The 144179-nt window shown below is 39.1% G+C and overlaps 1 protein-coding gene across 2 annotated transcripts; it reads right to left on the bottom strand.

The window, feature by feature from the left end:
- Nucleotides 1-45928: 45928 nt before the first annotated feature.
- LMBRD1 (LMBR1 domain containing 1) lies at nucleotides 45929-139118 on the bottom strand. Of its 2 annotated transcripts, none has more exons than XM_082305563.1 (16): nucleotides 139047-139118; nucleotides 138327-138503; nucleotides 128482-128542; nucleotides 117508-117605; nucleotides 116478-116545; nucleotides 110025-110113; nucleotides 105978-106051; nucleotides 88399-88524; nucleotides 84208-84360; nucleotides 76674-76738; nucleotides 75803-75905; nucleotides 74683-74787; nucleotides 73264-73413; nucleotides 65992-66070; nucleotides 47701-47792; nucleotides 45929-47535 (listed from the first exon to the last, which is right to left on the bottom strand). In XM_082305563.1, the coding sequence occupies exons 1-16, from the start codon at nucleotides 139104-139106 to the stop codon at nucleotides 47416-47418; spliced, it is 1620 nt and encodes a 539-aa protein (XP_082161689.1). In that variant the 5' UTR covers nucleotides 139107-139118; the 3' UTR covers nucleotides 45929-47415. The 2 variants fall into 2 exon arrangements, with proteins under 2 accessions (XP_082161689.1, XP_082161688.1); XM_082305562.1 differs by lacking the exon at nucleotides 139047-139118 and adding an exon at nucleotides 138622-138696.
- Between the last annotated feature and the right edge of the window lie 5061 nt (nucleotides 139119-144179).

Genomic DNA, 144179 nt, shown 5'->3' with positions numbered 1-144179 from the left:
AGAAATTCTGGATCTGGATGAAACACTGGTCTCTTTCTTGATTAGTCAAACCTCAGAAAAAGATCTGTGGCCCATTTAAATTACTGATATTTGAATTACATTTAATTCCCAGTTGACTACAAGCAATTGATTTGATTGCATCACAATGAAATTACTAAGATTACTTTAAAAAAAATAAAAAATAAAAAACAGTATGGGAAGATTTCTTGGCTCCTGCACAGACATTAGGGGGAAAACAAGGGCATAACAGCATATAAGCAGTTACTATCTTATTAAATTTCTCCTAAAATGAAATATTTTAAGAACAAAATAAATGTTTGTACAACTAGGGACATTTCCACAAGATTAGAATGACCTTAAAATAAGATCATGTCTAAGCGTATTTATTTGACTATGTCCCTTTAAAAGGAAAAAGTCTAATGCTATGAAATAGGAGCTCTTTAGATCATTGCTTAGATCAGCTTTTTTGGACTCTTTATTGATATTTTCCACCTCCCACAGCCTCATTATCAGACTGGCAAGGTTCTTGCTTATTTTTTTTCATTCCTTGTGGAATATATAGATTTCAGATCACTTTTATCCTGTACTTAACTTTCTTCCCATGCTGGAATTAATCATTCTTTTAATACACTTGAAAAACTAGAAAAATGCGCCACCTCAGATTTACCATTTAAAGTCGTTACCTTCAGTATTATTGATAAATGAGTGCATTACTGACATGAGGAGGTGGTTTGGTTTATTTGGTATTCTTTGCCTGACCAGCAGTAGCATAATAGCAGGAATATTAAAAAGCAACGGGGAACTAACATCACCCTACTTTTACAGGACAAGCAAGTATTCTTACGGAAAAAGGGGAAACTTTCCCTGGAGAAAAAGCATGTTGTTGGCAAGGCATTCAGCTGTGACTCAGGGTATCAAAAGTCATTTTCCTGTTCCACCACAGATTTTCTCTGTTATCTTGTACAGGACTGCTTAGGCTGTGTGCCTGAGCAAAAGATAAAAATATCTTCCTTCCTTTGACTGCTGTCATGACTATTTATCATATGCTTTTCAAGGAAAAAAATATTTCGTCTCTTTGCGCACGTCTGTGAAGGGAGAGACTGAGCTTCTAGGCAGGCAGATATAGCCTATAGTTCTCCCTCTGCTCATCACAAGGGGAACATGAGATCCAAAATTCACTGCTCAATTAAGTCGCACTCCGTGAGCACAGGCCAGTCTCCCAGGCCTTTTGACCAGGCATGTTAGATGCCCACAGAGTACTCACTACAGAGTGTTTTGGTAGATTTTAGAGTAGAGTTCATACAGATTTCTGCCATTTGGAATACTTCACCAACAACTTGACGATCTCATAAAGTAGTTCTTTTTCTTGATATTACCACAATTAAGCCTAATACCATATTTTTCCGAAACACCACAGGGAAAAATAATAATGATCAGTTATTAGGAAGCCATGTATTTTAGTATGTACTTTTCCTCTAATTACATATAGATACAGCTTTAGCTATAGATACAGATATGCTTCTCAAATGCAGGCTTATTGTTGCTGTTAATTTCACAAGTTGAAATGAAGGCTTTCTTGCTCTAATAGTTAAGATTAAATTCAGAATTTTCCAATTTAAATTATATTTAAGCTAAAGAATACACACAGACAGTTTAACAATTAGTCAGAAATACTATTTTTGGTTTGTTTTCTTATGGTGCCCACTAAAGGAGGTGTCTTTACGGAATGTATGGAATTTCACATGATACTGGATATTCTAAACCTGGAACTGAAAAATAAGCTTAGGAAAAATAGTTCTAGCTGAAAAGCCTTTCTTTTTTTTCTAGGGGTCAACCTCTGCTGATTCTAACAATGTCAGAATATGATCCAGAAAGGCAAAGTGAGATTCAACTCCAGACTAAGACACCCACCTTTAGATGGCTACATGAGAGTGTCTACAGGTATATTAGGTGTCTAAGTTCCCACTATAATCAATGAAGATCTACCCAGTACTGTCAGTGGTGACCCAGGATTAGTTCAAGTCACTTAAAGTAGACATCTGAATTTGATTAGCTAAACTGCATTTTGAACTTTATTAGCTGTATCGATTAGATTTTTCAGATCTGGTCTGAATACTGCCTTTTTTTATCTCCAGTTGACTACTCCCATGCCATTTGTGTTCTGTTAGTGAAAACAGATATCTTGCAATCATTTGGAAACCACCAAACAGTTTGTGTAGCCTTGTAATAAGCAGCACTGCAAGGTTCTGCTTCATGTATGGGCTGTGCCTGTCATAGCTGTTTGTATTTTGAACAACTTATATTTATAGTTACACCTCCAGGGCTAATGAAGCCTTGAAACGGTAGATTCACAGCTCATGGGGCAAGGTCTACGCACAGAAAACACTTACTACACTCCCATAAAATCCTGCCCAGAATGCTGCAAAATGATTATCTAAGAGAAAATAAGGATTCAGTGCCGCAGCCAGACGCAACATCAAATCACAAGTCTCAATCAGAAGTGTCAGAAGTCTCATCTCAGCCTTTCCTCCCTGACTGATGCTTTCCCCAGCTTGTTAGCATGAACACAGTATGGTCCCTAACTGGCTAGCTGTCAAATGTGTCTTGGTCACCCCTGGACCAAATACTTATTCTTGTAGGTTGACCTGGTAATAGAAAGCTAAGTGTTAGTAGAACAGTAAAATCACTGCAATCCTTTCCACATTGTTATGCTCTCCTGTGGCCCAATACAGAGATGGGATGTTCAGCACACAGTTTGACATGAAGTGGGCAAAATATAAGTGAACCTGCTGGCGACATTCAGAAACTGTGCCATGAATAAAGTAGCACCAATCATGTAAACTGGTGTTAGCACTGTTCATACAGAGGCTTTCACATGAAACACCTTCAGCCAATCTCCAAGCAAGATGACACACAGTTGACATTTTTAAAAGTGATGTAGGACACTAAGAGGTTCTACTCATTCTGGGGCAAGTTTTGCCACTGCATTTAATGGGAAAGATTGTGAAGGCTCATTAATCAGGTAAACATGAAGGAAGGTATTGATCAGCAAGTTTGGGGACTGAAGAGTCTAGGAGACCACAAGACTAATAATTATTTCTTCCAACTTGGTGCTTTCTTTGGCATGCTTACAGAATTGTTGTGGTCTCCTACTGAACATTCAAAGCTGGAGAACTCCCCATCTGTTGCTGTTAGCTGTGGTCCCAACTGTTCGCATTTTCAGGAGTGTGCCAAAGCATTGAGTCACTCATTTATTATCTTCAGCATACTGTTTTCAAGAGCATTTAGGGAGCTCAGTCTCACAAAATCATTGCTGAGGCAATCCTCGATATTGGTGAAAAGTTTAAAAGGGAAGTTTGGAATTTTTTGTTGTTGTTATTTATCTTTGTAGGAGGTCATAGAGCTGTATGTAAGTCAGGTTCACAAAAATTATGTTTTCATCCTTTATAATGAATTTCTTTTATCTTGGCAAGCAACTCATCTGGAACCTGTCTTCTCATTTTAGTTACTTGTCCTCAGCACATGGTCTTTTAGGACTAGCATTGACTATCATAAATTGTAATTTATATTAATTATATGTTTATGATATTGCCAACAGATGCAAAGTATGAGACACTGTGCAAACAAATATAAGAGGCAACACCAAAGGGCTGCAAACTAAATAGACCATTGATTTGCTGTTTGTTCTTCAAGGACATTACTCAATCTCTTACAGCATTTTTTGGTCTGTTTATTATAGTTCTTCTTAAACTCTAGCTGCTTTAAACCTGGCACTTACTAATAGGTCACTGACCTAAAGTGTGTACCATGTCTCACAAGTGTGCCTGCAAGATCCAATATCCTTACACAATACAGAGGCATATAATCCAAGGAGACATGTAAATCTATGGTTTTAATATTCAAATTCACTCATATAGCCAGCTGTCAATACCTCAAAAATAATTTGAATCAGAATAACATGTATGTGATAGGATAAAACAACAGCATCTTTCAGGAATCTTTCTTCATTTCAGAACAGATCAGAAGCTATTCCCTTCGAATCTAGTCCAGACTAGATGTATATAACAACATGATATATAACGTGATATATATAAAAACATTTCACTTGCTTTCATCTGTGAAGAGTGGCGCAAAAATCCCTGTACCAAGGAAGACCAAGGCTGTAAGTCTATGTGGTACCATTCAAATATAACATGGACATCCAGTCAAGATCTGAAGGCAGAATATGCCATCTGACACTTTATCCATGTCAATAGGCCATCTCAGCTTGGATGTGCTTTGTACAAAAAAGAGATACAGGGCTTCTAGGTCCCACCTGGCTCATGCAGAGCCAATTTGGATTTGCCTTTACTGCACTTCAGAAGGTTACTGTGTACACATATTCTTGGAGAGTGGGGTGGGAATACCTTATCTTAAGAATATTTATGTCTCATTACCGTAGTATGTGCAGACTTCAATATTTAATTAAGCAATAGTCCCTTCTGCTTTTCTGTAACTGAAAAACTAAGGCAGTGAGTGGTTCTGCGACTTAAGTCCAGTCGGTTTGAAGTCAGTGCATAACATCAGCTACTGGCCTATCACATGATACTTCTCCTCCCCATATACAAGAAAAAATCAAATTTACATGACAATATAAAGCATTCCAGGTAGTCTGGCAAAGGCTGTCAAGTATGATTTCTTTTGTCTGTGAAACTTTTCCAATCACTACAGTCAAAGGAATGATTTCATCCCTGTAACATGGTCTTCAGACCATCAAGTACTTACAAATTTGCTTAATATTTTGTATGAGAGTAACAGCATTGAAGCAAATAAAGTTATCAGAAATATGCCATTATGCACATCTGCAGGATTTGTCACAAACTCTACAAGCAATAAGTCTTACTCTTCTCCAAAATATTCCATTGCAATCACAATTAGTGCCAATAGCTTCATATCGCAGCCCTGCCTCAGTCCCTTGCCACAGAGACCATGCCACATGTCCTTGTCTGACCTGGTACCTGTCTAAAACGGCATGATCGTGGCCTCCCTGTCTCCCACTTACATCAGAATACATCTAGCCCATATGATCTGTGAGCACTCATGTGAGAAAAAAAAAAAAGGTCAAAAGATTCAGGACTATAACAGTGAAGCCCAGACAATGTGGTGAGTGTGGAAACAATGGGCATGCATTCTAAATCAGTTGCTGTTATAGCATGAAGTGAACAGCATACAGAACGTGCAAGATTTTGATAAAATTAATGCCAATCCCTCCCCTCAATGGTAGGACTTGGAGCTCAAGGGCTGCTTCCACAAGTTGCTTGCAAAAGAATAATTTGATTTAACTTGTTGTCATTACCATATTTCTTTCACGTCACTACCCCATCAGCTAAAGTTGCGTGAAATCAACTGATGAAGCCGCACAAATGAAGCATTAGCCTGAATAATACACCATAATTTTGGTACTGTCTGATATTGCCCAAAGCAAAAAAAAAATGTTTAATCTATATTACCTTAGTTACTTCTATGACCTTAGTTTCCTAAATAAAGTAGTAAAGAATATCCCTCTGCAGATTCTTTTTTATTTTTAGATAGAGCATATTTCTGTGCTTGATTCAAAACGACGTAGCAGGAATTTTGCTAGGACCTTGCACTAAAATGCTGTTGTCTTGACTCTTTAGTCAAATAGTGATACAGCCAAAATCTTCAGAGTGCGATGCCTTCCTGAGCAAAGAGTGGGAACTGTGGGACAAGGGAACAGGGAAGTCTGCCATCCGACAGTGGAGCAGAAAGGCTCCCAGCCAACAGGGCTCTCCACTCCATACCACAGAGGGGTCGTCACCCTCCGTACGAGGTAACCATCTACTTTCAATTGCTCATAATCCATCGAGATCTTCAGCTGGTGCGTGAACATAGCTCTGCTGGATTCAGAGGCAAGGCAATTTATCCAGCTAAGGATCCGGATTAAATTCAACCAAAGGAAAACAGGGTTTTCTAAACAAGTTCTCTGATGATATAATTGGATAGCACATAACTGGAAGAGACAAGTCCTTTACTCTAAACTCAAACTGTGCTTCTGCGCAGTGGAGTGAGAATACTGCCTTGGTTCCAGGACAAACACAGGCCTGGATGCAGAAGCTCCCATAGCAGGGCTTGTGTTTTCTAGCATTGTAATTCTAACTTGTTTTTTAGAATTTTCTGGGTTTGGAGGTCACATATAATTGCCACCTTATGTGCGTGTAAGGTAGAGATACTTTAGTTATAATTAGCAGAAATAATTACAGGTACATAAAAAGGAGAATAACAAAAATGCCTTATAAGAAAGCATTCTTTGTGCCATGTGTTCCTGTACACCAAATTGATTTTCAGTTCACACAACCTCTTTCATTTCTCCAATTACCAACCTCAGCTTAATTTGGAGCAAACATACACAGCAGGTGAAGATAAGAAAAGGGCACTTGCTTCTGACAAACATTGTGAATCTCCCTTTTTTTTTTTAATACTGAACCATAATCTGCACAGATGATCAGGTAATTAAAGCATAATGGAATGCAGGGTAAATTATAATGACTGGTATGGCTTAGGAAAAAGATATTTCGTAGCAATGTATTAATGCCCAAGAACAGGAGACCGTTATTATGCCTTACCAGGCCACAGACAGATGGCTACAAATTATAAACCATTAAGGAATTTTAAAACTGAATTGGACATAGTAATCTTCATAAAAGAGCCACCAAGAAAATTCTTTATCCTAATTGAAACAAAAGGCAAACTTGTGCCTCAAACTGCAAGATGTAATTGTCTAGTCATGGGGAAAAATGTATTATTCATCTTCCCCCAAGGCACTGAATCCCTTCCTAAATATGATCCTCTGTATACACAAGAATATACCAGTTGCTTTAGGTTAAACCCTGTCGTGGTAACCATTAAATTTCAAATCGGTCTTAAGCAGCCATCCTTTTCCTGAACTGTACAATGATCCAGAGCAAAGAGCCTGTGACAAACCAACACTGCACGAGACAAAACAGGGGCAGCCAGTGTGTGTACATTGGCACTACTGTTGCTGTCTCAAGCCCTTTTGCAGAATAAGAGGTGACCACATCAAACTCTGAATCCATCCTCTGAGAGGAGGCTTTTAGAATAAGCACAAAAGATTTGGGTTTAGCAAACCTAATGGTGGAATAAAGGCTTGAGAAGCAGACAAGGGAGTTAATGCATCTGTCCATTCTTACTCATTTAAAAGCTACAGCTAAATGAAGAGCTCCACAAAATGGTTTCAGGTATGCATAATTGAGTCTAATAAATGTTATATTTTTTATTAGTAATTCTTAGAGTAGGACTTCACTGCAATGTAATGTTACTGAGAATCTTTATTATATAATCTCTCTTAGTAAAATTTAGCTGACAATCCTATTTCATGTCTTCCTTTGGCACCTTGTTTAGATTTCCATCTTAAGTAGGACCTTAAGATACACTTTGGCAAAAAGCTTCCCTGCACAGAATGTCCCATTTAAAAATTAATACCTTGCTGCCTCCACTAATCAAAGCTGGGAGAGTTTACATTAGTGTTTTAAGACCAGAGTCCATGGTTCATTAAAACCCAGCTTCACTGGACTTAAATCAGAGGTGAATGCAAATGGGTGCAAGGGAGACTGAGCTGCTATTACTTTTATTTCTTTCCTACTCCCACAGAATCTGATTCATATACATTGCAACCTTTACACATGACCTTTGTAATTTGGCCCACTACATGTAAGAACAAAATTATCTCTGCTGTTAAATATTTCATATGATCCCACGCTGAAGGAGAATACAAGAAACTCAAGGACCATTCTTTTAAATTAATGACATTCTGCTAGACTCTGAACAAGTAAATTCTAAAACCCTAGTATAAGCACAGTGATTCAATTTAAAAAATGCTATAAAACAAGCTTGTAATATACATAGCCTAAGAGATGCAGATTATATACTAGAGAAAGGTATGAAGATATAAATTCCCCTACTTAAACTTCAACAAATCATCTCTGAATTTGGCTTATGAGTCCAGAAAAATCACTCTCACAATGTATAGTATATCATACTACTTTCTCCACTGAGGATTATCATGGTGCTTCTTCCCCATATATCTAACTCACTACGTGACTCCAGGCTACGTACACTAAAGCCGAAATTCTTATTCTTTGCAAGTATGTTGTTGGCATCAACAAAGGGCTCAGTTAAACTATCTAGAGGGTTCCTTTGGAAACAAAATCACCTCAAACTGTGACTATATAGGACTCTACACAGATCTACTTATGAAACTCCTTCAGAATAGGACGCTCCCGTGAGAGAGAGGAACCTCTTTCTCTGTTCTCTTCCAACTAGAATGAGATTAGACAGGTCTCACACAACATCTGCTACACCAGACGGATTTGTCACTGACCAGGCAGAATGAAGTTATTGCAAACACTGCAGGAATCAAGTAGCACATTTACTGCTCAGAGGCTAGATCTGGCTTCCTAGTTTACCTTGACATGTCCTAGCAGAAAAAAATTCATGAGATCCAGGAGCACTAGTGATGGAAAAACTCCTTAAAATCACCTTATTTTGCATAGTTTCTCATCTTAATTTGTCTACCAAATGTGTTAATTTTCTAAACATCTCTTTATTTTATTAGTTAATGCATTGGTTCTGATTAAAATAATTGAAGTATTATATGATTAATTATGGAAATTGTCTTCACCAAGCTGATGTCAACACATTAACTTGTTACCATGTCAATATTCACCTTGCAATTTTTCATACACAAACAATTCTAACAAAATCAAACACAAATATATTGGTTTTATTTGTCTTTAACTAAGGTTGCCACCTTATTCTAGAAGACAAGGTGACTTCTGCGCCAGTATACCTAGTATGCAACTCATTTGCATCAGATATGTTTCTTAGGTCTACATTTTTCCTGACTGCATTTCTGTAAAGTTAAGAGTTGAGTTTCTCATTTAAGCTCCCTGATTCAATTGGACAGATTGTGATATAGATTAGAAAGACCCTTTGGCAGGTGAACATTTGATGCTTTTGGTAGCCAGCACAAACAAAACCATTTTATTACTCCAAAAGCAAAACAAATTTCTTACCTAAAATGTTCCAAACCTTACATAACTGAACTGCAAATGGGGTTTATTCCATCTGTGGCTGGTGGAGAGTTCTCTCTCCAGTGGAACCTGCCCACTTTGAAAGCTCCAACAGCTTTTGTTCTCTTCCTTTCCATTAAAAAAATGCCCAAGGTTTGTGCTGCCATCCAGAGGGACCTTGACAGGCTGAAGAAATGGGCGGACAGGAACGTCATGAAGATCAACAAAGGGAAGTACAAAGTCCTGCAGCTGGGGAGAATCAACCCCAGGCACCAGTGTACGCTGGGGAACCACCAGCATGAAAGCAGCTTTGCAGAAAAGCACCTGGGAGACATGGTGGACACCATGTTGAACACAAGCCAGCAATGTGCCCTTGTGGCAAAGAAGGCTAATGGTATTCTGAGCTGCATTAAGAGGAGTGCTACCAGCAGGTCATTGGAGGTGATCCTTCCCCTTGACTCAGCGCTGGTGAGGCCATACCTGAAATACTGTGTCCAGTTCTGGGCTGCCCAGAGAGACATGGACATGGACATACTCGAGAGAGTCCAGCAAAGGGTCACAAAGATGATGAAGGGACTGGAGTATCTCTCCTATGAGGAAAAGCTGACAGAGCGGGTACTTTTCAGCCTGGAGAAGAGAAGCCTGGGGAGGGGGGCATCTCCTCAAGGTGTATAAATACCCGAAGGGAAGGTGTACAGAAGACGGAGCCAGGCCCTTTTCAATGATGCCCAGTGACAGGACAAGAGGCAATGGGCACAAACTGAAACACAGAAGGTTCCCTCTGAACATCAGGAAACATGTCTCCTGTGAGGGTGACCAAGCACTGACACAGGTTGCCCAGAGAGGTTGTGGAGTCTCCTACTTTGGAGGTGTTCAAAAGCCATCTGGACACGGTCCTGGGCAACTGGCTCTAGGTGGTCCTGCTTGAGCAGAGATGTTGGACAAGATGACCTCCAGAGGTTCCTTTCCAACCTCAACCATCCTATGATTCTATGAAAAAAGTTTCAATAACAGCTTACCTAGCTACTCAGACTTCAAAACGAATTTGCACATACAGTCATGACAAACTGATAGAATGACAAGATTAACAGCCCTTTTCCAGGACAGCAAGTTCTGTCTCCAGCTACTAAAGGCAAGAAAATGTTATTAAGGAAACTGTGAGATTAGTCTGTGTGGTGGATTAGCCTTGGCTAACAGCCAAACTCCCATCCAGCTGCCCACCCTTCCCCTTCCCCCCCCAGTCAGCAGGACAAGGGGAGAAAATAGGGCAAACAGGAATGAGAAATCTCATGGGCTGAGATAAAAGCAGGGAGATTGCTTACCAATTACCATGACAGGCAAAACAGACTTAATGCAGGGAATATTAACTTATTGCCAACTAAAATAGCTATTTAATTATTGATTCAGGTAATGATAAACAAAGATAAACATTAGAACAACACCTTTCCACTACTCGCTCTCTTCTCAGGTTCAACTTCATTCCTTCACTCCCAGCTCTTCTACCTTCCCCTCGCCCCGAGCAGTGCAGGGAATGGGGAATGAGGGTTGGGGTCAGCCCATAACAGCTCTTCTTGGCCACTCCTTCCTCCTCTTTTCTCTGCTCCAGTGTGGGCTCTCCATGGGCCACAGCTCCTTCTGGCCATATCCACCTGCTCTGTCATTGTGTCCTCTATGGGCTACAGTCTGGACATCTGCTCCGCCACGGAGCACCTCCTCTTTCTCTGACCTTGTGTTCCCTCTGCTGTTTCTCACTCTTTGTTCCTTCCTCCTCTCCCTGTAGTATTTTCTGTCCTTTCTTAAATACGTTTCCCAGAGTCGCCACCACCATGGCTGTGGGGCTCAGCCATGCCCTGCGGTGGGTCGGCTGTGTCCAGCACGGGGCAGCCCCAGCGTCTCCTCACAGAGGCTGCCCTGCAGCCCCCCCTGCCAGCACCTGGGCACCTGCACCCAACACAGCCTGGCATAATCTATCTCATTTTGGAAAACTATGTTGCATTTTACCCCTTTCCACCTCCAACTCTTCAATTATTGTTTTCATCAGAATTACTCCTAAAGTGTGGCACACTGTTGAATCCAGACATCAGGGTTTGTAGCTGCCTGGTTCATTTGTTTTCCCTTTCTTCAATGATAAAAGTTCAAAAGCATGAGAGAAATAGTTATGGAATAACTATAGTTACGGAATACTATAGTTATGGAATAGCTATAGGTAACAAGGGACAGAAATAGCAGTTACAAGGGGACAGTCTTACAAAGCTACGATACTAGCCATGGTGCCGTCTTAAGAAGCTAGGATAGACTGTCAGGGTGTAAGGACAGAGTGATCCCTGTCACTGGTGCTCATTAGACATCCTCCTCTAGGTGTATAAGTAAGTCTCAAATAATCCCATGCGGATAAAACAACCCATTAGAAATGGATGTGGATTAACTGTGTAATACATGAGGAGCAAGGACAGTTCTGTTGCAGGAAGAGATTAATTCTTTGGAAACCAACAGCTATTATTATTGAATATCTTAGTTTCGTCTTACAGTAGTCTTGCAAAAGTCAATAGAACTATTTGCACAGGAAAATGATCAAATTTTGTTATTAAATCCCATTCGCTGGTTCATGTCTCACTCATTTTTTTAACCTGTCAGTACAGGTTTTGATTTTTTTTTCCCAAAATACAGAATTCCAGGGCTCTGAACCTTCTACCAGTTACCAAAAATCATTAATCTGCTTTAGCAAGATTAACAATGAAGAGAAATTAGTAAATGAAATAATCTCCTTTCCTTTTAATCCCTTTTTACTTGGTCACATGAAAATGTTACGATTGATGAATGCATCAGAACACATGTACTTTATGAGCACAATATCATGTAGATCAAGAAAAATTTATGGAAGTTGTTTTACATACCATATATATATGACTTATTTCCACTAAATCAGATTTGTGATTTCTGATGGTTATTACATATTTCAAATAAGCATACTAAAAATAAAGATCTCTTTAGGTCTCCAAAGGTCTCTTTATTAATCTCAACCAATGAATATTTCATAAATTTATTACCCATCCAGGCACAGCAATCAAAGCTAGGCATAAGGAGCTCTGAAAGCTAGGTAGGATACACAGTCATGCCACACTTACAGGCACAAGGAATCTTGAATTACTTCATGTCAGTGACAGAGCTTCAAGGGCAGAGAACTGAGCTCTTTTTCTCCCTACCATTCATCCCCAAACAGTCTGGTGGTGAGACATTGTCCAAGGAGATGGGAGACGGGACTGAGAAGAGATGGAATTGAAACCCTTTTAGTTGAGAAAGGGAAATGAAACTGAGTGTCCTACATCCTGGACAAGTGCCTTACATGCAAAGTGGAACTATACAAGGGAGAAACCTAGCTAGGTCTTTCTATGCCACGAAACAAACAAACAAAAAAATGAGCCTATTTTCACTATTTGGAAGAAATTAATTAAGCACCTATCTTCAGGATACAATTTCCAAGTCAGTGGAGTTTCCAGGAGAGTGTAGTTCAAGATGCATAGTTACACTTGAAATCTTCTTGAGGGTAGAAGAGAACACACCATATACATGGAGCTAAGAGTTTTTTCTTAGGCCAGAAGGAACAAACAAGGAGATAATTTTGAATGTTATCATGGTATAAAGGGCTGTGTCTACCTTATTGTGGAAAACAGGTAGAAGGGTGAGCTCAGGTGACGCTGCTTGCTGGCAGGAGTGCTCTTTGGGCCACCTGATGGTGTCCCTGGTGTTGGTGCGTGGAGTTGGGCCCTCTGGAGCAGCACTGGTCAATGCTTCTCGTCACGCCCAATGCTCTTAGCAGCCTCTTAGTCTCTCATCTTCCTGCACTGTGACAACAGAGCTCAAAGATAACCAGGGCCTTTCCTTTGTGTGTGACCTGCAGCAAGAACAGGTAAGACTTTTAGGCTCTACAGCTGTCTATTTTAGTGCCCTGCTCTCCAGCCTGCCTCCCCATAATGCACACAACTATCAAACAAAAACTTTCTGAATTGTTTTTGATCCCACTGATTTTTTCCCTACAGGAAGGATATAATCACTACCTGTCAGCAACTTTTATTTTGGGGGTGACAGGGACTAAACAGTTCATGTTAGCAACATGACCTTTAGGTTTTATGTTACGGACATCACTTGTCATGTATTGTGAACTATCTAAGCAGTGCTTGTGTTTCTTGACCAAGTATTGACAATATTTAAATCAGACAATGAAATAAACATTGCTGCTGCCAAACTGACCAGAAGTATAAGCCTAGATCAGCAAAACCTGAATTAATCAGAAATCTGTGGCTCAGGACCAAATCTACTAGTGAAAAAATAACTAGAGAATAACATAAAATAGAGAGAAAGGAAGAAGAAGAACCTGAGCTGGGTGTCACTGGTTTAACCCCTGCACCTTCCCTGCTCCAGCTTCGGCTCTGGGGATGGCCCTGCTAGGGAGGGGTGACACACACAGCCCCCCCCCAGTCACTGCCTGACGAACAACAGCTCTTTGTGCATGGCTGCAGCCGGCAGCCCAGAAGAAGGAAAACACTGAGGAGAAGAAATCACCACCACAAGCATCACACTCCTCCTGCTGAGGACGGCAGGATGCTGATGATTTGCCATAACGCCTTCTGCCTCTTCTGCTCCAGGAAGCAGGAGGCTGTCAGCCTCTCGTCGTCCAAGCTACGTTGGAAGGATGAGCAGCACACCCAAGAAAAGGGGTCCATATTGGTAGGCTTTTTTGTGTGAGGCATTTCTTTTTTAATCAATGTGGACAATGAGGATTAGTATTCCTGCAAATGGACTAAAAATAAGTGTTGTTGTATTTTGGTTAGACTATTAAAGTACTTACTGGCCTAACAATAAATTCTTAGCTCCATATATATACACGTATGTATATATAATCTGTTCCCTTTTGTCCATTATAAGATTTTGAGTGCATCGTCTGCTGCTTCTTGCCTCAGAGAGCTTTCTGTCAGCTTTTTGACCATAAGGGATCCTATTTCAGCTTCCTGACTGCTTCTGTGAAGTACACCTTCATGAAGGCAGTGGTCTGCTACAGGGACCAGACACAGAAACCTGAGCTTAAATAAATTACCTGTAACTACTTAAGAAGGGTCCAAAAGAAGCAGAAATTACCTGTAACTACTTAGGAAGGGTCCAAAAGAAGCAGGAACTGAACTGAGATCATGTCTGCGCTCGACGTAAATTCACCCTAACTGTCAGTGTAGTACTTCTGCGTGGTACTTTTCATCCCTGGGGCTTCCAAGGCACTTTACCTATGAAATTTGCATGTTAATTATTCATTTAATTCTGGGTTCATCTTTCTGATCTCTGAATCACAGTAGTTATTCTACAGGACACAGCAACAGCCAACAGAGAGTGTGGATAGAGAAGTAAATTGTTAATTACATGAAAAGTGAATCATAAGGCAGAACAGGATCACGCAGATTAATGTATTTCCCAGCTCAAAAACAGCACCTTCAGCAACATAACACCTGTGAAATTCTCCCATGTATCAATTTGTTAATAAAAAAGTGTGTCCTATTGAATCACTGACACATTTTACAGCACATTGTACTTGATGGCCATAAAGCTTTTAAGGGGCATGACCTACCAGTAAAGCCCTTGCAATGAAAATAATCTTTCCCTTAGATTAATTCATAATGAAACTCTTCTATTTTGATATTTTGAAGTCATTTTGATACCTGGAATTGGGAACTAACTGAAACTTTCTCAGAGGCCACAAATTTCCATTAGAGAGACAAATTTTCAAGAACAGTAATAAGTCCTTGGCATTTAGTACAACAGCATTTTAGTATGATTGGACATGCCCTGGGAGAAGAAAAATATCATTTCCCCCTCCTCAGCTGGAAGAAAAATGATGAAGGAGAAAGCTGCAAAAGAAGCCACAATGCCAGCTTTGTCAGGGAAAATTTACATCTCTACGGTTTTAATGCAAAAGGCTTTCTGCATTCTTCCATTTGCAGATTTTCATGTCTGAGCTGGCAGTTTGCCTGAAGGACCGATCCTCCGACAGAATTATTGTCGGGGAGGTCAGCTGTAAATTTCAATCAGTCAGTGCAGGGCACAAGGAAAACATTGTTAGGAATATTTCCATGCAGCTTGGCATCAGATATACACATTGAATGTATGGCTCTAAGCATAAATCTTCAAATAATAACTCACTCTGGAAATTGATAATTTTAAATTCTTACTATAGTCTGCTACTTAGGTACAAATTCTCCACTGATAGATGGTTTTCTCTGCTATGGAGGAAAATTTTGCCACACTTACTGGAGCCAATGAACTTCTTAGAAAAGAGAAAGCAAACATTATTTTATTACAGATATTAAACTCCAGGAACTACTGTGATAATCACTTGCTAAGCAGTCAATTAAGAGGAACTATGATTATAGACATAAGAATTATACTGTTAATCCATATGAATTATATCTAAAATAAGAATAAATTACAATATTTGCATCCGATTTTGGGTGTTGCCTGCTCACAGATTTTAATCATGGGTCTTTATCTTAAAAATTTTAGATTTTACGTTGTCTGAACACACCAGAACACTACTTAATTTAACTTAAGTAAGTTTAAAAAGCAAAGTCAGAAAAGAGTCAGGAAAAAAACCCCAACTTTATATTCCTAACCCTTCTGGTTACAGAGAAAAGCTTGAAAATGGGCCACAAAGCCAGAAGGGTCAAAAGGGTATTGTCAGAAGGCATATATCTGAATGTGTTATGACACATCTAAATGTATCATCATAAGCAACTTCTATTACCAAACTCATGTCATGATTTTCTGAGTCCTGACTCAAAGCTTTTAAGGCCTTGAAGGAGCAGTTTGGGCATTTCAGTTCCCACAAGACTTGGCAGTATTCAGCCCTAAAATATTCTTTCAGGCCTATCCTTTCAGATCAGCTTCCAAATTATGACCACAGTCAAACTGAGATATGTAGGCAAATTGAGAAATGACAGCATTTCCTTTAAAATCCTGCCTTGTTGAAACATCCTCCCAGAGATCCCACTTCACTTTGAAGACGGGAAGCAGCTTTCAAAATTCAAAAGTGAGGTAGTAGGGTGGGAAGTGTAAAATGGAAGAATGAAGGCCATTGCAAGGGTAGAGGTAGCTGCTGCCACCTCACTCAGCAATTGAGCCCGTCACCTCTGTGCATGTCAAGTCACAGTTCGGTAGCAATTCAAGGCAATGCACACTCTGCTAAACTCTCTCCAATTTATCGATGTCTTCTTGTACTGGGGTGCTCAAAACTGCCCACAGTATTTCAGATGTGATATAACAAGTACTGAGCAGAGGAGGACAATCCATCGCTCTGCCTACTGGCTGTGCTCCTACTGATACAGCCCCGGACGCTGCTGGCCCTCACTGCTGCCAGGGCCACTGCTGGCTGACGCTCAGCTCACTGCCCACCAGTCTGTGTCATAGCAAGGGGCACTTCCTTCTCAGGTGCAGGACTTGGCATTTGTCCTTGCTGAATTTCATTAAGTCGCTGTCGTCACATTCCTCCAGCCTGTCTACATTCCTCTGGATGGCAGACATGCCCTTGAGCATACCAAGTGGTGCAACCTAAGTTTGGTGTCATCTACAAACTTTATGAGCAAGCACTCAGTCACTTCTTCCAGGGTGATAGATAAAGGTATTAAACAGGTGAGTCCCATCCTGCCCTCTGCAGCTTTCCAGACACCTTCAGTGCAAACTACTGTGTGTGCTGGCTGTGCTGGGACTTTGGTTCAATCATGTAGGGTCATCTGTATGTCCCTTTGGGAAAACACAACATCAAACAGAGGAAGTGGCATTAACAGTTCTGGGTCAAGCTGGGAGAGAATTTGTGATGAAACTTCCTAGGTTGTTCTCCCATGACAGTTACACAAGACCTGAATTATGATGCAAGTGAGGTTGGCCTCGACTTACAGCACAGCCCCCACTGCAGACAGCAATATATCACTCCGACTTCTGTAACTTTGAGGGTACAGCCATCAGCTTTTAGCCACCTTTGCACATTCTTGCTTAAAGACTGAAAGGGTGAGTATCTCAGGCAGAAAGCTAAAGGCAGCATAAGCAAATCCTCACCCGTAGCTTCAAACAGAGCCCTCCCAGTGCAAGGGATCTCAGAAACAGGTTCACAAAAGGTCTGAATGTGAATGGTTGGAAGTTCTCATAGTTCTCATAAGGGTTCTCACAGTGCTGTGCAGCTAACTTCAGCCCTGCTCTGCTGACACAAACCCAAGGCTTATGTTAACAGGATATGCCAAACTGTTTTCACTTCTACTTACCACTCAAGACAAAAATAACTTCTGTGGTTCATTCTGTCCTCTGGGTGCAAAAGTCCTGTCTTGCTTGGTGGTTTGAGGATTCAGGAAACACAAACTGAAAGAGAAAGGAGGTTGATATTGTATAGCAATAAGTCTTTTACATCCTTTTACATCCTTTGTTGCTCTCTAAAAAGTAATCAGCTACTGTTGGATATATACAAGACCTAGGACAAAAGCTCAGGAGCAAAGTTTCCATATACCACCAAAGGAAGGGCTATCCAGAGAGGGTGGAAAAAAGGAGATAGATACTTTATTTAAGGATTCTCATCCTCCTTCAGGGCTAGGGTCATGGAGGGAATATTTCACTTTGCAGTGTTGGGCTAGGATCTTCAACTGGCCAAAGCCTTGAAGTGAAATTATTCCCCCTCTTCCATTGTGCGCCTGCTGTAAGACACAAAAGACCTTACTAAGACACAATTAACGTAAATCATATAACTCTATTAATACCAAAAATTCATCTACGGAGGGAAAAAATATTTTCTTAGGACTGTTAACAAGCACATTCCTTGCCAACAACATATTTACATGGAGAGCATGAACCGCAGGGTCCCCACGTAGTCTCTCTCAGCCCATCCTGCCCTGCACTCCAGCGTGTTCCCTGGGAGCATGTGGCCCAAGCTGTTCTTGAGAAAGGCACATGCTGCCTCTTATCCCATTTTTAGGGTTCCCATTTGAAGCAGGCTGCAGTAGAAAAATGTCTTTTTTTCCCCCAGGTACATCAACTTTTTTTTTCTTTAAACAAAACGTATAGGAGTTCTTGCCATCACAAGGGAACACACAGAAAAGGCAAGAGCTGGCACCTCTCACACCACGAGGAGCTGAGGAGGAGACAGAGAGGTCCCAAATAATTACACTCTCATGCTGGGTCCCAGCCTCAGGACATTTTTTATGTAGAGCAAGGGTCCATTTTTTACAGCAGGGTGCTATGGATTGCTAGTGAGAACATTGCTATAAGCAGTACTTGAATTAGGAACTAGAAATAAATTGAACAGCTTCACCCTTTGTATGACAGAGTTCACGAAAAATCACTGAAAAAGCTATCAGAAAGCAGGCAAATTTTTGAAGAATGTTTTCCCTGTGCTTACAAGGTGGAAGCAAGCTTGGTAACGAAATAATGTTTTTATTGTTTTCTTTCTGCTAAAGGACTCAATTATTAAAGTTGTGCTAATAAAGCCCACTTCAACCATCAATTAAGGGACCATTTTAGCACAGTGCCATTTTGCCACTTGGCCAATAGTCAAAAAGAGGCAAAAGAATGTTAGTGAATAACAGGAAAAATCTATAGTGTCAACTCATTTTTGTTTCCTTTGCATCACTATAAATAAGACTTCATGTATTTTGAATGAGATTAATTTTAAACAATCATCTTCTCTCTTCTCCTTACCTTAGGTTTTCTGTGGTTACAATGAAGTTAAATCCCTGAAGTGTAAGATGAGGTTCTGCTGTTAAAATTCTAGCACAGTATTCAGGCAGCCAGGGATGCAGGTTGTGATTTACTGGTAATGAGCCACCTGAAAAAAGGTTAGCTTGAACCAAATATGATTTGCAGAAAGGATTCAAACCTACAGTGTTCAGTAAGTAAACAGATCAGACAGAAAAAGAGATCTAGCAGGGTGTATCTATATTGAAAAGTAGTGCTGCACAACAGGAGAGATTTGTAGAGTGAAATATTTGGTGCTGAGAACATGATACGTGTCCACAGTATTTGCATTTTGAAGGTTTTACTTCAGACTACCTCTGGTCTGGTCCAACAGACTGAACATTCCCTAGTGGCTGGAGCACATTAGATTTGCTCCTGGAGCACACCTTAGATTTCATTTTAGTTCACACAGTCTGAGACTTCTCCACAATGCAACTCAAAGCGTGCCAAGTAGGAACAGTCAGAAGATTCACATCAAAAGCATATTCCTGATTTGAACTTAAACATTAATATAGTTGCTACCATAGAGTCTGTCAACTAAGAGGTTCTGGCATGCAAGAGAATTTCTTGGCCATCTTCAGTGGCATAGCCAATACTACTTTCTATTTGGAAGCTAGGCCTCCTGCTCTATTGTGATTAAGGGGTATTGAAAGATTGTGCTTGCAAAGACCAAAGGTAGGTTTCTGCATCTGTGCAACACATTATTTTCCTGAAAGAGAGAAGTTAAAACCAGAGCTATTGGATTGTAATGCACAGGTCTGAAAAAATGCAGAACAGATTTACATGAAAGCAAGCTTGCATCCCATGTAAGTGCTGATGAGTTAAAGATTTGGTGGAATTTAAACAATTTAAATGAGTTCCACTACTGTGTCTGAAACAAGCCAACACCAGAATATCAGTTCTGGTATATACTGTAACAGCTGTCTCTGTGTTGTTATTCATCTGCACTCAGAAAGAAAGTATGATTATTTTTTTCCCTCACTCTAGAACTACGCCCAACTAGCCATACCTTTGCCACATTTCAGTTGAACCCCTGAATGGAGTCTAGTGAGTCTATGGCTACACCTGGAGTCTGTTTACCTTTTAAAATATTGTGCCATGAAAACACATTACACCATAGACAGGTTTGCAATAGGTAAGCTGTAATGTCGTTTAAATACAAGTAAGTTGCATGTTCTGACATGGAGGACAGGACAGCTGAGGAACCCCAGATGAAACACTTGAAAAAGCAAAGAAATGGGCCTGCTGGCAAAAGTATCCCCAATACTGGGACTGGTTCACCCCCACTCTGAGCAAAAATTCAATAGCCATTGTAATGTTTGCAAAGCCCATCATTTCCCTCTTCAGCTGATAGGCTAAACTATAGATATTCATAGGACATCTTATCTTGTTTATTTTGCACTGGTCACTTTTATGGAGCAGTTGCATCCAGTGTTCTGGAAATCTACAATATTATTTTAGACTATGGAATAAACAAACTGAATAGTTAAAAGTCTCGCAGTTATGCTGCTTTGGGGAAAATATAAGTTACAAAGTTGTGGGGTTGCAGATATAGCTGAGAAGTTTAGTCATTGCAAAGTTTAAAGAAACTATTAGACTATATATACAATTTCAATATTTTTAAATGTATGAAAACATAAAGACAGATAAAATATTTTAGAAAGTAAGTGAAATGTTCAAAAGTTGGAAAACATTGTATGTCATCTGTAGGGTTTCTAAAGTCTATCCTGAAAAAAAAAAAAGTAGGTATTTTTAAATGCCACCTTAGGAAGAACTTGCTAGCTTCTTTTATTAAATTTTCTAAGATAGATAACTGGAAAAAAAAAGGCTGCACCAAAACAGGGATTTAAGCATAAGGCACCTGCTTATTGGACCTATGTGCTGGTCTTTGCTCTAAAAACCAGATCAGCTTTCATTTTTGCCTGAAACATTTTTTTTTTCTGTCTCAAAGTCCAAGTCTCAGCATTCAGAGCCAGATCACTTAATCACAATAATTCAATTAAATATTTTTACTTCTGCAGTTTTACATTGCCAGTCATTTCCTATTTCTGCCCACACAACTCCCCTCCTACGAGCTGCACATCTTGCTTTTGAATCCTCCTATAAATCTCCAATTAATTTATTCATCATTACTAGTACTGCATATGTCTCTAGGTTTAAAATGCACTTAAGACTCAAAATTTAATTTGAATTTGTCTTGATCTTGTCATCTGTGGGTCTTGTAGCTAATGCACAGAGTAAAGACATAAGCAAATTTTCTCTAGTTTGAGACAATAGAGAAGACTCCTACACCTGTGTCTGCCAGTGAGGCCCCTTCTTCCTTTCTCTTCTCCCTGCTGCTGTCCCAAAAATGATGGTGTCTCTTTCTGAGAACCAATTTTCATGCACAGTTGCAACAGATGTTGGGTTATAGAGGAAGGGGATTTGGTGCAGAGGTATGTAATCAGTTTAGCTTAGACAACATGCATGGATATATAAAGAATATCCTTTTGAGGTTACCACGTTAGCACTTCAATCATTTGCATATACTTCCTCCATTTCTTTTTCACCCATAAGAAAATGTGGAGTTTTGAGCACTGAGGGTCATCAGGAACAAAAAAAGCAAATATCTCTATAAATAATGTAACTGACCCTTGAAACAGAATAGATAAGGTGACCTCTTAGGTTTCCTTCCAGCACACACCCTATGGTCACTACAGATTTGCACTGAATACTCAGTTCTGGAAAAGTTGCCATTATTGTCATCTTGTTAATACACATCCAAGGGAAGTTTAATTATTACCCAACAGTGAACAGCTTGTGTCCTAAACAGGTGGAGAGGGAGAGGCAAGAACTTCTTTTTTTCATTAGAAGGTATTTGAAAGAGAGAGCCAAAACCACTACGTTTTTTTAATTAATGTATTTTATTGTATCACATATTTTAGCCTTTTTTAGAAATATATTGCTTAGATTGATAGCTTAAAAGGAAGCTATTTACAAATACGAAGAAAAATACATCTGCAAATATTTCTTCTCAACCGCACTGATACAGTGTTTCATTTGGAATTTGTGAACATTTTATACATCAAATTTTTGCGCATATGAAGGCTTAAGAAAAGTCTTGAAGCATACATTTGTTCATTAAAAGAAGAAAAGGGTAAAAGAACAAAGCTATATTAAAAAAAAACCATTATCACCATGGCAACCAAACACAGGCTAATTTTGTAACCAAATTTTACTGGGAGGGCAGAATAGATCATTACCTCTATATCACCTAATGAAACATTCAAAAAAACTCTCAAACAATAAATGATAATTTCTCGATAACTAATAACCCCCCAAATACAGAATTCTAAAAAAAAGTCACAAAAATCCATAATTTCAAACACGTTTATATGATATCGTCAAACATTTTCAGACAAGCATGTCTGTTTTAAACCTTTCACAGACTATTTGTGAAGAAGAAAAAAAAGTGAGGTTAACAATTACATTGCTTTCAAATAACAGTGTAGTGTCTAAAGGCTAACTACCTGTGCTGTATAAAACATTTCCCCCACATTGTTTATAAAGGATCAAAATTGTACTCAGAGTTTTGCACTAAGAAAAAAGTAGCAGATGTGTTTGACTGGCAGAACTGCCTAATGAGTGATTAGCTGCTCACCTTACCTACGCACCACCTACCAGTGCTCCAAACGTATGAGAAGTCACAGTGGATGTGAATTTTTTAAAATGCCACAGAGTGCAAATGCCTCAGATCAGAAAAAGAACCATCAGACTAATTACTACCAACAGGCAAGAAAGAGATGCTAGATTAACTTCTTCGTCCATTTAGGATCTGACCTTTCAGCTGAAGCTACCAGCAAAGTGGTATACCATTTAATGGCAATTTCGGTGACGGTTTCTGTGACATGCACATTCATCTATGGCCTTCTACCACTTGCATCTTCCCAGTAACTGAATACCCACTTTCTTATTAGGACCTGGACTGAACTGAGCAACACATTTTCATGAGTTACCACCTATTCAGCACTCACAGAAAGCCTGGATTTCTCTACTTCAGTGTAATATGTCGCCTATTGTCCTGTACTTGATGCATCAAAATATTAATGGGCAGTATAAAAATTTCCCCACAAAAATAAATGAGTTTGGTGCTCATCACCTCATGGCACACTGAAAATGTCATTATTTCTTTTAGAAAAGATGACAACTAGGTGCTATTTAATATGCAGAGTCTCTTTTTTGTTTCTGGTACTGACCAAGCTGTTATGAATGAAAACTCTTTTTTTTTATTTTTTGGTATGGTCCCATCAGGCCTAATAGAATGGAAATAAGTTATTACATCGTACACTGTAACAAATATGTATTATTTTAAATTCCTAATAAAAACCTAGAAAAATATTTCTCAATAGCACTGGTGGCAAGTTTTCTTTCAGCACTTCCTAACAACCAGCTAATTATACGTAGTGTCAGCTGCTGGACCTTTTTTCCTCAAGCTTGTCATAGGATCACCTTCATTTTAACTTCATGCAACTTAAAATGTTACTTCTTATGTGGTCAGATACCATTCCCACTTCCCAATGAAAATTTCAGTATTTCATATTAAGTATTCATTGGAGCAGGAAACAAAATGATGGTGTTTTGCTTCCCTAGTGGGTGCCCTAACTGCTAGCCTGTACAGCCCCAGTCTGTTCTGCTTTCTGTCTTTCACCCAATGAATATTTAATAGTGTGTACAAAGTGGATTTATTACAAGACAATAAAACTTAAGGACTAGTGGAAAAACACCGTACGCCCTGATTCTTAAATCAATGGTCTCTAAAAGAGGAAGGAGAGGGAAGACATATGCTTAATCATGTTATATGACATCTAAATATGTATCAGAACCTCTCTCTTCCAAAAGCAAATGTCAGTTTTGTCAGTTCTGCCAGTACTTTTATATAAGATAGGAACTAAGTGACTTGAAGCGACCAGAATTTAGGCAGTGATGAGTAAAATTTAGTTGCAGCGTCAGCTTCTGTGACTGCAAGTCTAATGGATAGTCTGTGAATATTAGCAGGAGCTAAATGTTATACCGAGGCACTTAGAGGAGCATGTGAGTACATCTTCTTTTTGATGTATCCACAACAGGGTAGCTAGACTCAACAGGATTTATCTGATTGCTGCAGAGACAGCAAATAGATTTCTGTTTTTTAATGATCCTCAGTATAAAAGTCATTCTCAGGAGCTCTGTGGAATTAATTTTCACATGTCACTCATTCTTTTATGGGTGATTTCCAACCCCAGATGAAGTGCAAGTGAGTGAGGGCTAAGGAAATATTTTGAAAGAAATGTTCTGAGCTCTTGAGTGAAAAATAATTTTCTTTGGTTTTATTTATTTCTAATTTGGATGACAAAAATAATGTTAAGTGAAGATGTTAAGAATTCAAAATCGTTTAATCAGAATGTGCTATCATAATTCAAATCCACACTATCAATGAAACAATGCCAGCATAATCTCAGACTACAACAGCAAGTTATTTTAGCACAGCATTTCAGAGGTTCTATTAACACCAGTTAGGAAGCAGTAAACATCCTGGAGGAAATTTCATTAAGATTTTGTTTTCAAAAGTGATAGAGAAGATAAAGCTTTGAGAAGATAGGCTCACTGAGGGATCTACGATATCAGGAAAATGAAGACCTAAATTTTTTCTGCCACTGCAGCCTCACCTTGCTGGATGAGTGTAAAGCAACACAATCAGGGTAGGGAACACTCCACTTTCTTCAGTGCATGACTAAAATGTAGGGCTAGTAGAGACATTGTCCAGAGTCAAAGCTACTATGTATATGATAAGGAGCCGTACGATAAGGAGACAGTGAGGTGGGTGAAGTAGCTTGGTTTTACGAGCTCAGACTCCTGAGAAAGAGGAAGCACCTATGTAATTACCACACAAATCTACTGAAGCCTGACGTGGGACTGAGTAACTGCTAGTTATGCCAAAAGCCTACTTGGCTGCCCAACTGCCATAAGGAGTATACAATGATGGACAGGTAAAACCTGATGGGCAGAAGATCATAGAAAAGCCTTCACATCTTTGAAAAGACAGTTCTGCAGGAAGGCAGTCCTGCTCAGTACCAATTTTACAATGATAAATTACTCTGCGAAATATCGCTATCAATAGCTAAGAGGCAGGCCTCTCAAGAAGTGGAAGAGAACAAACACCGTATTCTCTACCTCTGCACAAAACCATTCACATGGGAAGTGTCTAGTCAGCAACAGAAAAGATGACATTATTAATAAAATGGACAAAAGACAGCCTCAGATAGAGCTTACTCACTGAGTAAACAACTTCCATTAAAAAAGTGACCTTTCCTGATTGAACAATATAGAAAACAAGAATATGCATTCCAAATGCAGATATTTTGCATTCTAATGCCATTGGGTTTTTATGAGGAAAAGGAAGAAAAGACAACATGAAGTAGCTTTTCTTCCTAGAATCCAAAAGACCTGGGTCTGAAAAGGAAGGTGCAGGTCTAAGCAAATGTCAGGAAAAAGAGATGGCCGTCGGGCAGATTCAGTTCTCAGCTGCTGTGAAAGGAAAAGATTAAATGGTCTCATCAACTCAGAGCACCCATGCTTGGAATGCCTGATGAACCTGGCTGGAACAAACAGCATCCAGGAAGAGAAATGATAGGGAAGGAGTCTTGCAGAAAAGAACCAGACACTGTACGCTCTGTTCTTTCTTTTCTTGGACACAGAGGCAAACTTCCCCTGTGAGGAACATGTCAAAATATAAAATGCAATCTCTCCATACTCAGGTAGAAGAAGAAAAATGTTAGTTGTGCCATGAATTCCTCTATTCCTGACAGTCAAGGACTGGAGAAGTTCTCTTGGACCTACACCAGGTTTCTATTGCACCTTTTGCCTAGCTGCAAGAATACGGCCCTTCTTTTAGAACACTATATATTTTAATTTTAAAAACTCCTCTTGTGGATTATTCCTGCTATATTAGATTGAAGACATATTAGTTGAATCATAAAGTTAGCACCGCAATTGATCTACTCTTACAAGTTATTAAAAAGAAAAGTGTAGCCATCTTCTAAAATATTCAGCCAAGCATTTACTGCTGTTGGTTAAGTTCTGTAGTCAGGATTCATAACCAAATTATTGCTTTGCCTAACTCACAGCCTAAAAGCCATTTAAATCTTCCTGCATAAATTTCAGTTTTTATATGACTGAAAGACCTTTCTCATTCCCTTTCCCACTCAGGTTCTCTCTCTAATAGAGCATTCAAAAAGTAATCAAACAATCCTTACAGAAAAATGCACGGATGACAGTTTTCCTTAGATTTCTATACAGATAAGAAAAGATTTATATTCTGCTTTTCAAAAATATACTTAATTGAAAAGAATTTTCTTTCTGGTACCTTCCTCATCTGGACTATCCAAGTATTCCTAAAAGTGTACACACATACAGACAACCAAAGAATTTTTTTTTCTTTTGAATGTCAGTAAATGAAATAGAAGACAAAAAAGGAAGATGAAGGAGGAATTATGATGTAAGATAAAAGGGTATGCAAACTCTTCAAATCTTTCTGGTTTTGTACTTGTGAATAGGAATGACTCTAACAAGTAGTGCAGTTAATACAAGACTCTGTGCTGATGAGATTAGAGGGCAAACAGAAAATATTTGAAGGTTGATAGAGCTTATAGTGGTGGCAGTACCCTTCTTCAGGATAGCTTGTGTTGTGTGCCAGGGCTTGAATCTTCCCTCTAATTACTTGCTGACCCAGTGAACAAAACACATTGGTCACACATCCGAGTCTTACGCGTTGTGATTTACTCTGCTTTGGAGCACTATGCTAAGCCATTAGACAAATCATCCATAGCACTTTCTAAGACCGTGAGTCAATCAGTTGGATTGCTGCCAATTCAGAAAAGTCCTGCTAAAACTAGCTGTTAAAAGTTATTCAGTGGAGCTCCTGAATTTTCTAAAATTATCAGGACCAGAATGTAAAGGTTCCACTTAATTTACAATGACCTTTGGTACCCTTTTTGAAAAACAAACAAAAAAAATCACACCTTTAAAATAACTGATTGCAAAAATCCTTATAAGAAATGTTTTCTACATATAAGGCATCTCCCTTCTCATGACAAAAGTTACCATTTTTATTTGCAAACAAGACCATCTGGAACTCTAGACAGTAAGACCAGCCAAAAAAAGAAATCATAGTTTCTCTCTCTTTGGAGAGATTACCTTCTCAATTTTTTTTAAAAATTTTATTTATTTTAATGAGTTTAACTTTCTGTGTATACCCAAATTAAAAATCTGATTTCTCAAAAGTACAGAAGTTAGAGGAGCTGATTGGTTCTGCATATACATATAGGGATAGGGATCCCTCAGTGTCAGTCAGCCAATTAAAAAAAACGCAAACATCGTCACCAGGAAATGGTAAAACAAACACACTGAACTCTACTGATATGTGTTTTAGATGCCACCATGGCGCTTTCAGCTGTGACCTCATGCACAGTAACATGAACTGTGTCAGCCCCACGTGTTGCTGGGGGGAGTACATGCAGTAGTTCCGTTCAGGACATAGAAGACTTGCAAATTTTGCAACTCCTTACACAGGTAGCTTTGAACAACATAGATATTTCTCCAGGATTAAAAATACAATCAAAGAAGATACATATTGTAGAAGAGAATATTACAGAGATTCTTCTGTTCCTCAGAAAAAATAGCTTTCTCAGGGCTCCTAAGAAAAAATGTGTAGGAGTCAGATTAGATTTTGAGAAGGGAACTTCAAAAAGGAAGACTTCTTTTTTCTCTGAACAAGTAAACATTTCACCTTTCACATTGAACAGTAATTTTTGACATCATAAAATCTAAGCCAGGCAACTGAGTACCAAATTAGAATTTACAAGCATCTTGTGTCCAGAATTGGAACAGCTGAAGAATAAGCAATTGTCTTCCTAAATATACAGCTAATTGAATATACAATTGTCATACAATTATTATTTCAATTCTTCCTGGCCTCACATTTCAAATTTTATTCCTCAGTCAGAACTTTATAGAAGGATTATGGAAATCTACAGACAGAGCCATAACCTTAGACATCCTGCTGACTGATTCGATAGCCACAGATTCTCCAAGCCAGACATTATTGAAAAGTGGAAGTTCTTTTCTTTTATATAAGCGGTTTACTCAGATGCAGTGAAGTGATGCCAGTCACTGGCAATACAGAGTATTCATGAACTTCCAAAAAGAAAATCCAAGGGAGAAAACAGCCAAGGAATTTCTAGAATTTTTAAGAAAAATCATAAACATTTTTTCCTGGTTAATCTTCACTTTTTTGGCCTGTTTGATTGCTATTGGAGCAGGGAAGGAGACAGCTAATTTAGGTGTTCCTACACAAACTGTTAAGGCTATATAAGGAAATCTTGGATTATTTAATGTGGCTTGATCATTGCAAGTGCTCAAACAGGCTTTTGAGAAGAAAAATGATGAATTTATTGCAGACGCATCACTTATTTCAATTTTACAAAATCCAGAACTTTTAAAGTCTCAAGGGTATTCAGTAAAAAGAAGGATTAGTTCTTCAGAGAGTCAATACTCTTCCTAACATTCAGAAGTTCTGGTGCAATAATGGAGATATGAAGTATGTTGAAGGCACAAAAAGCCAAACCTGTGGTAGAAAAACAGAGCCAGGCCATTCATTTTTTTTATATGAGTGGTAGTTTAGACTGAAACTATACTCTTGATAGCAAAGGAAGCGCTGGAGAGAATTCTTTAAATCAGTATTCAGATAGAATGCTGCAGCGTGACAATAATCCTCTCACACGTGGCTTCGAAGGAGCTGTTACAAACAGATTTTTGCAAAGTACCACATTTTTGCATCACATCCGCTGAATGCCTTAAAAACCCGATTGTATCTTTAAATTCTTAATCTAAAGCCTATGCTAAGCTATAATGATGAAGAATGTGAACAAGACAGGAAAAAAAAAATGGTTTAAATAACAATTGTGTCATTTACTTAATAATTGAGCAAATATAAGTGGGCTTTGGCTTGATTTCTACCTGAAAATAATAAAAGTCCCTGCACTGAGGGACTGAGCAATATAGGAGCAGAAACCATTTGTCTATGCTACAGGAATCCTGAGAGATGACTGGACTCCATTATCGCTGACATTTCACAAAGCCGTTAAAAGAGAGAGCTCTCATTCCTAGCACTTACAGTCTAAATCTAGTTACAGGTGAAGAGTGAAAATTTAGAATGAGATGAGGACTCCCAAGGCTGTGGGAGCATTTGGGCCAGCATGTAAGTGTTTATAACAGCTAACATATACAGGAATACATATATATGTGTGTGTACATATAGATGTATATATACACACACATACAAGTATAAAGGTACTTGTCATGAGCACTTGACAGCTAGCCATAGGTTCCTCACTTATTTCACCAAGGTCACTAAGGAAGGATTGACATTGCCCATGAAGACATTAGCACCTAAGGAGACCATTTATCTCAAGTAGAGGATAAAACATGAGACTGACCAGATGATGAATCAAGCCCAAAGTGAGAACTGACAGAGAATGTGAGCAGAGAAAAGAAAGGAGTTTTCAAGAGCCTTACGGCTAAGCAGAAAAAGGGCAGGACATATGAAAATAATAGTAATTTTCTGTGAATAGGTTTGTGGATTATAGCAATTGTGGACTGATTTTCACAGAATGACTGAGGTAGAAAGGGACCTCTGGAGATCATTTCGTCCAACACCCTTGCTCAAGCAGGGCCACCTACAGCCAGTTGCCCAGGACCATGTCCAGATGCCTCCTGAGTATTGTCATGGTTTAACCCCAGTCAGCAACTAAGCACCACATAGCCCCTCGCTCAGCCTCCCCCCGGCCATGGTGGGATGGGGAGAGAATCGGGGGGGGGGGAAATAACAACAAACAAAACTGGGGTTGAGATAAAGACAGTTTAATAGGACAGCAGAGAAAGAAAAAAAATAATAATGATAAAACAATATACAAAACAAGTGATAGACAATACAATTGCTCACCACCCGTTGGCCAATGCCCAGCACATCCCCGAGCAGCGATCGCTGCCCCCCAGCCAACTCCCCCCAGTTTATATACTGAGCATGATGTCACACAGTATGGGATGTCCCTTTGGCCAGTCTGGGTCAGCTGTCCTGGCTGTGCCCCCTCCCAGCTTCTTGTGCACCGGGCAGAGCATGGGAAGCTGAAAAGTCCTTGACTAGTGTAAACGCTACTTAGCAACAGCTAAGCAACATCAGTGTGTTGTCAAATTTATTCTCATACTAAATCCAAAACACAGCACTATACCAGCTAATAGGAAGAAAGTTAACTCTATCCCAGCCGAAACAAGGACAGATATCTCCAAGAAGGAGACTCTGCAGCCTCTCTGGGCAAGCTGTGCCAATGCCCAGTCACTTTCATAGTACAAATTGTTCCCTGATGTTCAGAGGGAAGCTCCTGTATTTTAGTTTGCGCCTGTCACCTTTGGTCCTGTCACTGGGCACCACTGAAAAAAGCCTGGTTCTGCCTTCTTTGCACCCTCCCTTCAGGTATTTCTATACATTGATGAGATCCCCCCTGACCCTTCTCTTCTCCAGACCGAACAGTGCCAGCTCTCTCAGCCCTTCCTCATATGAAAGGTGCTCCAGTCCCTTAATTGTCTTCATGGCCCCTCAGCCATGGGACCACTTCAGTCATTAGTGTTTATTTTTAAGTTCTCCTGTATTCTTTTTCAAATACTGGGATTTTTGTCTTTCTCTTTTTGAAGACTGAAGCTTTTTGGCCAGTGAAATTGCTATGCTATTTTCCAGTCAAGGAAATCTATCTTAAATTACAGATGTTCCCATGATTTGTTGTCTTGTGATATACAACATCCCTTCCCAAAGTGATTTGAAATAAACTACGAAATACAATTATTCCACAGTCTTCTTACTTCAAAGCCCTGTCCAGAACCCAGTGTACATACAGGTGAGTTCAAGCACATTTTATTTCCAAGTTCTATGAGGAGGAGCTGGGGTTCACTTTTGCATCTCTAAACTAGAAGAGTAGCAGCTGATGGGAGTTGTGTTTCATTTGCAGCAGATTCCCACATGAGCTCTGTGTAGAATAATGCTGCATGACATTTTAAGATCACTGTGAATCTTTGAATGAGACCAGAGCCTTCAGGAAAAGAACTGAGACTCAGGAGACACAAATCTGAATCTGAATTCTCTCAGTGCCAGGAGACACAAAAGCCAGGCTTATTTTCTCTTCCCGTAGTGATAATTTTGTATTGTCATTACCAGTTTTTAAGATAAATGAAGTTGGCCTGCTGGCCTGACCCTTCAGTCAATATTTTCTGGAATCAAAACATTACCTTGCTACCTATTTCAATAAAATGGGATTCCAAGAAGAAATGAAATTTTGTTAAAATTATAAAATAGTCTTCTGCTGCTCATGAATTCCTATGGTAACAGGAATTGAGCATGTTTGACAGCTTTTCAGTATAATGTATTTCACCTGAGTGCAAAAATTTTAGCTGTAACACCCATTCAAACAAAGCAAGTAATACTACCCTTCAGAGTGAATCTTCACAGAACAAAAAAGAAGATTTAATGAGAATGTTATTAGTCATCCCTCACAGATACTTCAAAAGGCTCAAGGAACAGAACTTACAAAGAGAGTGCTGGGTATAAGCCATGGCTTTGAAATGAACAGTTGAATCTACATTTGCAGTAATGAAATTCAATACATACAGAAGAAAGTATGACAACTACTGTTTTTCATCCCTCATAGCTTCAGCAACTCAGAATAAAGAGTTAAATTGTTCTGCAGCACCCAGCAGCACTGGAGAAAAGGGGATGGTCAGGCTGCCATGGCAAAGCAGGCTGCATTTTTTTTCTGGTATTTAATTTCTGCATTGTTGATTCTGGCCCTCCACTAAATGATGCTCTAAAATTAGAGTGCTGGGAGCTGCAACAAAAGGATGTGACCACTCATCTGTTTCTTCACAAACTAGTAACATTCTTAATGGTGCAGTCCAGAGGTTTAAGTTATGATATTCAAGCTTTCCAGCACCAAGAATAAGGTGCAGATTTACATGGGGTTGAATTATGTACTTTAGCTCCTTGCAAAATGAATAGGGATAGTAACTTAAGAATGGGACACACAGGTTCCTGCTTTCTGACAAGGGTCAAGGGAGGCATCCATAAGAACTACTGAAGTCAAGGGCATATACAACATATCGTTTCTTCCTGAAAACTCAGGGTGCCAGTGTGAAACAATTTCAGAACCTGACACACTTTAAGACACATCATAAAAAGATTTTAGCCACGTGCAACCTGGTGCAACAGAGAAAGTGTACACATCACTATCGTAAGGTAATAAATGAATTGAGGCAGGATACAGCAGACAAGGAGTCAGTTCTTTCCTCAGCCTGAGGGCTTTCACCACCATACCACTTTCCTGGGCAGTTCTCTAAACTCAGCACTACAGCATAACAGATCAGGGCTGAAGGGAGAAGCACTTTCTGTCCCTCCTGTTGGCAGTAAGACACCATGCAGCAAAACATGAGATACAGAAAGCTAACGAAACAGCTAAAGGGTGCTTTTAAGCCCTATGGATTGTTGGAACCTGATTCAGAGTAGGTCAAACACCAACTGTTTCATCCCACAGGTGCAACAGCCAAGGGATGTTTTATTGCTAGCACAAGTTTTATCACAGAGTCATTGCACACTATGTTCTATTGCCAGCCAGGTCAATATATTTGCACCAACACCAGTCCGTTTAGGTCTTTCACAGGTATCAGACCTCTCAGAAAGGAACAACTTATTTTATCATCGATTCATACTGCAGAGCAGTCTTAGTGTGTACAAACTGAGATTTTTTTTTGAATGAAACAAAACCAGAAGATGCACATCCAGAGTGAACCTCATGAACTCCAACCACAAATGGTCTGCAGGATCAGAACTACTTCAAATAAACCCTTCCAAAATGCACATAGCATCAATACAAGGGTCTTCATACCAAGTCATTTGGTCCATAGATCTACTCTTAACTGAATCACAGTACCCACTAATGCAGACAGTCAAAAGAGGACTCCTCAGTCTTGTGGTTCATAAAGAAAGACTGAAACAGAGTTAGTGTTGCTATAGAAGCATCTGATCTGCACTCTTTCTTTTAACAGAGTTCAGTAAAAATTAGATCAGAACGGAAACTTCAGGGGTGCACTTGTGAATCTTGGAGGGAATTTGATGCTGCCAGACATTAGGAAGAAAATATAGTCAAAGCCTGAATTGAAGCAATAGAAAATGGTACTCAGTTCTTCTCTCATACTTTATAGCTTCACTTTTGTTTAAGGATGGTAATATATAATTTTTTCGGTAATTAAGCACTTACAGGAATCTTCAACCCCTTACAAAATGCCCATAGTTGCCACACAATACACGCACAGAAACGGGCACCATTGTGTGATATTCACAGGCAGCAATGAGCTACACAGACCTAACATAACTAGCAACTAAGGAGGAAGAAAAGATCCATTTAAGTATTCATTAGTGTACTCAATCTGGCAGGGATGGAGTTAACTTTCTTCATAGCAGCCAGTAGGATGCTGTGTTTTAGATTTGTAATTAGAACAGCATTAATAACACCCCAATGTTTTGGCTATTGCTGAGCAGTGCTTGCACAGCATCAAGGTCATCTCTGTTTCTCATGCTGCTCCCCAGTGAGCAGGCCGGGTGTGGGCAAGAATTTGGGAGGGAACAGCCAGGACAGCTGACCCCAACTGACCAAAGGGACATCCCATACCACATGATATTGCGCTCAACAATAAAAACCTGGGGAGAGGAGGAGGCAGGGAGGACATTCACGGTTATGGCATTTGTCTTCCCAAGTAACTGTTATGCATGATGAAGCTCTGCTGTCCAGGAAGCAGCTGAACATCTGCCTGCTGATTAGAAGTAGCGAATAAATTCCTTATTCTGCTTTGCTTGGGTGCACAGATTTGTTTCACCTATTAGAATGTCTTTATGTCAAGCCATGAGTTTTCTTGGTTTTGCTCTTCTCATTCTTTCCCCCATCCCATCATGGTGGGGCAAGGAGAGTAAACGAGCAACTGGGTAGGTGCTTAGCTGCTGGCCCTGGTCAACCCACTACAGCTACGCTAGAAAGAATGATATTCACTATAAGTGGCTGGGGCACCACCAAAAGAGGCAGGTGTAAAGCCCTCCTTTAGTAACTATTTATTTTAATAGAGTAGAACAACTTAAGATAGCAGAGGCTGAAACTCTGGCTTAGGCTGCCACCAGCCTCAAAGACAGAACACATAAGTAGGGTCTATGAGGACAAAGGTATGGTTTAAATAAGATCAAAAGGAAATCTAAAAACAAATCTTCCAGGTGAGGACTTCACCTCCTGTCATACCCAATCCACATCGCCACACATATCTTTCTCCAGTTACTATTAGTCATGTCTAAGCAGTAGATGAGGTTATAACAACACTTCCCTGTCTAGGTTGTAAATCAATCAAATACCATTGGACTGGCATTGAGTCCAAGCCAATAAAACCAGGGAAGGTGCAGGGCACGAAAAGAAAAAAAAAAAATTAAAAAAAAAGACAAGACCTCCATCATGGTGTAGGGACTACTTTAGAGCACCAAACCAGGCAGATGAGAGGAATATGGATTTTTTTTTTTAATACCTATTGAAATATTCTGAAGTGCTCAACATAGTGATAATTTAGTACCTAGACCTCTGTTGTGGAAACAAGTACAACAGAATACAGATTATTCATCAATATCTTAGAGTTGAAAGTAGTAGACCACCTCTTCCAAGTTGGAGAAAGAGGAAGATTTTCCTACAGTTGATTCACATAAATTGGAAAAAGGTTAGTTGAAAAGGTGGGTGAGAGGCAAACTTGTACAGAAGTGATTATGGAATGATACTGCTAATGCATCTTTAGTTAGGAAAAGAAGGAGGAGCACAGATTTTAAGAATATAGTCTTCAAAACAAATTTGCTAGCTAGGGTAGCTGGGAGACAAGGATAAACTTATAGTGGAGGAAAAGAGATTTTTCCAGTTCTTAAAGAATGGTAGTAAGAGCACAGATAAAAAGAATCCTTGAGCAGATAAAGAACAAGAACTCATGAAGTGTTCAGCAGCTTAAAATTTGAAAAAAGCAGCACAGTAATTTGAACCCATTTTCATTTCATTAGTGTAGGAGAGTCAAGTGAGAAAGTCCAGGGCAAAATAAGGTAGATGATATTCCTTGGTAATAATCACAAAGGATTTTCCATACGTATGACAGTCACAATAGGAAAAGCAAAGAAAGTGAAAAGACAAATGATGCAAGGATTTTGGCTGGAAATGGAGAAAAGGCAGGACCCAAATGAACCACTGGATATTGAGAAGATATTTTGGAAAGCATCACTATACATTTACCGTATTTTTATCTCTTTCCCTGAGCTTTCACAATCCTGGACTAGACAGATGTTTGGTCTGACCCACCAGAGCTATCCTTGTGTGCTTTAGTTATTCTTATATTAGAACTGATGAAGATCAGGGCCATGAAGAGAATAAATTCCAGAAAAGCTAGGAAAGGTCATTATCTGCCTTTCAAAGGGGTACAACAAGGAGTCAAAAAAAAAAGAAATCATAAAATATCTTCAATTCAATTCCCAAGAAAAGGCTGGAACATATAAGCAGGCTTATTTGTAAGTGATGCACAGACAACTAGACAAATGTTTAACCTGTCAAGAATAAGTCATCAGATCAGTTGCATTTTCTTCTACAACATTTTTCTATGCCCTTTTTTTTTTTTCTTCACTTTTTCCTATGGATAACATTTTCTTGCTATCCTTAACTGAATAGCTCATTATCAGTGCCCCAATGTGAAAACAGGAACACAAGTGCTCTTTAACAGGGGGATGGGGAGGGAGAGGGAAGGTATATCACTTCGGTACCACCTATTATCACATTTTGATTTTCTTTATTCGCTTAACTTTCAGAAATTCTGTCCCAGATCAGCCTGTTTCCATTAGTGATTTTATGTCACTAAAATTGATTAATGGCTTTTCAGATATCTATTTTTTGTCCCAATTTATCTTCATTGCTCAGCAGTAGCCAGCAGTGGAAATCCAGCCTTGGTCTTCGCTCTTAAAGAGATACCAGATGAAGTCAGAGTTCAATTTTTTCTTTATCTGCTCCTTGACAATATTTGAAAAAACATGAGTTACTTGTTGTACAAACCACTATAATGGGGAATTAACTTCAGATGAGCCACTTCTTTCTGTAGTGTGAATTCAGCCTCTGCAACACCCATAACCTGGAACACCTATAATTACTTTAAATCAACATGGAAATATCATCATGCTACAAAATATGCTCCACACCTCCACCTCCAGTCTCCTTCTCACTGACTCTCACCTGTGGGAAGTAACAGATAGACTACCAGAAAATCTTGAACAGCAGGTTAGAAGCATTGTCCACCAACAAGAGGCTTTCACAAGACAGATGTTAATTAGGGACATGGGCTCTAATGTGTGCTGGTTAGAGAAAGGCTTGCAGTCACGCTAACAGATTAAACATTTGGAAGCATAATGCAGGATCTTGCAGGTCCCTGACACAGTGAAGACACTTTCCTTGAAGCAGATGCTTAAGAACAGGCTAGACAAAGGTCTCACGACAGATGCCATAACTTTCCTAAACTATGAGTTCCAGTACTTCGCTGCTCTTACTATTAGAATTGTTCTCCCAGGAGTTCATCCAGTCTGTCCTTGTAAATCATATTTTGACATCTAATCATTCCTGTTGCCCTCCTGAGAATTTTCTTCCATTCGCTTACATGTTTCCGAAACGCAGTCCCCAGAGCAGCAAGATGTATTCCAGGTCAAGCCTTAAGATTGTTAAGTGGAACCATGATTTCACAGTTCTTGCAAGTCAGTTACTCATTTACGTGCTCCCATCAATTTGTTAAGGAACTAAAAAAGATAGTAGCTACGAGGTCTAGTTGTTTAGCTTGTAATGCACAGTAATTTCCAGAGTCTTCTCTAAATTAGAACTGGTAGCCACTTATTCTTCACAGTGGCTTTCTGCCTGATCACATCACCCATTCCTGTCATTTGTCAGAGGATTTTAAATTTTATTCTTTTATTTTACAGTGCTTGCATTCTTCCCCAGACTTAAACTATTTGCAAATTTATTAAATCTACCCTCCATTCCATCATCCAGGTCCATCCATAATGTTACTATTCTAAAACACTGGATCTGGGACAGACAGCAATACCCAACTTGACACATTTTCCCTAGTTTATTAATGATCAGTTAACATCTGCTGAGTGCAGCTCTCCAATCACTGTTGCATTTACCCACTAGCAGGTTTCCTGAGATCACTTATCAGAATGCCATCAGGATTGTCAAAATGCTTTCCAAAGCTAGAACTTTGCCCACAATACCCATACCTTTCTCAGGGTAGAAAATTGATTTCAGTAAATCTCTATCAGTTATTACTTATCTGCTGGCAAGCTTCCGGGTACTTACCAATTATTCAACTATTTTGCTGGGAAGCTGACTGGGCTAGATTTTTCCAACTACTACTTTCAGCTCTTCAAGTGAAAGAAACACCAGACTTGCTCTTTTTTTTCAGTGTTCTGACACATCATCATCATCACTGAATTCCCAAAATAACTGAAAGGGTCTGACATCTCATCAGGTTTTTTTGGGTTTTTTGGTGGTTTTTTTTGTTTTGTTTTGTTTTTTTTTTGGGGGGAGGGTGGGGAGGGGGAACAACAGCAAGGGCAGAAGCAGGGGGAGTGTTTTATCTTAGGATAAAGTTCAACAGGCTTAACCCATCTTAAAGTATCTTACTGAAGTAACCTCTTAATCTGTCCCATCTTTATTCAAAGATACATGTTACCATTTCATCACTGGATTAAATCTTTCACCACCAGCCAACAGGAGTCAGCCATGTGACCCTTTCAGTGAAGACTGACACAATAACAACATAGTAAATCCTCTGATGGTCTTAGCAATGCATGTTGAGACTCACCCTGAGTCAGAGCAGTCTTTCCCTGTTTCCTTACTGATGTTTATAGGATTACCTTTTACTGTAATTAAAGCTCTTCCCTTTCACGTTTGTCTTAAAGATGATTCTGGGCTCCTCCTTGGGGCATGAAGTTCAGCCCAGCTTACTCCATAGCCAGCTGTAAGCTCACCTGCTCAAACAGTGCAAATGCACTTACTTGCTAAGGAACAGGCAGGTGATGACAAGCCAGCTTATCTCTGTCTGATCAACTCCTCATGGACCCTCAAGGAGCACGTGTGCACTGCAATGCCTCAGCACAGTCCAAGAACTCTTTTGTGGCAACCTGTCAAAAAAGCTTGGCTTCTCTCCCTGCAGATGACAGCTGTTCCCTAGTCCATGCAAGTCTGTTGCCCTTTGGATAATCTGGCTACATGCAAGGCAGCTAGGCATTCCTAAAGCATACCAGAGATCTCCTGCACTTCTGTGTGAAAAATGTCTCATTACCAACTTGCCATTTAGAGCACATTTAATTCAAGTCATATCACAGTAAAACACTCCAAAATATTTTTTTATTATTAAAAAAAAGAGACACTACATACTGCCGGTTCAGAAGTCAAGATTAAATAAGACTAGGGCATGATAAGAGCCAGAGGTAGAAAAAGGGAAGAGATGAGAACAGAAGGAGCCCTTGGTGACCAGACTTCCCTAGGACACAGCTTCACAGCAGGCTAAGGTTAATCAGAGAGGTTTCCCTTAGCTAAAGAAGTGTCTTCCAGAGTGGCTAAGAGAGCATCATATCCACCTTCATATCTGAGTCTACAGCACTGACAGGGACCTCCTTCCTCACATGGTAGAGCATGTTAGTTCTTACAGACAGCTTTCTAGAGTCTTCCAAGGATGGATAATCTTTCTTCCAGAGATTTCCAATGTGATCCTATGAGCAACTTGCTGGCTGTCCTGAGAAGGGCAGTCAGGATCCTTCCCCAGCTCACTCCCCCCACCCCAGTCATGCAGTCCTTCTCCCTCCTTTGCACCTCCTAGTCTGTTTACTTTTGCTGTTACAGTAGAAGACTGAATCACTTCACAAACAGACTAGGTAAGCACTAGATGCAGCAGGAATACACAGAGAGCGGCAGGAAAAGGGAGCAAAGTTGTCCCTTTCAGCAGCAAGCTGTTAAAGCAGTTCAGCATGACTCAGTTTCATCCTCATCCTATTCCTTCCTTACCTAATGGACAACATGACTGCTCGTAATTTAAATAAGCACTGTTTCACTTTCATAGATGTAAATTTTTGTATTTCTCTGGCTAAGAAAAAAAAATAATCTGATTCAAGAGTGAGAACTCCCTGTTTTTGATAACTTTCACTTCTGATAACTCAAAGTATGCTTAAATACAAAATAATTTACACTAAACTTTATATGTTACATCATACTATACATTAATAAAATGTTATAAAAGTGTCCACATTATGTCAATTACACTTAACATTCCTATCTCTGGGGTAAGATGAGCCATAACAATCATTTTACTTTGGGGCAACAGTTTCCACCCTAAGAACTTTTTCATATCAAATTTGCATCATCGCTGTAGAAAAACATTTTTCATAACTAAGAAATAATCATATGAACATATAAGATGCAAACAATATGACTCATTACTAGCTCTTGAAAGATACTAACACAACAGTGAATAAACAACTAGAAGAGCTTTAAGGATAGTTAAAAACTGGATGTGGCTTGCTGGGGCTGGGCAACTTCAGAGATACTCTGTCAAACTCCCCACTGGAGTATATTGGATAGTTTGGGGTTTTTTGTTGGTTGGTTGGTTTTGTTTTGTTTTGTTTTTCTTATTATTATTGATGACAGCCACTGTAGGTGACTACAGAGCAGAATCCTCTTCAGAATTAGCAGGAACAGGAGCAGCTAGCTGAATCCATTAGAGTATGGAGAATAGCTCTCATCCAGCATGCAATTTAATAATCAAGTCCAATATGTAAAGTTTTATAACTGCAATTGCTCACACAGGAGCATTACAGATTTGGGAGCACTGGCATATTTCAAAAAAAATAATGATGCTGTATGAGCTGTGATAAAATGTAAGGGAAATAAAAAAGGTACATCTGACAACTAGCAGCATAATCTTTGCAGTTAAAGAGCTGAGGATTTGCAGAAGAATCACTGAGACCAGTTTTGATAAGAGTCCAAACAATACACCCATGTCAGAGCAACAACAGGGCACTAGGTACAGCGAGAACATGTAGTTTCTTTTGTCCATGAGAGAATCGTGACTTAGAACTCAGCTAAGCAACCAGATTACTTAAATGCAACTCCCACACTACTTGAGGATAAATTTTGCAACGTTATTGTAACAAAATGAGCGGATTCCTCAAGCCACTTGGAGATCATTTGCCCACAGGACTGGATGACAATCCTGAAGAAACATTTTAAAAAAATAAGTTGAGAAACAGAGGCAAAATCACTAAGCCTAAGAAGTTGTCTTTGGAGAATAATGAGTTAAGTCCTATGTTTAATGTACGATGAATAGGTAAATCTACATAAGGGCCTTCAGAAACAGATGGAGTAAGATTAAAAGTAACACTATCAGGACTGATATGCTAGTATTTTTATGAGATGAGCTCTTCAGTTCAAAACATCCCCATCATATCAGACAACTCAGAGTTGCTGCTACAAAGATCTGTTCAGGCACTAGCCTAAAACAGGACACTAATATGGAAACATTTCTATTTAGAGTATATTCCTTAAGACAGAAATTCACGTATGCGAAGAGCAGCCCTTCTCCACGTTACTCATCCAGCCCAATCATAGACATGCCAAGTCTGAATGACGTACTTATCACTGTCTTTGGCAGGGGACCTGGGAGCCTTACTGGGAACTGTGAAGACACATCCAGCAAGCCTGTCAAAACAAGGACTGTTCACACATAGCTAAGAGGATGAGACAGAACCATCCTCACATGACTTCTGCAGTTGCACCGGAAATCTGTGGAAACTGTTGAAAGGCATTAAAACAGCTCCTCGCTTCGCTGTAGGAGGATGCCAGCTTGTCAGGATGCTGATCTCAAGCTTCTTCTAAAGCAAAAGTAGATGTGCTTCATCTTTGAAAAAACGCAGCATCCCTGTTGGTGGGATGCAGATTTCTACTGTTACCACTTCGAGCTGGCACCATTTGTCTGCTCAGCAAGTCTTGCACATCAATGCTGGCTCCTCACACATCACATGGGTAGCACTGGTTCCACAGCATGATAAATCCATTGTTCAGTAGGGCAACATGGCAGGATGAGGGAATGAATGAGTGCCTTCTGCTTATTTATGTTAGAATGCAGCTTTTCTGAAGCCTGTAGGACAGAACTACCCACACTTGGAATACCTGCAAGGCCACAAAAATTATAATTTGCTGCCAGGCAGGCGCACCACCCTCTAACCAGAACACCACCACCACTCTTGGCTTGAGGACACACTGCAGAGCAATTGGCTATAGAAGCTGGTTCTTCTGCTTTTCTCTCTTTGATGTCAACACATGTTTAAAAGTCTGCAATACATCAAAAATTTAACAGCAGAGATATTGAGCGCTCCCTCAATGCATGGTCATGAGGATTCCTTTCCAGGTATGAAAACAAAAAGTTTGTTCTATTTCAATTGAGGATAGTGTCATGACCTACCAGTACTGGGCAGGTACTGGAGCCAGCTGGTTGTCTGCATGAAGTGGGTAGTCCCAGCTGTGTTTCAAACAGTACAAGTCAGATATTAGGCACATCTGCAGAGAAAGACATCTCCGAATATACAAGGGATCTTAATTACAGATATCTAGGAAGCCTGGTAGCCCAAATCATGCATTAGTAGTTTTTAAAAATACCTGGGATTAGTTTTTTTTAAAATTAGATGGCTCAGGATTTAGATAGGACTTGCTCTAAGTTCTGCCCACATCTTTTAACCAACCTTTGCAATGAATGCAAAAGAATTCAAATGCCAGGTCTAAAAAAATCTAAAAATTCCCTGTCAGCAATGAAAGCCTCTTTATAGACCAAAACTTAGGAACCTAAACACCACATTTAGGTCCTACGCATCTGTAACCAGCAAGCCCCTTTTCTTAGGACTCCAGTTTTGCATACACCATCCTGCAGCATTCTTTCCCCACAGAGTTAGATGCTGCTTCACTCTCGGCTAACTTTCAGACACCAGATTGCTTCTTCAAACACGCTCTTTTCCTAGAGAAGTCAGCATCTTCCAGCATATTGTCAGGTAACTTTTGGACAAGCTTTAAATAGCACAGGGCTAGGAGTCACATATTAAAAATACTATCTACAAAAAAAAATGCTGTCATTAGGTCTCCTAACACTATGCTCAAAGCTAGTTCAGGAAAGATGCAATCCAGCTTCTGACAGTACCCTTCTGCTCCCTATCAGAATTGGGGACATGACTAGTTTAAGCCTGAAAACTGTTCTATGATGATTGTGTTAGTAAAGCATAAATTTTTCAGGAATGTATTTTCAAATACAGAAAAACTGCTACTGTGTTCAACTCCATTCATTAAAAGGATTTTTTTTTTTTTAATTCCTTCATGAACTGGGAAAGAAAACGTTTTGTTTTGTATTTTCCCTAATTACTTCAAGCACAAAGCAGCATATTCCAAGTCACCCAGGATCTGAACTCCCAGAGGTTTTCCGTAGGAGCTGCACACCTCATTTTTGAAAATCCCGCCCTATAAAATAATCCTGTTATCACTGTCTGCACAACTTAAAAGGCATATTTTTCTAGTCAAGGATATTAATAAAACTATCATCATTTCTTTGAGATCAATTTCTGAAAAAAAAAAAATAAAGTGCTTCACAGTTGCAAAAATGAAGATTCCTCTGGAGTTCACGTTTTATAATTGTGATTTTTTTTTTTTCTCCATGCACTAGAAAGATATGTCCATCATTAAGAACTTAACTTTCAGGTTCAAACAAGATGCTGTTCTACATTCAGAACTACGCACCTCAAAACATAAAAACCGCACCGTTCTTTACAATAAATTGAAATTTTCTTCACTGGCCCATTCCAAAAGAATATTCCATGCAAATCAGATACACCTGCCATCAGCATCTTGAACATTGCTATTTGGAAAGGACGTAAAGTCATCAGGCAGTAAGGATTCAGATTTGCACTATTGTAATTTAAAAGTTTAGAGAAGAACAAGTACAACTCTGAATTTTAGGACCTAAGTGATACCTTTAAATTAAACATAAACTGTCAGAATTAAACATTTCAGTCCTAGGACATTCCTTCAAGTGCTTAATACAGTAATAAGTTCATAAGCTGCAAGTTGAGGGAGAGGAAAAATATCATAGACATTCACATTAAAGTTCTTCTTGCTGTCCTGACTCTGAAGTACTCTCAGTTGAAGTGATACACTTATTACATGCGGGAGAATTTTCAAATTCTATATAGCTCACAATAACATCATGATTTATGTTTAAGCCGCTTAGTAGAAGCGGAGTTGCTATTAAATCAATCTATATTTTACTTCCTCACAGGAAGTTCAATACGTTCTGGTGAAAAGCACCATATCCAGACTTGAATTTCAGTAGGAGCTATGCACATGTTCAGCTTCACATTTGCTTTGAATGTTCTCACAGCCTCTACCTTTATACAAGATATTTAGATTCTCACAATAAGGATTTTGACATCATTCTTCAAATTTGCTCAAAAAATTTAAGTTGTATGTTTTACAGGCAACCTGCATATTTTGGCTGGCGAAAAAAGCAGATATGTTTATAACAAGCAAAATTAAGACTCAGCATTAATCAGCTGTTATAAGGGAAGGCCCCACACATCCTTCTGGGTGAAAACAGAAGGATCAGCAAACTTAGTGGATCTGCGTGGCTTACCTCTAAGATCAGCCTTCCAGAAATCAAAGTTCTTCTGTCTGACCCCCTAAATATATCACTCTTTTCCTAGAGGTGAATCTGGAAGAAAGCTATAAATATGGTTTTGTTAAATGTGCTTAAATTATCTGTTTATTTCAAAGAAATAATCCTCTTTATAGCTATGGATTTGATTGAAGTGCTGTCACTCATGTAATCTCTCTGCATAGGAAGATGTTAAAATTAGTCCAGCTTCCAGATAATTTCTGTAACAACCACATCTCACTAAAGCTGGTCAAGAACACTAGAATTTCCGATTCATTTAATTATCCAGAATTGGCGAGTGTCTTAATTTAGAAGCAGAATTTGTTTTAAAATTTAGACTATTAACAGAAAATGATATCTTACCACAATCAAAACAAGGCCTTTATTTCTTTTGAGTATAGTCAAAACACACATTTACAGGAAAAAGATAGTGATTCTGTTTCATTTCTTTGCTTTATCTGCAAGAAAGCTGACTTTGTAGAAGGTTTCAAGAGAACAGATCTACATTAATGTAAGATGTATTATCAATATGAACTATAATCTTCAACCTAAGAGCCTGAAAAATGTTACAGCTTGTGCATTTCTAATTATTTTAGATGATTTTAGAAAGGGATGAATCTTTTTCCTTTGCTTAATCTCACACATAGTGCTTTATTTCCCCATCCATACCCAAAACGGTTTCAGTGCTTTCATAATGGGTTGAATATCTACTTACGTGGAAACAAGTTACCTTCTATACTTAATCAGTTTTCTTAAACACTTCAACTGTAACTCTGCTATGCACTCCAGTAGTTACCAGTATTTTAGGATAAACCACATACTAGTTTCTACAAGGGGGTAATGTTTTTCAAAATGCTGTTGTAGGCCACTGTCCAATTCAGGAACTTGTGTTGAGAAAGTCAAATAACAAAATAGGTGTGAGCCCAAGAAATACAATTTTTAAGCAGTAGAAGACATCATCTGAAGAGTTATGTCTATACTGATTATTCAGAAGCAAAACATGAGCACTGATAGGGTTCATTAGTTTTTTTAGCTTAAATTGTCACATTATCTGAGCATGAAATTACAGTTCTATGTGCCATGACTCTGGTACACATACACTCTACATACATTACTGTTTTCAGTGCAAAATCTCAAGTCCACCCTGAAATCTTTTCCTGAAGTCAAAAGAGAAAATACAAAAAAGTAGCAGATGTTTCTTTGCACTCTTTACTAGGAAAGGCTTTTCACTACTTTCTGACAATCAGCAGGAAATCTGCTGCATACCACCAGCTTTCAGCTAAGAAAGAAAACAGACTATTACAGGCTTTATTGTATTTATGATTTGTAACTCTAGATAAACCACCAATCACTACAGAACAAGCAGCAAGATAAGGTTCCATTTGGCAAGTGCTGCTGCTGAATTCTATTAAACATGTTCCTGGTGACCACGGTTTACGCTTGATGTGTCAGCAAGATTGAAGGCTCAACTAGTTTCTAGATGTTCACAAGCCTCCAACACAGTAGAAGCTGACTAGAAAAGTACAACAAGAAAAAAACCTAACTTAAGCCAGGTCTGACAATAGCACTACACCTATTCAAAGGTTTTGAAAACTCACACTACAGAGAGAGATTTGGAATATAATTCATATAATCAAAGCAGTGAAACAATTCTGATGCTTTAAATGACTTTAATCCAGAAAATTGAGATCTCTGAAGACTCAGTTGAAGATGTTAGATGTTCACTTACAAGCTAGAATACTGTATTATAACATAACTGGAAAATTCAAATTTGCCCCAAAACCTGCAGAAAACTCTGGACTACTATTTCATAACTAACAGCTAAACGAGTGAACTATTTCAGTCATACTACAAGTGCTGCCACAGCAGGGATAACTTTGTGGAAGAAAAGTAATTCACTGTTTTACTTGCAAGTATTTTGTCAAAGACAGCACAAGAGACAACTAGGAAGCAATATACTGGAAGTTCTGTTTCTTAAAGTTCCTGCAAGCATTGATCAAAGCCAAGTATTTTAAGCCAGGGCTATCTTAAATTTCAGTACTATTTTTTTTTCACTGAGTGATACCGGATGTAGAAATCCAGTTGGTGAGTTCAATCACACAACAGCTTCCAAAAACACCTCTAGTTCACTTTAAAGGCACAGTACAGTTAACATCAAGTTTCCATCACAAGTGTTGATTAGAAATGAATTCTTGAGTATATATTCATTATAATTACATTAGTGCATACAAAATCTTTTAAAAACTTGTCAGTCAAATGGGTCACTGAACTCCTGAGAAACTTTAGTGAGGATGCGGCAGGTAAACAATAATTCTGATTATAAATGCTGACAGTTATTTACTGCTTGTATGACAGAGGGTGACAGCAAATGTCTTTTTTTCAAACTTTCAAACTCTCATGCAGAAGCCTGCTTCTTGTTAGCTGCAACTACCAATGGGCTGGTTGTAAATCTGGTTAACACCTGGATTAAAAAAGTGGTACTTACTGAATCCTCCAGTTAAAGAGACAAAGCCACCAATTCAAAGGCAGATCATTGTATTTCTGCGTATAGACTATTTAGACAGGAAACAATTGGATTGGGAAGTTCCATTTCCACGTGCTTGCATGGACTATAGTTTCCCTCACATAGCATTGGAAGTTTAAAAACCTGTACTTGTAAACATTTTTTCTTTCAGAGTCTGTAAAATGATATCTGAAGATATTTTTCAGCCTTAGAAATATAGCTCAGTAACTATATAGTTAAAATAACATTACAAAGACAACATGAATGACAAAAATATTTATGAACTGTGTTTATATAAATATATTGGCTTGTAAACAAGTTGACAACATTTACATTAAGTATTGAAAGAAAACTTCGAACTACACAATTTGCATTAAAGAGAAAAATAAAATTAATCACATCTTAATTATTCCATTGGTTATTACTAAGTCAGGCACCTGGCAGTTTCAGAACTGAACTGTACTAGAACACTGCAACAATGCTGAATATTGTCATTTACACTAATGATTTCCTTTGATAGAGCAAAAGCCACCTCATAGTTACCTGAGGATTCCCATGGTAACTCAGTGGGGATAACAGTATGAAAATGACTTATTCTTCACAGACTGGGAACTCACCACTTAAGTAGCTGTTTTTGGCATACTTTAAGGACAGTCTCTTGTTAGCTATAGTTTTATATGGGAATCCCAGCAGAACTTATGCAAAAGTTAAGTCATATCCTTCTGAAAGTGTAAACCTCATCCAAATCTTTCTAGCAATGTTAACACCAGCTGTTTTGCAGGATTTTAGCTAGTTTTATTTATGAGCTTGAATAAAAAAAAATCGTGTAAGTTAGGCATGAAAGTATTTAAGAAAACCTAAGTTAACAGAAAAGCATCATGAATTATGAAAGTGACAATAGTTCAACTATACATCAGAAAGTTACATATACGTTTAATCATAAAACAATATTTTCTATATATTATTCAAACCCAGCTTCAATATTTGTTCTGATATTACAGTGACACTCAAAAAGTGATATTCAGTTTTTTTTACCCCTTTAAGTGAGTACAGTTATTTCCTCTATTTTTACAGGTGCAAGGATGCTTATTTGGATACCAATTCCACATGGGATGACTTTCAACATAACTTTAAATTACATTTTTCCATCTTGAAGGCAAAAGGCTATCAACGGTAATAAACAGACAGTTCATCATCACTCATGTCTGAATCATCTTCATCCACTTCACCTTCAATGACCGATTTCTTGCCTTTGCAGCATGAAACAATTAATCCAATTAAAAAGACCTGGAAATTTAAAATAAGTAGTAAAAGTTACTATTATTCAAGTAAGGGGCATACAAGAGCAATATATGTAAAACTGAATGGCAGTGTGGTGATGCAAAAGATTCACTGACAACTACTGTAAGTTATCCAACTTGATTCAGCGATCTCTATAATCAAAGTACTTACTGCAATGAAAGCCCAGTTCCCAAAGTAATAGGCAGCACTGAAGAACCAAAATTTATGAAGGAAGAGGTACGTCCGAGTAACAATACACTGATCTAAAAGGAAAGCAAGTAGTATTGATTAACACAGAACAAAAAAATCAGCTAATTCCAATTTATAGGATAATAATTCAACACTTTTGGAGAGTATTCAGCTCTGAAGAACAATTACACTCCATTGTCCATGAGTGCTGGCCAGTTTCTAAGAACTGCCTTTTAGAAGCACAGGAGCAGGCAATTCCACTGTGTTATAAGTCAAGCAAGAGGGGCACAAGACCAGCTTGGCTGAACAGGGAACTCCTCGTGGAACTCCAGAGGAAGAAGAAATTGTATGATCTCTGGAAGCAAGGTCAGGCTTTGCAGGAAGATTACAGAGCTGTGGTTTGTATATGCAGGGAGAAGACACAAAAGGCCAAAGCTCAGTTAGAGCTGAAACTGGCCAGTGTTGTTTTAGATAACAAGGGCTTTTTAAATTATGTTAATATTAAGAGGAGGTATAAAGAAAACATTGGACTGATTCTTGTTGAAGGTGATCATCTGACTAACAGGGATGAAGAAAAAGAAGAGATATTCAATGCTTTTTTTTGCCTCAGTCTTTAATAATACTGATAGACCTTGGGCTGCCCGGTCCCCTCAGTTGGAGGGCCACGAGTGTGGGAACAGTGATTTTCCATTTGTGGACAGTGAAATTGTAAGGGACCAGTTGTATCAGCTGAATGTTCACAAGTCCATGAGGCCTGATGGGATTCATCCCACAGTACTGAGGGAGCCAGCAGATATTATGGCAGGACCCATTTTGATCATTTACCAAAGGTCTTGGGAATCTGGGGAGGTCCCTGCTGACTGGAAGCTAGCCGATATTATTCCAATTTACAAAAAGGGCATGAGGTAAGACCAAGGGAACTACAGACCTGTTAATCTTCTCCATAATTTTTCCAGGAACTGAGGTTAGACTATACTGGGTACTATTGAAAGGCATTTAAAGAATAATGCAATCGTCAGACACAGTCAACATGGATTCACAAAGGGAAAGTCCTGTTTAACTCATCTGATATCCTTTTATGATAAGGTTACCCAGCTACTGGATGAAGGGAAGGCAGTGGATGCAGTTTTTCTGGATTTTAGTACGGCTTTTGATACTGTCCCTCACAGCATCCTTCTGGACAAGTTGTCCAGCTGTGGGATGAGAAGGTTCACGGTGCACTGGCTGAAGGACTGGCTGAAGGGCAGAGCCCAAAGGGTTGTAGCGAATGGGGCTACATCTGTCTGGCAACCAGTCACCAGGGGTGTTCCTCAGGGTCCAATTCTAGGCCCAGTCCCGTTCAATATATTTATCAATGATTTGGATGCAGCAGCTGAATGCATTGCTAACAAGTTTGCTGATGATACCAAAGTGGGAGGTGCTGTTGAGTCTCTTGAGGGACAAGAAGCCTTGCAGAGGGATCTAGATAGACTGGAGGATTGGGCTACGATTAATGGGACAAAATTTAACAAGTCACAATGCCAGATTCTGCACCTAGGACAGAGTAATACCGGGCACAAGTATAAACTGGGAGAGGGGTTGCTGGAGAGCAGCCCTGCAGAAAGGGTTCTGGGGGTGCTGGTCAACAGCAGGCTCAATATATGTCAGCAGTGTGCCCTGGCAGCCAAGAGGGCAAACCGCATCCTGGGGTGCATCAAGCACAGCATAACCAGCCAGTCAAAAGAGGTGATTATCCTGCTGTATTCAGCACTGGTGCGGCCTCACCTGGAGTACTGTGTGCAGTTCTGGGCCCCACAATGTAAAGAAGAACGTGAAGGACCTTGAATGCATCCAGAGGAGGGCAACAAAGCTGGTGAAAGGGCTGGAAGGAATGTCCTGTGAGGAGCGGATAAGGACTTTGGGCTTGTGTAGTTTGGAGAAAAGGAGGCTGAGGGGAGACCTCATTGCTCTCAACAGCCTCCTGAGGAGGGGAAGTGGAGAGGGAGGTGCTGAGCTCTTCTCCCTGGTATCCAGTGATAGGACATGTGGGAATGGTTCAGAGCTGCACCAGGGGAGGTTTATACTGGACATTAGAAAGCATTTCTTTAACCAAGACGGTGGTCAGACACTGGAACAGGCTTCCTAGAGAGGTGGTCGATGCCCCAAGCCTGTCAGTGTTTAAGAGGCATTTGGACAATGCCCTTAATAACATGCTTTAACTTGGTCAGCCCTGAATTGGTCACGCGGTTGGACTAGATAATCATTGTAGGTCCCTTCCAACTGAAACAGTCTATTCTAAATCAAATTTACTCTCCTCTACCAAAAAGGTATACAAGAGGAATATTTGTTATTATGTATAGTGAATGTGAAAACAGGTAACACTAAGCTAAGAGTTACACAGGTAACCCCATTACTATTCGGTACAATTTCCCCTACAGATGTGTCAGTTATTGCCTGTTCTGACACAGATCCTTATTACTCACTTCCCATTTGAGATAAACTGTAGCCATAAGAAGGAGATACAAAGCGGATTCTGTACTGAAAAACACATTTCAGTACTTTGAAAAAATGTCTCTCTACCAGGATTGCGTAAGTTTTGTAAAAATCAAAGTCAACTACAACGTTGATTTGTGTAGGCAAAAAAGCTCCACCATACACTGGGCCTTTTGTGACCCAGATAGAGCATTTATTTGTACCCTGACAGTACTGGTTAAATCTTACTCCTTCTCTAACATCATAGTACAGCCACATCTAAAAATACTTAGTATTCTTGTCCATTACAAAGTGGCAGATTTTAACAGAATTAAGAATCAAATTGTCAAGGCATTTTTAAGACTGCAGACAGGTAGCATAAAGGCCTGTATGGGACACTGAGCCTGCAACATTCAAGAGGTCATGTCAGAAGGCAGCCAGCAGGACACGCAAGCCAGCTGACGAATCTCTCCAGTGCAAGGAGGGGTACACTGAGTTCATGTTAAGGTATAACATGATCTCCTGTTTTTCTCATTTACTATGCTTCAAACCCCACCTAAAGCTCATTTCAGAGCAGAAACCAGCGTCTAAACAATTTGAACAGTAGAGAAAGTAAGCAACCCAGAATTTGCCTGTTCGTCCCCCAGTTCTGACCCCAGGTTTGGAAATATCCCCTAGGTACAGTCGAAGTACAGACTTCTCACCTCTTAAACTTGAGCAATATGCTGCTGCTTATGTAGTTTAACTTTTAGCAGCCATCTAACAAGCTAACAATCATCAGTTTCTGAAAGTATTTTATTTAAAGGTTCAACTTCCACATTAGATAACTGCTGCTTTAACACCACCACATACTATAGCTCACTATTTCCTGGGGAGAGAAAAGTTAGGAGTTAAGGATAGGTCTTTTTCAGGAAAGTCTGCTGCTTGACCTTGCCAAGATGACCCCCCCCAAACTAAATCCCCACGGTGTCTAGAATGACTGTATCTGAATAGAGAAGCAAATCCATTCCTTCAACAGTTCTCCAATTACTTATACTTGAGAAAACTAACAGAATAATTTAAAATACTAAGTTAAATACTACTTTATGCAGCAGACTGATTTCCAGAATCTATTACACAGTATCAGCAGACAAAAAAGAAGTTAAACTGGGATTTCACAACTACTAGACACAAGGGATACAACACACAACTATGCACATTCTGCAGATAATTAAAGTACAAAACAGCCTAATTAGAGAAAACATGCTTCTCCACTAACACATACAGAGTGAAAGCACAAGGAAGGAATTTGGCTGAACTAATCCTTCCTGGTTTTCCAGACTAGATCTCAGTTATGCAGCGAAAACTGATCTCCCCACCCCGCCATTAACACCAGTCAACAGTACTTACCCTACAAAAGAGGAAAAAAAAAAATTGTCAAGTAGCACACCACTCAACATTCCATGCTAGCATGACACGTCCATAGAAAAGGTGAAGTTTCCGATAAAGTACAAAATGCCAGTAAAGTGAAGATGCTTCATAATTGCAGATAGTACTGTCAACACCATCTGCAGCTCTCCAGCTGGTTACTTGAATTAAAAAACAGCTAAAAGACTTTCAGATGGCTCTCTACAGTAATTGGATTAAATAGATGATGGTAAATATTTTAGAACAGTTTGACCTTGAGAAAACGTTTCTATGGAATGTGTCACAAGTTCAGCTAACTAAATTTTAGTTATTCCTTCTGAACTAAGATATTATGTTAAAGACAATCAAAAATGTTTCTACAAATACATTAGCAACAAAAGGAGGGCTAAGGAGAGTCTCCATCCTTTATTGGATGCGGGGGGAAACATAGTGAAAAAGGACAAGGAAAAGGCCGAGGTACTTAATGCCTTCTTTGCCTCAGTCTTTAATAGTCAGAAAAGTTGTTCTTAGGGTACCCAGCCCCCTGAGCTGGAAGACAGGGACAGGGAGCAGAATGAAGCCCTCATAATCCGAGGGGAAATGGTCAGCAGCCTGCTACACCACTTGGACACACACAAGCCTATGGGGCCAGATGGGATCCACCCAAGGGTACTGAGGGAGTTGGCAGAGGTACTCACCATGCCACTTTCCATCCTTTATCAGCACTGCTGGCTAACCGGGGAGGTCCCAGTTGACTGGAGGTTGGCAAATGTGATACCCATCTACAAGAAGGGTCAGAAGGAGGATCCAGGGAACTATAGGACTGTCAGTCTGACATTGCTGCCAGGGAAGGTTATGGAGCAGATCATCCTGAGTCCCATCATGCATCATGTACAGGACAACTGGGGAATCAGGCCCAGTCAGCATGGGTTTATGAAAGGGAGGTCCTGCTTGACTAACCTGATCTCCTTCTGTGACAAGGTGACCCACTTAGTGGATGAGGGGAAGGCTGTGGATGTTGTCTACCTGGACTTCAGTAAAGCCTTTGACACTGTCTCCCACAGCATTCTCCTGGAGAAGCTGGCTGCTCATGGCTTGGATGGGTGTACACTTTGATGGGTAAAAAAATGGCTGGACAGCCAAGCCCAGAGAGTGGTGGTGAATGGAGTCAAATCCAGTTGGCGGCCAGTCACAAGTGGTGTTCCCCAGGGCTCAGTGTTGGGGCCGGTTCTGTTCAATATCTTTATCAATGATCTGGAGGAGGGGATTGAGTGCACCCTCAGTAAGTTTGCAGATGACACCAAGTTGGGCAGGGGTGTTGATCTGCCTGAAGGTAGGAAGGCTCTGCAGAGGGATCTGGACAGGCTGGATCGTTGGGCCGGGGCCAACTGCATGAGATTCAACAAGGGTAAGTGCCAGGTCCCGCATTTCGGTCACAACAACTCCATGCAATGCTACAGGCTTGGGGAGGAGTGGCTGGAGAGCTGCCTGCCGGAAAAGGACCAGGGGGTGCTGGTGGACAGCCACTTGAACATAAGCCAGCAGTGTGCTCAGGTGGCCAAGAAGGCCAATGGCATCCTGGCCTGTATCAGGAATAGTGTGGCCAGCAGGACCAGGGAGATGATAGTGCCCCTGTACTTGGCATTGGTGAGACCACACCTTGAGTACTGTGTTCAGTTTTGGGCCCCTCACTACAAGAAGGACATTGAGGTGCTGGACCGTGTCCAAATAAGGGCAATGAAGTTGGCGAAGGGTCTAGAGCACAAGTCTTATGAGGAGCGGCTGAGGGAGCTGGGGTTGTCTAGTCTGGAGAAAAGGAAGCTCAGGGGAGATCTTATCACTCTCTACAACTACCTGAAAGGAGGTTGTAGTGAAACTGCCTCAAGCTGCACCAGGGGAGGTTCAGATTGGATATTAGGAAAAATTTCTTCGCTGAAAGGGTGGTGAGGCACTGGAAGAGGCTGCCCAGGGGAGTGGTTGAGTCCCCATCCCTGGAGGTATTTAAAAGACGGGTAGATGTGGTGCTTAGGGACATGGTTTAGTGGTGGACTCGACAGTGCTAGGTTAACAGTTGGACTTGATGATGTTAGAGGTCTTTTCCAACCTAAATGATTCTATGATTACCAAATAGGCTGACATAACATGATATGACATTTTTAATCAATTTATTCCTCCATATGACATAATTTAGATTAAGTTATAATGAATAACCTGAATTAAGATAACTACTTGTTATGTCAGTAATATTCACAATGATCATTCTGGACATCTTGATCATTTGGAACAAAAGTATATGTTGAAAGCTACCAAGCCTCTGATACATAACTGCCACCACTTTAAGAATAGAGCATATCGCATAGTGCTGACCAAGCAAAGCCAAACAGCCAGGATACAAGACAATTTTTTAAACAAAGGATGACAATTGCTAATAGCCATGACTACCAGAAGAGTCAACAATGTTTTACTTCAAGTCCACCGATGAAGTCTTTCATTCTGGTGAATTAGAAAACCCTTAGGCTCAGTGTACTAATATTTTCAAATAAAAGCTTCTTCTGAGAAGTGAATTAGCTAGTTTAAAGATGACTTACAAGGATAAACAAATCTGTTGATAAACAAATCTTAAAGCCTAAAACGTCATTTCATGCACTGAAAACTCAAGTTATGAGAACTTATTCATGGATAATGCAGTCTGTCTTTTCTGCATCTCAAAATACAGTGAGCTTTCACAAAAGCATATAGAAGGAAATAGTTGCTTAGGGAAGAGTTACAAATTGTTGTGAACAATGTAATTTAAAAACACTGGCATACTTTGGGAGTCAATAGTGAGGTCAACTTGTTTTACCTCTTCTTTAATCAACTGGACAATGAAACATTATATCCTCTGTAAATTTGTAGATCAAACTGGGGAGAAGTGGGGAGCAGAGGCCCAACACGCTAGGTGGTAAGATTCAGAAGGAGCCTATTTTTCCAGCCCCTTGAAATAGTCTTCCAAGTTTAACAGAGACAGAAGTCCTGCACCTGGAAAAAAGTGATACCATGCAACAGTGCAGGCCAAGGGTTGACCAGAGACAATGCAACTTTGCAGAAAGTGACCTCATGCCCCAGTAGGCAAACAGAACAAGTAGTTACCAGTGCTCATCTGCAACTCAAAAATGTAACTGAATACCAGGCTTCACTAACACAAGTACAGCCAACAAGTCCAGGGAAGTGATTGCTTCCTTCTACTCTGACTGGAACCGCATCTGCAACTGTGCCATTTTGGGCACCCCAGTAAGAAAGAAGCATTGACATAATGCAGCAAGTCCAGCAGACGACCACTGCAACAGCTAGAGCACATAGCATGCAATGAAGATGTGTTTGTTCAGCTTGGAATAAAGGTGCTTGCAGGTGTGTCTTACTGCTACCTCTGCTAGCTAGTTGGGGCCTACAAAATACAGGGCAAGATTCTTCCTAGACCTGCACAACAAAAGGACAACAGATGACAGAGTTGCAGCAAGAAATATTCCTATTAGATAACAGGAGAAGCTTCACCATCAGCATAGTTACACATTGAAGCAGGCTACCCAAAAGTGTTTCACAATCTACATCTGTGGAGACACTCACAACTGGATGGACCTGAGCAACCTGCTCTCCTTGACCTTGCTGGGGGGTTGGACCAGACTGCCTCTTGAGGTCCTGTGTGGGCTCAAAATCATTACAAGTCACATTACATGAAGGTAGATGTAGAGACACCACAGACAGATCTAACAGTAAACATGGTATTTTGGATGGAAAACCCAAACTGAGAGCAAGAAAGTCATCCACAGACAGATGAAGTTTACACACCCAATTTCAAGCAGAAGCTAGTTTTGCTTAAAATACACTCAAAACTACTTCCAAAGGAAAACCTGCAGCTTTACTGTGCTAGAATGTATAAACATTGCATATTCCAAATCCTAAAAGCACTGAAGGCATGGCTTCAGGTATCCAAGAACACTTAGTGTTTCATACAGTCCTGCTGCCAATCATTCAAAAGCTGTGTTGCAAAAAGCAGCTGCTGCTTGCAGTCCAACTTGCAACCTGAGCTTCAAGAAAGGGTTTGATGTGTTTCTAAACTTAAATTATACATCAAGTTCCAAAAGGTTTGAGATTTCACCTGGGAAAGCGTAATTAAGGGGAAACCTGCATTTCTTCCTTACAGGCATTACGTATGGGCCTGCATCTGGCCTGTGCCCCTACTCACAGTTTAAATCATCTAACTTGGATAGAAACATTTATATGGGATGATGGTTAACACACATCTCTGGTACCTCAGATGCAGCAGCACTTCAACATCTGTGACATCTTAAACACATTTTTCCTAGGCTTTTGTTGATTTCCAGATACCATTTCTCATTGTGCTACTGAGATACTATGACACCTATTTTACTATTTACTGACATTCCTGTATGCTTCACTTGGGTTACATGACTTAAGTAGCATCTTACATCACAGAATGAACAACATTCCTACAGGCCCAGTCAGTTCTACATTAAAATAAAACAAGTCAACTGCCTCTAAATTGTTTTTAAAGATGCTCATATTTTCTTACTATGACTTTCCTGCAACAAAGCTAAAATGCATTTTGACAAATAAGAGTAAACAACTAGAGCAAAAACAGTTGGCTTTGGGTCCTGTAACTCATGGAACACAGCTGGATAGACCACTCCTAAACACCTTCTAAAATGTTACCTGGCACCTACAAGTAGTATCAATATTGATGTTTTTCTCTGCCACCAGTGTATCAGTATTTTAAACAAAGTGAGAAAAACACTGGGATTCCTATGAACTGCGCAAGTACAGGGCAAAGATTTCAGGCCTGAAAATGGCCTCAGAGAAATATACCTTTACTTACCAGAAACTAAGCAACAGCAGCAGATGAAGCAGCCTTTGGATTACTTTATTTGAAAGATCTATGATAGCAAATGTCCTACTGGATGGGAGGACGATTCCCGGATAGGTATGCCCCTTAAGCAACTCACTAAGGTAAACTAAGGGCTCTGACAAAGCCTTGTTATTTTCATAATGGCAACATTTTCTTTGCAGCAATATATGTATTGCTTTCTCAAACTCCAGAATAAAAGGAACCTCTTAATTGGATATCTCATCTTGGACAAGAAAAGTGTGTTGTAACTCAGACCACTTACGGAAGACTACAGAAGTGTGTAAGACCCATGGACTGGCTAGATGTGGCTATAGAACACAGAATAAAAGTCCTATTATTTAATTTTGTCTTGCAATTCAACATTTTACTAGGAAAATCATGCAAACAGATATAGTCAATTTATAGTAATCAAACTGACCAATAAAGTTAAATAACTTTGCCTGTACAAAGAAACCACACAAGGAAGTTAACAGCCCACAAAAAACTCATGACACTTCAACTAGGTAAGAAACCAAGTGATACCTAATGCTGTAATACTCATACAGCCATATTCACCACTGCATAATGTCCAATTAATTTTTCTCTCAATAAGCAGAGACACTCCCACTTTTAGCATGAATACCTACTGAGTGATCAGAATCCCTTTTGACCATTGGAGGGAAGGAGTGCTACTATACCACAAGCAATCCCAAAACACATGTACTGGTTTTCCCTATTTATTAAAGAAAATTCACACACACAAAATAGTGGAAATAAGCAGCAAGTAATAAAATTTAGAAAGAAATACTCTGCCAAAGATTGAAACCTTAAGAGACAGAACACGAAATTGTTTCTGGTTCTGGCTTTAGTCACAGACCAAAGTGTTCAGATGGACAAGACAAAATAAGCTTTAGGAGTCTCCAGATATTAGCAGGTATATCAAACGTTTTGTAATTACAAGTTTCCCCTTTGCTCTTGTACCTATCATTTCACAACTTAACATCTTCATCCATATTCCTTTAAGTGTTAAGGTCATTCCAGGACTTCCAACTTCTGCAGAAGTTTATGTTTAAGATTGTATTTCATGTACCATTTTCACAGGTTTCTCTGGAAACAGATTCATGCAGTGGCAGTAACAGCTGCCCCCACCCACAAATGCAGTATTTCTTTCTTTTCTTGTTGGCTAAACAGGGGAAAAAATGACTACGTTCTTAGTTGCCTGTTACTCAGCAGCTTCTACAAAAGTGGTTTTTCTCATATTTTATTTGAGCACATCCCCACTTGTTCCATACTCTTCTCTGCTACTATATATACACACACATATACATATACACACCTACAAAATTAATACTAGCCTCATTCAGCTGTTGAGCCTGTCTTTGCACTTCACAATCCAGCACCTCTGCTGCTGCTTCTCTGGTTTCACTAGCTAAAGACCAATCTGCTATACAAAGTTTTTACAGTTTTTAGTTTGTGGCATCCCATACCAGTTATCTCTTTCCCTCAGCTAATTTTTTCCAGAAATTTCTTAAACCTTCAAGTTGTCATTCTTTCAGCTTTCATAATACAAGTATTACAGAGCTTCACCACTGCTCGCCTCAAGGTTAACTTAGCAACAAATTTACGCCTTAGATCACTTATCAGACTGAAATGCATGTTGGAAAACATAGTGCTGGAATTGGTTTATGCACATATAGCAAGGACCTGAAAACATTTCCCAACTGGTTGTATGTAGCTACAGTATCTCCCCATTCAAAGAGATGTGAATCACTAAGCTTCCAACATTTCAAGCTGAGAGCACTCTGAAGTACTACAGTGCACTGCAGAAGCATGAGTATCAAATCACTCAGATGTTAATAGTTTGCAGCTATCTACAGTCTTTTTAAACGTAGCTCTAACATGCAGGCATAAAAAGCTGCATGCTGTTTCATCCCAGTTGTTTGGTGTGGTTTGTTTTTTTTTTTTTTTAAAAAACTTAGCTGGAAATGATAGTGAGATGGCACCTAAAAGAGAGCTGTAGAAACTTAAAGTCTAGCTGGATAAAGTCTAGTCCAAAAACCTACCTTATTCAACAAGAGCTGCTCAGTAGGCATGGAATCAAATCCTGCCAAAGGAAAAGATTTGGCAGGCTAAGGAGGAACCACAAACTTGGAAACCAGGGACTAATGAGAAACCTGAAAAAACTATTTGGGACAAGCTATCATCTAGAAGGCAAACTCTGCTTTTTTCAGTGATTCAAGCTACAGATAAGTTGCATTTGATACCTCATATTGCATATCTGCAAATCAAACCCAACCTGATATAAACCTAGGCAGCCAGAAAATGATGTAATCAATGTGAATCAGTCTGGTTTTATAATAGTCAGATCTAATTTTGTAACAAAAGCTAGAAGTCTGGATAATCAATAGCTATTTGCAGTTACTTTGCAGTGCATTAACTATTGCAGCAGTCATACAACTTCTTGATGATAATTACACACTATGAATGCTTACATTAAATGGCTCAAGAATATGCAAGTCCCAACAGTGCTAGCAGGACTTCATAGCATAAGGAGGCTTCCAGTAAGAGCCTCCAAGATTTTGTGCTGAAAGGAGAGGAAAAAAAATTCACTAGTCAGCAATGTTTCTGAATGCTAAATAATGAGAACAAAGTCCTATTGAGCAATCTGGGTCACAAACATTTTTTCCAATAGTCAAATTTAAACAAAGTGGCATGCCTGAACAGGAAATAGAGGATTTAGTTGCAGAAAAAGGGTACTAGATCTTACAAACCAGCAAGCACAAACAGGCTGTAGCTAAACATAGGTAAGAGTTCTCACCACTTGCCTCAATACATTCGAAGAGCTTATCAGCCCCTCTTTTTGTCATTTTAGATTTGGAGTTCATCCTAGCACAGCTATGGCATTACAATGGAAAATTGTACCCAGCTATAAGTTTTCTATTTTAGTTTGGTTACAGAGAATCTGAGAGGGTGCCAAGATTTGCATGTATTAACAGACTAAAGGAAAACCACTTAATGAGATTCAAAGAGCTAAACCTGTTAATCTCATTTTTCATAAGTTTAAAGGATGACTTGATTTTAATGTTTATTAAATACCTTCAAGTGAATAAAATACTAATGCTACAAGGCCATGTGTGTGGTGAAAAGGTACAGCATTAACCAATGACTAAAATCTGAAGCCATGTTAATTCCAAACAGAGACAGCATCCTTTTTCTACAGGGAAGCAATAAGCCATTGGATCAGCCTGCAGAGGGAAAAAGTGTTCTCTGTGTTTGTTGAAATTAGATACCTTTTGAAACACTATGTACAATTTAGGTTGATTACAAACACTGGCCAGATGCATTTGTACACAAGCCATGTAATTGCTATTTCTTGCCTTTAAACTACTGACTTAAATTTGAACTCCTGCAAGATGTGTTTTCTGAGTCTCCCTTGAACATCTTAAGTAACTAAAGGCAACAATTCTTATTTTAAAGACACAGTTGATAAACTTCAAAGGCAATACCCTAGGGATAAACATGGATACAAGATTCCAGAAAGCAAGCAGTCAATGGACAGCATAACCTATCATTTTCATTCTAATCAAAACACTTTCCAATAGCTACCTACCACATTTTCCAGTATCAGCTTGGTACAAGCTTCAACTTACACCCAGACATTTCAGACTTCTTGAAACTACATTACACCACTTGACCTTCAATGTTAACCTCATTTTTGTCATGTCCTTTCTACTTGCCTCATACTGTCTTTAGCTGACCACTTAAGAAGCATGCCTGTCCTGTGTGAGAAGTATTCATCGTTTCCCCCATCCTGAGATCATGCTACATGGAAAAGAATTTGGAAGATGGGGAGAAAGAAGATATTTTAACAGCTTGATCTTGACCTCTTAATATCCTTACACAGAGCAGCCCATATTCTGTCCGTAGACAGAACTATTTATAGCCAGCTAACACTCAGAAGCATTTGACAAAGTAGGGCAACTTTCAGTGCTGGAATACCTTACTTATTCTCTGGAGAACAAAACTAGTTATGACTATCATTAAAGAGTCAAACTTAAAACCCAATGCCAAATTCTTTTAAATAAGAAGTTGGATGTGATTTAGTGATTTTCTCATTAATGATGCTCCAAAAACAATGGCTTCCTTCCCATCCCTTCTCATCTTCTGCCTCCTTCAGACACATAATTTATGATACAATTGACTGTAATCCAGTCAAGTTTCTCTCAGTTCAGACAGGATTTGCCCAGTCCAATGTCATTCAGCCAACCTAGCTGCAGGACATGTCCTAGGCAGTGAAAGAGACCATCTTCATGAATGGATCCATTCTAATTCTGTTGGGCAATGTATATTTGAAGACGGACAGGTAACATCTGTATGCAGCTTCACCAGCTGTAGTTACAGGCTGCTGTCTAAGTTTTCTGCATGGCTGTCCTTGAGCATGTTATGTAGTGAATTCATCAGCTGTCTGTACCAAGATAAAAAGATGATTTGATTACACCAGCAGAAGCAGCTCCCAACATTTCATTGAAAATATTTCCAGTACATGTTGTAATTAATGTTTCTCAGTGATGAAAAGATTTGGTGGCATTGCTATTTATAGTGAGGCCAAATATGATGCCTTCTTTTGGTAAGAGAACTGCCTTTATTAAAAGGCATTTTGTAGACAAAGTGTTGGTAGGTTTCTTACTCAAAGGGGTTCTTACACTGGGTTCATTACTTCCTTTTAAGAATGTGTGCATACCCCTCAATCCTCTGCAAGGAGCTTCAACTCTTATTCCAAAGTACTGATAATATTAGAGCATATCGCTTTACTGTTGGGCTTAAATCCAGCTGGCAGCAGAACTAGGATGTTGATCCAAGATGAAAATATGCAATGGCTTTACTGCTAAACTCCATTTAACATTTCAGAATATTTAGTAAATGCAGCCTCTTCTCTCTCCAGTTACAATCTCTTGGAGGGAGAATAGGGGTAGTTCAGAGCAGCTCACATCTGTCCACAGTGGTGGGGTGCAGAAAAAATTGTAGGAATTGATGTTTCTACAACTGCATCCATGAACAAGGTACTGTAGAAAAAGATTCACTGCACTCTTAGCTACTCATACTATTTACAGCTGCCAAACAGGGCTTTCTGCAGCCAAACATGCACCATTGTGCCTATTTATATTGAGTTCTCATGATTATAGAGGATTTCAATACTGTTAGGTATAAGTAGAGATTCAGGGTAAAGTACTAGTAAGGTCATTCAGTAAAGTAACAGGAAAATGGATGAAGTCCTTGCTAAAATCCTCATTTGGGCTTTTTGTGAAGCATTTTATGACTTTGCAAATTAATTTAAAACAACCATTTGGAAGTGGCAATCTATGGTCATAAGATACTTAACACAAAATTACTAATGTTGAAGGTTCTTAGCAACTTGCTTGTGCTTTCACTTTGCCTGCCTCCTGGATTTCTCTGAGGAAACAAAGAATATGCTCCTGTTTTAGCATTCATATTTGGGGTTCCTTTCCAGCTTGAGTAATGTCTACATCTAGTCTTTATTCAGGCTAAAATGAAGCCTGAGGTCTTGCACTTGTTGATTTCCACCCGACAAAAGAGTCCTATAGGAAGGCACAGATCTAATTAGCCCAGTAAGTCTTGCTCAGTTCAAAGCCTTAGAAATAGAGATAACCTTTTTTCTTTCCCACTTTACATGCAGTTGGAGCCAGTGCAGGTCTACGCAAAAGGCCCAGCAGATAGACTGTACCCAGCATTTAGCAGGCCTCAGGTAAGGCTCATTTCCCCAATTAAGGAAATGAGAGAATCCAAGTCAAGTGGGATTCATAGCATGTTCTTAATCTAAAGTGAATGATGCTTAAAAAACAACTTCCATGGTTTTCTAGTCTGGAAAGAGGCAGATAGTGTTTATCAGATCTCATAATTAAGGTTGGTAAAAGTCTTGTACACAGGCTTGCAGCTGAGTGATTGCTCATTACATTAAATCTCATTAAACTGTTTAGCTAAACCTATACCAAGTTTTCAATGCATTAGTCCAGCTGCAAGAGTCTTAATCACATAATTGAACTCCTTTGCTTGACCTTATGCTCAACAGAATTGTGCACCCAACAGCTGGCAGTAGTCCTTGAAAACAACGATCAAATGAGGCCTTTGCCCAACTGTATTGAACACTGAAAACTAATGCTTTTTTGCCTATAAAAAATATTAAATTTGTTGCTCCAAAAGACTATTTAAAAAGCTTTTGAAAAGTCTAAGTTAAGCAAAACACAAGCCTTTTGTGCAAGATGCCTAAATGTAACTAAGAAAAGATACTTTATTGAGTTATAAGATGTAGCCTACTCTTACTTTTTGGCTTCTGTTCTGTTTCATGCAGTTATGCTATCATGGCCTCTGGCATTCAGTAAAAAGCAGGTTCACTTCCTGTGTACCAGGAGTAAATACAGCCAAGATTTGCTGCATGAAAGCAGATGAATTATATATTTAACCGTAAATACTTCAGAGTGTGTTTTTTAAGATTGTATTTTAACTGCGTTATGTCTCTTCAGAAAGTGTAATTGTCCTTTTCATCAAGCCAAACACTGGTTTGAAATACATATAGAACACATTGCCCACTAAAGCCTAAAGTTTTAACAATATTGAAGTTTTTGAGAGTATTAGTTGCTACAACAAGATCAGATCAGGTCTCTTCTACCATCTCAAAGAAAAAAATGTACTTATTTACAGTAAGTAGAGATCATATCTACAATGTCTGAGTATTCAATAAAACAGAGCAGATTGCTATAAGCTTATCTATCAGCACAGCCATTAAAAGGTCATAGTCTGTTTTATGTTTAAGGAAAAACACCTGTTAGAATTAATTCAGTTTAAATAAAACAAAATAACGTAAGTGCTGAGAAGACAAATCAATATTTGCATTTAGTTCCAGTTCAGTGGTTTACATAAGATAAAACCCTAGTACCAGGTAAGTCAATAAAAACTACAAGTGCTTAGGCAATGTTCATCCTAACTTGAAGTTAGTTGCATCTATTTTTGCTCTAGTACCCTGAAAAACAAGAGAAATTGTATTTAAAAATTAGTTCCTACCTTTGAAATGTTTCACTTGCCAACAGATTCTATCTGATCGCAGAGCATAAGAGTAGTATCTACAACAGTTATTTTCATTACTTTTCGTTATCAGGTATTAAAAGTGGCAGGTATTTCAAGGCAAGCATTACACTTCCACTTTCTAAAATTGACTGGATGAAACAGTGAATAAAGTGTTTTCACTAATGCAACTTCTTTTTTTTTTTTTTAAGAGTTGAGCATTACAAAAGAAACTTTTCTTTCATTTATAAAAACACTTTAATGGCCTGACTGTATCTGTAATTGATAGAACTCCACTATAGCCTTCTGATCATGTTAACATTCACATTTAAGAAATATCCATCCATCTTCTACTTACACTAGGCTAGCATAGGACAGCATATCAATACCTTTCCCATCTCTTTCCTATTAAGGAAGGAGAACATGACTCAAAGATACCCAGTGCAACAGCACATGTTAACCAAAGCTAATCATTTACACAGGCCATCTCTTGTGTTCAGCACATCAGAACACTAGTTTTAAGCACCAGCTATATTGTTTCCACTGATCAAAGCAAATTAGGAAAAATATCACGCGAAGTACTGAAAGTACTCAAAATACATCATCAAGCATAGGTGCAATTTAGGAAGTTTATTTCAATCCAACCCCAGTTACTATGATTAAGCAACAAAGTCTGAGGAAATCAGCCTATTTGAATTTCTCCCAAAAAAAGTCAAGACTAATGAGCTTATTGATGCCAGTGAGTATATTCTTCTCCCAGCAAATACTAGCCAAGCTGAGAAGCTGTTTACAAGAAACAAAGATCTGTACAACCTGCTCAAAGTGATCTCATTTTGAAAGATGACAGATTTTGTTCTTCTAAACTCTGCCACAGAAGAGCTTATATTTTTAGTCACAAAAATATAGCAGCTTAAATATGAAGTGAATGATTACCTTTGTCAAAATATCAAAACACTTAAAACCGCATTAAGTCTAAAACTAGCCATCAAAAATAAAGGTGGATGAATGATGTTTGAAGTATGGAGGAGACAGGAGAAAAATACGCCTCCCTTGGGAAATGATACAAACCACCAGGAATAAGACTAACACCTACATACTGAATTTGAAGATGAGTTTAAATACAAGGGAACCACCTTGCAAGAGAGAGCACAGCCTGATAGATTGGGAATGAAGAACTAAATGGTCCAGTTATCTCCACTAGTACAAAAATTGTTTAAAATTAAATATTTATCTTTCCCAATAACACAAGTAGGAAAGAAAACCTGAGAAGCTGCTAAGAAGTTCTAGAAGCATAGTCAGAATTCAGTAATTACAGAAGTCTGATAATAAGATGAGAATACAGGACAACTATTTATCTTTTCTATCAATTAACAAACACTGTCAAGCCTTTTTATAAGTATATAAACGCATACATAATTCAACTCCTCTTTATACAGAGGAGCTGAAAGCTTGCCAGAGAGAAGAATTGAGGGCTTCACCCTGAAAAAATCTGGACCATTCTGAAGGCCATAAATCTTTTTCTGAGATCAATTTTTTTAAACAAGAGACCAAAGCAATTGATGAAATTGATGATGACCTTAAACAGCAGTATCAGTATTGCAATGGCTAGCGCAATTCAAAGTGCAAAAATTGTTTATATACAGAGGGAAAGAAAGGGGAAAGGTAACATTGTAAAAAACAAATCCAGCATGATTTCAGTTAGCTTTTTTTTTTTTTAAAGAAACGAGGCTAAAACTCATTCCCAGTTTTAGCCAAGTTTCATAGAGGAATAAAGATTAAATAAAATGTTACCATTCTCTCAAAAAAAAAAATCAACATTAAGGCCTGCATAGATGGAAAGTCAAAGAAAGCTCCACAATTATCTGTCTGCTTGCTAGTCACGACTCACAGCTCTGGAATATCCACAATATATCTTCTGCCCAAGTAACTGGTCAAAAAGGGATGGTTAATAACACTGATGAGCAAGACTTATACTGGATGTTATAGGGAATGATAAATTAAGAGCAAGAGGATTACAGGAAAATAGCTTAAGATGTCAAGTTCCACTGTCATTGTTGCTCATGGAACAGCCCATATTTATATCTTAAGAGCATTCTGCAATTTTTATTATCTGTAAAGTTGCACTGAGAAGTTCAGATCTTAGTTTTCTTGAGTACATTGTGAAATTTAATAGAATCCTCTGCATGTTTGCATGATAAACATATACACTGAAGTGACACTTCAGATGCTAAACTATTCACCAGCTAGGGTTTATTTTTAAGGTCTTCTACATACAGATTAAAGCAAATGGGGGATTTTAAAGTTAACTGGAATGCATTGTTACATACTGTTTCTACTAAAAATCATCATTTCTTCCAATGAAATAAGCCATAAGCTTCATATTAGACCAAAGCAAATCAAAGCCATGAAGAGACTGAGCTGCTTATAACAGCTGAGCATGCACATGTAACATAGGACATACAAGAAATTCATCTTACCTTCAGGTGCATCTGCATCACAGTCTTTAGATACAAATGTTGTTACATTCCTTGGCTGGCCATCAATTGTCTTATTACTCTGCGTTATAAATATAGAAAATTAGTACACTAGTCTACCAGCAATGTTCTTCCATACACAATGATAGTCCCCGAAATAAACACATCTCCCAATAAATTATTTTATAAAAAAGGCTTTGACAAACCTCTTACAATAGTCAAAAGGATTAAGATTGGTTTTGAACAATATGCGCAGAGTAAGCTGTAAGTGGTACAACACGAACATTTCTAAATACATTTTCATCTAGAAAAAAAATCAATAGCTTGTGTTCTTTTTGAAGACTCATGAAAAACAAAACTATCTCTGAAATTAGACCTCTTAACTGTGCATAAAATTAATTTGGAATTCAACTTTGGTGATGAAGATACCATGGAAGTGTTAGGCTTGCATAATGATACCGAATACAGTTTACTTCTGGTCCAAAAGCCAGATGATAGTATCCAATATACTTAGACAGCCAGAGTGGAAGAAGACAAGTTATGCTGAAGTGAACTATTGAAACCCCAAATTGAAACCCCAAATTGAAACCCCAAATTGAAACCCCAAATTGAAACCCCAAATTGAAACCCCAAATTGAAACCCCAAATTGAAACCCCAAATTGAAACCCCAAATTGAAACCCCAAATTGAAACCCCAAATTGAAACCCCAAATTGAAACCCCAAATTGAAACCCCAAATTGAAACCCCAAATTGAAACCCCTTTTAAACATCTCAAATCTTTGCAAACCTGACCCTTTCAGAGGCTACATGAACTCTTTATGTACCACACTTACTTTTGAATAATCAGTGATTAATTTTAGCAGAGTCCAATGCAAATCCTTTGTACTACATTGATTTCTTCATAGACTAGCTCACTTCAGAGGGTCTCATCTCTACTGTACTTACTTTCACCCTCATGATTTCCTAAACAGAAAGCCCTTTAAAGAAATCAGTAAGGGTCAACACCTTTCCTCCTTCAGGCTGAAGAAAACATGCCTTAAAACCTACCAGAAATCCGTACAAGCTGGCACATAAAATCAAGTGTTTCTCTGACAACTTAATTGACAAAGTTTATCAATATTGAATAAATTCAGCTGTCACTCTGAACATTCAAGAAAAACAATCAAGTGTCCATCCTAAAAAGCAGCAGTTTGTATGAACAGTTAACTTCATTTCATGCAAACACATGGAAGCGTGGAGATCACTACTGCCTTAGAAGAAACTGATCCAAAAGGAGTATGACTAGGCACAGGAATCGGGAACTAAAGTGGAACAAAAAGTAAGAGGACAATGTGTAGATAGAAACAATAGGATAAGAACAGAAGATATGAAATTTCAATTATTCAGTGTACATTTAGCAGTGGTCCAGCTCCAGGAGGTATTCCAGCTGGCTGTAACCATTACAGCTTATAGTGCTCAGTCAGAGAGAGTGCTTCTTTCAAAAGAACAGCATTAGAGATTGTACAATTATACAGGGGCATACAAAAAGCACAGAACAATCAGAAACTTGCCATTTCAAAAACTTTGTCTTCCTTATCTTTATTCATTTTGATTTTAAAATAGTGGGAATTTAAAATACAACATGCAACAATAGCTAGACCTGCAGGTTTCCTTTGATAACATCTATGCTTTTTTCTAGGTTTGATATCATTCTTGTTCTCCATGAACACTCCTATAATTTAAGACTTGTGACATATCTGGATTCAACTCTAAATGCTTTCCACAAGCTTAAGGCACTAGGGTGTACCTTAAAGTCATAAAACCAGCCTCTCTTTCCCTAGCAATCCTTTCTTCTCTCCTACACAAGGCAAAAAAATCTTGTAAAGGTCCACTGAAAGTTTTCTACCTTTTCACAAAACAGACATGAAAAAAATGAAATACATATTCCAAAAGAGATAAAGTAAAGCATTTCATGGTATTAACCCTTCCTAATAAAAATTAAGAACCACATTTGCCATGCTAAGAGGAATGGTAATCTCGAACTCTTATCAGCTGAACACCATTTTCATTTTTACATAGCTAGAATTTCTAACATTCAAATTTAAGATTCTTCAATATACAAGTAGTATTACACAAAGCAAACTACACAGGTATTAAACAAAGCAAAAGTAGTCTTACATAAAGGTAACTCACACAGAAAAGAAATAATTTGGAAGTTATTACTTATATTAAAGGATTAAGTAAAATCTAATAATATTTATGGTAAGATTCAGCAAGAGTTCAGTATCACTTCATCCAGTGAAAGAAATTAAAGAAAAAAAAATCACCACCTTTGCCAGCACAGAATTGGTTTCTACATGCTAGAACTCTTCCAAGCAGGTCCCTGAACAGGTCAAAATCTGCTCTCCTGAGTCCAGGGTTGTGATATTACTATTTGCCCTGTTCTTTCCTCTTAGGATCCTGAACTTTCACTATTTCATGCTCACTGCAGCCAAGACTGCCCTTGATCACTTCTTCCTTGTTTTCAGCACCAGGTTCAAGACAGCATCTCCTTATTTCAGCTCCTCAATTGCCTGTATCAGGAAGTTGGCATCTGTGCATTCCAGAAGCCTCCTGCATTGCTTGTGCTCAACTGTGCTGCTTTTCCAGAAGATACCTGGGTGGCTCAAGCCTCCTATGAGGACCAGGGACTAGGAACATTAAGTTATTTACAGGTGTCTTAAGGGATCACCTGCTACTTCCTCCTCATCAGGTAGCCTGTAACAGACAATATCACCCATGCTGATCTGCCCTCTAATCCTAACCCATAAGCACTTCACTGGCTTAGCCATCCCAAAGCAAAACTCCATGCTTTCCTACTGCTCTCTCACATAAAAGTCACCTCTCCGTACCGGCCATCCCAGTCTGTCCCTCTTAGAGCCCACACCTAGCCACAGCAGCAGTCCAGTTGTGTGAGCTATTTCACCACGTCTCTGATCCCAGTGAGACTGTAGACCTGCAACTGCATGCAAACTTCTAACTCCTCCTTTGCTTCCCCTGCTGCGTGCATTAGTATTCAGGCACTTCAGAGGCACCCAAGTTGTGCTGATTTCCCAGAAAAGGTATGAGAGCTTTGCCCTCAATGCTGTCATCTCAGCACTTTAGTATCAGCATAGAGCCCCTTTTGCCCCACAGGGCACGGAGGAAGTGACTGGACATGGAAAAGACGCATAAATGACAGTAGAGATGTGTCTACAGAAGAATTCCTCAAAATAAGTTACTTCGCATTACACAGTAGAGCACTCAAGTCTCAGGCATTTTTAGTATGAGTATTGTCAGAGTAAAACTCTCGTGTTCCAGTTATCACATCCCGTCCAAAGCTGAAAGCAGGATGCCTCAAGGACAAGCAGGAGACAAAACCAAGTACAGTAACTCAGTATGTGTGCTTCAAGAGCTGACGCATTTTTGGCCACTTAAGGAAATTGCAAGCTATCATATAAAGGGTTAGGTTACAGCCTGTTACACTTAGATAATTTGTTCCTGCTTATGTTCAGGATCAAGAACTTAAAAAGATCTGTTTGCACACTTGGCCATCTAAGGCATACTTCTGGATTTCTGTTGATGACAACGGAGACACTCAGTGTCTTGCAGCTTAGCTCCACTCCTCCAGATTATCTATGTGAAGGCTGAGGAAGGAAAGTGACTGCTGCTGCTCTGGCCCTCACCTGGGGAAAAGTACCAGTGTCACCTATGGCAAATGCTGGCCTTTTAATTCCTGTCTGGGACAGTGAAGTCTTACAGGTCCACTAGGTAGAAGCATCAGCAAGCAGTGGTCTTTCTTTCAGACAAATGGAAAAAAACTTGGCCTTCTTGAACAGAAATAACAATTACACTTCAAGTATGGGCAAAGTTACATTTTTGCTACAAAGCCAAGAATGCAGCCTGGATGCAGACAGAACTTGCTACCTTTGTGAAAGGCTATAAAGAGACTCATGGCTGTTTAGCAGATGTTACAAAGGTTGTCTTAAGAGATGAAACCAAGCATTCCTCAATGTTTGAAGAGCTATGCAAGCTGACCAAAGCCCGACATATGACCTCAGTTAGTAAGGGTACTGTATCCAAAAGAAGCTTTCAAAAGTTTTCTACAGATATCATACCTGAGACACTTTCGATTAATTGGTGACATGTGCTTTGAACATCCCAACAAATAAAGCAAGTAGCCCAGGTTTAGCTAACATTAATTGCCTCACAAGAGCTCCATTTTTCTACATATATTAGATTATCAGGAAAAGTCAACAGCACTTCAAAGTTAAAAGGCTTTGTCAAGAGTAACAACCTCCAAAGAGTTCAAGATTCAAACAGGATTCTAACCTGTCTAATGCATCACTATAGACTTTGGTTACAAATCAGTTTGACAGGTTACTAGATTGGGAATTACTATAGAGCAAAGAAAAGGGGGAAGTGTTCGTTTTACACAGTCTTTTTGGGAGCCACCAGATTCTGACATATATGTTTATCAGCCTGCTCATCCACTAGGCTGACTTGAAATATTGCTTATTTATTGCCTGGTCCTGTACAGTGTTGATTACCAGTGGTGTTATTTTAAATGATGAAACTGACAGTGGTGTGCAAGAGCAATGAAAATCTGGACCGTCCAAGCAAACTGGTGCATAAAGCTTCCATCATCAGGAAGCTTGCCATAGGCACAAAATGTATTTCACTTGTCCAGTTCCTGTGTATGTTCCTGGCCACTCCTCAGTTCCATAATAACCAATTCATAACTCTTAAGAACCTCCTCATTGCTGACATGCATGGAAAAATCTGTCATTCCTCTTCATTCCCAGACACCATCTCTCCTCATTTCAAAATACAAAAATGTAACATCCAGTTATCAGGGTAGTCAGACAGAAAATGTGTCTAGTACATTCTGAAAGATTCTTTGAGAGGATGTGGTCTAAAAACCTTGTATTTACTTGGTATGCTAGAGAAGTCCAGATGTAATTTACCAGCATACTCTTTATGCCTCATGTTATTTTAACAATAAAAACAGTTTTATCCAAGTCACTTTATGCACTTTAAACACAGCTCTTTGAAATGGGACATAAGAAGCTAAAGACCCAGGATGGCTATCTTGAGCATAACATTTTTTTAATCCTTTAAATGAGAAGTTGTAGCTCTACTCAACCATTCCGGCTAATCCTTCTTGCAGTGCTGACCAGGATTGTATTTCAGTAGCTGTTTGAATGACATAAGAGCCTCCCTACTGCTGTGCTCCATTCTCTTGGCCCTTTTCATTACAAACTATAAATCTATGTTCAGATACTATTTGTCATAACAAACACTTGCATGTTAGCTGTTTAAGTCCCAGTCCTCCTGCCCCCCTCAATATACACACGTTTTATGGAAACATTGCCATTTTATTCATAAAGCAAAACAAACTGCTAGCTACAGTGTTTATTACTTGCTTCTCTTCAATCTTCCATGTTATCTGCAAGCTTTATCATGAAGGATTCTTTTCCCAGGTCACTAAAGGCTTAGAGACCACCTTTGTAGGATCCTTAATGAAATTGTCCTTCCCACCCTTCCACCCACAATGGTTCTGCACTGTAATTAAACACATACTATCAGTCTGCAATATAAAAAACAAGCAACAAACTGCCTTTTGCAGGTACTTAAGCTCATAACTAACTCAGATATAGCTATATGATGTTCTAGGCTACATATACAGTAAGTAATCATGCCAGAAGTTCTATGTAAACTCACCATAGAAGCAAACCACTTCTCAGCTTAGTTTCTTGCTGTTACTACCCTAACTCTGACAAGTTGAGCCAATTTATAGATGCCTAAGCATGTTTATTTTATATTAGTTATATCTAGCATAAAATCCACTAAAAATGCATTAAACTTCCTAAATACCAAATATTCAAGTCCCCTACAGCAATTCTATTATTGTGCTTGGATTGATATCAGGATATCACAAACCTCCCATTACCAGACACAATTTAGATGTAAAGACAACAGAAAAGTAGCATTTATTGAATGCTTCAGTTCCTGCAGTGGCAGTTCTACCACATCCACTGAGCACATTTAAGTTGATAAGGTACCTCTTCTCTAGCATGTTTAACACTACTTCAACTTCAATTTCTCCTTGTAATCCTTTTGCTCAAAGTATTCTGCATCTACTCTTCAGTTTAAACTAAAAGAATCAATAGTGATAAGTTACACATTTCACTAAATATTTTCAGCCAAAGAAGGCTGGTGGGTGATTGTTTTTTTTAAAGCAGTCTGTCCTTCTCCCAGAGGCACAGCCTTCTGGAAAACTAACAGAAGTATTCCAAATGCTCAAAGCAGCACTCAGTTACTTCAGTCTCATTTAAATCCCTTCTCCCAACCACTCTGGCTCAATTGTTTTGTCTTTGTGAAACTTATACTTAAACCTCAAACAGCACATCAAGAGATCTGGACTTCAGTGTGCCTGAACATGAGTAACCAGTTCATGACCCGATTAGTTGTCTACACTTGCAAGATGAGATCTAGCAAAGCCTCCCCCTGTAGGATACCATATCTTGGTAAACAGCTGGCCATAGAACCCCTCAAGATGCTTATGATGTGTAACTTGGAACTTCCCCATAAATATGCAGGCCTCCATTCAAACTAAAGATGAAATACAAGAATTAAAGCCTTCAGGTAAAGAAGATGAAAGACTTTAAAAACCCAAACCTTGAAGTACACTAAAGTGCAATAACAAAAGCAGAGACTAATGTTAACTACTTTATTCTATAAGATTTTAGAGAACAAGAACTGCAATGAGTTTCATGAAGTTGGACAGTCCAAAGTGTCCAAAATGTGATTAATTAGGACATACTCAGCTTCATTCTTATTATCCTCTCCTGTACCAAGTTATCCTTGTAATTTCCCACAAATATGCACATAAAACCTATCAACTGCAGAACAACAACATTGCTTTCAGTCTATAGAGAGCCTTACACACTAAAACTAATCTTCATTGCAGTCACTCAGCAACCTAAGCGTACCAGTACAAAATCTAGTGGAAGCTAGCAGCTGTCTTACCAAAAGAAGTAAAGCAATATTCAAAGCTTTACACTGCCTGAAGATAATCTAGGAGTTGTGTTATACATAGTATAACCAGTTTCTGATTTGTGTCTTATCAAGAGACCTACTGGTAGTTAAAAAAAGCTGGCTACAAAAGAGTCTTCAAAACTGAGAATGGACCTGGCTTTAAAAGTCACTGTAAGCAGTACATTTTTGATACAGAAGGCAAGATTGTTTTTTTAAAAGAAAGTATTACATCTCACCTGTACCAGGTATTTTTGGCTTCCGTACATTACATACTGAGGGGCAAGACTGTAGATCATGTAACTTGTATGAAGAACTATCAACAGAAGTATCATACAGAGAAACAAGAGTGCTTGAGGTCGTGTTTTTCCTCGTCTGATTTTATAAAGCTAAAAACAGAAAACATACAGATATTAACATAATGAAAAAATCTTTTTTTTCCTGAAGACATTTAAAATCCTCTTTAATTCAAGTAACAGCTTTAATTCTACTGACAGAAGTAGGAGGCTGCTAAAATTACCCTCTGGCAACTTAATTCCAATGAGTCAAAGCAGGTTTTCAGGTGCATTTACCTGAATTTCAAAGCACAGCTATTTAACCAAATTAACTGGTTTTTGTATTAATGACCCAGAATATTTATAAACCAGCAGCTAGCAGCAAGATTTAAATGATGTTGCCTATCACTGATAAACTGCCTTCATTTGTCAAAGAACATTGTGTCCTTCAAGCAGGGTGAGACGACATCTATCACTACACCTCTAATCAGATCTAGAAATAGAGGAGGGAGTTATGAGAGTGTTGCCAGGCTCTGAGAAAACTTGTGCACCATACGGTGGTGTCTTTTCCACCTTACACTGCAGGGAACAATATAATCCCTCATTGTTACCCTGTAGATACCACACCATTCTGTAATCCCCAAAGGCTCAACCTAAGTACCATATTAGGGTAAAGAAGCTGGCAGCTGAGGGGTAAGTGATGGAAGACCAAAACCAGCCGCCAATCTCAACTCAGTGCAAGGACTCAGGGTCACTGTTCACAATTTTGGGGTGCCACCACATGAAAGCATGATAGTATTAAAGGGAAAGTAGGCACAGAAGCAGGGAAATATTTAACCAAGCATCACAGGCATGAATGGCATACTGTTGGATACAAAGCTGCTTTTTCAAATATAGTAATATATTTTTTGCTTCATATTTAGATATGCCATACCATCACTGTACTGTTTCATGTCTTATCAAGCTAGATGAACTTGCTTGCCACCTAAAAAGCAATTCAAGCACTACTGACTGCATGCACATTACAGATTTTGACCACAAAATTCAATAATACTTCCAGTATATCAAAACCATATGGGTTTAACTTAGAAAAGTCAGAAGCCAAAGTGCCACTGATTAAACACTTGAAAGAGTCAGCTCACTATTAAACTAAAACATCAGTTTTGGTCTGATAACTTAGCAACACAGAACACCTTTCAAAAGCAGTGAAAATTGTACAATAGGCTTCTAACACTCATTAGACATAGCATTGTCTGTATTTGCAACATCCAGTACTTATGAAGAAGTACATAAATAATGACTATTTATTAAACATATTGAATATCACATATTTGTTAAACATCTTACAAAGTATTATAAACTAAACTCTTAAGTCATATTTACCCTTATCCAGAAGAACCATATACCCATATTTCGAATCCCTGCCATTGAAGTGAAGATAAAGTACATAACAATAGTTGTAATAAGAATATAATCAAGTGGAAAAACCTAAAACAAGAAGAACAGAAGCAGTTAAAAAGACAAGATGTTCAAACTAGAAGACAAGCTCTTCCCTCACTTAAAGCTAAATAAGTAGTTTCTACTTATAGTATCTGAGGTAGTAAGAGTCCTTCCATTTAAGAGTTTTACATAGCTGTATTTGGAGCCAGCTAATATAGCTTGCTGCTAATAGAGCTTACACAATTAGTTTGGGAAAGCCACTGAGTATTTTTCTTAATTTAAAACTTGCCTTAATTTTGAAGTGTTATACATTTTTAGGCCGAGAAATACTTAATTCCATTCTGAGAGTACTTTTAAAAGAAAGGCCACAGTGGCAACAATTTTAAAACTGTATAGGCATTCTATTTGTGAATATTTCCAAACATATTTGCATATAAAACTTGATTTTTATATTTATATTAATAACAGCTTGAGATAATACTGCTGCTGAACACTACTTTTCTCAGCAAACTGCACACTTAGGTGTTGAATAGTTTTAGAAACCATGGGGAAGCAATGCATTGTGCCAACCCATTATACCAAGAATACAGAAAGAACTCAACTAGGGGAGAGTAAAGCACTAGCTTACATTAAGGCTTTTCTCTTTCTTAGCTTACCCATGACTGATTGCCAAATTTGTATGTGGCCTTGTTGCCTTCCAACCCTACTGAAGTTAACAGACATTTGTTCTTATGCTGGGTTTGTTTCAAAGACTAAGGCATTACTATAACATACATAATGGCACAGAGCACAATATATCTTTCAAGGTGCAATAAATATATTAAAAAGTGAAAAAGTGCATTTACTTCACTTAAGGTGGATAAACTATCAAGTACACAAACAACTAGAATATAGGTAGGGCATGGGAGAAAGTTGCTTTTATTTGATGTATGACAACTAAAAGTGATGTCATTCTTCATTGCCACTATGTTCGCAACAGATGAAAGTCAGTTTCAAGCACCACCTTCCTCCAGCAACTGACTTTGGCTTCCATCCACTGAATATGACCAATTTTTTTACTTACTGTTTGAAGAACAGGTAACAGCATATTCAATGGATTGGTCAGATTAGTTCCTAAAATTATAAATCCTGAGTCGAAGCCAGCAGAATGCAGAGCTTTGTCCAAACTGCAGTAATTAAGAAAAACTGGGTAAGTACTATGGTTCTCCCAGAGCTTTGTCTTCAGTTTACTTTAAAAGGGCAGCTCAGAAAAGCTGAACTAAGCCCAGAGACTGACAGCTTTTTCATATCTATATAGACATATGCTTTGTTTTACCACAGTCATTACACTTGCCCTATGAAAAGGTATATTGATTTCTGCATCTCCTTGGCATTTTAGCTTTTCCCTAGTTGGGTCATAGAGCTTATTTGCCCAGTCTGAAAAATTAGAAATGCCAACATCTGAGACCTCTGGTTAGTGTCAATCTTCATTGAAATCCACCAGATTTGCAGCTGGCTATATTGCGTTCAACACCATGAAACAATTACAATGTAATACACATCGTAATGGATTATACATGTCATTTACTGCAAGGACTTAAGCACCTGTTAGCCAGCCCAAGAAGTACCTACATGCATTAAGATTCATTCAAACAATCAGAATACTTCTGTAGTCTGAATTGAACTTAACATAGATGCTTAATTTTTCTGCTAAATCATAACTGTTTTCAACAGCATACACTCAATCAAGCTGAACCATGTCCTTTTTTTTAATCTGTTTTAGCACATTTTACTCAGTTTCAAGATACACTATTATAATGAGAAATGCAGCTCTAGTTACAGAAATGCAGCATAGAAAAGTGGGCTGACTCTTGAAGCAAACCACCCCTGATTTTGATGTTAGAGCAAAAACTATGTAGTTTAAGTGGTTAAGAAAAATGCTGAAATGTACTTACTTTGACAAAAACAGAGAGACGGTGAAGAGCAGTGCCACAATGATGAAGAATACTCCCCACACAATCTAGAAGTAAAGAATTATTACAATTTAGCTGCAAGTGCTTGCAGTTGATACAAGTGCAGACAAGAGCAGTTTCAATAAAGGACTAATGATCTTGGACCACCTCAGAGCTCAAACACACTTGAAACAGTAACTTTTTGGTAAATACTTCAGAGCAGTGCTAACAAAATGTTTACTCTGTTAAACAGGGTTTATGTCAAGCATTTAAGAAGTTCATCATCTAAGACGAGAACCACCTCTTCCTCTGTGGATACACTAAGCTCAGAATCAAGCATTAAAGTTTATCACATGCTATAGTGCAATACAGAAGTCTACCCATAAGTAGGCAGATGAGATGTTATATTAAATGAATACAGCATTTAGCAGAATGCACAACCTGTACTTCCTATATTATACGGAAAACCTTAATTGAACCCAATGCGTGTATATATTTAAGGGAAATAAGAGTTTGTTTCCCTCAGCCACCATGCCTGTGTGCTTACCTTCCAACAGGAGGCAACCCATGCACAGCTCACAAGGAACATCTCACCCTTCCCAAGTGAGAGCTCCCTTTCGTAGCTCTACTCAGAAACACACAGTGACCAAATCACTTGGAGGGAGTGATGTAAAACTCAAGTAACCAAGTCTAAATACCAGGCCTACTTTTTTCTTCCTTCTGCCTGCGAGTCCTCTCAGTTATTCATCAGTATTGAGTATTTCAAAGCAATTTTGAAGGTTCAAGTTCTAGAAATCATCAACTTTAAAAAGTATTTTGCCTCAAAGGTTTAAGTCACCTAGAAATTTAACTCTGAAGTTATGTGAAGACTTGAGAATGGACTAGAAAAAAAAAAAAGAGATGCTTATAAATACTAAGGTAGTAGGAAAAATACTTGAGTTTCAAGAAAATCTAATAAGTGCTACTTAAATACTATTATTCTAAAACATTATCTATCCACAAGTGATTATGATTCCATACCCCTTTAGCTGTACTGAGTCATTTGCCCCATAATCTTCCTTTGGAGTGCCTACCCTATTCAAGATTTTGAAACCAAAACAGTGTAACAGCTGCAGTTATTTAGCAAGTCATAAGCATAGATAAGTACAAGTAAAAATTTTTTTAAGGACCACTATAAATCACATACTGCTATTGTTTTTTCAAACCAACAATAGCAGGCTTTTTTGTAAGCTTTTGCACACTAATACAGAACTGCCTGATATACAAAATAAGAACAGAATTTCTTGGCTAAGCCAAGGGGGCATATGAAACACTAAATTAAGTTTACCAGGAGTAAGTGAAGATTTTGTAGACCAACCATATCAGCAGTTAAGCTGGGTTTGAGCATTCAGATTTTTCAGGTTTTAAGGGCTAGATTAAAATAAGCAAACAGCTTAAAAAGCTAGATGATTTAGTCCTTGAATATAGTCAAAGTATGAAAAGTATATTTTAAACAGGAAAAATCCAGGCCACTTAGCAGTAAGTTTAGAGAACTGAAAGTAATACTCTGAAACCTGTACCTTCTGTTATCCCCATTCCCTTCTCATTTCTATCTTTAGAGGAAGAAGCCACCTTCTTTCAAAAGTGGCTTCGTTTCTTTCAGTTCTATCAATGGTCTGAATCAAGTAGATTCCGAGAAATAAGGTTGCTCCTTAAAATCTTAATTAAAACACAGGAAAGTGTTTTTACTATGCCTACCAAATACAGCACTCAAGCCAGGGACTTCGTTCTCCAAGCTGTCCTCAACAAGAGTACCTCCTATTGTTTTTCCTGGGCTACAAGCGAGTTCAGGAAATCATTCTCCATTTCTTTGGCAGGTTTTCTCCCTCACAATCTTTTTCTTTTTTTGTGTGGGGGGATGGGGTGTTAGGGGATGGTGCACAAAAATGAGCCCAAATAGCAAACCCATTCAGTTACAGCTCCAACAGGTTCACTATATTTTCCTAGAAATCTAGTCACAGTATATGCTCAGATAAGCATGTTGAACTTCCAAAAACAATGTTTTCGGATTGCTAGAATTGAGGCAACCTAGACAGACTTATTTCCAAATTCTATATGCAGGAACACAATGCATGGTCTTCCACATGAATGAGGTAGTTTCATAGTTTAAATTACTTTATTAACCTTAAAACTTGGCACACAGCCATCTTGAAAAGGTTAAGAATTTTATTACAGCTGCTCATTAAAGATATTCAGAGTTACAACACTATTATTGTTCATTAAATTCTGAAGATGAGCTTCCATCTGCAAACTCAAACACAATATTAGAACACCACTTATAAAACAACTCAAATTACGTAGGCCTTATTAGGTATAGATTTAGAGACTAATATCAAGGTAAGTATTAACTTGTGCATTTCCACATATTTAAGTGTACTAAGATTTTACCTCTCAACAGCAAACTCCCACTAGGTATTAGTCGTACAGGAAATAAATGTTTAAAAACTATTAAGACCAAGAGCATAAAGCTTGCTTTACTTCATTACCTTCTGCCAACTATGGCCAGTAGACAGGTATCCAGATCTCCTCTGGAATATATGTCTGTCTTCTGAAGTGATGCAGAACACTCTTCGCAGTAGATAAGTGGTTGAAAAAGCACTCCTTTTCTCATTTTAACCTCAACTGCAGTCCCATTAAATATGAGATTGAAAAGGCTAATATTAAACACCTTCATTCTACCTTAGTTCATTCTATATTTCCACAGTGGTATTAAGACTACTGAACCATAAATGATTTGCAATTAACACCAACCTACATTTACACAATTTGAGAACATCAGTTCACTTAGGCCTTTCACAGAAGGGGTCTTTGTGTTCTTACCTGGATTTTCCTTGTACCTCAACTGATTACAGACCAATCAACACCTCATTTCTAGTCTGTTAACCAGCTCTTGGCCAATAATTAAGAGAATACCAACACTCAGACTAGTAGCTGAGTTTGCAACTTAGAGTCTGGCTAAGCCTTATCAAGTGGTATCAACCCAACTTAAAAAAAAAAATCCAGTTGGGTATCTTTTGGTATCTCGGTAAGGGAAAGAATAAGTACTTCCTTTCCTTCCCCCCTCACATAAAGCCTAAGATAGGCTAGTAAGAACACTGTAGCAGGAGCTATACACTCACTGTTGCCTTTTACTTGTCACCTATAGCAAAGAACAAATCTGTCACCCACAATCTTATTGGGACACTACCATACTGCTGTTTACTAGCTTTAAACCAATTAGAATACCTTCAAAGAGTCTAGATACACTTCGCCATGAAAATTTACAAAACAGTTTTGCTTTGTGTCCCAGCATAAATGAGAAGGAATCCAAGCCCCTGAGAACATGAGTACGTGTTCAGCTTCAAAGGAAAGGACAGCGCTTAATCAAAACCTCTTGTTCTCATAGCAGGACTATTTATCAACTAATGCTGAAAAGCTTTTAGTACTAGAACAGGTGAAAACAAAAAGCCTGGATTTCAGCCAACAACACACAGAGGAATTTAGTAAGGTCATAAAAAAACCAAAACACAAACCAGAAAGCAACCTCTGATCTATATTAAGAGAAGTCTGACTTTCAATGCAGGACAATCTTACTTTCTACTCCCTAGTCCTTTTGAAAGCAGGACTTCAATGCAACCATACCTCAAACTATGTTACCTCTTCCACTACAACCAGTTTGAACTGCTCCATTTCCAGGCCACTTCCTCATATCCCTCAGCTACAAAATACAGACCCATACCCACCTGTACTCAATCATTTGCTACAGAACAGGTTTCAGAGCTGCTGCCTTGCACTTACATCACCTTGATCACTTCTAAGTGTCTGCTTGGGTCTTCTAATCTACAATCTGTTGTACAAGCTAGTAGGCACACAAGTAACTGCCAAAAAACAGTGAACCTTGTTTTCATGCAAGACTGCAGATATTAAAAAAATGAGTACAACTTACACTGCTGCCTGAAATGGGTTCCTTTGGCATCTTAGTAGAAAGCCTCTACACAGTTGAGTAAGCAAGCAGCTAAAGCAGATAATCACACACCAGAACAATTGGATATTTTCTGAAGGAAGCTACAACCTATAGATATCCCACATGCTGAAGCAGGTTCTTCTGAACTGCAGCCCATGGAGTAGACCCATGCTGGAACAGGGACAACATGTGAGGAGGTGTCATGGACTGATGCCAAATCCCTATTCCTCATCCCCACTGTGCCAATCCAGAGTCAGGACTAAAGGAGGGAAGTTGAGCCAGGGCAAGAGTGGGTGGGGGGCAGGAAGGCGTTTTTAACAGTCTTTGCTTTTTACCATTCAAATCAATTTTAATTGGCAAATTTTCTTCAACTCTGTTTTGCCCATGACAGCAACTGGTAAGCAACTGCCCTGTCTATCTCGACCCACACCTTTTTCCATCTTATTTCCTCCCCCATCCAGCTGATGGGGATGAGAGAGCAGCTGGGTGGGCATTTGGCAGCCAGCCAAGCCAACCCACCACACTATTGCATGATACAACCTACTTTCCAGGAAGTTTCAGGTAACCTGGCAAACACTGGTTAAAATTGATTGTTAGATGAAGCCAAACGCTTAGTATTAAGTTATCACTATTTAAACTTAGGACATGAAATATTCACACCTCTTGCTTGTCATGTTGCCAACCTCTCTGATGTAGAAGATGCAGCTGTGAATGCAGGTAGAAAGCCTGTCAGTTTAGCCACATCACCTCTTTGAGGTAACTAAACTGTGTCCTGACAGCACCTACTGTCTGCACTCACTCTGCCAGCATGGCTGTTATCCAAGCAATTGCCTACAATTTCCCCTCTGGGAAAAAAAAAAAAAAAAAAGGAATACCCTAGCCATCCATCCTCAAGACAGCATTAACTGTACCTATGCTTCTCTGAAGGCCTTCAGCAGCAAGTGGAGAGACTGACACAGCTATACAAAGTCCTCATTATCCTTAAGATTAGACAGGAGAACAGTTTCTCTCTCTCTTGCTAGAGTCCAAGTGTACCACTCTATCAGAACACTATTCTCTTTGTAGTAACCTCCATATATTTGAACTGATGTCAATGCCTTTAAGTTCCTGCATGGGGCTAAGCATGAGCATGCTCTGTTCAAACAGGTCTCAATCTTCAAAATGGAGTCCTTCATTTTCTTACATTACTCACCTCAGGCATCTCTTCACTTGGTTCACAACTGTTTTGAAGTACCCTATGAAAAAATGATGCAACACCCCCAACTTACCATTGTTGAGTAGACTTCCATGTTTCACAGCCTATAGTCTTGTTTATATATTGAGCAAACATAACTATGTGCTCTGGAGTTTTTTTTTTTTCCCCTGAACAGTTTTTATACCTCTTCCTTTGACTATACCACACTCCTCTTGCTGCTGAGAGTATCAGATAAAAGTGTGAGAAACCATAATAAAGGAGAAGCAGTAGATTTGCTATCTACAGGAAAGATTATATTTTGTAGAAAGAAATTAGACTAGTTTGACATTACTTGACAATCCCATGCTGACCATTACTCATTTCCTTGGGATCTTCCAGATGTGTTGCTTTTGACTAAACTGAAAAATTAACAACTTCATCTCTGAGTTTGATTTAGTAAAACAGTTCTCAAAATTTACTTTATTCCATGTCAAAGAAAGCTTACTCTTCAGAGAAAAAAAGTTTTGGCTTTGTTTAACAACAAATCACATGGTAATAGATACTTAGCAGTAACAAAATAATTAGAGCAAGAATATAGGAGGACACTATGGAATGACAATATGATTATAGAAGTCTAAATGTAGACACAAAGTTAACACTGTAAAAGACCTCCAAGACTAAGTGCTATTCCTGAACACGTTACTCTATTCTGTCAGTCCCAGTAAGCCTGCAACTCCCATAAACCTGACCATCGCAAACACAGCAGAAATAGCATTCTCCATATCTAGTACTTGCCTCACAACAGATGGAACTTCTCTCGAAGTCTGAGAAATAGCCACATTCTTGAACAATAATATACAAGTTGCACTAAAGATAGGACTATTGTAAAGTAATAAGCAAAGCTCCAAGATATTTTTCTGCACTTCTACATTGATCAGAAGTATTATATATAGATATTAAAAGATCTCATTCTTTTCATGAAAGACTAACTGAACGATTGACAAGTTATATATGTGCAAAGACAACTCAAATACTATTAAAGTAACAGCAAAACAGTCCTGCAAGAGTTAAGATGTTAAGTGATGGATATTATCACCTTCACAGGACAGCTCAAAGAAAAGTCAAAGTAAACAAGTTTTGCAACATGCTTCATAGCACAACCCTATTCTAAGTGAAAATCTGTCAGGAAAAGTTATCCACCTGTAACTCCCCTTTAATCTGCTATTCTTAAGAATTCACAGTGACTGTCACAGTTACTGAGAGAATCAAAAGCATTCAGACCACAAGAACAAAGAGACACTGGAATACCATCCTGACTGTAGAGTGATAATCTGTAAGTAATTAATGATATTATATACTATCCTACGAGAACACAATGAACTGTTAAAGTCCTACAGACAATAGATATGGCCAATCTCAAAATTTCAGGTTAATGTGAAAAGTTAAAGAAACTACACAAGCTATTCTGAATCAAAGCATCCAAACTGTTAAAGTGAATATTTAGGGATATTTGTCCTTTAAATGAAAGAGCTAAGTCTAGATTTCTAATGTATCATAGAAAGATAACTCCACTAAGAATTTCACACTGACAGCTTTTGTTCAACTGCAATTTCAGCTCATTTCCATCGGTACTCAGCATTAACAGTAGCAATGGTGTTAGAGGAAATTGCTTATAGCCCTCCCTCAGCTTTTCAAAGTGCAGCCTACAGTTTGAAATAATGCTAGAATTTCTTCCTACATCTAGTTGGCAAAAAATACTTTATATGGCAATACTGTTCCATAAAAGTACTGTTTTTTAAAACCAGGTATCCATTAAAATCAAAGTCGTAAGATCAAAAAGAGACCAAGATCAAAGCTTTACCCCAGTAACAATCTCTTTTGCACCAGTTAAGCATCAAGATGTAAGCTCTATGCAGCTAGCTTACTATTGATCAAGTAATTACTTGGCACAATGCTCATTCCAAATGCATATATTCTCATCAAATCAAATATCTCTCACTTTTGCTGGCTACATGTGATTTAGATTAACCTAAGCTACCTGACATCTACAGAATTCTTCCTTCTCTTCTTCCCATTTTCACATGCCTGAGAAAAGATAAGATATTCACATTTTCTATGGCAGTGGCACTATAGTAGATCAGCTAGGACTTGCTCTGTTTCAATCTTAATCGTATTTTAGGCAAAGTAAAAGGTTTTCCAGGAGCTCAAACACAGCTTGCTATAGGACTGTCATTGTGTAGTTAATAGTAATAAAAAAAAAAAAGCAGTTGATATTCAGGATGATAACTGATAACCGATAAACTTAACCTATGATTTATATGGGAAGAAGAAAGCTGGAAGTTATTCCAATTTAAGTCTCAAAAAGTAAGAAAAAGTTTTACCTTTAGAGGTCGGATAGCTTCACAGAACTTCGTCCACCAGCTTTTCTCAATAGACTCCAGATGCCTCTCTCTTCTTCGAAGTGTCCTTAGTCTCTCTTCTAGCTGTTGTACAGTCCGTCTATCCCTTGATGACAGAGGCCGACCATCTCTGCACTGCTTACCAAAAAATGATGCAAAAGATGAAGGGACACCGAGTCAAGGAAATAGACTTGGCATCTAGTTTAATGAGTTGCAACAACTCTAAAGACTCTGTAGTATATAATTCACACTGTTTCTATGCATAGCAAGAGGATGAAATGTAAATGTCACAAGCTGCAACAAAGGGAATTCCTATTAGGTGGTAGAAAACACTTCACAATGAGGATGCTCAAAAATTTTAACAGGGTAGGTAGTCTCCATGGCTGGAAACACTTAACATGCCCAGATGTGAATCATAGAATCATAGAATCCTTTGGGATGGAAGGGACCTTTAAAAGCCATCTAGTCCAGCCCCCCTGCAATGGGCAGGCACATCTTCAACTCGATCAGGTTGCTCAGAGCCCCATCCAGCCTGACCTTGAACGTTACCAAGGATGGGGCATCTACCACCTCTCTGGGCAACCTGTTCCAGTGTTTCACTACCCTCATTGTAAAAAATTTCTCCCTTATATCCAGTCTGAATCTACCCTCTTTTAGTTTAAAACCATTGCCCCTCATCTTATCACTACTGGCTCTGCTAAAAAGTCTGTCCCTATCTTTCTTATAAGCCCCCTTTAAGTATTGAAAGGCTGTAATAAGGTCTCCCCGTAGCCTTCTCTTCTCCAGGCTGAACAACCCCAGCTTTTTCAGCCTTTCCTCATAGGAGAGGTGCTCCATCCCTCTGATCATTTGTGACCCTTCTCTGGACGCTCTCCAACAGGTCCATGTCCTTCCTGTGCTGAGGACCCCAGAGCCAGATGCAGTACTGCAGGTGGCATCTCACCAGAGCAGAGTCTGAATCTGAATCTGAATTCTCTCAGTGCCAGGAGGCACACAAGGCGCGAACATTGTTCTTCCACTTCGATCGGTCTGCGGCTGCGTGCTCTGGAGTCCCAAGGGCCACAGCGCAGTCTTCTGTTGTTTTTTTCCTCAAAACATGACCGATCCAGTTCCATCTCCTCCTCCTCACTTCATTACTGATTTTCTCCATCTCAGAAAATTGATGCTCGTCATTTCTGCAACTTTTTATTTTTTTTTTCCGGGAGGAGGTAGTTGGCGTCCTGCCCAACCCCCATGACTTGGAGGGCCAGTGGTTTTTCTGTCAGGGTGGCCTTCCCTCAGGCTGCATTGGTTCGCGGCACCTTCTTCAATTTTATCCGGTGCACCCTCCAGAGAGGGATCCCCTATCCACCACCCAGGGGACGCGCCTTCTAGCCGTGCAGCCCCAGCCGAAGGTACCAGAGCAGAGTAGAGGGGCAGAATCCCCTCTCTCGACCTGCTGGCCATGCTTTTGATGCAGCCCAGAAGGCCAACTGTATGCTGGGCTGCAAGTGCACATTGCCAGCTCATGTCCAGCTTTTCTTCTATCAGTACTCCCAAGTCCTTCTCAGCAAGGCTGCACACAATCCCTTCATCCCCCAGCCTGTACTGATACTGGGGATTACCCCGACCCAAGTGCAGGACCCTGCACTTGTCCTTGTTGAACCTCATGAGGTTCACACAGACCTACCTCTCCAGCCTGTCCAGATCCCTCTGGATGGCATCACATCCCTCAGGCATGTTGACTGCACCACTCAGCTTGGTGTCATCTGCAAACTTGCTGAGGGTGAACTCAATCCCTCTGTCTGTGTCACTGATGAATATATTGAACAGCACTGCCCCAGTACAGATCCCTGAGGGACACCACTCGTCACTGTTCTCCATCAGGCCATCAAGCCATTGACCATTACCCTCTGGATACGACCATCCAGCCAATTCCTTGATAACCTGATCTAACCTGAAAGGGGTCCTTGCTTTGTGCAGCAGGTTAGACCTGATGACTTGCAGAGGTCACTTCCAATCAAATTCCATGACTAAGCCAATATATTAAGCTTGGCATCTGTATTTTCTTTCCAGCATTCCACTACAGGTACTCAGCTATGTTTCTTGCACTTGCAAAAGCGAGATCACTTGCTGTTCTAAAAATTAACCTTACAGAAATCCAAACAAGAGGCACAATTGCCTCAAGAATTAATTGAATGTACCAGGTAATTGTTTGTTTGATGATTACGTTTAAGAATGTACTTTAATTCCGAGCCTTTAAATACTGAGCAGGTGCCATTGCACTCTGTTGTAAATTGAGTAGCACATCCTTAAATCTCAGTTATACACTAATAAGCAAAAGCAACAAAATAGGCATTAGGTAGCTGAACCAAAGTTACTTCTAACATTGATGCTACTGTATAACAAACTGGTCTTTAGACGCAAAAGGTTCTTCTAGTTTTAGTACATCTCCTACTATTTATTTTTAAATTTTGAAATTCCCTATTCAATTTTTTTCCTCTTATTTTAAAAGAGCCTTCCTGCAAATAGTGAAACAATTCACATTTGGTGACATTAAAGTGAATCTATTTTAGATAAATTTCTCAAAAAGGTTACAAGACTAAGACCATATTCTAGTCACATGTAACACTTAAACTGGAGATCACAATGTACCTTTAACAGGATCACATAATCTCCATACCCTGTATAGCACCTCAGTGACTTGAAAAAGCCTTTTTGAAAACAGTCCAAGCTCCCAAGCTGCAAGTCCACACTTTGATTATTTAAGACCAATGAAATAAAGCTACCAGGTGTACTAATAGCAGAAGGCCATACTACATACTCAATCTTTTCATTAGATTAAGTAGCATACTTTCATAGTTCTAGTTTTCACTATACATTACTCAGTAACACTTACTTTCTTCATGACTTCATGCAAAAGTTACCAAAGAACTAAGATTTCAATTACAGACTGAGGCAGAATCCTGACCATAATCCATAAACCAAGGAAAATCAGTTTATACTAACAGTCACATTAAAATATAGACATAACTTAAAGACTTTATACTTTTTGATCCTATTTGTTAGCTAGATCGAAAAACAAGACCAGTTCCTTGCAAACTCTTATAATCCAACATACTCTTCTGTAATACATAGTGCTCCATTTTTCAGGGGTTTCTCGTTTTTCTCATTGATTTCAGTAATACAAATTTCTTTGTTGTAGTAGTACTCTGTAGAAACACAAAACTTTACAATTTAAACTCGGGGAGACTACTTTTTAGGTTTCATTACACAAGATTTCTAGAAGTTGAAGGTACCCACACTGCGTAGAGGTAGCCAAGTATCAAGGGAAGACTGTTGGAACTGATTCAACACTGCTGAGGTCTACTATACCACAGATCATAACACGGATGGGCTGCCAGGATGAAAGTGATGCATCTTAATGCCCCTTCCCCCCACTCAGGGCTATGAAAACACTGGTGAAACCATTACCTGAAATGGGCTGGGAAAAGGGTGAGAGATTACCCCTAGCATCTTGGATGTGAAGTAGAAATCTTATTCTCCTTCGGCTTGCACTCTTAGGTTGTTAAAAGTGTCCTGCTTACATTAGGCACAGCATTTCAGTGAGCTGCAAAGCCATCATGGGTTTACAAGTGGCGTTAACATCCTAGGGATGTTTAGGATTCAGAACAGAGATTTCCATATGCACGTCTTTCATAAGGAAGTGATTTATAACAGCAAGGTACATTAACTGGGAAGCAAGAATATCTGGGGCTGTTATTTATTCATAAAGATGATTAATCGTTTGATGAATCTAGCTCATGACAGCTCCATGTGGCAAGTACCCTGTGCTGATAACTACATTAAGTATCAACAAATTGGATGCCATATCTGGCAGATTAAGTGAGGTTAATATTCTTAACTTTTACAAAGTATCTCTTCCATATATCCAAGCAGGACTGGAGTAGTTTGAGTTTAGCTCGTCAGCACCATTATTAGCTAGACAGAAATAACTACTGCTGCAGGACTGAAATAAAACCTGGTCACTACTACACAAGTGACCACATTTGTTTCCAAAACTCAAATAACTGCAAGCTAGTCACTTCTGACTTGCTATTCCTTCTAGAACAACAACTGTCTACAGCATGACCATAAACTAGTAAGCAAGCAAGAAAAAAATCATTAAGAAAGGGAGAACAGCAAAGACTATACCTTTGATTTAATCCTTAATAAATGTTGCTCCACTTCTTCAATATCTTCAGTGTTCTCTAAACGTTCATATGCTGCACTGGTAGTTCCCTTGATCAAGTTTAGAGGCAAAGCTGACATGCCATAAGCCTAAAATAAAAAGGAAACATACATACTCAAATTTTCTGCCATACATTTTCATCTGATAAGGCTGCTGTATGTTGTAGCTATAAGGTATCACTGCTGTTTCCCCCTCCCCAGACTCTAAGGCAATCAATTCTTTTCCGTTTTGAGCAAAACATAACAAACACACTATGCAGACTCCAGCATCCTGCATTGTTCCAACAGTACTTAAGCGTGTCACGATCGCTGAGACAATAGCATGTCTTAAGACTCCATATAAGCACAGCCCACTGAAGATTTATCAAGCTAGCCTCTGGGTTTGGTTTTTTTTTTGTTTTTGTTTTGTTTTTTTCCAAATCATTTAGCTTCCCAAAACCTTGACTTTCCCACTTTAGATCATAATCAAAACATTGTGCAATACAGGAATTTCTAGATATTGAACTTAAATAGTTTTAGAAGGAAAGTATACACAATTTCTTTTAGCCAGTAGTCTTCAATTTACTTTTAAAAGGAAATTATGTAGAAAGTACCTGATCTACTAAAAAAAATTTGCCGTAAAAAGACACAGCAGAAGCTAGGTGAACACCTAAACTCAATTACATTCCAAGACTGCTTAGATACCCATTCACATTCAATAACTTTGTTGGCATTTACTCCTAGTTATAAATCCTATACCATTCAAAGTGTTTGCCAGCTTCTACATCAACATTATGCCCAGGTTTTTCCAATGCAAATTCTGTAAGCTTTCCACTAACATAAGAAGATAGATATTTGAGGTGAGGTAAACAAGAAGAAAATGCCACTATTTCCTCCCTGCTACCCTGAGTCTTACAGATCTAGGCCAAGGTCAGAAGTTTCTCCAAGCAATTTAGAGCCATTAGCCATAGGCTTTTTATTTGTTTTACTGTGGGTGGGAGGCTGTTGGTGGTAAGTTGTTCTTGGTGCAGATCTCAGCAGGAAGATTTTCTTTACTTTCTCTTAATCACAATTAACACATGCAGTTTTACTGACGTGCTTGATATCTGAACATTTGCTAACTTCAAAAATGAGCAGTTTTCTACATTTTCACAGGAATACCACTCCCTCCTTCAAGCACAGCTTTACATTTCATACTGAGAATTGATTTAACACAAATGCTAGTGTTATAAATGTCACCACACATGCTGTCAGATCACATGAGCTTTCTGTACACAAGATTTGATTTGACCTGCTTAAGAACCTACTCAGACATACTAATGCCTCATGCATTGTACTCAAAGACACTGTCCATTTTCTTGTGTATTTTTTCAACATGCTGTATACCCTGCCATAACACCCATTTCTAAGCCCCTTTAACAAAGGGGTATTATTTATTACTATTGTAGCTCAAAACTACATTAACTATTTAAATTAATAACCATCTCAATATAAATATCTGACTGCGCCCAAAACTTCAGTTTCACTCTGCAAACAACAATATTCTGTGATTTCAAGAAATATTCCTCGAAGTATTAGGCTATGAAAGCACGAAACAGAACTTTTGCAGTCTGACAGCCTTGTTCGCTTACTGTGGAATTAGGTTTCTTGTGTTCAGAGTGACAATTACCAGTAAATTGTTGGAACAGTGTCATTTAAGTTCAACAAGCAGACAGCATGTGTGCCTCAACAGGCTTCAAACCCAAGGAAACAGTGGTATCTGTTAAATCACTTTAAAGCATTTAAGTAAGGGTAGGAGGAAAGTATTTTCCTTCACATATTTCTCGAAGTATCTGTGTGTGTGTATGGGTATCTGTGTGTGTGTATGGGTACATATATAGCATTCAGCTAGATCTTTGACAACTTGCACTACCTGACTTTTGTTGCATAGCTGTAAAGTATTAGAATCGATTTTACCATAGACTCCTAGAGAATAAGGTAGGCTATTAGCTACCTGCTCAGCATTTCAGGACTTCACAGCTGACGCAGCCTCATTTGTCACCCAAAAATACAGCTAAAAAAAAGTATTTGCAGCACTGTTTACAGACTGTTCCAAATAAAGTTAAACTCCATTTTTTTAGCTACAAAAGGTAACTGGCAATTTCAGTCCCTATGTTAGAGCTTTTTGCTGTAGAAACTATACAAGGGAAAGACATCTCTTATAACAGGCTAGTGATGGCAAAGAAATTTCATGCTTTCCAAGACATTCTAGAAGTTCTGGTTTGAACACAGCTATACAGCCACAGAAAGGCCTACCTACCAGATAAGTGTTTTAGGTAAGGAAAAGAATTTAACTTAGGCTGGACTTTACAACTTCATCCATAAGTGTGGCTCATTTCTCCGTTTAGAGTACTTCCTTTGAGAGCATTAAGCTGCTTTGCTATCTACAGGAGCTAAAAAGCAGTCTCCCCCAATCCTCCTCTTCCATAGGCTGAAAAAAGAATTCCTTCAGCCTTTACAGGTTGCGTTCACCAACTCTCTAATCACTTTCACAAGCCTCCACTGGAGCCTCTACAGTTTTCCAGCCTCTTAAACTGGGGGACCAAAACCAGACACAGTATTTCCAGGTGTGGCTTTGGAAGTGCCAAGTACAGTGGAACAATCACATCCCTTGATCTACTGGCTATGCTCTTGCTGATGCAAGCCTAGGACACTCTTTGCCTTTCTGCTGCAGGGCACATTGCTGGCTCATGTGAGCTTGCTGTCCACTAGGACTTCCAGGTCCTTTTCAGCAGAGCCATCCCCCAGCCAGTCAGACCCTAGCATGAATTGTTGCTTAGAATTAATTCATTCCAACAGAAGGTCTTAACATCTGCTAAACTTGATGCCATTCTTGTTGACCCAATCTTTCCACCTGTCAATGTCTCTATGGTAGCTCTTCATTCTGTTTTACCTACTTCTCCCAGTTTGACATCATTCTCAAACCTGATGACTATATACTCAACCCCATCACCCATAACATTTATGAAGACTGAACAGTATTGGGCCCATATTGACCCCAAAGAGTTCACTCAGGTCTGGCTGCTAGTAACATAACTCCAGAATTTAGGTGAATGTATAAACACCATCCAATTTCATAACTAGAATGCAGGCTGCAATCTAACCAACATCCCTCTGTGGAACCCAAAACATTTCCAGTCAGAGCCAAAGACATGCAGTATGTAGAAACACGTATAATGAGAGATTACTATGACAATAGGCCTACACAATTTCACAAACCTAAGCTTAGAAGCAATTAAATTTCACCATTCAGCAGAGACTTCCACCTGTTCTTCAGCTACCATCAACTAACAGATAACAAGTATTTACTCAACAGAAATAGTTAAGGAATAATTCAGAATTCTAAATCTTCTAAATCTAAGTTTCCACAAAGCAAACTGCAACTCTTAAAGTGATGCATTGTTTTGCTGGCTTTGCAGATGTGAATTACATACTTGAACGTCAAACTTGCTCTAGTGACAAAGGCAGTGTAAGTTCCTTCCTTGAATACAAAAGATGCTAATAGTGAGATGATTATGCAAGTAAGCCTCCCATCATCAGTAGGGGAAAAAGCCACATTGGTCAAGACATCAATATATAGGATGAAAGACAGAAAGATGAGTCATCCCATGTGATGCCACAGGTCTGAACAGAAGCTGTATTAGCTCAGTTTCAGGGCTGCATTTCCCTTCAGGCTGATGTAGAAGTTCAAGACTGCCCTCAACAAAGTTTTAATCCCCTGGGTTAGTGCAAGTGTTAAGTTATTCACGGGCTATTATGTTGGGCATTTGCAACTCAACAAGCAAGTAGTGTATCGAAGATGGCACAGGAAAACCAAAGCTGTACACTAGAGCCAAGAGAGGGCTCACTCCTGAAATTGTTGGTTCCAAGTTTGGAATATGAATAAAAACAGATCAGAAGAGCCTTTAAAGTAGTTAAGTTAATTTATATACATGAATTTTGATAAAACAAGTAATTGAGTCTTGACATATTTACGCCACTGAAACAACACTTTCCAGGACTTATTTTTAGACAACCTTCACCTAGAAGTATTAAGTCAGATAAGAGGCACTGCACTGAAGAGTAAAAACAGTCATCCCAATGCAACAGAATTACAGCATACAGGGTTATTTTTTCCACATAGGTTCTTCAAAGTGAACTGAATCTAGTACTAAACACTAACTGTTCAGGCTGATGTCTGATAATACATGCTGCAAGGTTAGGTCTTTAAAGTCTGAGGCTGCTATCTCTGCTGCTACTGAATGCCTGATCAGCTTCACTGAAACCCCATTTTACAGTAGGGGAAAAAAAAAAAAATGTAAATTTAGAGCTAAAACAACTTAAAGAAGATTCCCTTCTCTTGAATCTCCACAAGTGATTCATATAAGAGATCACCCCCTATCAGTTAGCTTAAGGGCTGGAAAGCCAGACCCTAGGAGCTTACTACCTAGTAAGTACAAGGTTAGAGGCATCATCAATGAGCAGCTGTCTCATTTTGATTTGAGAGTCTGCCCACAGGCAATACAGATATCTCTGGATAGATCAACTTCATATTTATACTTCATAGATTTCTTGAAGTAGGTGGCCTTCTACTCTAAAGTGAAAAAAACAGAACTTAAGCAAAGCAACAGAAAATCCAGCTTACCTATCCTACAAAAAAGAATAGTCTAAACAAAGCTCTTAAGACTTCTTCCTTATTTGTTATTCACAGAAGTGGTAGCTCACCCTGAGACAGGAAAGTAAAGTAGGAGACTAACTCACATGAAAGCAACCATTCGTTTGATAGTGTTCATGCAGCATCAGTAGGCACTGAGGAACAGCAAGAAGCATACTCTAGCTGTTCTCTCAGCATGCCATTGAACCCAAATCTACTCTGTGCTCCAGACAGAGCACTAAGATACCTCAACAGATATTACACAAGCATTGCTTCCAGTTTGCTTAATCTTCACTTCTCCTGCGTCCCTTTCCTTGCCATCGTGTCTGCAGCAGATCCAGCTAGTCTCCTGTCATTCCACAGTTAAGATTTAGAAGGAAGAGTTGCTGTTCTGATCCTTTAGTCTCTTGCAGACTCCGCATCTTACAACACTTTAGACTTGCCAAACTCATGCAGCCTGCAGCTAGATAAGGGAATAGTCTTTCTTATTAGTTGCCCGTTATGTTAATAGTCACTCATAAGCAAAAGACAGAAAACAAGTGAAGTTGAGACAAATTGTAAAATCACATTTTACAGAAGTTGCAGCAAGCAACTACATCAGGGATAAACTCTTGATTATTAAAAAGATCCAGAAGGGTTTTCCACTGGGAAACATAACCACTAGCTTAACATTTAAATTGCACAAACTACCAGAGAGTTCCACAGAGAAGGGTAGGTTATTAATATGGGAACACCTAATGATCAAATCAGATCAGCCATAAGCACACAGATCAGTCATGAGGAACACAGAAAAAAAAACACATTGAAATTAATATAGTAAATGCCTTTAGAAAAGAACTAAATGAGTTAAAGCTAACTTTGAACACCTACTGCAAAAACCCTGAAGCCATCAGGCGTTATGGTTTAAGTAGAAGTTGATTATGTTTCACTTTCTACATCTGCTATATTCAGCTAACAAGATGTGGTCTGATAATTAACTTGTGGCCCCAAACAGGATAATCTCTCCTTGTTAAAGATCAAACAGAACAGTTAAGTTGTTTCTGATGCATTTGGTACACAACCAGCACTGTAACTGAAGGAAGTTTACCACCTCTTTCTGGTTAAAGAGATTTTTAAGAATTAGACTTGTGATTGCAAGAAGTTATCAGAAAGTATTTGTGTAGCATAGCAGAAAGACTCCCCATTCCATTTATTTTTAGAGATCCATATATCAAGCAGATGTGGCTTTTAAGTGCTATCACTGAGGTGTTTTAAAAGGTATATACATAATCTTGTGCAGTGTAGAAATTAATACTGAAACATTTCTTGCATAGCACTGCCCTCTAGCGAAGTCACATGAAACAGCCAAAAAAAAAAAAGAGTATTTTATATCACTGTACAAAAGGCATAAGAAGAAATGCTTACGACTTTAAATACACAAATATTCAAATTCCTGTTTTCTTACAACAGTTTGTTTCAAGATTTCACCTGAAAGTGTAACCATGAAAGACAAAGTGTTCAATGCTACCAACTAGACTGTGATCAAAAATGCATCTATTCAGTTAAAAAAAAAAACAGCTGAAATCTAGCTTAGGATATGCAGTGCTTTAAATACAAGTCAAGTATGAGTTAGCTTGTTTCAATATGAACATCCCACAAAAATCCCTCCATTTCAAGAATATTTTGGTATGGAAGAGATTTTCTGTAGTCATAGCCTAATTTGCTTTTTATTTGAATTATGTTAAGCATCAGGGAAGTCACATGATGATACCTTTTATCCCTTATAGCATTTGATATAGTTCTGTTGCCTATACTGAATGCTATTTCATATGGATACAACGCACCCTTGTCAGCATTGCTTCTGATGGAGCAGGTAAGCTAGTCCAATTAAGTAGTCTCAAGTGTGGTGCACTTTCATACATCATACCAATACAGGCAACACTTCTGAGCTTGTGTAAGAGGAACTAGGAATCCACCTTTCTTGAAAATGTACCTTTCTTCTCTGTGCACCTAGACCACAGTTTTCTTGCAAAGTAATCTGACTCTACAAGTGATAGTCACTCACTTTCTCACATTAAAGAAATCTGTCTCCATCTCTGGCTATCTACACAAACTACCATTCTAAAGATAAAAATTGGAATTCAAGAATCTTACTTCCAGAATACCATTAAGCATGGCAAACAGTGACAGTGGTTCACACATCCTCCCTAAATTGAAGAGTAAAGGAGAAAGCCTCCTAAATGCACTTGAAGATGGCAGACTCTCTCATGGACAGTTGTTGGTTTGGTTTTTTTTGTTGTTTTTTTTTTTTGTTGTTGTTGTTGTTTTTTTAAGCTCATGCCATACAGCTTGGAAAATCATTCAATGTTAACTAGTAAAATCTCAGTTCTTTCATAGGAAGTTTTAGTATCCAATCTTCAGTTGCTATAAGAGCATAAGAGCAGATGAATTTTTGAATAACATCACTATAAAAAAATCTCAAAGCATGGAACAGACTGACTAAACTAAACTGGTATGCTCAATACAACATTTCTTGTGTGATCTGTTGTATACAACATGAACAGTGCATGGAGTACTTGTTTATCCATTTCTCTAACTTTCATCACTACAATATTTTGCCACACATTCACCTTCATTTTTTATATTAATGTTTTCTCTCCACCATACAGATTCAAAGATTTTTCTCACTTACTTGTCAATGTTTAAGAGGACAAAAAAAATGCAGTCAAGGTTTGTAAGATGCAGAAACCAAGTATGACAGCCTCTACACTACAGTTGTTCTACTATACATAGTTAACGTGCTTGTGAACATATCATCTGTAAAAAAGTTAACTCTGACTCAGTTGTAATACTGAACATAACTATTTTGCCCAGTTGCTATCTGTTGCAGGGCTCTATCAGGCTTACAAGAGCATGAACAACTGAAAGATTAAACTCCTTTTAGGCTGCAACTCTAAAGTCCCAAAGTACAAAACTATCATTGATCCAGCAGTTTAGTATCTACAGTTCTCCAAGAGTGTAGTAGGAGTCAGGCTGTTAAAACAAAGAACACTCAAATTGGTTTGCTATTTCGGTTATTTACTGCTTCATGGAGAAGTGAACATAATCAAATAACTACATTTCTTTTATATTTAAGAATTGATATTGAAGTGATTAAGTGGTAATGACAATGAACACTACTAACTTCTGGATTTCTTAATAACTGTTTGACGTTTACTTAAAAGAAAATCAGTAGTAAATGAGTGCTTTTAAGGTTAGACAGATAAGAGGTTATAAGCTTTTTGGCTGTTAATAAGTCAACTGCAAGAAAAGTAAATCATACTCTGGACAGAAATCAGGTGTGAAAAGGTCATTAAATTTGTCAGTAGACAGACTGAGCTTTATAACATCTCTTTCAGGGTGGAGGAAAAAGGATCACTTTACAATTTCATAAGAAATCAAATAATGCTTATTAAATGTTTTGGAAAAATTACAGAGCCAATTATAATCATCCTTCAAGGACATGCTAAATAAGATGCACAAGATCACTCAAAAATTAATCTGCCTATCATTGTATGAGTAATACTTTATTCTGCCTTGAATTCAAATAGCAATCTGGAGCTGACAACAACTATTGTATTAATACCTAAGGCAATGTAAAACCATTTCAATGCAAAACACATTAATGAAAGAATAGATGTAAACTACATCATCTGTGAAACTGTTTCAAACAAAGCACTGCAACCCTAATTTATCATTTTCTTGTTATATTCCACATTTATATACATGGAAAGCTGTCAGTATAAATCACCAAGGTCATGGATTTGCAGAGCCCCCTTGAGGATCACTTGTTCACATTTCTTGCAAAACAATTTTAAATATCAAGTGCTGTACTTCAGCGTTATGCATTACATAACACCAAGAAAGTAGACTGTGTGTTATTAAAAGCTTTAAAACAGAAAAACAACTACCAATTCAAGATTATGTTGAAAATTAAGCCATACCAAGAAATAAGTTTAAACACTATTACTCATTTAAACATTGCATGTACTTGAGAAAAATGACATCTATGTTTATGCTCTTGTCAGTAATATTAATGTATCTATCATGTGAACATTTATAGGCTTCATCTACACTTCTGTTAAAACCACTATTTTATTATTCCCCCTTAAAAAGTTAAAAATTTAGAATACACATCTTCCCTAGTTGCATCTTTCCTCCCAGTCTTCCAATGTGTCAATTAATGTCAAGAAAAGACTATTCTTCAGTGTGTTCAGCAAGGAAATGCAACATGAAGCATGAGTTTTAGTATTATATTCTAGAAGACCATGCTAATAAGGACCAGCCTAAAGTTAGTCACAAGAAACACAACTGCAGCTTCCGCAGCTAAAAAACACTTTTATATTTTTACATCAATTTGAAGAAGCATACAAGTTTGCTTCTTGTACAACCAAACTTTTAAAGTTACAAAATGATGGAAAAAGTAATTTGTATTACTTAGATTAAAAGTATTAAATGTTTGAGGTTTTTTTTCCCACAACAGGCATATTCTCCCCTCTACTTACACAAGGAGCTTCTGAAAATTGCCACCTATCAAACTTTTTAAAAATTACTATCCTTTGACATAGAGTAGTCTTGCAAGAGTTGAGTCACTAAAACATAGAACTACCTACTTTTCTGAAGATACTGCATACTGTTTTTCAACAAAGTGCCCACTGCACTTTTTTGAACATTAGTTGTACTGAGGTGAATAAATAATATAGTAAGAATCTCTAATAAATCATTTTCTCAAATTAACAGCTGTGATGGAATAAAAAGTTGTTCAACATGAGTTAAATGAGGTTATAACAGTAAAATCTGTATTGTGGAATTAAATTACTCCAATAAAGAACAAATCTTACTGTCAATTACTGTCTCCTCAAGCTTTTCATAGGCTAGAGCCAAGCTTAACCAGAGAAGACATCTCACACCATGAGGTACAACACAGTAAGTGCCACCCATCAGTACCACTGCTAAATCCTGCAGGTCCACATGATAGACAGACTGCAGAACCCCTGAGGTTGGAAGAGACCTCTGGAGGTCATCTGGTCCAGCACCTCTGCTCAAGCAGGATCACCTAGAGCTGATTGCCCAGGAGCACATCCATATGGCTCTCGAATATCTCTCCACAGAGGGAGACTCCACAATCTCTGAGCAACCTGTGCCAGTGATCAGTCACACTCGCAGTGAAAAAGAGTTTCCTGATGTCCAGAGGGAATCTCCCACGTTTCAGTTTGTACCCTTTGCCTCTGGTCCTGTCACTGGGCACCACTGAAAAAACCTGGCTCCGTACTCTTTGCACTCTCCCTTCAGCTATTTGTACACATTAGTAAGATTTCCCCTGAGCCTTCCTCTTCTCTAGGCTACATAGTGCTAGCTCTCAGCCTTGCGTCATAGGAGAATCCTTTAATCATCTTTGCAGCCCTTCACTGGACCCCCTCCTGTAGCTCTGTATCTCTCTTGTACTGAGGAGCCCAGAACTGGACAGAGTATTTCAGGTGTGGCCTCACCATGGCTGAGTAGAGGGGAAGGATCACCTCCAACAACCTGCTGGCAATAATCCCCCTAATGCAGCCCAAGATACCATTAGCCACCTATGGGGCAAGGGTTCACTGCTGGCTCATGGCTAACTTGGTGTCCACCAGAACCCCCACATCCTTCTCTTCAAAGCTGCTTTCCTGCTGGGTGGTCCTCTTCATATATTGGTGCCTGGGTTTGTTCCTCCCCAGCTGCAGGACTTTGGACTTCCCTTTGCTGAACTTCATGAGATTCCTGTCAGCCCATTTCTCCAGCCTGTCAAGGTCCCTCTGGAATATCAGCCACTCCTCCCAGTTTTGTGTCATGTGCAAGCTCACCGAGCATGTACTCTGCCCCATCATTGTCATCGTTAACAAAGATGTTGAACAAGACTGGACCCAGTACTGACCCCTGGCATACACCACTAGTGACTGGCCTCCAACTAGACTTCATGCCACTGATCACCATCTGCTGGGCCCAGCCATTCAGCCAGTTTTCAATCCACCTCACTGTCTGCTCATCCAGCCCATATTTCATAAGCTTCTCTACGAGGATCTTATGGGAGACCCTCAGTGTGGGCTACGTTTGGCTTCCCAATAGGAATTTGGAAAATGCACATCACTGACAAGAGATGTTCACATGTTATAACAGTATAGTAGTGTGACAAGAGCTGAAGGCTGAAGTAGGAAGCATTACTCTGTAAATAGTTTAGCTCAAAAGTTTTTCAGCATACAACTTTTGAAGCTTCAAGAGTCAAGTGCTATGCATATCTCTCCATAAACTTGCTTTCAGAATTTTGATTTACTTTTTAAAAAATGGTACTGTAGCAACATGCATAAGGTATAGAAACAGTAATCACCTAAACTGTTATACTCAATTTCAAACAACTCATGCTGTTAACAGTATTCTGCTTTACCACACATTAATTGATTTTTGAGGGTTGGGGTTTTTTTTGTCCTAACCTGTAAGTTTGCTACACTCTGTAAAAAGTTTTAAGTTTCTGGAAAATTTAGACAATTCATTTTGGTGGCCACCTCCTAATAAAACAAGTACCTCAGGAAGAAAAACTGCTCACTGGAATGGCTATAGTAAAAAAAATAGAAACAAAGCTAATAGAACAAAAGTTTATAGGGTAAATGTAACAGGCAATTTGAGAATTTACTGTTATGGACTTTTTAATAAGGTGAGAGACTTGTAGAACACAACTAAGATGCCTGCTCTAGCTTATCCTTATACACTATCTTCAAAACGTTTAGCCTCATACTAGACACCTTTCATCTCCCTTTGCAATCGGGTGTTAGAGAAGCTGTTTTTCCTATAGAAGGCTAACACTACTGAAAAAGTTCAGGTTTGAGAACCACACAGCCCACAGCCAGACTCTTATAGGTCCAGATAAGCCACACTTGCCACATTCTGCAGGACTATCCCAAATCTCATCACATGAAAAACTAAACAGAACAAGCCAATTTATCTTCCACTTAATATGGAGTTAACATCCTCTCTCTAAACACTCCTTTTACTCCTCCTCAATCATCTTCCTTGCATCTCATTTCTACTCTCATTTGAAAGACATGGTGTTAAGAAATGCCATAAAACATTTAATTTGCTCCTTTATTCAAATATTGCTGTTGACTCCTGAAGATATTTCATAGCAAGCATAAAACTTGAATTTAAATCTAATTCTTAAAATAACCCTCACTTTTAACCAAGAGCATCTGCAAAAACATATACCATCTTCTGTATTAAGTCATCACTGAAAATAGTTTTGAGGAAGCCCTGACCTACCCTTGGAGAAGCAACTTTTACATTAACTCCTTAAGCTGATAATTTCTATGTTAGTACCCTCCCAGTGACTTACCTTCAGGGGTGAGATGCTTTCAAGTTCAATATGTGTTACTAATCCCCCCCCAAATTCATAACTAGTATTTCAGAGAAACTGAGGGAGCTGGGGTTGTTTAGTCTGGAGAAGAGGAGGCTGAGGGGAGACCTTATTGCTTTCTACAAATACCTGAAAGGAGGCTGTAGCAAGGTGGGGGTTGGTCTCTTCTCCCAAGTAACAAGTGATAGGACTAGAGGAAACAGCCTCAAGCTGCGCCAGGGGAAGTTTAGGTTGAACACTAGGAAAAATTTCTTCACCGAAAGGGTAGCCAGGCACTGGAAGAGGCTGCCCAGGGAAGTGGTTGAGTCTCCATCCCTGGAGGTATTTAAAAGACGGGTAGACGTGGTGCTCGAGGACATGGTTTAGTGGTGGACTTGGCAGTGCTAGGTTAATGGTTGGACTCGATGATCTTAAGGGTCTTTTCCAACCTTAACAATTCTATGATTCTAAAGAACTCAGGAATTTTTCATACCAAATAAGTTTTATTTCTTCAGCGTCTTTAGCTTTAACAGTGTATTTCACACTACCACATTCAGAAGCTGGGGAGAAGCTCACAACTCAACAGCAAAATTCCATATTTTTCCTCAAACTACAAGAAACACTCTTCTCTGTATGTATCACTAGGTAAAATTTAGTGAACCTATTTTGATGTTTGAAGCCATAGGAAGTGAAAGCCAATAAGCTAGTATAATGACAACCACAAACTGTAGTGTTACCTACCTTTCTATCATACTCAGTAACACAAGTCCTCAGTTGTCAGCAACTCTGGTCCAGAATGATGCTTCAATTTGTGTTGTCCCCCATGTGACCCCTCCCCCCTAAAAAAACCCATACTAAATGTTACAATAGTGTGTGGTCTGATAAGAAGTTTGTTCTTTGTTGCATGAATAGCTCACCATGTATTTCAGAGTAATACATTAAATCAACCTGGGCCTTCAGAGGCCCAGAACACTGGATCAATGCTGATGGTACTCTTTAAAAAATAGATTTTAACTAGATTAGTCATTGGAGTAAATTTGTTGGTTTCATAATTTAAACTGTAGCCATTTACAATCTAAAGAACACCACCACCCTGCATCCCTCCTCCTGTGGGAGCAGGAGAATATGCTTTCATAGAGAAAGCCTAGGAGCATACACATGCAGAAGTGACCTTTTGCTCTCAGTATCTACTCAAATTCAAGGCTGCCTGCTGTCAGTGCCAAAGCCTCTTTTCCCCAGGTTCTCATACTATTGTATATTACCACAATGCAGAAGTGCAATTTTAGAACAGCCATAATCTACTTCTTCATACTTAAGGCCACACAAAGCAGTACTGTTAACATACATTCGACTAATTGTTGAATTGATAAATTGTACTCCAAGTGACTTAAATAGAATCACCTGATTCATCTGTTTCATGGTACTCTTCCACAAATAACATTTTATCAATCAACTGCAGTCAGTGCAGGCACAGCATTCCTATTTACTTTTAGTATTTTGTGTTAAAGTAGTAAGCATTCAACATAAAACCATTCTTAATTAGGTATCAAAAAGTATTTACTAAGGTATCATTTATTACAATACAACCTTCATTAGATGTTCATGTAGAACAGATTTTTTTTTTTTTCTTTAGCGTAAAAAGGTGAATATGAGTATACAGAAGACCAGATACACTTGTTCTTAGCTTCCCTTTAGCAATACAATTGCAACACTGGCAATGGAACAGACTAAGGATATTCAGAAGTCAGGGGAACGTCAAAAAAGTCAGTTATGTCTGTACTACAAACCCTCAACTCCTAACTAGTATAAACCAAAGATCCAAGTCACCTCTGTTCAGAGACAAGGGAACTCAGACATTGTGTCCCCATCTATTCTCTCTACCCTTTTTTCCATCATCTGCTAAGCATTTGTGGAAAATTTTGGAGTAGGCGTCTTTGTTCTTGTGTTCACCTTTTTTTTTTTAAGCACAAAAAGAGAGCACCCTTATATAGTCTACCACCGATTATCAAACAGTGACTTGATCACTAAGTACAAAGGCCTCCCACCTTTACAAACTGGGATAAACAATTTGATAGGCATGCAGAAGGTTGGCTGAAAAATACAAGAGCCTAACTACTTACTTGTCAGATGTCTAAAGTCAGAGGCAAGTGTTACAGAATACCTCACAGACTTGCCTGTACACTAATATGTCTTATTTAGAGGTCATTTTTTTTTATACAATACTAAAACAGCAAAAAAATCCACAACATAAAGAAGTAGGAAGTTACCAAGAAAAAAAAAAGTTACTCCTTCCAGAATCATGCTTCTCCTCCTCCTAAGTGGAGGGAGTGGAGTAATCCAAGCTGGTAGACACCGAGAGTCAGTAGTCTGGGCCAGCCTCCCCCTGAGGCTTAGGAAAGTGTGACGGCCCAGGAACTTTTCATTACTGAAGTAACTTTTGTATTAAGTTGTACCACTGGGAAAAGCCCAACCCACAATATAAACTGGAATGCAGGTACGTGGCATCCACATGCTCTTGAGGTCACACTTGCAAGTCACTCTTCAGACTACAAGAATAGCACTGCTCATGCTGTCACAGGTGGAAATTGCTTACATACAGAAACCTGACCATCACCAGCATTGGGAAAGCATTATGAAAGCACTGGAGCATAAAAAAAAAATCTATTCCTGCTCCAACTTTGAGAACACAGACCTTCTAATAAGTGGTTTTCACTGTCCATGACACATTTGTACCTCAGTGCACCCATGTACCAAAGCCAGCTCACTGTTTCAGCATAAGATTCTACGATTGCCTGCGAACAAAGACAAAAACCACTCTCATATCAGAGGTGGACAACAACCACCTCCTGTGTGAGCTCTTCCCTAAAACTTCTGTGAAATAGCTCCTTCATTTCTCCCACCCTGTCTGAAAACCTACTGTAAAACAGAAGGGATAGTCTCAGAAGGATCAAATACAGCAGTTAAACAAAGTAAATAGTAATTCCATGCTCCTGGCATTTGCATGGACAGCTCAGCTGAAATTTTCAAAGCAACAAATTAGCCTAAAATCTTATTAATTAAGGCATTCAGAGAAGACTATTTTAGTTCTCATGCTTGATGTTTCACCTCCTTTACCACCCAGTATTTGTACAAGTCCTAAATACAGTAAGACTAAGGCAACAACATTGAGGAGAGAGGTATTGTCTTCATCTGAGAAACCACAGACAACACAGCACACTGAAGTTATTGAAGTCACTTATTTCCAGGTTCAGCTAGTTTTGAGAACAGTAGCATATTGTGATACTCAGTTGAATGGTGCCTAGAACCAACCTAGGCTCAAAAATAAATAGCGAAATAACATCGGAAGTAGGGAATATTAGCAAAAACTTCCAAATGATGCTTTTTTAGATATTTACATTTATTTTACACAAATTTATGGCTGACTGAAAACAATCTTGCATTTTAGATGCTTATAGATGTTACAAAAACCATAGTTGGGTAGCTGTTTGAAAAAAACACTAAGGATATTCTCCCAGCAAATTAGTTTGTTCTTAACGTTAGTCTCATGGAGGTTAAAAAACACTACATGTGCTCTGCAGTAATGTAATTGAACAAGAGATTAATCTTTCCTTCTATAATTAAGGGAAACAAATTTAAAAGCTGACATGTTATTACAGGCTAAGCAAAGGTCTGGATCTTTTTTGACCAGCACTTGATCTAGATGTCAGCAATATAGCCTGAATGTGAATTTAGTGACCCATGTCAGTCAGAAAAGACTTAAAGTAATAAAATTTATGATTCAGGTAAAGTTAAAGCACTTAGTCAATGGGGCTGAGAGCAATTCAGCTCACCTGAGAAACCTACTAGCTGATCCACCAAACTGCTCTCCTACCTACTGCACAGAGCCTGATGACTGCTGAGCTGTCAGTGTTCTGGTACTTACATCTAAGAACTTGTACTGAATTGCCTCCCACAATCCTGCTGTAACTTAGACCAGCTAAAGTCACTACTATAAAGAGACAGAAAATCATTAGCTATGCTTGTTACTCAATTATGATTTAAGATTCTAAAGGTAGTAGTTAGCAGGTACCTTTACCCCCTTACCCAGTTATGTCTAAAACACTCTTCCTTCTTTTTCTTATATCTTTGTTCTATGATAATTTTATCCATTTATCCTTTGTCTGACAACAAGCTACCGCAAAACATCTCCTTGGCTAGCAATGCTTCAAAAGAACTTATTGTATGAGCTACTGTTACAGAGCCACTTAGAATTCACCAGCAAAGCTATGTGGAACAACTTTACTATGTTAGAGCCAGGCTGCAATGGAAGGCAAAGTTATTTTAGCAAGGACATAAACTTAAAGATTAAAACCTATCAGGAAAACACTGACTTCTGAGAAGTGTTAAAGCTTTGTCTAGAGTTATCTTAAGCTTTAAAGCTTCATCTTTGTTGCAAAATTTTAGCTTGATGGCAAGTTAATACATGTAGCATTACAAACAGGCTGATTATTCAGTGACTGAAGAAATAGAAGAGATTGGAAAAGCAAGTGACCACATGAACATCAAATGTTGGCCAAAGATAATCATTAAAACTGTTCCTTTGTACATAAAAGCAAGAGTCAAGCAGTCGAACTAACATAGCCTTAATCATGTGAGTTACAATCAGTTACAGAATGAACACTTCCGAATCCTTCTAAGCTACAGAAAGAACTGCAGTAGTTTAGTTGCATGCCTAGGACTAACAAGAATATTCCCAAGGCTTTAGAAAACAAGCCTCTAAGTTTCAAAATCTATTTGCTTTTAAGTTTAGCTATTCTTGATTTAAGGCACACATCACAGAAGATGCTGCAGATTCTTCATACCTAAAACTGAATCCTGACACGCATAGATATTTACTCAAATTTACTGCCACTCAAATTCTAGAAATACAGAACAGTGAAGCAATGCTCTGTTAAAGACATTGCTTTTTCATTTATTGAATGAACAGCCTTTTATAAAAAGAGACAGTTATGATTGAGACCATTATGCCTACTTCTTTACAAATCCAGTTATTCTGCCAGACTTTTCATTGTAAAGCTCTGTAGAGATAAAAACACCAATGCAGAAAGGTTGTAGGAAAGGTTATATTCAGTATCATAGACTGACCAGACCAAATCTAGGTTACATCATAGTTCAATAAATAAAGTAGTATTTAGCTCTCCACTGCTGGATGGAGAAAAAGACAGAGGCTTAAAAACAGGAGGACCCAGTGAAAATGTGTTACAAGCTGCAAGGAATAATGTGACCTCCCCTTGCAGAAACACATTGAAATTAAGTTTGATCTGTGCTCAGTGCTGAAACAGTGGTTCTTAAACTTGCAGTAAAAAAGTTATTCTTCTCACTCCGAGAACTTAGAAGTAGTGTTTCAACCCATGAAAATCCAGAGCTAGAAGACACTGTTGAAGCTATTTAGCATGATGACAGTTTTCCATGCAGGTATAGCATGTGATAACTGCAAGTATCATGAATGTAAAGAGCTGAAACATTTGTGTAACAACTTACCGTGTAAGTGATAGCTGCCAACATTCCAATCACAGTCAAGGAACTAATTGAAAATGCAAGAGCAGTCAAGCCATCTGCAAGAAAAAGAGCCTGTTGAAAATTCCTACAGTAGAGGTATAAGAACATTTCTTCCTGAACTGGTTTCCTGAAGATATTTAGAGTTCATTAGATTGAAGAAAAAAAAATATTGAGACGTAGTTACCAGCCATAACAACCCAGATGAAAAATTCACCTAGCATAGCTTTTTGTCAGCAGTAGATCTTCCTCCAATACTGCAAGAAACAGGACAGCCATCTCGCCTTTGCTACAAGTTCACAAATGTTACATCCAGTCAAATGGTCGAATAGCTACTAATGAATTTGCTCCCATAGCTGTCTAATGCCTCTTCAAGACTTATTTCTGGCCTTCACAGGGCGCTGTGGTAATTTTCATAATTTACACATACATTTTGGATGGTTCATATTTGTTTTGTTTGTTATCATCTGATTTGTCATAATAAAGCACTATCCAGAGAAGCAGGCAAGCATGGATCCTCCAAACAACCGAACAAGCCAGACAGCAGGCCTCAGCTTCACTCAGACCATGTACACCCAAATGTACAAACCAGAAAAAGGTCAGGGGACTAAGGAGTTACTGTAGCCTTACTATCACTCTAGAAATGAAAAGGGATAGTAGAAGAAAAGCGTTACCAACCTCACCCCCAAAGGCAAACTCCCTGAATCCTCCTGCATAATTTTTCACAACAGCCCTGTCCCTAACCTTACCATACAGGACACAACATGGCAAGCTTTTTTGGTTAAGTAGTAGCATGGAAACTTACAGTAGTCATTATAGAAATTAACTTTAAGCAATCAATTTCATGTTTGCACCCAGTCATAATAAATGAGCTACTATTTAGTGTTCTCCCCAATGTCCTCCCCTCTCGTTAATTCAAGAGTCTAGAGCATAGTAACTTTTATTCCTACTCACACAGAATTATTAGCCCGTTTCCACTCACTAGCTGGTTTCCATTTTTTCCTGAACATAGGATCAAGCATTCACAAACTGAGAAATCCTGTTACAGTTATCCTCCACGAGAAGCTGCGTCTTTCTTCTGACCAACCCTACAGGCCTCCTTCCAAAAATGCCAAAAACTAATAGAATAGTACCACCAAAACCAACTTCACAGCTCGAATCTTTCCTTTGCTATTTTTGCTAGATAATACCTAACAAATTTCCCAAAGCTAACAGCAATATGTTTGTAAGTTTCAAACACTACAGCTATGTTTAAAACTGGGAAAAAACCCAAACCCAGCACTATTCCCCCTTTAGTACTTGTGAAAACTTTACCTATGTTCTGAAGTTTAGGGGAAAAAAAACCCCACATATAAGTGACCCCTATTTCTAACATACAACACAATGTACTTAAACACCATATTTGATGATCCTCCTGTACATGTATTTGAAACCAACATTTAAGATCTATTTAAAAAGTTTGAACTATGTTCAACAGAACATTAAGAAACTAACTGGCTGAAAAATTGCTAATTGTATACCAGAAGTATATTATCAGGCTCTGCCTCAGTGGGTGAGTTTACATTCCTTTTATAATACCCCTACAAATTGAATCGACATAGAACAAACATCCAAAATTAAGATCTTTGTATTTCTTGGGTTAACTGCAGAAAGACAAAGGAAAAGGATAAGTTAATATAAAAATAGGACAACAGGTACAAGTAAAGACAACAGGCAAGAATTTTGTCCTCATTTCTCCAGTATCTGGAACACGAAAGAACCTTTTGCAACAATACTGACCAAGGACTTGCTGTCTGTGGAGCAGTTCTACAAAAACCCTGGGGGGTCTTGGCAGACAGTAAGCTAAAGATAAGCCAGTAGTGTCCTGGCAGCACAGAAGTCCAACAGCACCCTGGGCTGTATCAACAGGAACACGCCCGTCCATTAAGGGAAGGGACAATATAGAGAATACCGCAACCAGTTTTGAGGCCCCCACTACAGGCAAGATTGATAAATCTGAGCAAGTTAAGGAGAGAGCTAAGTTGGAGCACATGCTGTGCCAAGAAGTTGAAGGAGCCAGGCTTGTTCAGCCTGGAAGAGACACAGCTTTGGAGAGACCTAATATAGCCTGCCTGCTTAAAGAGGTGGAGCCCGGGGTCCTCAATGGTGCATAGTAGTTGAGTGTGAACCAATGGGTGACAGTGTGTACAATCACAGTGGGTAAGAGAAGAAATTTTTTTTTCACCATGAGGTGAGTCTCCATACTTAGGGGTTTTTCAAGAGCTACCTCATAAAGCCCTGAGCAACCTGGTCTGACCTTAGAGTTTCCTTCTTTGTGCAGGTGATTGAACTACATGACCTGAGGTGTCTCCAGTCTTAACTATCCTATGAAATGAAAAGTTACACGAGAATGCTGGTAGAGTCAGAAATCAAAACCAGACTTCCACATCCCAATCCAGCATCTTAATGATTAAACCTTCCTAGAAATAAACATTAGCTATACTATACTTTCATAGCAAGGACAAGTACAGAGCTGAATATTTAACTGACAACCACATCAAGGTAGTCTAGAAAGATTAGCTTACAACTCAGCTCAACCACTGTCACTACCTGTATAAACAGTTTCAGAAGCATTTTTTTCTATGCTGTCAGTTAGAACCTTTGTGAAGCAAGAGAAACAAAAACAAGCAGACAGCCAAAGTTATGAAAAAGCTATGGACTTGTCCTCCCTATCTCCTATGCTTGCAAGCACAGCTTACAGCACAGCATGTATTATGATAGAAAGACTCTGCAAGGATGTCAAAGGCAACAAGAGCTTCTTCAGGTACATAAGTGGCAAGAGGAAGATGAGGCAAAATGTGGTCCTGCTGCTGAGTGGGGCAGGGGCCCTGGTGACACAGGACATGGAAAAGTCTGAGGTACTGAATGCCTTCTTTGCCTCAGTCTTTACTAGTAAGACCAGACTTCAGGAAACCCAGGCCTGAGAGATCAGAGGGAAAGGCTGGAAGACATACCCTTGGTGAAAGAGGATCAGGTTAGAGATTACTTAAGCAAACTGGACATCCAAAGTTGATGGGCCCTGAAGGGATACGCCAAGTGCTGACAGAGCTGGCAAAAGTCATTGCAGGGAACTTTTAGTCAGTACAAAATTCCTAGAATAATGCAAAATATGACTTAACCAAGCCTTGTAGCACTATATTCTAAAGCATTCAGAAGTCAATACTCTGATACATAGCAACAATGAGGCAAATACTACTTATGCATTTGGATTAGTGTTTCTCAGATAACTTAGTTACCATTTTTCTGGATACATTTGGAAAGTGACATCAAGTCTGTCTTCGCATACCTATAAAACACCTTCTTCACACCTCTGCTCTGAAAGCGCACCCTGGCTGAATACATGAACTGCATAAACTAAAAGGTTAAATACAACTTCATGGAGTTTGGCCTTCACAATAGTGCTTTATAGCCCTACCATAAAGAAGTATAACAAATGCAAACAAAACAATTTTAAAAAAGGTCAATACTAGGAGAACAAAGGGAAAAATCATAAGACCCATAGGATTTTCCTGTCTAAATAGACAAAACCACTTATGAAATAGTCGTATTTTCACAGTGAACAGCAGTATCACATTTAATTAGGTAAGCACTGAAAACTGTCATATGACAGGATACACACTCACCACACCGAAGTTCACTGATTTCAGGGTATCCAAGTAACATTTAAAAGCTGTGTTAAGTGAAGACTCCATGGAAGAACCTTCCCCTCTCCACCATTAATATCATAGGACACAACATTAGAATCCTTGCTGTCAAATGGTGACTGTACTGAAGACACTGCCAGTGTTTCCTCTCTTTACTTTAAAGATGGTTCTGATTTTTTTTTTTGTCTGAACAGAAGAACAATCTTATTGCAAAGATTTAGTGTAAGTGAACAGTTAGTCAAGTTAACTAACTTTCTTGGTGACACTTTTGTTTCTTGTTCAGTCAATGAGTATGCCAAAATACGTTAGTAGCAAGTTACGCAAAGCTCAGAACAAATCTCATACTTACGACTACTTCCAAATTCTTCAAACAGGAGCTTTACTTTCTCCCACTCTGTGGAATTCTTCTTGTTGGGAATATCCAAAGGAACAAAAGCACTGTAACAAAGCAAAAAAGTTCTCACTTACCCTAATCAGTCAAATATCAAAAGAATCCTGCTTCCAAGCTAATAAAACAGAAATCCATTTGTTCCTGAAGAAAATTTGTATGACGTTACGTTTAAGAAATTCTTAAGGCAATGTTTCATTTTATTCACATTCCCCTCAAATGCTGTCTTTAGATCACCAGAGTACTTGCGAGAGTGTGTGCAGAGTCAGGTCTGAAGTCAATGAACAAGTTATTTTCTATTCACTAGTCCTAACAGAGGCAAGGACCCTACACTCAAGCATCATTAAAACATGTAATAATCTGATTTACTATCCTGGTTTGACTCATGTGCAGAGGAACAAAGAGACTTAAGCACCAATTGAGACAAATTGTCCTACAAAGCCACGCTTGTGGAAGCTAGAATAAAACAATTAAATTAATGATTGGTGTGAGAATCATTAAGTTTAAAGGGACATGTTTATCTTCCATTACTACAACCAAAATAACACCACATCTGCTGCATCCCATTCCTTGTTCTGTAGTTGGCCCAGAGAACAGAGTGGTGCAGCTGACAAACCTGAGGGATGCGATGCCATCCAGAGGGACCTGGACAAGCTCGAGAAGCAGGCCTGTGTGAACCTCATGAGGTTCAACAAGGACAAGTGCAAGGTCCTGCACTTGGGTCGGGGTAATCCCCAGTATCAGTACAGGCTGGGGGATGAAGGGATTGCAAGCAGCCCTGAGAAGAAGGACTTGGGGGTACTGATAGATGAAAAGCTGGACATAAGCCGGCAACGTGTGCTTGCAGCCCAGAAAGGCAACTGTATCCTGGGCTGCATCAAAGGCAGCATGGCCAGCAGGTCGAGGGAGGGGATTCTGCCCCTCTACTCTGCTCTGGTGAGACCCCACCTGGAGCGCTGCATCCAGCTCTGGGGTCCTCAGTACAAGAAAGACATGGACCTGTTGGAGAGCGTCCAGAGAAGGGCCACAAAAAATGATGAGAGGAATGGAACACCTCTCCTACGAAGAAGGCTGAGAGAGTTGGGGTTCTTCAGTCTGGAGAAGAGAAGGCTGCGGGGAGACCTTATTGTGGCCCTTCAATACTTAAAGGGGGCTTGTAAGAAAGATGGGGACAGACTTTTTAGTAGGGCCAGTAGCGATAAGACAAGGGGTAGTGGTTTTAAACTAAAAGAGGGTAGATTCAGACTGGATATAAGGGAGAAATTTTTCACAATGAGGGTGGTGAAACACTGAAACAGGTTGCCCAGAGAGGTGGTAGATGCCCCATCCTTGGTAACATTCAAGGTCAGGCTGGATGGGGCTCTGAGCAAGCTGATCTAGTTGTAGATGTCCCTGCCCATTGCAGGGGGGATGGACTACATGACCTTTAAAAGGTCTCTTCCATCCCAAAGCATTCTATGATTCTATGAAGCTCATTAAGTATTTTTGACCTTCTAATAAGCAGAGACTAGCAAAGAGTGCTCAAAAATATCAGATAGATAGCTGGAAGCTTCCTGCTGTCTGTCTCCCCATCTAAAGTCCAATAATAAGAGTAACTCTTCAGCATCTCCACAGACGAAACAGCTAGTTTTCTAACAACTGGAATACCTGTACCTCCATACCAATCTGAAACCATAGCTTCCAGACATAAAACAGAAAGCTTACATGTCACAAGGAAGTCAGATTTGGAGGGAAACTTTTTAGGTAAATAATGTGAGAACCCAAACCAAAGCCCATAAAGAATGCTCACAAGTACCATTTGGACTTTTGTAAGAAAGAGTACATAATCAGATCCTCACTTCATGTCCCAAGAAACAAATTAATAATAAATAGGCATCTTCCAGGAGTATGCCTCAAACTTCAAGTACAGAACATAAGCATGTGTTTCAAAGGTCAGGGCTAAATGAACTGTGTGCAGTTATCACATCAAAACCAAACAGAAATTGGTACTCTGCAAACAAAGTTAAAATTTCTAAAATTAAAATCCTAACTTTTAAAAAAATATTTGATTTGTATCTTCTTGACTGTGCAAGAGGTAGATTAAGGCTAGCATTTACGTAAGTTGATGCATGCTTGCAGACTTTAGATTTTTGTTCTTGTATCTGCCACTAGCAGTAATTCTTTATGTAAAATAGTATCCATGCAAAAATCGAGACACAGGTATCAAAACAAAGTTAGGCAAAATTTCTACTTACAAGAGATAGCAACACAAATAGCTGCAGGTTTAGTTGCTAAAAAGGGTTAAAATGGGTGACTGGGAAACTAAGTGAGCTCAAGTCCTTTTATTTTAGCATCAGTATGAATTTGCTATCTGTGGACCACACGCAGGGAAAAAATGAGATGGAAGAACATCTTAGGAAATTTGTAACTTGCTTGCCTTTTCCCCCTCCTCCAACAGCAGTATGGTTAAATTTTCTTTTTTTCCTGAGACTGCCTACAGCCAGCATGTCAAGGGACACTAATCAGAGCAGAAGCCACATTACTCATTATACACACTCTCCAATTAGTACTCAGCTAGATCTTGACTGAAGGAGATAGACATCCAGTTCTGCTCCCACTCAAGTTCTGTGCACCAAGGGCCTCAGAAAGGAATGCAGGAGCTATAAACTCACACACTTTTGTCCCAGGCAAGCAGGAATCTTACTTCCCCTCCTGAACAGGGTCCCTCAACTAGTAGCAAACTAGCCAGAAGGCTAACTAGCCTGCTTGAACAGACTTTTGGCCTCTAGCTTAACAGGCCACAAGAAGAACGAGACAGAGTTAGTATGCCTAGCCATCTACAGATCTGCATCCAGTCAACACTCCCAAAGGATCTCTAAAACACAGCCCAACCATTGGACCAGCACAGCACAGAGCAGTTTAGGTCTATTCTTCATGCACACTGAGCAAGAAGTTTGACAGAAGTCTTGACTATTTCACTATGTTGACTAAATGGTGAACACAGCCTGAGGGTCATAGTAGCCATCAACAGAATGAGAAGTTTCCATGCTAAACAACTCTATTCACCTGTCGCCACTGTGATGTAATACAAGTCAGTCCATTGACAGTAAGTGAATGGAGTACAAGTGCCAGTGCAGAGCTTTACAGGTGTAGCTGAGAATTCAGTTAATACAAGCAAACAAAGCAGCTCAGTGTGATGTGATGTCTTACACTAGGAATTCTGGGCACAAAAGAAATTACTAACTGCAGTAATTTTAAGAATAGAAGCAAACTGCTATACTTTTTAAAACACATCCTGGGAATATTATGATTAAGATCTAGATCAATATCTATGCTGCAGAACAAGGAAAGCAAATGAAAAACAAGCAGTTTAAAACTATTAACTTTTGGCAGGGCTAACACCACACAGGTGTAGATGGGTCAAAGTTTGATCCTTAAATTAAAGAGTGCCGTTAACTGTCATCCTTAGGAAAATAACTTCTAACACACTAGATTTAAACACATTTCCTTGAAGAGAGTTCTATATAATATGATTTGCATAATTATTTATGGACTAATTAGACATATATTCATAGCTTTTTAAAAGCTAATCATTCTAGAAAATTTAAGGTAAACAGTTTAATGCCAAACACTGACAGTTATGGAAACATTCCTTTTAGAACCAAACATTCATTAGCCTCAAAAGCTAGTATTTTAGTTCAAACGAGACTGCTGTATAAGGGTGTCTTAATGTAGATTGTAGTATCTCAAGCCCCTTGGCTCCAGCACATGACATTTAGAATAAATAAACTATATTGAAGGAAAGCAGATAATTTCTAAGACAGGAAAGGCATTACAAATAAATATTAGTTCCAAGTATCCCAGTATAAATTTGGTACTCTGCATCAAGTTATTTGTGTGCAGAGCATTTAAGTGTATTATAGACATGCACATTTTTACCACAGCAAGGGGCTTTGTAACAGACAGCTAGAGTGGGAGGTATAAATACTACTCCTGCTAACAATTTAGACAGTGGAATCCTGATCACTGAGCTGTGTTATCAACTTAGAAAAAACCTCCAAGATCATCTGGCACAAACCAGATATTACATTTCCCAAAATAGTCACATAGACCTCTAATGGAGCAAAGTAGATAGCCAGGTAAGAATAACAGATTCTTAAACTTCAAGCTTAATCCAGCTTTTATGGTTTCTTTCAGGACTGCTGATCAGGAAAGAGGTAGGGACTTCTTGTGGAGACCTATCTTTAAAGCAACCAAGCTATTTATTGACCTGTTTTAATTATAGAGATTATTTGCTAAATCAATCAGAACAGAGGTTGTCTTGGTATGCGAGACTAGTCATGTAAGCACAAGAAGATAGACTATTTGGTAGTCACTTAACAGGAAATATTCCAGCCCCTCTTGTTCTTATAACCTGTGTGCATGAGTATCCTAGTCCATTAAGCCTAGCCTCCTAAAATTAAATCTAGTACATAAAATTCCAGTCTGTTTTAATGTTGGTCTGATCCTGACCACAAGTGAGAATCTCCTGCTACTGCCAGGTATAGGCAGTACTGCAAGACTGGTCTTCACTACCACATTCAGTTGAGTGCCTCATGTAGAAGCTTCAGCTCCAAGACTATCACACTGGGACTTCTGACACTGCTCTTTGTCCCTGCTGCGCAGACAGTTGACTAACTCCAAGACAAATAACTTCTCCATAACAAGCACATACATAAACACTAAGACACCTGCTATTTTATTTATTTTTATATATATATATATATATATAAAACTATACTAGAACCAAAGTTCTTCACATTTTTCTTCAGCACAGTCACCTCATTTGCCTCCTAAACTGAGCTGTTCAGTCTTGTAGTTTCCCTTAAAGGGGACAGACAAGAATTATATTCTTCTGCAGCAGCATCTTAAGTAGCAAGGGTGCTTTTCCATTCTGAGGGCATTGGGATGATGCTACTATTTAATCATTACCTTCTTAAAAGAAAACAAGCAACCTCATATGTATAATAGCAGAAAAATTGTTCAATTAGAACCCAGAAATACTAAAATCCCTATCAGTATCAAAAGGAGTCCTGCCTCCCTGCAGCAGATATTCCTGCTGTTTAGATCAGTGGGTTTCAAGTCTGTACCTACAGAGAAGCGCTGTTCAGTAACTTAGTCCCAGGCCAAGTACAACAGCTGTCTGGTTTGCAAATCAATCTCACTGTCATATGGCACAGTATCAGAGGGGATTGTGGAAGCTGCTGTAATGTACAAGTTGTGAAGACTTTAAGCAACAAGCCTAAAAGCCCAGAGGACAATTAGGAAGTCAAGAACCAAGTTCCATCTTACTAGAAGAGAAGAACATGCATGCTTACAGCTACTGAGGATTCAGCTGACACCTGCTAGAGATACTGCAAACTTTTCTAAACTGCATATATTATACAGTACACATATGTATGCCTATGATGCGAGCAAACAGAGAAACAGCTCTTGTCAGAACCTTCAGTAACATTTCTAGATCATGATTAAGCTAACTCAGACTCCTTTCAGTCCATCATAACAGCAAATAGTTACTTTTAATTGAAAGGACAATAGACTTAGAAATGCACCCTAAGTGTTTATCAAAACTAAAACAATATTCCAAGAAGGTGGTATACAATTAGAAGCATTAATTTCACTCTAGTTTCTACTTTACACTCCAGTACTTCAATATGGATCATTTTAGCATACGCTTTGTGAATTTTATCAACTTTATTCCTGCAGTCAAGATGCTAAAAAGCTTATGACACAGCCTACATTACAAATATTCAATATTGGTGTGCATGTCATTCTTAATGGTGATCTTAAACTGAATTTGTAATACTGCTTGGAGTTTCAGAATAACAGCACTTGCTGCAAACAAGTTACCCACTTCAGTAATGTCTGCCTTTCAAACAAAGGCCAGCAAAACCTTTATCATAGAAGGCACAACTATGTCATGTATAATCCCATACTATACTTACGTTCTTCATAGAACACTTCCATTTAGGAAAGTACTATGCACGTTAACACCTACTCATATTCCTAAAAGATGTTTTGGGATGTCCATGAAAGCATCTGATAGAGGCGGAAAATAGGAAAAGCACAAATATTTTATTCCCTGTTGTATACTGAGATATCAATACAGTTGGGTCATAGCCATCATATCCTTGATGGACATTCGTACTGCACAAACAGGCAGAACTTGGAAGCACAATTATCTCCACAATTAACAAAACAGTCAGCTTCCAGTTAAACTCTTACTTTTCAGATACCTAATTCTCAGGATATTTAAGCCCTATTAGAGATTAAGCTAAACATTCATTATACAGATTGAGTGCACCATAATCTACCTTTTTAGTCTTGCACAGAACAAAGTTCTGTTTGGCATTCTATTTAGTATAACCCCTGTTAATGTTCAATACAAATACTTACCCAATTAAGAGAAGAACTGCACAAATTGTGATGAATCCCAGAGTATATTTGAGCGCAGTTTTAACCTGCTGTATATTAAAGAGAAAGTTAATATATTAACATAAAATAAGTCCAAAGGGATTTGTCCAACAAGTTATGGCAAATGATACTAACATAACAGGTACACAAAAGGACCTCCACAGAAAACATGAGTAGTTTTAGACACAAGTCAAAAATATACACTCTTGAAGAGTCTCATAGCTTGAGAACTATGAACAATGACATTGAATTATGCTTCCATCAAACTATGCACTTGAGCAGCTGTGGCCAGAAGCCAGGGTACATTTGTTCAGTACTCAAAATTCTTATTACCAATGCTTTATATTATGGCTATGATTAGAAGTCTTTTTCCTCATGTTAAAGTTACAACTGAAGAGAGGGGAAAGTGATCAAAAGATTAAGAAAAGTATTTTCATTTGAAAAGTTAGCACCTTACTGGCAGGCGTTTATTGTATTCCCTGGAATGTCACGCATGTCAAAAATCTTCAGCGCATTACAAAAATAACCAAGTGCTAGCTTCAGGTAAATTACTACTGCCTACTTCAAGAAAAAAATGCAAATGCTACAAGAAGGAAGGTACTCAAATTTAGTGTCTATCTCAGAATCAGTATAATCTTCCTGTCTTCTACTTTAAAACCTGTTCATACATGTTTCCTATTCTAAGGAAAATCTCATATAAGAAGTTTAACTTCCTGTATATGAAATCAGGCTTAAAGGAATTTGCAGGAAGCTTAAAGAATTCATGGCAATACAGATGTTAATTACTTATCTCACTAACATTTCATTTCATGTGAGACCATAGTACTTACAATAGAATATGTCAGACTAAGTGTTATTAAGAGCTGCCTCAGTATTTTAAAGGAACTGTAGTAATAGACTTAGAAATGCCATTAACATTGTAGTATTCAAGTTAGACAATCCTTCTTGCTTTCATTTTTGCCTCTATTAATTGTCTTTTCACTGCTTGGTGCATTTGCTAGAGTGAACTTACTGAGCATGTGTTGCCATCATCTTCTTCCTTCTCCTCATAATAGAAATAGACAAAGGGAATCCACAGAAAGACGCAGAACAGTATGATGGAGTACAAAGCTAGGAGAAAGAATTTAATTAAATGAAGAGACAAAGTTACATTGGCACTTCATTGACTGCATAGTAATTCAAAGGAAAGAATCAAACAGTTTCCTCTCATTCTAGCTCTTACTAATTTCAAGCATTGAAAAGTTAATAAAATATACTAGCCAGCATATGAACTATTACTGTTTTGTAAACTCCAAAGGACTTACAGAATTAACCCATTCAGACTAAGGATTTCAGATCCACCTTCAATTCAGCAATGATAAAAAGACTAAAAGTAATCATCTGCATGCAGGTGATATACAGGACTAGCACACTGGGGAAGAGGTAGCATAGAGGAGAGTGAATAAAAGCAAGCTATGCCACCAATAACAGAAGTTGTTCATAGAAAAGGTATATACAAAAATGTAACAAATTCAAAGCTATTTTGATCACTGGACTCCATTTCAGGGGATGTGCTACTATTAACGTAAGTACATTTAGACAGAAGGCATGGTTCTGTTACTGATGACCTCAGTTCACAAAACAGAACAAGCCATAGCAATATAGTATCATCCTCGTTTAACATCCCTTTTTTAACAGGGAGACTAACTGGAGATTGCAACAGACCTTTATCTGAGTAGCCACTAAGTTGAAACTGTCATATTGTCATATTACTTTGATACACAGGTCATCTTAAGAGACTTTTAACCAGCTAGTTTAACATAAGTGAAGGGTTAAACTAACACTTTGCAAATACTAACTGGCAAGTTTGAAGACATTAAGACAGCTAGTCAAAAACAACTGGACTGATTAGCCAATGATATGAAGGGAAGAGACCAATTTCAAATCAAGAATTCCAAGTTTAAATCTTCAGCGCTCTGTATTATAAGAAGTTACATACTTTTTAGGACATCATTATTTAGCAAAACCCTTCAATACTTCAAAATATCTTATACTATGAACATTTCAGAAGTCTACTAGGAAACTAAAAACTGTCAAGCAGTACATTACAGTATTTGCACCCCACAAGAAAGGTAACCTAGAATGGTTAACCAAGCCCTCAAAATGTTAGCAGTACCACACAATCAAGACTGCTTGCGCAAGCACAAAATCACTCCTTTGAGCAGGTAAGTAAAGATACCCAGGACCACACAAATCCCGTGATTTTTGGCAATTTTTAATCTTTGCCACATTTTGCATAACTAATTAATATCTTCCCACCACTAACCAATATAATCATCCCTAACTTAAGTCTGTGGCCTCTTATCTTGGCTAGCACGTCCCTTACAGTATCCATGTGCTTCAAAGAAATCTACCTTAGCATTTTTACTGAAGGTGGTATAGAGGCCAAATAAAGTATCAACACCAAGAGCCTAAATATGAATGAGAAGTTATTTCTAAACAGAATTCATTCTTTGGAAAAATATTTCAAGGTGGTAGAGGTATCTACTGTTTAGAGTGCTGAGTTAGCATAGCAGTGTAACAAACAGAACAAGTTCTTGGTTAATTCATAAACTTCCTCACATTTGCTAAGAGCATAAAATTCAGGGCTCTCAGACACCTTAAAACTTCAAACTCCAAAATGTAGCATTCTTCAACCTTCTACAACAGTACTCAAACTGCTTCATTATTGTGAATGCTTTCAGAAATCAAGCCTCTCTAATCTAAAATCTGTCTTTTTTTAGACTAGTCCTAAATCCACACTGCATTGTGCCAGTAAATTAGGCAAGTTATATGCATCATTAATCAAAGATCAGAATAATCAGCCCATAGAGGTCGCTGCAAGCACAGAAAACATACTTGCTTCCCAGTTTTAGTATGTTAACTTCAGCATACCTTACTCACATGAGGTGCACCTCATGTGAGGTACTCATGTACATGAGGTACACGTCATACACCACACTGCATTATCTAATGAGCTCATTAGATAATGGGACTGATCCTTGTTTCTTCCAAGGGGATAAAGGAAGAGATATTCAAATTCAAGAGAATACCTATGAACTGTGTGAAATAAGGCTACCATTTACCACTACACCAATCACACATTGGTACTGCCTAAATGCTGTCACTGCAGTAAGTTAATTCAATTTTAAGAGAACAGCTCAGGCTTCTTACATTAATTTTTTTTTTTTTTTTTTACTTTAAGCTGCTGGTGTTAGTTACTGAATACATAGCTACTCTGTATCTTGAATTTGTTTTACACAATATGTTTTATCATCATATTATAAAACTATAAATCCTCTCCTTTCTGAAAACTCTTTCTTAAGTTTCCTGCAATTCTTCAAACTAATGTCCAGTTATCTAAGATTTTCTGATCTGTGACAGTATATTAGCAGAGGACTACTCTAAATGGCTACCAACAATCAGCTACACTTATCAACTGAACTTTTTGTTGAATTGTCTTATTTAATTGGATTAAGGCTGTTGAACTGATGTATAGTTTGTCCAGCCTTCACGAGGTTTTGAAAAAGCCATTCATAGCACAAGCATCTGAACAGCACACAATAAGTCAAGTAAACAAAGTTTTCAACTCTGTTCAAGAAACACTACCAAAAATATTATTTTCACATACTGCTATTAACATCACTGTATTCAGCTTTTAAAGGACTGTCACAAGTGTTTGGCAACTGACTTGTCAAACAGTTTTGGAAATATATCTTATTATGTTCATCTATTCCAAGCTTGCAGGCTAAGTGGTGCCTCTCAACTCAAATGGTGAATTACCAAGCTTAAACCAGTACAGTAAAGCTTAAGTCAGAGGCAATTCTATAAAACAAAACCTTTACAGAAGTTGTAACAGTTCAATACCATGACGATGTGAATACCTGGAGGATTGTGTGCCAAATAAGTGGCTGAATTTAAGTATTTTTTACATATCAGATCTGACTTCCACAGTAAAAGGCAGTCAGAAAAATGACTATACTAGTTCCCCAAACCCACTTCAGTAATACATTGCAATATGTAATAGTTCATGTAAAACCAGGTCAAAGGTGCATCAAAACAAGGTATTTTTGTTCAGTAAAAATTAACTTCTGTTGAACTAGGCATTGTTACCAACAGTTCTATTCCAATTTCTTCAAACTCATTTCCTTTTCCACATCCAATGGCTTGGAGGATAACAATGTTTAGGATATTGTTTGCACGCTGGAGTATTTAAATCAAGTTTAGAAGCAAGTCTAAGAAGCTCTAAATAAAATATTCCATAAAGCTCTTGACATCCTCCCTAAGTTTCATACCTTTGAAGTTAACATCTGTAAGCTTCTCTTCATTGTCACTGTAAACAAAGCAAATGACTATCCAGATTAGCCTTACCAAAAGGTTAAATAACTACCTTCTCTGAAGTCATAGTTAATCCAATCCCCGAGTTCTTGCCAGGAATTTATCAAATTAAGAAAAAAAAAAATCTATACTGGTTTAACAATATGTCATGTTAGCAGGAAAACAACAGGGAAGAGTTTAGCCTTGATTTTTTTTGCAACCTGATGTAGTAGAGTATTGAATCCTCTGGAAAATGGAGTAAAGCCAGGCACGATGAAGGATCGAACCTTTTAAAGATCCTGCTAAGCCCTCTTATGTCAAGCCAACTCCTTAGTAATTTGAAACTAAATATTACCCACCTCCTTTTGTATACTCTTCCTTCAACTATCAAACCAAAATGCTTCAACTCACTGGAAGCTTATTTGGTAGCAATTGAGATATTTAGAAATTACTCGAGTAGCCAAAAATCAACCCTGAAGGAAAGTCAGTCAAGTATTAAAAAGTGCCACTCAACTTCTTGAAGAGAACAAGAGGTAGCTTCTGGTCTTTATTTTGAAAAGCCAAGCCACATCTGACCAAAGACATTTATTTTCAAATTAGCAAGATAAGGTAAAAAAGTTAGTTTCAGATAATACTGCCAAACTAATTAAAAAACTTATCTAAGATCTGATTAGCAAGCTACAAGAAATACCTACCAGCCAGTCCCACGCTATCTACAGAAGCATGTTAAAAAGATTGATTCCCATGGTTTAGTCTCATTGCAGATCATATCAAATTAATGCCTTTCACACAGAATTCCATCAGCTCAATTCCTATACCTTCTTTAAAAAAAGGCTGTACTGACTATTAAATTAGTGGAAGAATCTAATAAGGTATATTTCTGCCAGCCTTTGCTAATAAAACATCCTTCTGTTTCTGGAATTCTCAATACAAATCAGGAAAAACACACAACAGTCCTGCAAAAATCAGTGCAGAATGCAAAGTGGAGTCAGACCAATGGTTCATCAAGCCCAGTACTGTCCTCTCAGTGGTGGCAAAAGGAGGAGCTATTTAGAGAAAGCATGTGAGCCTGGTCACTTTGTGCAGTTTCAGCTGTTAGGCCTCCCCAGACGGCCATTACTGGAACATCCTGGCCTATTCTCTTTTCCTACTCAAAATGAATCAATTTCAAGCAGGCAAATGACATCAAAAAGCTAGCAGCAAGGCTGATACTATAGTTGCTTATCAGTACCACAACAGTATACTTAGTAAGTGTAACTGGATATTGAAGAGACTCATCTGATCTTGCTCAGTCAGTTATTTCTGCGGAAAAGCTTTCAATTTTCACCCTCAAAGAAATATGATTAGGTTAGTTTTTTCTTTGCCACATTTGGCTTGTTCTTTAGCTATACCAAATCCCTCAAGCTGAAACTCAGCATCTGAAGTATAACACAGGAGCTGCTTCTAGATTCAAGTCTCTTCTACCCCACAATCCATTTTTGACTCTTAAGGCTTGGGCAAAAGCCACACTACAGAGCTAGATCATGTTTCCAAGTTAAAGATTAAATACATGCTTTCTACCTGCGAGTTCAAGACTGCATAAGTGTAGCTAAAATATTCAGACATGACTATTTACTTCTAACCATAAGCACCTGAGAAGCAGACTATAAAGCACATCGGCATTCCACACCAATAGCAAAAGAGAAAACAGAATCTTATTTACTTGGCCACAGCAGTCAGATACTGAAATGCCTTCCTCAGTGAGCATTAAGAGGCAAGTCATATCTGATCCAAGGACGGGTCCCACTTCTCCCTCTCCACCATCCACCTGCCACATTAAAACTCTTCTTTGCACCAGCTGCTCCAGTGTTTGCCAGACCTTGTGCTGGGTCACCTTAACTCGCCACACTGGCGGAAAAGAGCCACGAATCCAGCAATCTTGCAGCATAGGTGGCCAACAGCACCTCAGGCTGCATTAGGAAGAGTGTTACCACCAGATGGAGGAAGGTAATTACTCCCCTTGACCCCATGTGGTCTCATCAGCACTTCAGAATTGGAGTCCCATGTCCAGTTATAGGCTCCCCAGTACAAGAGACACACATAGTAGAGAGCACAGCAAAGAGCAGCAATGATTAAGGGCTTGAGCATCTGAGAGAGCTTGGACTTTTCAGCCTGGAGAAAAGGAGGCTTTCAGAGAGACCTTATCCATATGTATAAATACTTGCATGGGACTGAAGACTGTAGCAGACTTCTCAGTGGTGCCCACAGAAAGGATAAAAAGGGAATGAGCACAAACTGAAATACAGGAATTTCCATTTAAACAAGAACTTTTATTCTGCCTGCAGTCAGAACTGGAACAGGCTACTCAAAGACAGAGTAGAGTCTCCATTCTTGGAGATACTCAGAATCTGACTAAAGACTGGCATAAATGAGCTGCTGTGAATAGAGAGTATATTGAACTACATTATCTCCAGAGTTCCCTTTCCAACCTCAGCACTTCTATGAGTCAAAAGTGAATTTCTACCAATTTTGAAATTTGGGTTAGCACACCACAAGCATCCACCACGTGCCAACAACGGTTCAAGCAGGGTGACAAAAAGCACACCGGCATGCTGCTGGAAACAAGACTCCTTCTAGAATGAATAGTGCACTTCCACTTCAAGTATTAAAGCTAGATGCTCTCTTAAGTGTTACTTCTCACACTATTTAAGCTATTGACTACAAAAATTGAGCCGAGTTAATTCCAGGTACAGTAAAGCTTATTTCTGCCAACTCAGTTGTGGAAGTCAGACCCATAGAGCTATAATGGTTTTCCTTAGGGGTTCTTCAGTGAAGACCTTGGGAAATCCCCAAGTATAGACTAAGAGACTAATACCTTCAGGCAGCTCACAAACCTGTCAGGTAGTCACCTCCACCTAAAATGAGGAACAATCAACTTGTTGCGGTTTTCTGTCCCACAGACATTACTTGAAGCCATTAAATACTCACAATTCCTTCAAATTTATGCTTCACTAAAAGAATGGAAGTTCTCAGCCAATGCTGACTTGTAACAGATGTTTTGTATTAAAAAACCTTATGCTCTAATAGCTCTGTATCAACTCTGAGACAGGATCTGCATACACAACAAGATTCAGCATGAGACTCATTCCAGAATTTTCCACTTATGAATGCTCTGCTGGCACTCTAGTCCTTAAGCTCACCTTAAATGTGCTCTCTAGAAGTTATGGGCTTTCAATGCATTTCAAGACAAGATTTAATATTACAACTTGAGTGTAACTTTATTTACATGTAGTAGCATAAACTCCAACTTACACTTACTGTTACAACAGCTCTGCTATGTGCTCTGTTGAAAAACCTTGTTACCACCGTAATTTTATAAAACTAACACAGGAAAAAACTTAAGAACAGCTTTGCATTTGCTTTCCCCAAGCAAAATCATTCCAAGACAGACCTTTTTGTTCATCCATCAGGTGAAGTCTTAAAACTGCCTGTGAGAATTTTTAAGTTAGAACTGAAAATTAAATTTATAGCTCACATAAAGTAGTAAAACATTGTTCTTCCTATTGTACTACAAAGGAAGCTTTAAAAGATTTGGCAGAGTTCCTATCAACAAGACAGCAGACTGATCATTGGCTTTTGAGTTTTATTTTTCAGAACTTATGAAAAAGGAAGAGCAGAATCTTTCAACAGCTCATACAAGTTAGTTACCCAAGGGCAAGCATCTAATTGCTTGTTGTTCTGCCCACTAAAAGGGCTGTTTATTCCCTGGAAAACTAACCTTCAAACTCAAAGGTCTTGCAGCAGCAAATAGCCAGTCAACCAAGCAACACACATATTCCCTTTCCCCTAACTCCCCTGTGACATGACAGGCTGTCTCAGCTTTCATTATTGCACTTCTACAGACTTTAGTTTTAAATCAGGGACTGCTCTTTGCTCTGGTTCAGAGGTCCAGATTTTGTTTCTAAACATTTTTCTGCGTTGTATCAGAAGCTTGAAGCACTACCACTGGAAAAGTGCTTCACTGTATAGCCAGTACAACTACGGCTCCTGCCACAGAGTCTAAGCAATCTTCAGCAAGAATTCCTTGGTAGGGTTTGTTTGCTTTAAAGAAGTTTCTCAGAGAGCAATTCTTATGCCAAGTTCAAAATTACTCATTTTCTGCTGTTTTGCACCATATCAACACAAAGACACCTTAACTATGAGAAAGTTAGACCTGGTAGTAGTCTAAGTAAATTATAGCAATAGTCCCTTCGTTACATTTTGGCTTTGTTTTTTTTTCTTCTAGTAGTATGCAAGGGCAACTAGGAGCAACAAAGAATAGCAAAAGGCAGTAGGTAGACAGAACCAGAGTATCTTCAAGAACTGGGAAGATTTCAAACAGAGTACGTGAGATCAATGTAGTCCCTCAGATCCCTTTGAGGAACTACAGGAGGCTCAAGAACATTTATGATTAGAAGTCTCTTCCATCACACAAAACTTCTGCTCTTCCAGATGGTATCATACACTGGTGCATTGCATAACATCAATATTACTAAGTTGCTTAAAACAATGCTTTGTTATATACTCCCTCACTTCTGCTGAGAAGTCACAAGCTACTTCAGAAAACCTAAGATGGGTATTTCTTCCCAAATATATTATTTTCACATCTAAAAAAAATTCTTAAAACAATTTTTCATCAAGACTGCAACAACAGACTCCTTGTTTCCCCAGTGAAAGTTAAGGAATACAAAACAGTAGTGAATTTCAAGTCAGACACCTGTTTGAAGCAGGACAGTTAAAGCAGTTCACCACAGTAAGTGTCAATACTATAACAGACTTTCAATTTATCTTCTCACACACTGCTTCTCAAAAGTCACACTTAGGAGAGTGTTTCTATAGATGTAACTCCACAATATTTGTCAAGTATAGCTATGCAACTCTTCCACAGTATTTAGCATGTCTTCTCCTAGGACCAGACCATGAAAACATGTAGCCACATTTGACTTGCGCCTGCTAATTCCTAGAAGCCCAAGTCCCTGTGCCAATGACTCAATATCAAACACTTGCAGTAAGCAGACAAAACTCCATGCAAAAAATCATCCAAGTTATACCAAGTAGTATTTCAGATAAATTCTTACTCAAGAACTTTTTTAGACCTAGGAACCACCATACAATAACTACTGTTGACTTAAGAAAATACTTCTATTTAAGAAAAAAAGAAATGGAAAATTTGAAGTTTAGCATAGACTTTAAAGCACACCCAAAGAGATCCCCATAGAATTTAGCAGACAGTCCTTGCCACGCTATAGTTGGGAGACACTGAAATCTCTTGATCTGCATGTGTTAATTCTACCTCACAGGAAGACCAAGATCTACCAATGGCATCCTTTCACCATTCACAAAACTTTACCAAAGGACATCAAACATCAAGCTGACTCCAACAGGTAGGATTTACTTAGTAGAGAAAGAAGAGCTACAGAACACAGCTCCAGGTTACTGTCAATTGTTTCAGCCTGATTCTTTGTGGTACAGAGGAAACTGCTGTTGGATGGTTTCTAGTAATAACCCTTTCTGAAAAAGGTTTTCCTTCCAAACACAAGCTGACATGCTGTTTTAGAGCATCTGCCAACCACTGATCATTCTTCAGTCACTCAAGTACTGGCAGACACATTCTACTGCAGCTGGTTTTATGAGAATTAACACACTAAGCCACTATGGCTTCAAAGCAGTCAGTAGACTTGTTTCCTAAGTAAAGCTTTTAGGCTACTGAAGTCCCACTTCAAAAACACAGTTATTTCAAGCTTTGTTCTGAAAGTTACCTCATTTATTGTATTTTACAAAGCCATTCTACTTTTGTATCCATCTAGCCAAGAAACCAGCTGGGTATGAGAGACAGAACATTGTTCATGGGGACTAATGACTGTTAAAAAAAAAGGCATTTCTACATTCTTACTTTAGGCAAGCAAGATCACTGCATTGTCAGGAGAGATAAGAAAGTACTAGTATTCATGTCCTTAAGTACAAAGGGAGATTTCAGTTCTGCTCATCCTGTTTATTTTAAAAACAAAAAACATGCCAAGACCAAATACTTTCATAAGAGGATACAAGTAGAAAAAAAAATGAGTAGTATTACAAGACTGGAAAAGTTGTTTAATTTATTCCTTCTCAGCTTTCATGTCACTATGCTGTGCAACAGCAGCAGGGGACTAGACCTAACGATGCAGAAGAGACATTAAGTTGTGTTTTTATATAGGAATGGTGAAAACTTCTGAAAAATAAGTTACCTCTTAATGTTCACTTCAACATAGCTCTAGTTATAAAAGTGTGCATCAGTTCCTCAAATTAAGATCACAAAAGAAAAATACTTTTAAAACAATCTTTAAATCTCTACCACCATCTGGAGGATATGCTATGAAATAAAATGTTAATCCTACAACATTTCAAGTAGACCTGTCCCGGTAGCCCAAAAACAAAGGCAGTTTTTCAGGTTTAAGCTCAAATCTATTCCAAAAATTAGTTCAGGATTTACCAGGAGACATCTTGCTTTAAAAAGAGACTCAGTTAGCCCAAAACATCTTCTTACAGAAATTAATCCATCAGTCTCACAAAATCTATAGAAAATGGTCCACAGCAGAGTTTGAAGACTGTTCCGCATTAGGAGCTGTGAAATACTTGGGCTGTTAAACAAGGCCTTAGCAACCTAACAAGAGTAGAAAGCAAATACAAAGCAATTCCACTATTCTATAGTGAAGAATCTTTGTGGAAGATAAACTAGCATTTAAAAAGTTCCTTTTTGAAAACAGAGAAGTTTCTTACTACTTTTGGCTTTAGGGTTCACTCAGCATGAAACTGCACATTCTAGTTTCTGTTGCTATCACTGGCTGGCAGTAAGTATTCTGTAACTTAACAAAAAAGTCCACTATTTAGAACTAATTATTTCCTGATATTAAAAAAAATACATTCAAAAGGGCCAACCCATAGTCTTCCAAGAGAAAAATTTCAAGTCTTAGGAAATGTGACCAAAAGCAGGCAGCTACCTCTGAGTTTGTATCATTTCACACAAACTGTAACAAGCATCACTCTTATATGGCTACCTCTTACATATATTCATTAGCAGTAAACTTTTTATAAGTTTCAGAAGGACAACTAGAACTGATGTAAAACTACACAGAGGTTTGGTGAACAGTTATTTTATTAGATTTTATTTCAGCTAATTTTTTTGCTTCAGTTCTCTTTAGGATTACCACTCTTGAATCAACTCATTTATGCTCCTTTACAGTAGCTCTTACTTTGAATACGGTAGTTGCTGAATCTGAACACTTAACACACAAGTGTCACACTCACAGTTGCATGAACTCTATACACAGTAGGCAAGTTTCACACTGCTGCGTATGTTAAGTGTCATAAAAGTTCAAGCAAAGCCACATCTCCCTTAATGGGCCTCTAAATACACACACAGGAAACATGTTAACAGCAGATTATATGACAGAAGCCATTAGCCTTTTCAAGGATTGGCCTTCAGTATGTTTGCATTTTTAGTGGGCTCTTGAATGTAAAAAGATTCACTGAAGGCCACTAAGTGTAAGACTAATATTTAACCAAAAATGGATAATCCAGTATGATCCCTAAAAACTTCATGCCTTCACTTAAAGGTCCTATTAATTTTAAAAAAATAGAATTTCAAAATACTTACTGTAGTATCCATAAAGTACAGTGTCTTCAATTTGTCTTGAAACATTAGCATCAGCCCAGTCCTAGAAGGATAGATGCATTTAACATCAAATTAAACTAAAGAACACTTCATTCAATAACATTCTTATACAAATGAAAAAATTGCTCGTATCAAATGCCTAAGGAAAAGCATTAAGCACCTAGTTTGCCATTTTTAAGTGTTGGAATTTAAGTTAGATCTAATTCACCTAACAAAGACTATTAACGAATGTGCTGCATTTCAGGGGACAGACACTGCAGTAGTATCCCCACTGCTTATACTCGCTTTGTCTCCTAGCCTCATACTTAAAGCTGTATTTTTTTTCATATTAACAATCCTTAGTTACCATACATTATATTGTCAATGCACAATTGAAATAAAGTTAGTGAATATCATTTTGAGCAGCTAACAATTTACTTTTGTATTTAAGTGGCACTCTAAATATCTACTTTTATGGAACTGATGTTTGTTTTCTACATATCAGACAATGCAGCTACGAGTCTGAAGCTCAATCTGAACAGTTTTTCAAAATGTTTTGTAAAAGACAACTGGAGGTATGGTTATTCACAGTTCTAGCCTTTTTTTCTGGACTGAGCACTGCAGTAGACACTAAACTTCAAAGTCAAGTACTTGCAGGGACAAAGCTGTCCTCAGGATAAGTTTTCCACAAAACTCAACATATGATAGTCTTGAAAGCAGTGTGGTACATTAGAAAAGACTGCACAGACAGCTAAGCTGTATGAGTCGCCCAGCCCAGTAGTTGGATGCATTGGATTTAATTTTATAATTAACACATTTAGATCTGCTTTGCAACTTTTCAGAAAATATGCATGTGCAAAGCATTAATGGCAGGAGCCAAACAGGTCAAGGATCCACTCATTAAGTCAATACCACTCAAATAAAAAAAGCACTAGTTTTGTAAGTGCTTTTTTCAGTAACACTGACACTGGGAATTGCTAGAAGAGCAGTCCCAAAATCCCACTTGAGGCTGATATCCACATTACTGAATTTCAGTCACAGAAATGGCACCGCAAACTAGAATTTGGGAACACCTTCCAGAAAGAAAAGTCAGATAATCAAGATAAAAATCTTTTCTAGATGCAGCTCAATAGAAAGGGCAGAGTCAAATTTGATAAGCACAATTTGCCTTGTTAGGACTGAGTTAGGAAGAAAAAATAATTCTGTACAGATGGCCCTTTCTAAGGTATCAAACATCTATTTTTCAAGCATGTAAGTCTAGATACAAATAGTATATAAAGACCCATATTCTTCTGAGAATCTCTACAGTACTTCATGTACTTCATGTTACTACTGTATTCAGCAACACTACAAGAGAATCATTCAAGAACACAAATACATAGATATAAAACACACTGCTTCTAAAAAATTACTGGCTACAGAGTGCTAGCAAAGGTGCAAATGACAGGGTATACAGGAATAAGCATAAGACAGTTTCATAAAGGGAAGATTTTACAGACCAGAAAGAACATCAGGCAGTTTTGGCAGCTCCCAAGTGTGTTGTGCTAATTCCCACAGTATCTTGATAACACAGTCTCTTAAGATCATCATAGAATGGTTTGGGTTGGAAGGGACCATCAAAGATCATCTTGTCCAACCCCCCTGCCATGGGCAGGGACATCTTTCACTAGATCAGGTCGCTCAAAGCCCATTCAACCTGATCTTGAACACTTCCAGTGATGGGGTATCAACAACTACTCTGGGTAACCTGTTCCAGAGTCTCACCACACTCACCATAAAAAAAATTTCTTCTTTGTGTCCAATCTAAATCTACTTTCTTTCAGTTTAAAACTGTTGCCCCTTGTCCTGTCACTACAGGCCCCAGCCAAAGTGTTTCTGTCTTTCTTATAAGCCCCCTTTGTATATTGAAAGGCTGCAATAAGGTCTCCCCAGAGCCCTCCCTTCTCCAGGCTGAACAACCCCAACTCTCTCAGCCCTTTTTCACAGGAGAGGCGTTCCAGCTCTCTGACCATTTTTGTGGCCCTGTTCTAATAGGGCCATGTCTTTCTTGTACTGTGGGCCACAGAGCTGGACACAGTACGCAGTGCGCACAATGCACACGGCATTTCTATCACAGAACAGCTATGACTAAAATTTATATATACAGATTCAACAGTACTTAGACATAGCAATGGCAAATAGTTTTTTTTATTATGCTCAGTTGTAGCTTATAAAGTTTTATTTTTATTAGTTATCCACCCAGCCATCATCTCCTTTTTCAGAAGTATAAGTCTTTACTTTTTAGTTTGACCACAACTTGAATTATATGAATATTTAAGTTGCTTCAGAAAAGAGTACCCTAAACCACGTATCAGAAAAAAGTTATTGGATCACTTGATACTATGCACACTAGCAGAGCTTAAGACACTAACTGTATGCCTGTCTTGAGTTTCTGGCCTAAGCACTGAAGCTCTTTACATAATACCAAAGGGCAGACTGTTTTTCTGAAGTTCCTATCCGAAAAGTCACAGGCTGATCAAGAAGCCATAATTAGTAACAGAATTTAATAGAGTAGCCTATCTCAAATCTTACTACAGAACTGCAGGAGACCCATCCATACATGTTAGGATTTAGATCCTACAACTCCCCAAATGTAACAGCATTGATATCCCTTATTTGAACAAGAGCAAAAGTTGATCTTTTTCAGAACTATATTACTCAGTCCTGGGGAACTCTTCAGAGAATGGAAGTGAAAATACAAGTCTAGCTATGTTGGTAACTGCACCCATCCAGAAGGCTGAAGTCATGTTCTTGCCCTCATCTTTCTTCTCCTCATGAGGAACTATTGGTTTAAGGAAGCTAAATGTTTTGTAACATGATCATTGGCAGTCAAACTCAGGTACTGAATCCAGAGGTCCAAGCCTGCCTGTATAGCTTAAATATATTCCAGAATTGTTCAAGTCTTGTGGGATCCACTCTACATGTAGCCAAGATCAAGAAAGTCATTATCCAGAAGCAAAATTCTTCAAAAGCTAGGGGTTTTGGAAACATGGCAACATAATTGAATTGGTGAGAAAAGAAGAGATCCGGTACTATCAAAGCTCCTTTCAATTTCTACGTGTAGGGTTTTTTCAAACTGGTAAGCTCAAGCCCTTTCAGTTGTTGTAAAGATACATGCACTAATACAGAGTATATGAAAAATGCAAGTGAGCATACTCCTTAAAGACTGCATATGATAAGTCTTAAAGAAGTTTAACACTTGCTTTATCAGTTCTCTCAGGACTGCCTAAACTCCCATAGAATATGGGCTTGATGACATACCATAAACACTTAATTTTTCTATAATCTCGGAAAATCAGCAATGCCTTCCCTCATGTTACTATATTAAGACTTCCAGTAGGCCACTTTACACTAAGCTTTTAAAGTTCACTGTCTGAAATAAATTAGATTATCATCCAACTGGAATTTGAGTAGAAAAGTATACATGCATTTTGTCATCTAATCAGCAAAAAGAAAGGATGAAAAATATTTTAGAAGAAGGGACAGAAGTAACACCTTAAATTTAGTGTCTATCAGGTACACAATAAGCCCAATCTTTGAAGACCATCAGGCTCAAGCCCAACAGCATTTCAACTGAAAAATTTCTAGGCATTTGTACGAAGATACACCATGAAAGAATTTGATTGTAATAAGTTAAGAATATGTACACAGAATATTAAAGTGTTTAAATTGCCTAGTGCTAAAAATTAAGGAAATTCATTGCTTTAATTATGCCTAGGGGAAAAGCAAGACTGAACTGAACAGGTGGCACTATTTACTTGCAAGTGAGTATTTCAAGGTCTCTCTTGTGAGCAATGGAGACATTCAAAACCCACACCAACCAAGAATAAGCAAGAAAAGAAACAGTAAGACCCGAAGTTTAAGTGGCCACTTTACAGGAAGAGGTAGCTAGTAATTGAAATACAACAGGGCTTAACTGCCAAAAAACTGCTTCTCCTCCAACTCCAGAAAAGCATTAATAACATTTATAACAGGATACAGATGTAGCACTTCAAAACACTGTAATTGCTTTTCATTTTGTTGCTGAAATTAAGTTGTGTACAGGACCATAGTAATATACTAGGAAACATACATTACAGCACATTAAAATATTGAGATGCTATCTTACATTAAACAATGCAAAGATGTGCACATTTCACCATTGTGTACTTGTGCCTGAACTTAAAAACTTTGCATTACTCTACACAAGAAGAATCTGTAATGCAAGCCAATTTACCAGTATATCATACCTATTATGTCAGCTTTCAGTCAGCTGCTGATGCCCCACATTTACACAAACTAAAGAGGTAAAAATCCTTATTCTTACTGGCAAATTATCCAAATGCACACATCATTAGCAACTCAAAAGCAGTAACCAGTTCATCTGAGCTGTTTCAAAAGCTAGTGACAGCGGCACGGCCTTGTCAAAAGCAAGAAGCACTGCCACCTAGTGAGTGTCAGAGCTTGACATTCTCAGCAGAACCGCTGATACATCGAGTTGATAGGTATATGAATTTACTGGATGAGCACATCCAGGACTCAGTTGACAACTCATCTGGACAGCCTCTAGATCTAGTTTGTTTTCTTCTCCATCCATTATGGCCCAAGCTTACAATATATACAGCAAATACCTTAGAAGAACAACAGATTAGGAAGGTGAAAATTCATTACTGCCTTCAACAGCAGTTTAAGATGTGAAAATGTGACCACAAATTCTCTTAAGATCTGCATAATTTGGGCACTCTGCACTGTTCTGCTGTACTTCATTCTGTTCCGTGCAGTTTAGTAAGCATACATCACATCACCTTTAAAATACCTGTAACAATGCATTGTATTGATAGATAAGGGAATCAACAAATAGCAAGGATATGTGCAACAAGTATGATGGCCTACATGAAGCTATTACTCTTAAGTACTCCTTAAGACAAGCCATGTTGAATGATTCAGGAAATTTAAATACAGTTACAAGTATAAATAGATTAGTAAAAATGTTGCTACATAAATAAGGATATAAAAAGAGGCAGTTAAAGACACTTCCAGTTCACCTAAAAGCTAAAACCAAAGCAAAGCTCCCTCAGAAGATTAATTTTATAATTATGTTCATAGAAAATTAGTTATGAAGAACATGTGCTTCCCCCAGTAATCACTGAGCAGAGTCTTCCTTCTCCCAGCAACTATGTCCAGTTAGTGACTTACGTTAACATATTTCAACAGAACAGCAGTATTCAAACTGTACAGATAACTTCCTCAAACAAAAGCAGTACAAGCTAATCTGACATTTTTGACCTTCCTTCACCTCTTGGTGAGCGAATGGCCATGAATTTCTTTTTGTCCCTCTTAAAGGGGACATTTCTACTGTCACTGCTGGACCCTGCAAGAATTTCATGAGTGCCCAATGAAGACGCTCCCACTCTCCACAAACGTACCTTAAAAGAACTTAAAGTGGTGTAACATTCCAGGTTGCAGTATTTGTGACATTTTATCAAATGTAGATGAAACCATCACTCTGCTGATTAGCCTCTCCCAAAGCTTCGCAACAAAAGAAAGATACAACAACAAAAACTGGAGAGTGGGTCACAGCATGGTTAGACACCAAGAAATTTCATATCCAGTTCTCAGATCTTCCAGCCTGTTACCTCCAAGATGGGACAGTGCCAGGATTTTGACTGCCAGATAGAGAGTAACATCCAGAAACATGTTTACCTCGGCCGCATCTGGCTACCATGAATATTTTGGCCAAGTACTGTTAATTCACAAGTAGTAATTCCTACTCAGGATGAGAAGCATGGTCTCAGTCGATAATGATTTCTCAGCTAAAGCCTTTCTAGAATAAAAAGAAATCTGACATTTCTAGTGGTTCTGTATTCTCAGCAGCTACATAAGGAGCTTCCCCCAAGATGCAAAAAATCTTAATAGAATGGACTGCAAAAAGGATCTCCGATTAAACAGATGCTACTCCTTGACTCATTAAGGAGACAACTGGCTTTTAACAGCTCAGGCAGGCACCCAAAGTTTGTGAGGTGTTCAGTCAAACCAGACTGAAAGAAATGCCACTGGCTTTTAACTTCATATAGTAGAAAGAATCCATACATTTCAAAAAGAAAAGTTCTCATCACCTCCCCTGCCTTCTGCTGCATCAGCTATAGAGTCAAAAAAAAAAAAAAGACAGCATGGCGATGATAACATCCTTGTTTCAAGCAGTCTTCCTGCTGCAGGACAGCATCAGCTATGTTTTAAATATTTATGAGACTTGTAGGTCAGACCCAGAGGTCTTGGGTTCTAGCAGCAATCTTAAGTCTTTAAGCTAGGGTGAGGTTTTCTGTTCCTAAGTGCTTGTTATAAATCAAACAAGCCTTCAGATCAAACAGATCAGATCCAACTGGATGTATTTGAACTCTACTGCACAAACTAAAGCACTGTCAATGCAAACAGCAAAAACCTTCAAGATAAAAAAAGTGGTGCTGGTGAATGTTATCAGGATTTCGCTTACAAGGTAATACTCAAGTTCCTTTGATTAGAACTAGAACCAAAAGCCTGCTTTCCTACTTAACAGCACTATGAATCAAAGTAATCCCAGCCTCCAGAAAAGATGTTGCTGCAATGAATTCTATTATACATAGGAATAATGACCACCCAAGTCCACGCACCACTGCTCCTTTCCTAAAGGACTACACACCTACTGTGCAAAACCTTCTAATACAAAAACTGCTCAACTCACTCACTATAAAAGCTTTAAGATAATATTTGACAAGTCTCACAAAATATAGTGAGACACACTAACAGGTACCATATGCCACAAGCCACTTGTTTATAGTAAAGAATAACTTGTCTTAATTGAAAGATGTATAAACAGTACATTAAGTTTCACAGTCCTCTCGGTGGACAAAACCTCAAGGTTAACAACAGCTGCCCAAGGTATAGTATATGGCCCTCATCAAGGAAGACACCTCGGAACACATGATGGAAAAGGGCTACACAACACTTTTAAGTGAATTCATCCAGAAAGCAGCATCATTTTGACAGCCTTCAGAGAAGGGTAATCTGCCCAAGTACTACGCTTCAGACAATGAAGCCAATCCTTGGAGCCAGGACACGTACCTTCACTTGCCACTGAACACACAATTCACAATGAGAACTTTGAGCCATCAGACTATGCCTTTGATTTAACCTCTGCTATCAGTATAACATGCTCCTCCCCAAGCTTTCTATAAGCTTGTTCACAGAAAAACCTCAAGAATATCTACAAGTTGGTACTAGGGCCAGATGCATTAAAAATGAACTGAAAGTCCATGTACAGTACCTCTTCCTTGTAAGCTGAGCATGCTTGAGTTTCTCATCTCTCTAACACTAATACTGGGAATTACAGTTGGGAGGTAGAGGAAAAGAGTACATACAGCAAAAAAATTTTTTACCTAGAATCTGGATAACTGCCACTACTCTTTTGGCATAAGCTCTGAAATCATCCAGTTGGAAGGTTTTTTTTGATGAACTAATGATTTATCTACAGAGATTATTAACCACATCTGCTACCTGGATCTGCCTCAAAAATTCACTGAGAAGAATTGAGTGAAGACTTAACTCACTCCGGCTATCCAAAACAACAAAGGATTCTTGCCAGGGTCATAGTCCTTTAGACACCAGCATCAGATATAGGGCCTTGGAGGTGCTGGGTTTGAAAGAACACTCCAGAAGGGCAGTAGCCTTTTGGAAATATTCTGAACCCAATCCAGTCTGTCCTACTTGTGAACCAGTTGCAGAAAAGAAGCACGTTACCCAGGACAGTGTTAAAAGCTTTAACATTTCATGAAGAGCTCACATTAAGATGCTGTCAAGCCCCTAACTTGACATTACTCCTAAATTGAAATTACCAAATCAATAAAGCTCTGTGTTTCCATATAGGTTTGTATGTTCTGACTGACTTCAGATCCACTCAACTTTACCAGGAAGGCCATGTTAATATTTCTATATTACAATTTCGACACTTGTGTTGGATTAAATATATTAATATCAGATGATCTCATGTTATTGCTGCAAAGCTAGAAACTCATTCAGGTGAGCCTTAAAAGAGAAGGAAGAATTCTTCTGCAAGGCAGTAAAGAGTAATTTTATTTCAACAGGCCATCAGCAGCATATACAAACGTTTGGAACTAAGCAGGACCAAGAAGCCTCAGAAGCAGAAGCAAAAGTAGTTTAAAGAAATAAAAGCTTTACCACAAGCATGAAAGTTTGCATGAAATCTACCCATCCCATCATATCACAGCATGTAGTCATTAACAAAGAAACCTAGCTCAAGAAAACCAGTATTTTAGGTACAGTAGTTTTCCTTCTATTAATCATGCTTCCTTAAATAAGACTGTAGTGACTGCATGACCACATTTCGTCTCCTATTCTCCTCACAGGCTTGTTTCTCAAATCAGGGAATGCATACATTAACAAAATAGGTCTCCTTTGCAACAGGAAATTCTGCTTAGCCCCCAGCAGATGTGCATTTTTCAGCTGGACCTAGTTACCTCATTGTTATTTCTCTAGCTAGTCAGGCTCAATATATTTCTTAATACTCAGTATAACTCTCATTGAACTGCTAGTATCGTGACATATGAAAGGTCTCTTCCATCTTCTATATCCATTTTAATTCTGAACAAACAAGGTCTGAAGACAAACTTTTAACAATAGCATTGAATAATAGCTTAATTTATTCTGTATTACCACTGAGTAATAAACACAATAAAAGTCACGTCACAGCTCAATTCTAAAGGCTTCTTATGACTTGCATTATGTGAATACCAGCCAAAATGCACTGTATTAGTTGCAAGCTAGTTCTGAAGCATCCTCAAGGATCTGGCAGGACCTAGGTTGTCCTTTCAAAGTAAGGCTGGAACGGAATACGGTCTTTGAATCTAGTGTGCAGGCATTTACCATCTCCCCACTCGCATTTGTTTCAAGATCATCTCTTTTACTGTAGATCCAGGTAGGCTTCAAACCAAACTAAGCTGTTATTCAAGTTATTAACATGCTCCAGTTTGACCTGTTTTCAATGGTAGTGTCCTCACAAAGACGCTAGGTCACTACCTTCAAGAACCCTCCTTGAAAATGAAAAAGGCCAATGATTTAGGCATTGGGAAGAACTCTTACTTACAGTAATGCTTAGAGCAGACTACAGTGAGTACTCATCTCATTAACTCATTTTGCACAGAAACCCCCTACAGTTTAAGTTTATAAAAACAGCAGTTCAGTTAAGGGAGTATCAACCAGGAAGAGATACTACTGTATTCCCCTCCCTCCAGGGTTTTTCCAGCTTTCCCTCTTTTAGAAACATGCTTATTAACTCAGGCTCTACATTATAGGTAGATTAACACAGTAAAGCTTTACAAGTCCTAATGTTTCAGTACCAGAATAAGAGAATGCTGGCAAAAGAGAAAATCAAAATAATCTTAAACTGCAAATGGGCAATACAGTCTGTTTTTGAACAAACAGGCAACAAATTTCATTCTACAACACCCCATTATGACATACTAAAAAAAAGCAATATTTAAGAGATTTATTTATATCTTCAGGATGGTATATGCACTCCTTTTAGCACAATCAAAGGAATGACTGTTTGGGAGTTAGTAAAATACTGAAAACTAATAACAGAAGTGAAAACTGAAATCGAGTTCAAATAAACAGAGCTCAGTGTTGTATTCACAGTACTAGTTCCCAGCTTTCCAAAAAACTCAGGCACCAGAACAGGTATTAGCATTGATTTTAAACATTTTGGCAACCCAAGAACATCCTCTTTTAACACAAGTGCTTCTTTTGAAGAGGCAATTAATATTTTTAAGAGTCCATACCTTAAATGTACCATTTTGATTTTTCATGTATGAAACCAAAAAGATGTCCACTGGTAGTAGCGCTGATGAGATAAGAGCAACTGCCAGCGCAAAGATAGCTGTTATGGTAGAAATCACTTCACTCTCCCGGCGACTCTGGTATTTGCGCACGTAAACCCAGCAGAAAATTAGAATAGCCTGAAATACACAGGGAAAGATGGTTATGAGTTGCACAATAAGGACGTCAGAAAGCAGGTACTGAAGTTAGACCCTGTATCTTGGGACTGATGACTGGCATAGCATCAACACTTTTTACCTGAGCCCTAAGCATCAGTGTTACGTTCTCCACACACAATTCACTCTTTGTACCTTCGCTAGGCACAGCCTGAGCGACAAGAGCAGCACTCCCACAGGCTAGGGCACGAAGAAGCAGGGCTGACCGCCCCGGCAGGAAGGCAAGGCAGCCCCGCGCCCGCGGCTCTGCTGTGCCCTGCGGCACCGCCGCCGCCACCCCCGAGGCAGGGGCAGGAGCTGAGGGAAGCGCCGGCGGCCGGGCGGGCTGGGGGGCGCAGGCCAGGCGGGAAGCCCGGAGCTGGAGCAGCGAGGGGCCGAGGAAGGAGGAGCGGCCGGGCTGGCGGAGGGCAAGGCGGGGATCCCGCCGGCCCGGGGAGGGAAGGGGCGTGTGGCTGGGGCCGCCGGGCGGGCCGGCCGAGCCCCGGCCGCGGGAGAGCCGCCTCTCACCAGCAGCGCCAGGCCGAAGAGGCACCATCCCGTCAGCAGCTCGGAGGCGGCCGCCGCCATCTTCGCTTCCGTCAGCAACAGCGTACCCGCCCCTCTGAGGCGGGGACTTTTAACGGGGCGGGCATCACGTCACCATGGGGACCGAACCTAACAACTGACAGGCGCGCCGCGGAGCGTGACGTCATGTGCCTGTGCCAGTGGCAGCTTTCGCTTTAGTTAGCAGCTGGCGGATGCTGTCCCGGTGTGACGTGTGCCGCTATCGGCGCAGCGAGCAGCAGTGAGGGGCTGGTAGCCAGGGGCTCGCCACGCGGGGACGGTCCGCCGCCTTAGTTTGTGACGCGAAAGGGGCGCGGCCGGGGGGGAAAGGTGACGAAAGCCGGCAGCCGCGCGCTGGCGGGAGCCCCTGCTACGCCCGGGGTTCGCCGCCGTCCCACGGCCGAGCGCAGTGGGCGGGAGCGGGGCGGCCAGGGCGGTCCCCCCCCCGTCCCCCGCCGCTGGGTGGGCAGGGACGGAGCGGGAGCCGCGGCGAGGGGCCGCTGCCGGGCGCGGCCGGGTGGCCTCGCCCCCTGCTCCCGCGTGGGTTCGTCTGTCCCGACCCTCGCGGGGCCGGGAGGCAGAGGCAGGGCAACGCTCGGCCCGTGGGGGGTCCCGCTGAGCGGGCGGCGACGGGGGGAAAAGGGGCTTGGGGAAAGGCACAAGATGCACTACGAGGTATCAAGCACTTTCAATTTTTTGATCGTTGCTTTTCTCTGTAAAAGTACCTAAAACATTTCCCTACATCACGTACAGGTTCCCGAAGGCGCCGGGCAGGTGCGCAGGCTGTGGCAGCGCTTCCCAGCCCTGCGGACACGCGTGGGGAGATTTTGGCGGGGGGGCGAGGGGAGCAGCGTGTGGCGGCAGCGGTGCGCACGAGCGCGGGGGGCGGAGCCTCGCCCGGTGGGTGCGAGGGCGGGGCGGGCGGCGCTCCGGAGGGGAGCGCGGCCGGAGGGGGCTGGCGGGCTGCGGCTGCGGGGAGCCTCCCGCCCCGGAGCCTTTGCCCCGGGCTTGGCTCTACGGTGCTGAGGAACGAAGGGTGGGGTAGCGGGGTTGCGGCGGGCAGGCTGGTACCGTCGAGGGCGGTAGGCCTCACCCCGGAGCAACCCCCGTCTCTGGGAGGCTTTCAAGTGGCGTGAGGTGGCGTGAGTTAAGCGGCGGGAGCTGGGGGAGGCTCGGAGCTCACCGAGAGGGGACGTGAGGCGGCGGTGCCGGGCCCCGCGGCCTGTGAGGGCGGTGGGGGCGGGAGCGGCGTCTGGCGGGATCATGGTCTGACGAGAAGCCTCGCCTCAGAGGGGGGTGCGCCGGCGGCCGGTGTGAGGGCGGCCTTGGGAGGGAGTCGGTGTGGGGTGAGGTGGTGCTTGGGGAAGCTCACAGCCTTGCGAGTGTGGGTTTGGTGGCCGGGGAGTGGGAGAGGCTCACCTTGAAGGTGCTGACGCCTGGCTTAGTCTTTAATTTGCTGTGAGTGCTTCATTGTTCATCAGGCTTGGTAGAAGGGGCTCACAGAGCTGCAGGAAGGGACCTGCCAGGGTGCAGGGGTGGCCCCATTCTCATCCTGAAGCAGTAGCTACCTTTGCTATGTTTCCATTTGCTGGGAAAGCAAAGGTGCTCTGAGCCAAGAAACAGGTTGCTGACATTCAGGCCGTTTTGTAGCCTTGTGAAAAGAGACACTTTGGGGCAGGGAGAGCTTGGCCCTGGAGTGGCAAGCTTCCAGGTGCTGTGAGGCCAGTGTGGGTGACAGAAGCTTGTGGTGGCAACAGCACTCGTGAACTAAGCGTGAGGTCAGGTGAGAGGAGGGACTTCTCCCGGGCTCATAGCCTTGAGAGAAGGGATCTGTTGGTGAAGGGTTTGCAAGCGTCTCACCCCAGACTGGTTTTTGCCTTTGCTGAGCCTTAATTTATTATGAGAGCTGTATATGAGACAGTACTGTGGTGGTGGTTCTCGTGAGCTATATCCAGGGCATCTGAGGTGTGTGTTCAGGTGGACTCATTCTCTCAGGAGAAGGTATCTGGTGGCGTCTGTGGTGGAACAGCTTTGCCATGAAGTCGCTGACATCTTTGCTGGCCTTCAATTTACTCTGAAAGTGTTGTGACAGCACTCACAAGCTACACGTGGGGTGGTTGGGGGCGGCAGGAGTTCAGATGGGCTTGCAGCTTTGCAAGAAGGGACCTGTGTTTGGGAGGACAGGAAAATTGGAAGCTTCCCCTCAGAGCAGCGGATGCATGCTGTACTTCTCTGTTTGCTGTCAGGGCAGTGTGGAGGGCACTGGAACATGGCAGCATTCATGAACCAAGTGATAAAGGAGTTGAGGAGGATTCTGGAGAGCTTATATATATACCTTACTACATGTTAACTCACTGTGAGGGCAGTGCAGGTGGAAGCAGACTGCAGTGGTTATTCACAAGCTGTTTGGATGGTTGGTCACGGGTGCAGTTTTTAGGTGACCTTGTAGCATTGCAAGAATGGGCCTGCTGGTGGGGAAGCAGTGTTGTTTGGGAGGCTCATTCTGGAGGAGCAGATGATTGTGCTGGGCTTCCGTTTGGTGTGAGGGCACTGGCAGCGGGCAGGTGGCTGTGCAGTGACTGTGGTGCTCATGAGCCACATGAAGGATGGTTCATGGCAATCCAGGTGGGCTCATAGTCCCAGAAGAGCAGCATATACTATATAACTATAATTATTATAGGTCAGTAAGCAGATAACTATATTGTGTATGTCCTCTTAGATTTTTTTTTTGTATATATTGCTATTAATGTGTATGTGTTATCTCCACCACAGAAAATATTTCCCTGGATGTCATTACTATTAAATATGTATGTTATAATTCAAAATTGCCCTAGAACCCATGAAGAATTAAAAACTTAAAGAACAGCATTAGAAATAAAACTATTCCCAAGTGGGAAGGGAAGTAATTTGCTCTTGGAGTATATAAAGATTTTATGTTTTGTACAGTGCTGCATACCTTTATCAATAAAATATTGAAATACCAAACATCAGAGACCCATAACTAGTTAAGAATTAAGGCTGCTGTAAAAAAAAAAAAAAAAGCTATAGCTATATCCTACCACATATCTTTTTGTTTTGACTGAAATGGATACATAAATATTTAACTTGCTTTAGTAAATAAGCCATAGGAGTAACTTCAGCATGATCAAAAAATCTTTTCCATTCTAAACAGTTAAGAGTTTAGGTAGTTTAACAAACAGTAAAAGAAAAAAACAAAAGCCAAAATTATATATTTCCTGCTAACAGAAAAATACAGTCTTTGACTCTTTTGTTAAAATCTTCCTATATTTTTTCAGTAAATGGTAATTTTGAAGAAATTAGCATTGCTCTGTCAGATGCATTCCTATTTGGGAAATAATGTTCCTAACCTAGTCTTAATTGGGTAACAGGCAAGGTTTTCAAGGTTTCTGTGAAAAATTTTTCATGTCTCATTGTGTAAAATGATTACCATAATTCATAGTTTAAAGGAAAAACTTCAGTTTTTGTCAGAATGGAAGTAATAGCTTTACGTACAGTGTAGGCAAAATGGAAGTTCAATGCCATGTTACCACTAGCTGTCTGAATGTTTTTTCTTTATTCCCTAAAATTCAGAGTTTATAAATTCAAAGCATTTTATCCCTTATTCTAATAAAATCAGCAGATCTTTATGTGAAGAATGATCTACAAACAGAATTCAGAGGATCAACTTCACCTTTTTTACTGTTGGGTGGGACACTGCAGGTGTCAAATACATGCACAAATGTAAAAAAACCCACAGTTTAAGAGCAAAGTTAGTATTTTTTTAATTATTCACATGGTGACCTATCTCCTGCACCTTGTGCCAACATAAGTCCTATAAACTTCAGTCTTAAAAATGGTGTTCAGTTGATGTCTTGACTTTTGTGATATCTTTTGGAGACAGAAATTTAATCCCTTGTTTATTATTCCTGAGGAACCTAAGACTAACATTTTTCATGGCTGTATTCACAGAGCTCTGTCTGTAAGAGGGTGCTCACGGATAAATTTAAGGTCAGATTTCTGAGTATTCACAATGTCTATTGACAGGACTACCCTTGAGGATACATTGGTTAGACATTTCTTGGCATACCAGGGTTATGTTTGTCTTTCACAGTCACTGTAGACAACTTCTAGGACAGCTACTGTTTGTAGTGCCCCAAGTCTACCTGCACTTTACTCAACTGTGTCGTTATGTCATGGGGTGAAAACAAGCAACCACAGAACAAAACTCTATAAGGCACATTGGTCATTAAGACTAATTAATGAGAGACCACGGGTCAAGAAATAAGAGATGAGGCAATTGGTCACCAGTGCAGAAGAAACATCTCCATTCCGCATGAATAGAAGAGGAGGCCAGAAGAACAGGTGTATTTTTTGCAGAGAGTTATGGCTTGAGAGATTGTTGAGGTTTGTGGTATGGGTCAGCCAGCGAAGTGGCCTCATTCATACCAAAGTTACTGATCACTTCCCAGTTGAAAGATAGTGTGGTGCCACGTGGGTGCTTCGGATCCTCATGATGAGTAGATCTAGTCTTGGCTGCAGTGGTGTACGCCAGTGCTGTGTTTCCAACAGCCAGGTTAAGCTAGCGTGGCTTATAAGATGAGCCTAGTAGTTGTCCCTGTGGTGCTGTTCTCTCCTACGCTCCCTTAGTGGATGTGCCTCTTTCCCTGCCTAGACTCAGAGATTTGTCTTGTCCTCTTTCACGCTTCATTGCTCTTGCAAGTAAAAGCTTGTCATCACGGTGCCACAATGTGCAGCAAGATCAGTGAATGCTCTGAAGAGTGGCGGTGGATAGAAGTACTTGCGTAGGGCATCATGTATGGGGTCACAGGGTAAGAACAGTACAAAAAGTGGGCCTGTTCAAAAAGTGAAATGATTTCTGAAAAGGTTTTGTTGGGCATGTTTGTAGCTAGGGTTGATAACTGCAAGCTAATAATTAACTGACTCTTTAAAAATTCTCATTGCACATACTAAAAAAACAAACAAGCAAACAAAAAAACCAAAAACAAAATTAGGGATTTTTTCAGATCATTAAGAGAATGTGTGAATGAAAATAGAATGAGTGAGTCTGAAGAGAATGCTGTTACCATATTCCTCAAA

Source organism: Platalea leucorodia (assembly GCF_965183815.1).
Source record: "Platalea leucorodia genome assembly, chromosome: 3".
Classification (NCBI taxonomy): domain Eukaryota; kingdom Metazoa; phylum Chordata; class Aves; order Pelecaniformes; family Threskiornithidae; genus Platalea; species Platalea leucorodia.
Note: the sequence above shows the minus strand (reverse complement) of the source record. Positions and strands in the feature narration are given on the sequence as shown.

Coding starts and splice junctions, on each gene's coding strand:
- LMBRD1 (XM_082305563.1), bottom strand. CDS start 139,106: ATGGCGGCGGCCGCCTCCGAGCTGCTGACGGGATGGTGCCTCTTCGGC. Junction 74,788..75,802: donor TGTTACCTGTTCTTCAAACA/GTAAGTAAAAAA, acceptor TTCTTGTTTTAG/GTTTTTCCACTTGATTATAT. Junction 73,414..74,682: donor TATGGTTCTTCTGGATAAGG/GTAAATATGACT, acceptor TTCTGTTTTTAG/CTTTATAAAATCAGACGAGG.